This window comes from Squalius cephalus (assembly GCF_949319135.1).
Source record: "Squalius cephalus genome assembly, chromosome: 14".
NCBI classification, from domain to species: Eukaryota; Metazoa; Chordata; class Actinopteri; order Cypriniformes; family Leuciscidae; genus Squalius; species Squalius cephalus.
Genome location: NC_137135.1, coordinates 8,747,948 through 8,892,126, shown reverse-complemented (window position 1 = coordinate 8,892,126; position 144,179 = coordinate 8,747,948). Strand labels below are relative to the sequence as shown.

General features: G+C 39.3%; 2 protein-coding genes across 10 annotated transcripts in view; both read left to right on the top strand.

Annotated features, from left to right (window-relative positions):
- asb12b (ankyrin repeat and SOCS box-containing 12b) overlaps positions 1–5,419 on the top strand; it is an 8,798-nt gene extending 3,379 nt beyond the window's left edge. Inside the window, exons 2-3 of the mRNA XM_079892352.1 lie at positions 1–662; positions 3,902–5,419. The exon at positions 1–662 is cut by the window's left edge and continues 176 nt beyond it. Coding sequence (XP_079748478.1) covers positions 1–662; positions 3,902–4,035 — 796 coding nt within the window. The 3' untranslated portion in view covers positions 4,036–5,419. The remainder of the gene's footprint in view (positions 663–3,901) is intronic.
- A 19,862-nt stretch (positions 5,420–25,281) lies between these two features.
- arhgef9b (Cdc42 guanine nucleotide exchange factor (GEF) 9b) lies at positions 25,282–118,562 on the top strand. 9 transcript variants are annotated; one of them, XM_079892343.1, is made up of 15 exons: positions 25,282–25,443; positions 26,318–27,853; positions 34,929–35,067; positions 36,243–36,349; positions 75,367–75,546; positions 75,808–75,897; positions 82,071–82,271; positions 82,671–82,850; positions 83,074–83,306; positions 86,638–86,767; positions 86,900–87,031; positions 89,449–89,692; positions 89,843–89,911; positions 109,340–109,407; positions 115,841–115,918. In XM_079892343.1, exons 2-15 carry the CDS (start codon positions 26,390–26,392, stop codon positions 115,844–115,846), a joined length of 3,243 nt encoding a protein of 1,080 aa, XP_079748469.1. In that variant the 5' UTR covers positions 25,282–25,443; positions 26,318–26,389; the 3' UTR covers positions 115,847–115,918. The 9 variants fall into 9 exon arrangements, with proteins under 9 accessions (XP_079748469.1, XP_079748467.1, XP_079748468.1 ...); XM_079892341.1 differs by lacking the exon at positions 109,340–109,407 and having other exon boundaries at positions 115,841–118,562; XM_079892344.1 differs by lacking the exon at positions 109,340–109,407 and having other exon boundaries at positions 25,283–25,443; positions 89,843–89,934; positions 115,841–115,919.
- The last annotated feature ends 25,617 nt before the right edge of the window (positions 118,563–144,179 follow it).

Sequence of the window (144,179 nt, the reverse complement as noted above, 5' to 3'; positions counted from 1 at the left end):
CCTGTCTCAGGATAAGTACAGGAAATGCATCAACCATCGCAGTGGCTGGGGCATCCCGGTTACTCCACTGCGCACTGCTGCGGCTCAGGGTCACCTGCACTGTCTCGAGGTCCTCCTGGCTCACGGGGCAGAGGTGGACAGCCTAGATGTCAAAGCTCAGACTCCACTTTTCACGGCCGTCGCTGCCAAACACCTAGACTGTGTTGTTGCTTTATTAGAAGCTGGTGCAAACCCTAATGGTAGCCTGTATAACAACTGCTCCCCGGTGCTCACTGCGGCCCGAGAGGGTGACGTGGACATCCTGAGGGAGCTTCTGCGACACGGAGCTGACGTAGACGTCAAGGCCAAAATGCCCGACTGGGCCTCGAACGCCACGACATGCCGAGGACCACTCTACATTTCAGCTGTTTATGGCCATCTGGATTGCTTCAAACTGTTACTGCAGCATGGAGCGAACCCAGACTACAACTGCACTGAGGAAAAGATGCTGACCAGGATCAAACAGCCTAAAACTGTCCTGGAGATGTGTCTGAGATACGGCTGTGGGCTAGAATACATTCAGCTGCTCATAGACTTTGGAGCAAATGTCTTTCTACCCACTTTAATTGTTGACAAAACAACCAGACAAAATGAAGCAGTAATGCTTCTGCTGAAAGAGAGAGGTAAGTCTGTAAAACATTCATCTGTGATATCTACACTAGTTCACTTAAAAAATAAAAATTTGCTGTTAATTTATCCAAGATGTTGTTGAGTTCTTCAGTAGAACAGTAAATAATATTTTTAGCTGAAACCATGGTCCTTGGTGAATCACAAAATGTAAATCAAAATTAATACCTGTGGTTCCTGATGATACATCGAGATCTTAAGAAGAGAAATGATTGGTCTGTTCAATAAACTGAACATTATTTACAACATTATTACTAGTAATACACAGCCTTGGCAAATGGTCCTGAACATGTTCACGGCAGTCTGGAGCTCGAGCTTCCTGTCACATTATGACATACGTGTATATACGTATAAATAATGTATCTCTTCACATATTTCATTTGTAATGCGGAAGTTAAACACTAATAAGGTAAACTTCCATAGTGGTGAATGTGAGATAACAGCAACACATACGTCCTTCCTCTCTGTTCTAAACAGCTCCCTTTCGAAAGGGAACTCGCACTGCGTCAGAACGCTTATCTAATCATGGCAATCCTATTGGCTGGTGACAGCCTATGACATCATCACTAGTGTGACCCGGAAGTATATAAGGGGAGCCAGGAGAACGTCAACAACTTTTTCATCTTCAGGGACTGTTTTGTTTGTACGCTTCAACCTGAAAACTTCAAAAAGGTGTGTGCATCCGTGTCTAAGATATTGATACGTTATGACACACAACTTGTGTGTTTATTGTTTGGGCTCAGAGCATGCACAATCAGTTCCTGAGGGATCTGCTTGTGCCACTGTGAGCTTTTTCCCTTGAGAAAACTCCACTCTCGTCTGCTCTATTCTTGAGGGAAGAGGGACAGACAACTGTACCAGGCGATTCAGGTCCCACTCACGCTGAGGCAGAGTATATAGGTATAAAGGTAACAAAAAGGTATATAGGTAAGCTATGCATACCCTTCCCATAGGCCTCCTCTTATGTTAGAGTCGTCAGGCTTATATAACGGGTAGTGCCAATCTGTAGTAGTGAACAGGTTGGCTGTATGGAAAATTCTCTAGTGAGGCCACCGTTCATCCGAGCACCAAATATAATTTTTTTTTGTGTGAGATGGCTTCCTCCCTATCGGGAATTATTCTACTGAGGCCACTGCTCTGTCAAGCTTCAGTTATAACTACCAAGCATTGGTCAAGCATTGGCCCTCTTCGGGCCACCTTGATAGCCACATTATACTAGTGCAGCAGTTCTCCTCTCACTTTAGAAAGTCGTTGAGATTATAGCTCTGAACGTCAGTCACTTTATATTCGTGTGTCGGCCCTCACGGGGCCACCTCGATTTATGGCTTAGGCTTAGTAACTAGGAAATTGGAAACAGATTAGCTAGGGTTAGAAAGTGCTATGCTGAGTTCTACTCTCCATGCCCGTCTCTATGATCCCGTCTGTGAGCGATCACTGCCACTATCAGCAGCCCTCTCTATCGGATGCCTCCACAGGTGAGGCAAAATATGTTAGAGACTCTGTTTAAGAAACAGACAGGTTGTTGGCAAGACTAGGTCATTAAATTAGACCAGGTCAGCCTCCCTGGTGCCATGTGGGGTTGACTTCATGTCCCCCTCAGAAAGTGACTGAACGGGACTCCTTTGGACCCCCTGGTCATATTCCCTTAAAGGAACCCCTTCCACAGAAGTTGTTGGTTCCAAAGCCTTTGAGCAGCCTTGGTAGGTCTTCATTGTATCGGAGGCCTCTTTGAGGCTTATAGCTTGGGCAGTGGCCTTAGGCAATACTGTCAAATAAACAAATTACAGCTGGTCCAAAACGCAGCAGCTCGGGTTCTTACCAGAACCAGGAAGTATGACCATATTAGCCCAGTTCTGTATAAATTTTTAAATACTGCTGATTACTTACAAAGCATTAAATGGTTTAGCTCCGCAGTACTTGAGCGAGCTCTTAACGCATTATAGTCCTTCACGTCTATTGCGATCTCAAAATTCCAGCCAGTTGATAATACCTAGAATATCAAAATCGACTGCTGGCGGTAGATCCTTTTCCTATTTAGCACCAAAACTTTGGAACAGTCTTCCTACCATTTCCCGGGAAGCAGACACACTCTGTCAGTTCAAAGCTAGACTAAAAACACATCTCTTTGACCTAGCATACACATAACATATTATAGACTTCTATAATTCAATGTTAGGCTGCATAGATTAGGTCAGCCGGAACCAGGAACACTTCCCATAAATCCTGATGTACTTGTTACATCATAAGAAGAATGGCATCTACGCTAATTTTAGTGTTGTTGCTTATCCCGAGGTTTTCCCGGAGCCTGCCGGATCCAGGCTGTATCCAGATCTGATGAAGGACCTGCGCCTGGACCCGATGTCATAGCGGGGTGCTAAAGTGCCAACTAGTTTCTCCTTATGGAGGATCCCTTTACCACTCTACAGATAAAGCGTTGTCAGGAAAATTCAGTTCGCGTATCTACCCCGAAGTGATAAAATTCTGTATCAAAACTGTTAAGGCCAGACAAGTAGTTTTTTAAGGCTTGGTTTGTAGGGAATTACAAACCTGCGCACATATATTCAAACAGGTTTCGCGTTTAAAGTCTGTGTAGAGTTTCCTGTTAAAACGGTGTTGTGTTAGCGGCCCCTAAGTTAATAACAAATGATCGTTGCGACGGAAGTGAATCAATCAAATTAACTTTAGCTGGAAAATAACTTTATTCTAGAACTGCTATAAGGCCAAAACAATCTCTGTTACTTTAAACTATACTTGTATCTCTGTAAAACCGCTTTGGTTAAATTTGACTGTTGGGAAGAAGTCGGGAAGAAGTGCGGGCTCGGCAAAAGTGCACATCGAGGGCGCATATCGGCAGTGACGGGGGCGCTCGCGAGCACCCTTCTTAGACCTAAAAGGATCAAATGGGACACCCTACGGTCTCATGGCACTCGCACGCGGCGGCCATTGTTAGACCGAAAGTACATATGAAGTGTGCCATTTGGGACAGGGCCAGTGTGTCATATAAGAGAGAATACAGTAAAAATTGAGGTGAGCGGTGGATCCCTTGGACGGAGTTGAAAACCAGTGATGTAGAAATTAGCATGTAGTAGCTAAGAATGAAAACCACTGATTCTATGAGAGGTGCTCACTAATACAGCCTCAAATATTGTGTTTGTGTGTGTGCGTGCGTGTGCTCAGCTTTTATTTTGTCATTCATTCCTATGTGATTGTAACACCAAATCCTCTCTCTATACAGTTTGTCCAAAACCACTGATGTCTCAGGCGCGACTTGCTTTATGGAAGTTTCTTCCCACGGAAAACAAAATGTGCTCCATAGATTGTCTGGACATTCCAAAAATACTGAAGGACTATTTGAATCATGTATCCTGATTTCCCTACATTTCCCTTCTAATGTGGAATACACAACTTAAAATTTGACTAATATTATTTTCCCTTTTTGTATAATGTTGTGATATTTTATATGTGTAATAATTTCTGTATTAAGAAATCTAAATATTATATAACGGTTTATACAGGAGCTCGTGTCTTTATTATTTTTAATAAATAATTTATGAATATCTGGTTAATGCAACAAACGAAAAGAGTTCAAATTAGTTTTTTCATACAGTAGGTTAGGTTCTTGTTTTGTTGATGGAATGTAGCATCAATTCATGTGAAAGATTTTCTGCCCTCTAATGGTTCTTGTGGTGACCCTGGACAAGATGGTTTCTGTTCCATGGATGAATCAGATAGCCAAGGCATGTAAACTTCTTAATTCTGGCTGGTGGGAGGTTTGTTATTTATGGTCCCAAAATTTTTAATTCTGTCATAATTTACTCACCCCAAAGTTGTTCCAAACCTGTATGAATCCCTGTATGAATTTTGGGTGAACTATCCCTTTAATGCAGCTGCTTCTGAACTCTGCTGCAGGACTGTGGCTCTCCAGGAGCGGAGTTTGACAGAATTGACAGTCCTGGTCTACTCTGCACCCAAGTATAAGGACTTAAGTAGATCAGGAAAAAATCCAACAAGTAAGACTAAAAGCTATTTATGAAGTATCAGTTATATTGCAGGGATGAGCGGGGTACAACCTAACGCTGGGTTAGGTAACACACATGGTTTAAAACTTTCCACACGCTAGCTTTAAATGCAAAACTTTTTGAAACAAAAGTGTATTTACTAGTTTCCACATCAACACTATATAGAGAAAAAATTCTAGAAAAAAAAATTCTTTGAAAGATATCACGGAACATAGCAAAAGTACATTTCTTAAGTTGCTTTTTCATATCTCTCTTTTTTTTTGTGTGTGTGTGTTTATTTAAAATTAGAGAAATCTGATATTATTTTAATCATATATCTGTTATTTTACAGTTGAGATAGCTTAATGATCTCACCAGCAGAAGACAGCCGGGTTTAAATCCCAGTTGCGCAGGTGGGGAACGTTGTAACACTGCGTTACAATGTGCCCCTATTAGAGCTACGCTATTCTATTCTATACTTTTATGAATTCTATTGAGAAACCATTTGAAAAGGGTGAATCAAGACTGAGAGTCAATGTTCAGAAATTATTAATTATCATTATGTTTTGAAGTATGCTGTATAGCTGTGTTTGTGGTGTGTTTGTCGTCAACTCAAAAATTACTTTATTTTATATTATTAAAAAATGACATTATTTTATATGAAAAAGTTAATAATTGTATTTTATTTTATTTCTGCCTCTAGAATATCTTCAAGTTGCCTTTTTTGCATAATAAATTATGTCATGCCTCACTTCAGAAACTATTTGTCATTCATTTTGTTCTATAACAACCATTTACCACATTTGATTTGTATTTTGTTTGTTACAACCGGACATATAAACTATTGTCATGCTAGTCAAGTCCATTTTATTTGTATAGTGTTTTCCACATTACGTGTTGTTTTAAAGTAGATTTATAGAAATTCATGATATTAATATTTATATTACCTCCACAGTGAACAGTTTGGCGCTAGGATAGTTTAAACATAGTGATAATATAAACAATGAAGCAGTTGAGATTTGCAAAAAGCCTATATATCGCTTTGAGTGTACTTTGTGGGTAGTTGGATTTACATATTTTAGTGTTATGGAGGATCATTTGACATGACTGTAAGGTTTTGTTATAGCAATATGGCTTAGTGATAACCTATTTGCTATTTGGTGATGTGTATCATAGCTATGTTTCCATTTATGTATTTTTATTCATATTTTGGGATGTACACCAAACATCAAGATGCATAAAATCTTAAAATTAATAAAAATAAATGCGCTCAATAAAGGAGGATCATTTTTTGTTTATCTGATAAGAAGACCATAAATAAATCCATAAATAAACCATGAGACCAAATAAATTTCTCTATGCACAACAAAAAACAAAAAAACAAACTGCCAAGACCACAATACAGGATTTTAGTCAATGGATGGAAGTCAATGTGCTTGCAGACAGGTTGAGCTGTGATCAGGGGCAAATCAGCGGGAGATCAGCATTCGCCAATATTTACTGTATGTGTGAACTACTCAACAACGCATCAAAGAGGCTCGCTAACGCCTCGCCAACACCTCACAAACGCCAGACAAATATCTAGCATAATAAATATCCGGAGTTGTTGGCCGACTCGGCATCATGTGGTGTCAAGTGTCGTGACGAGCTACAGCCAATGAGAGAGTAAGGCATAGGTTGAGGTAAACGGAAGAAAAACAGCAGTAGCAACTTTTTCATTATAAACATGTTTTACTCACCTCCAACTCTCTCTGTATCACAGACAATCCCTGCTGCCCATGTGTGCTGATATATTCTTTAACACATATTCTTTGTTTTATTTTTTTATTTTTTTCTGGGTTTTTCAGGACAGATTATCGTGCAAACAGCTTGTAGGGCTAATTTCTTCCCAACATCCATTTTCCAATTAACGACTCATGTTTTGCGCGTTGTTTCGCATCATTTCACTTCTTGCATGTGTTTTCGAGATAAAACGTGGTTTTGGGCCCGGATGGAGTCGTTGGATAATTTACGTAGTGTCACATACTGTAGTCTGAACAGCACAGCGACCTGCCAATGTTTAAAGTTGTGTAGTCTGAACTAGGCATAATAGATGAGAACTAGAAATGCACTGATTGCAATTTTCTTGGCCGATTCCGATTTCAGATTTTTTTGTAAGTGTGACGGCAAAGGAGAAGTGCTCACTAACATAGATTTTGACAGATTTGTGAGCAATATTTGAGAGAAATAGGCCTTTTGTCTACTTAGAAAAAGTCTTAGATCTTTGGGTTCAGCTCATGAAAAATGGGGGCAAAAACAAAAGTGTTGTGTTTATAATTTTGTTCAGTGTAGTTTAAAAACAGGTGCTACGACGGTGGCTGTTAATGGCTATTTAAATCTAGCGGGTTTGGTGTCTCGTGTCGCAAATACAGTGGTAGTGACGATTCTGTGTGACCAATCAATGATCTGCAGTGTTTTCACGTCACATTTTAGCATCGGTATGGTATGCTTGAAACCTCAACAGAGGTGGTACCATTTAAAGCGAGCCGAAGCGACTGTACCGTACCGTACCATGCAGTGGAAAAGCGCCACAAAGTGAGCCTTACCAAGCCATACCGTACCTTGCAGTGGGAAAAGCGCCAAAGCGTGTCGTGCTGTACCGTACCATGCAGTGGAAAAGTGCCATAAGTCTACTCTGCTCTTGTCGTTGTTTAGTAGACTGTTCTGTATTTAGACCCTTACCTGTTAGATATACTTTCTTAGATGTTCTCCATCGTCTGCTGTATCGCCCGTGTTTAATTAATTTTGTTATGTCTTACCTGAATTGCCTGTCAGTATCCAAACCTTTCAATAAACCTTCTCGTGACAACAATACTGCTGTAACTTCATTATCAAAAACACAATTTAAGTTCAAAATCCACAAAAAAAAAGAATGCATCTCAGTAGCCTACTGCCAGCAGAGGTCTCTGTTATCACAGTTGTGACCATTATTTCCCATATAGGTACAAATCAATTGCTGGTTAGTTGCTTTTGTACATGTAGGCTTATTACTGAAACCTGTTATCAGTTCATCATGTGCTTTATTTTTGAATGTCATTGACAAAATGCAAACAAATCATAAGAATGTTTATGATCTAATCTCTAATGTTTTATGCATTGTATCCATAATTCTTTTCTAAAAGCAGTAACTTTCTAATGTTTTAACTTATTTCCATTTTATTTCAGCTGTTTTTCTTATTTTGCTTTGGCAGAGAGCTAAACAAAGGCCCAGTAAAGGTCGTAGATGGAAGTCAGGGTCAAATTCTCTTTACTGAAGACCAATTTGTGAAACTGTAACACAAATGAACAATGAAATTGAAAAAATACTATCTCTTACAAAGTTACAGTCACTCCACATAGCTCAAAACAATATGTAAGATACACTCAAATGTAAGATGCATATAAATCACCTTTATTTAACTTAGAACATAGCAATGTTGAGATGAGTAAACAATCTAGCATCACAATTATGTGCCCCGAGTTACATTTAGCAAGTCACATGTCAAAAGTCCATTCTTTTCACTTCAGCATCAGTGATTTCTTCCCCTACTCCCCGCAGGAGCCCCTTCTTTTTCTCTTAGCTTCAACAAGAGATTCATCCCACGAGCCGCCCTATATTCCCCCATAGCAACTTCAGCAAAATATTCTAATAACCTCGGGTTCAAGCCTTCTCCAAAGACAGCAAGCCAAGTTAGTTTACTATTAACTTTTAAGGCTGAATGGGCAGGCGAACTAGTGAACCTATATTTTTAGACTTATGAGCTGGATCCTGGTTTCTGTAAAAAGTTGATGAAGACTAGTTTATTCAATGTACATCTTTAAGACATGTAAGACATTCGCAGGTTAATTAGCAAAATGTAAATGTAAGAAACTTATCCAAGATGATGACGATGATTACTATTTAACAGAAGTTATGATTACAAAATACTTTATTTTAAGTTTTTTTTATCCGTCGGGATGATATAATTGACGTCATTACGTGATGACATAAAATAACGGGTGAACCATTTTTTTTAACCGGTTCATTGAAATGAACTGTCTGAAAGAACCGGTTCGCGGAAAAGAACCAGACTTCCCATCACTAAAAAGTTATAGATTTCTTAAAGTGACCACTAGGTGTCACTATTAACAAAGTAAACTATAATATAACTAAGGCCAGGATACTCCCCACCTGACATCAAAAGATGGCACACCAAAAACACCAGCCGTTTTTACACTGGGCACGTTTGCTGTGGTCCGAGTCCGAGCATGATCAACCTTTCTAACTTAACCGTCCTCACTTGGATAGGTTTTAGTTATGATCCCAACTGGCCAGTCATTTCTTTTCTCCCACACATCTTTCAGAAGAACAACATCTCCATTCTGTAGGTTTGGCTTAGCTGTGCGCCACTTGCGACATCCTTAAAGTCCACTCAAATATTCATTCTTCCATCTTCCCCAGAAGACATTGGCTAAATACTGAACACAACGCTACTGAGCTATGCATAGGTTGTGATTTGAAAGTGAAAGTGAAAGTGAAAGTGAAAGTGAAAAAGTGAAAGTGAAAGTGAAAGTGAAAGTGACACGTGACGGCCAAGTATGGTAACCCATACTTGGAATTTGACCTCTGCATTTAACCCATCCAAGTTAATGCACACACATTAGGAGCAGAGTAGTGAGTAGTTAACACACACACACTGCAAACGTGGATACACACCCAGAGCAGCGGGCAGCCTTTGTGTGGCGCCCGGGGAGCGATTTGGGGTTACCTTGCTCAAGGGCACCTCAGTCATTTTCCACCAGTTCTGGAATCGAACCAGCAACCTTTGAGTTACCAGTCCAACTCCCTAACCACTAGGCCATGACTGCCCCAAATTGGCCAGGTGGTACTGGAGATGCTCCAACTTTCTACATGAGCAGCATCCCTGGTGTTAGTATCAGTGGTTGTTCTGGATCATTGGAGACTGCATTTAAGGAGACTTTGAAGAGGAATTGCAAGTTGGCCGATGTATCGCCCTGTGTGGCTGCCGAAGATTTTGCGGTTTTCCAAAACTCCAGTCAAATTGAGGGTAGTGATCAAGTAATGAGTTATCCTGAAGGAAGCTGAGGCTTTTGAGAAGAAACTTGCAGAAGTTGGCCTAAAAGATATAGACATCAAGTTGTGCCAAGTTGGCCTCATCTATGACCTGATCTATGCAGCCTAACATTGAATTATAGAAGTCTATAATGTGTTATGTGTATGCTAAGTCAAAGATATGTGTTTTTAGTCTAGCTTTGAACTGACAGAGTGTGTCTGCTTCCCGGACAATGGTAGGAAGACTGTTCCAAAGTTTTGGTGCTAAATATGAGAAGGACCATAAGGGGAGTGCACAGAATTCCAACATAACACGAGGGTTAAAAGAGCTATATAATTGAAGGTGACTTGACTTGACTACTGAAGACAAATTTCTGAAACTGTAACACAAATGAATACTGACTACTGAAGACAAATTTCTGAAACTGTAACACAAATGAATACTGATATTGAAAAAATACTGTCTCTTACAAAGTTACAGTCACTTCACATAGCTCAAAACAATATGTAAGATGTACTCAAATGCAGTGGTTAAATTGGCTTTTGTAGGGAGGGGGAGCCCTTATTTACGGTGGTCATCATTACAAATGACAAGTTTTTTTTTTGTAATGCTAGATAGGCCTATAACCACCATTTAGCATTTAATGTTTTGAGGTTAATTTTGAATTAGTCAGATGTTAGATAATTATATACTTTTTAAATATTTTATTTTTAAATATCAAATTGGTGTAAAAAAAAAATCTGAACATTTTAGTAACTTAGCAGAATTGTATTAAGTTTAGTAACAACAATTTATATTGTTTACATGGTACAATTTCTGATAAGCTACTTTTTTTATTGCTTGACACAAATGTTATGATTTCAGTTCAGTTCAGTGCTTGTGATTTGATTCAATACTGACTCATTTGGATAAATATTAGGTAGGCTACACAAGATAGGCATTCATTTTTCTCAAGACAAAAAAAAAAAAAAAAAACTCACCTAATCAGCCCAGACATATAATGCGTTTATTTTATTATAACAACAACTGTATTTAACATTAGGCTTGTTTGAGATGTGCCTTGCCTCGCCCGAAGTGTAGTCCAGAGTAGGCGGCTGCAGTGAGAAGAGGAGTGAAAAAAAAAAACGCAGGCAAGCCGGACAGATCTCTCTTCTCGTAGTGGATCTGACACCTGCGAGATCAAAGATGGATATCGCGGGATTCACGCTCGTGCACAGTGTTGCTAAAAACACTGGATGTAATTCAAGTTCTGTTGCTTTTATATGAAAATAAATAAAATGAACAAGACACCAAAAGTACTTGTTATTTAATTCCATTCCAAATATCAATATTTTTTTCTATAATACAGACATATGTGTTTTTATTTATTTAATTTTTTTATAAAAATTGAATTGCATAACCCAAAGAGATCGCACTGTCAGATAGTTTGGGAATATTCACACATAACATATACACATAAAACATGATATTAGAGTTTTAAAATCAAACATTTTAAAAGAGAACAATACATCACGGTTGTTTAAACCAATGAGCATTAAGTTGCTAAGATCAATGCTTTTGATCAGCGCAGAATCCGACACGTCCGCCTTGCGCTCGCGAGAGTTTTTTGACATACGTCAGCATGACATCAGAGCAAGGCGGACCGCACTTGGACACATTTCTAACCGGCATGCATCTCGCGCTGATCACCGGTGATCGGTTCTGCGCAGATTTTGCTCATCTCAAACAAGCCTTTTGTTCATTAGCTAGATATCATCCATTCACGTGACGCTATTGGGCCAGTTGTTCAAAGGTAAGATGATCGGATTTTGGTTATCGGACTGGATCAAAGCTTCAGTTTGTGTTGTTCAAAACTTGTCAGTAGAATTTGGATAACTTTGATCCAAAAAAAAACAAACAAAAAAACGGATTATCCTGATCCCAACAGGGGATTTCAAGGTGGTTTCCAGGAAGAAAATGTAGTAAAACCATAGACAGTAAAAGAAATGGACACAGCGACCCCATTGGAACTCAATTGAGACAAGTGAAGCCCATTTTTAGCGATTTCTTAGCACTTCCTTTCCTGACGCGCAGACTCAAACCGAGCAAAGCGTTACACGGACCACGTGAGCAACCCGTCTGTCTTCTAGTAGCTGTGCCAAGAGAAATCTGAATCATTCCCTTCCGAATCTTGCAGAGACGGAGAGTGTGAGTAGGAATTGTCCATGAGCATGGAGCAGGATCAACTTTTGCTAGGTATTCTGATTAATTATATTGTCATTTTGCCTCTACGTCCCCCCGATTGCCAGCGAGCTTCTCCTCCTGTCCATACGGTAATCTCTCTAATGTGTGACAAAGAGTCGCTTGTTTATGACGCAATCGTTAGCCTACTTTTACAAAAACTGCTTCTACGGGGCCATAACATAAGCTACAAGGTAATGGAGCATTTTATACATTGTCGTGTTTCTTTAGAAATAAAAAATGGACAAATGGAGTCTTCAAACGCCTCAGATGTAAAGTTATTCGCTGTCAAAGTGACGCCAAAATGAATGGAAGTCAATGGGATTGCTAACGCAAGTGAAGTTCCGCTCAAGATGGCGGCACCCGGCCGACTTCAACTTCCGGTCGACTTCCTTCCCGCTTGGAGTAAAACTTTAAAATTGGTCAAAAATACAACATTTGTATCATGTTATATACACAGACACTCATATTTTTATTTTGCTTTTGATTAGCTTAACTGTTAAAGTAATACATTAGAAGTAGACATTAGGCTGCATACTGAATTAAGCCTTTCAGTAGCCTACTGTAAATTAAAAAAGAGATTTTGGCGCCATTAAATAATCCCCAAACAGCTGTAAAAATCAAACAAAAATATTATATTTAATTCAAAGTGTTTTATCACTGTTTCTAAACTACATTGGCACAATCATAAGAGATTAACCAGTCAAAAGTTCTGCCAGAAAGACTCGGGAGAATTAATGCTGTAGCATAGTCATTTATTAATAAGCTCAGCAAGCAATCAAATTCTTTGGCGGAGGCCCCGTTCATGACTCGAATTCCAGGGGTATTGAATCAGCGACTGCTGACTGAAGATGAAGGCAGGGGCGCCGCTCACCCCCCGAGGCGATGAAGGGGGCCCTCTGGTGGTGGTGGGGTGGATGGAAGGGGGGGCGTCTTGAAGACTTCAGGTTGGAGAGAAGAGCCCATCTAGTGATGTTAGGGATGGTGAAAGTGGACACCTGGGTGGTCGTGATGGGGGGGATGGAGGAGAAGATCCGTCTTAGTGGTGGTGGGGAGGAAGGTGGTGGCTGGAACAACAGCATCTGCGGACTCAGATATGAGTAAGTGCTGCCCTTTTATGCTACAGCAAGGAAATTATAGGGTAGTTGATAAGGCAATTAGTGACGTAAATGATTGAGTCTCCCTGGCAGAACTTGCGCTAGCTTTATATCTTTGCAAGCAAACACAAAGTTTTTTTTGGTGAACGCTATACACAAATCCGCCGCGATCTCTATGGGCGCCGCCATCTTGCCTACCGCCATTACTGCGTGCCTGCGAAGTGACGGCGGTGTGACACTTGCCGGTGCCCTCTAGTGACATTTCAATGAAAGCGGATCCTGGGGCTTAAATATTGTGATTGTCAAAACATTTTAGTAACTAAACTGAATTTTATTAGGTTTAGTGACAACATGTTGCAATGTTTATATTATATGGTACAATTTCTGGTAAGCTACGTTTTTTTATTATTGCTTGAAACAAATTTCACGATTTCAATTCAATTCAATTCTTGTGATTTGATTTAATATTGACTCATTTGGATAAATATTAGGTACACAAGATGGGCGTTAATTTTTCTCAAGAAAAAAAAAAACTCACCTAATGCTGTAAGTTAAACATACAGAGAGCCTTATCAGTATTATTTAAGGTTCAAAATAACTCAAATTAAATATAATGCGTTTTTTTTTTTTATAATAACAACTTTATTTAATGATATGAGTAAAAATATAATAAATATGTAATACAGTACACATAGTTAGCAAAATACTCTCTATAGCTCTTTTTTTTCTAGCCAACTAATGTGCTATAGCCTAGCCTATATTATGGTCATTAAATGGCTTTCCTGAGGTAAATGTTATATGTGTAACGGCCACCAGCTGGAGTGCCCTTGAGAGCCACCAGAGGGCACTCCACATAAGACTATTATCACTCACAAACTACATTTCCCATAACTCACTGCCCGGACTCATCATCACTTATCACTGATCACATTCACCTGTACCTCATTCACTGATTGCATTCACCTGTGTCTCATCATCCTGTTAGTCTCAGTCTATTTATACCATGTTCATTCATTCACTCACTGTGAAGTCTTGTTTAAGTGTTACACTGCATTTCTGAGCATTCTCTTGGTTTTCTTGTCTCTTGGTTTTCTTGTCTCTTGGTTTTCTTGTCTCTTGGTTTTCTTGTCTCTTGGTTTTCTTGTCTCTTGGTTTTGGATATCTTGCCCTGTTCCCTGGATTACTCTCTTGCCTCTGGTCCCTGCCTGTTTGTTTGTTTGTTTCTTTGTTTCTTTGTTTTGACTGCCCGACTGTGTATGACTCTTGCCTGTACATTGGATTACGCCTCTGGATTGCCCCATACAATAAAGCTGCGTTTGGATCTAAACCTTTGTGTCTCGGAGCAGTTTGTGACAGAAGACTTCGCCATACCCAGATCCAGTGGCTTTTATGAGCATTTCCAATCTAACCATGGACCCAGTCGACCAACTACTACATTTCCAGCAAAGAGACTTACATATTGAGGACTATGTTCACCAGTTTTGTAAGTTATCTTCTCAAGTTCCATTTGATGAAGTGGCTTTAAAGGACAATTTCTGTTTTGGACTAAATGAGCCCATAAGATCTTGGTTTCCTGAAGGGAAGTTTAATTGTAGTCTAAGAGACTTTCTGGACTATGCCCTAATTTTATGTGGTTCCTCCTTCACTGTTGGGGAGGTTGAGGAGGACATGTCCCCTAAACCTTTTTTGGGAAGGGGCATCACACTCCAAGAGGCAATGGCCACAGAGCTTGGTCCACCACATTCATCAGCATTCCCAGATCAGCCTCTTCACGTCCTGCCTGCCGAGACAGAGCCAGAGCTTCACGTCAGTCCTGCAGAGCCAGAGCTTCACGTCAGTCCTGCCGAGCCAGAGCCAGAGCTTCACGTCAGTACTGCCGAGCCAGAGCCAGAGCTTCACGTCAGTCCTGCCGAGCCAGAGCCAGAGCTTCACGTCAGTCCTGCCGAGCCAGAGCTTCACGTCAGTCCTGCCGAGCCAGAGCCAGAGCCAGAGCTTCACGTCAGTCCTGCCGAGCCAGAGCCAGAGCCAGAGCTTCACGTCAGTCCTGCCGAGCCAGAGCCAGAGCTTCACGTCAGTCCTGCCGAGCCAGAGCCAGAGCTTCACATCAGTCCTGCCGAGCCAGAGCCAGAGCTTCACGTCAGTCCTGCCGAGCCAGAGCCAGAGCTTCACGTCAGTCCTGCCGAGCCAGAGCTTCACGTCAGTCCTGCCGAGCCAGAGCCAGAGCCAGAGCCAGAGCTTCACGTCAGTCCTGCCGAGCCAGAGCCAGAGCTTCACGTCAGTCCTGCCGAGCCAGAGCTTCACGTCAGTCCTGCCGATCCAGAGACTGAGCTTCACGTCGTCACTTCTGCCGATCCAGAGACTGAGCTTCACGTCACGTCTGCCCGTCAAGAGTCTCGTCCCGCCGAGACTGAATCTGTTCCTGCGCCTGAGCCTGAATCTGTTCCTCTTCCTCTTCCTCTTCCCGCGCCTGTGTCTTTGGACAAGATGGCCGGCTCCACTCCTGTGTCTTCGGACAAGATGGCCGGCTCCAAGCCTGTGTCATTGGACAAGATGGCCGACTCCACGCCTGTGTCTCTTGACAAGATGGCCGACTCCACGCCTGTGTCTCTTGACAAGATGGCCGACTTCACGCCTGTGTCTCTTGACAAGATGGCCGACTCCACGCCTGTGTCTCTTGACAAGATGGCCGACTCCACGCATGTGTCTCTTGACAAGATGGCCGCCTCCGAGCCAGTGTCTCCGTACAAGATGGCCGCCGCCGAGCCAGTGTCTCCGTACAAGATGGCCGCCGCCGAGCCAGTGTCTCCGTACAAGATGGCCGCCGCCGAACCAGTGTCCCAGGACAAGATGGTCTCCGCCGAGCCAGTGTCTCCAGACGAGATGACCACCGCCACGTCGCTTGAGCCCTCAGCAGAGATGGCCGCCGACACGGGGTCTGTTCCTGAGCCGGTGTCTGTTCCTGTTCCTGAGCCGGTGTCTGTTCCTGTTCCTGGGTCGTCTCCTCCCTGGCCTCCTGAAGGGTCGTCTCCTCCCTGGCCTCCTGAAGGGTCGTTTCCTCTCTGGCCGCCTGAAGGGTCGTCTCCTCCCTGGTCGGCTGCACTGCCGGCACAGCCTGATCCGCCCTGGTCGCCGGCACAGCCTGATCCGCCCTGGTCGCCGGCACAGCCTGATCCGCCCTGGTCGCCGGCACAGCCTGATCCGCCCTGGTCGCCGGCACAGCCTGATCCGCCCTGGTCGCCGGCACAGCCTGATCCGCCCTGGCCTCCCGTCTTGCCGCAGTCTCCAGGTCGTTATCCGCTCCACGGGCCTGGCCCTCCATCCCGCCCCCGGGTCCGCCTCCGCTCTACCTCCCTCCTGGACAGTTTTAGGAGCGTCTGGAATCCACTCCTTAAAGGGGGGGCTATGTAATGGTCACCAGCTGGAGTGCCCTTGAGAGCCACCAGAGAGCACTCCACGTAAGACTACTCACAAACTACATTTCCCATAACTCACTGCCCGGACTCATCATCACTTATCACTGATCACATTCACCTGTACCTCATTCACTGATTGCATTCACCTGTGTCTCATCATCCTGTTAGTCTCAGTCTATTTATACCATATTCATTCACTCACCGCGAAGTCTTGTTTAAGTGTTACACTGCATTTCTGAGCATTCTCCTGGTTTTCTTGTCTCTTGGTTTTGGATATCTTGCCCTGTTCCCTGGATTACTCTCTTGCCTCTGGTCCCTGCCTGTTTTGTTTGTTTGTTTGTTTTGACTGCCCGACTGTGTATGACTCTTGCCTGTACATTGGATTACGCCTCTGGATTGCCCCATACAATAAAGCTGCGTTTGGATCTAAACCTTTGTGTCTCGGAGCAGTTCGTGACAATATGACATAATTGTTCTCCAGCTGTTTTATTGACCCTTTCCGCGGTTAAATAAACACTGATTAATCGATATTATGTATGATGAATATACATTTCGGTAAGTTGTACTGTATCTTTTAACAGTGTTCATTCATGTTTATTTACTATTAAGTTGAGATGATCGGTATGGCCTTAGCAGACAAATCAAATGAAAAACTAAACAGTGCGAGCGAGGCTACATTAGTCACATTAGAAAATGAAGTTGTAGGTTGTGTTTGAATAATTACGTATCTTATTTATCTGAGGTAAATTAAACCAAATACTCACGTATGCTCGATAAAGAATTAGACAGCACAATGAGCCCATCGCATCGGGCGGCTGAATTTAAAAGACTGATTTTTGCTAGCCGTTCGCGGGTTTCCATGGTAACGTCGCTGGTGGGCGGGGTGCTGAACCAGAGAACGCAGGGATTAATGCATTATGACGTCTGATAATTCCATGTAGCCTGGGTGTATCTGTGTAGTCTTGCTAATTATTCAGTCTCATATGCCATGTATTTACCAGGAGATGAAAAATAATTCAAGTGGAATAACAATATTTGGTGCTGAAGGAGACGGAGCTGAGCTCCGGCATGGTGTGTTGTGGACCCGAGGAGGCGGAGCTGCGCTCCGGTGCGCTCCGGCCCAATTTAACCTATGCTCAAATGTAAGATACATATAATTCACCTACATATGACTTATGGAGCCTTCACGTGCTATGGAAAAGATGATATTTTCCACTTCTGAACTGGTATTTACCAGTGTGTTGTGTTCAAGTGCTTTTGTTGTCATAATGTAGGGAAAAGATGGACTCACAGATGCAGACCTGTTATTTGTAAATAACCTGTTACCTGTAAATTGCCTGACCGCTCATTACTAGGAGGCTTCTATTGACTGCTAGCTAGCATCTGCTCTGGGTAGGTAACACCAAACCATAACGGTATTTTTAAAACTGACACTGAGTGTTAACGCATTATATTACAATTGTTAATGACACAACATTGTATAGGCTACAAAAACTATCCGTTAACAGTAGCAAAAAACGTTTAGTTGTGCACAATGCTTACCATTCATGACTCTTGCATTGCTCTCCACCAATTTGAAAAGGTCAAAGGTTATCTCATCTCGGCAACTCATGCATCAAAATATTCTACGAGCTGCCCAGTGGAAAATACCACATGAGGGGGTGTTCATGTGCATTTTCCACGTCGGCTTTTGGTATTTACCATAATTACCATAGCACGTGAAGGCTCCATAAGAACATAAGGATGTTACAATGAATAAAGAATCTAGCATCACAATCACATGCCTCGAGTTACATTTAGCATCTCACATGTCAATAGGTCTCAAACACATGCATAACTTATCAAAATACACATAACCATATGTTACTACATAGATTAACCTTTTAAACTTACAGATTGTGCCTTTTCAAGAGCAAAGCAAGAAGGATGGATGTGGATCCACCTCTGTACTCTGCACCATGAGCTCTGAAAATCCTAAATGTCTGGTGACCACTAGGTGTCAGTATTGAAAAAGTAAACTATAATATAACTAGGGCCAGGATATTATTGTTGTTTTATTTGACAGAGAATACAGAATTTCAAGCAGAAGATGCTCTATACATGCTTATAGCTTTTTTGTGGCACGTGTCCCTGCTAGAATATTAGCAATATAGAACAATTCAACAATTTAGAACACACTAATACCAGAGCCCCCTTTAGGCAATCCTCAGAGTTACTGGTGAAGAGACAAGAGTCTCTTTTTAATGGATGTCAATGGAGGTGAGGCATTTTTGCCATTTAAACATTTGTTGTTGTTGTTGTTTCCATTTTGTTTTTTTTTACTTTATTTAGTCTTGTAGTTTACACCTAAACATAGCTCTTTTATAAGAAGCAACAGAAAATTTGGCATCAGATAGGACCCAGTTTATGACACTTCCCAATAATTTCTATGGTTTTCTCAAACAGTGATTGAACTGTAGCCAGAATTAGGCCTTAGTTCAACTAGGACATGTATAACAGATTAAGACAGTTATATTATTCTGATCACCCTTCAGCTCTTATGTTTCACTTGACTGTGTTACATACACATTACTGGTAGCTTTTATAAACATGCCTTAGAAAGAAACATTACTGGTGTGTTACTTGAGACAAAACAATGGCACTGACATATTTTAAGGTATGCCAGTTATTTTCAGTTAAAACAGCTCAAACATGCATTTTAGTCTGGGACTAGGCTTAAGCCTTGTCTGTGAAACGGGGTGATAGTGAAGCAGTATGTAGGTATGCAACATGAAGTGAGACTGGAATTGCTGATGACTCGTTCCAGAACTAAAATAAAGGTAATAATAAGGGCACTTTAATACCACACTGTATGTGATAGTAGGCATTCTCGGCCACTGATTTATAACAGTTAAACTGCTAATTCAAATTTAGTAAGATTAAGACAGTTATATTATTCTGATCACCCTTCAGCTCTTATAATGTTTCACTTGACTGTGTTACATACACACACAAAATATCACTTCAAATCGTTTAGATCTTAATTTAACGTTAAATTCCTAAAATCTGAAAGTCAAGTTTCAGAAGAGTGAGAGAGCAGGAAATGGATTTTCATAACAGAACACAACCTCCCATTTCAACAATAAACAAAACACATTGTAACCTGCTGTAAAAAAAAACAAAAAAAAAAACACTAATAATATTCTTTTGTTTACTTACATTAGAACCTCATATTTGTTGCATCATCCCACATGAGATAAATAGACTGATTAGAGCAGAGGTATTCAACAGGGGCGTTCAAGTTTGAAAAGGTCCCGTCTATAAATGTTCTTCCTAGCCAGAGTCCAAGTACAAGTATAGTTTGAGTTCTACAGTTAGGAAAATAAGTAATGTGCTTTTCATATACTGTATATATATATATATATATTTATTAAAGTTTAATAAATTTATTAAAGTTGTCAGTCATAACACCTTGTAAAGTAAAAATCATTAAATACAATACAAATAAGAAAGATATTAGAACAATCCCGGGTCAAAGATGAAGAAGAAGAAGAAGAAGAAGAATTTCCCAATAACAGCTGATTTATTCAATACGGGCAAACAAAATGAAAAGGTGTGTACGCACAAACAATACCAGACAATGAGTGATACAAACAGGGGAACTTAAATAGACAGACATAATAAACTAAATGATAAGCAGCTGTGAAGATTGATCAGTGTGCATGGAAACTAATGACTGGCGGGAAACTAAGACAAAGAAAAAAAGAAAAAACTATATTACCATATAATATGTTATTAAAATATATGAATGAATGAATGAATGAATGAAATCTTTATTTCGAACAATTAATAAAATAATAGTAATAATAAAATTAAAAAAGACAGCAATGCGTATGAAATATCCATACAAATAAATAAACAAGTTTTAGCATGATAATCAACCTCTTCGAAAAGGGATAGGTAGAAGCCCTAGGCTTATCAAGACCTACCCCCAGTAACTACCCATACCAATTCACATTTAAACAAGAAAAATCAAACATAACGTTTTAAATAATAAAACAATTAAACATAAATTTAAATAATGCTTTATCTTAATATTAAGAAAAAAAAGCATAAACAAATACCATTTCAAGCAGCATTTACAACCATAATGAATTATCATTCACCCTCTCCACTTCTGTATTTATCAAAAATAAAACTTTTGTACCTTTTTTTAAATTGCAACATATTAACACTTTGTTTGATCGAACTGCTCAGGGGTGCGTTCTCCGAAACTACCTTAACGCTACGTCGTTCTTAAGTTGTACCTTAAGAAGTACCTTATCGTTAATACGTGGTTTCCGAAACCTTCTTAGTTAAGTATACCTTCTGTAAGTCATACGTTCGTAAGGTTGGTCTGGAGCGCTCTTAGCTATACCTTATCGCTGCTGACGGTTCATACCGCTAGTGGCCACCACTACGCAAAAAGCTTTTTTACATCGCAGTTTAATTACACATAGAAAATTGATTATGAACATTTAATATAAAATCTGATTTAGTATTAAAATTACATTTTTACTTTACTTTAAAATTTTACACATAAAATACTTAAGTTGTTATAGCCTACACCCAGTGTATGGAAGTGTTTTCATTAATAAAGTTTCCATACACTAATGGTTGTTAGTTTTTTTAATTACTATCCTAAGGCACATCAGCTGGCGAACCATTTGACAGAAAAGGCTTAGGAGTCTATATAAAGAAAGATGAGTTGCACAAACTTTATAGCTATGGCAGCGAGACAGCGAGTACTTGTTTTAAATCAAAGACGGCGCCGTCCGCGGAGCCAGTTAGTGTATGTCAACTACATGGCTGGTGGATAATCAGCATACGTTGTGGAGAACATTAACACACTTATGGCCGTGAGGGTTTGGGATTGCACACTTGCTAAATTATAAACACATAGGACTACTCATATTTATTTCTGCATGTACATATTTCAATGAGCCCGATAAATGCAGTTTGTACTATTTCTAAAACACTTCTTTATAAAGAACATTGTTTTCTCAATACTTTACCTATACCGCTGTGAAGGAAAGAGCGCACAATCGATCATCGAGGCATCGATATCAACCTATTCAGCGCCTCCACCATGGACAGCGCCTGCTAAGGTCGAACTTAAGAAGGTTTACCTTAAGCAACATCCTAAGGTATAGTTCGGAGAACACACGTAGGAAAGGTATACCTGTAGTTAAGGTGTACCTTTTGAGTCTTCGTAGCGCGCTAAGAGACAACGTTATCGGAGAACGCACCCCAGACCATTCCACAAAATCACCCCACAAATCGAAATACACATACTTTTGAGTTTTGTCCGAGTCCTATGTTGACTCAAATTTAAATCCCCTCTTAAGTTATAACCCCCAACCCTATCTGTAAATAACTGTTGTATGTTTCCAGGCAACTGTTTATTTATTGCTTTATAAATTAATTGAGCGGTCTTAAATTTAACGAGATCATTAAACTTTAGAGTGTGCAATTTTAAATATAGTAAATTAGTATGCTCATGATATCCTACCTTATTTACTATCCTAATTGCTCTTTTTTGTATTGTGCTTAATGTTTGGAAGGTGGTTTTGTAGGTGTTGCCCCATACTTCAACACAATAATTTAAATAAGGCAACACAAGTGAACAATACAAAATAAAAAGTGCTTTTTTACTCAATACATGCCTTGCTTTCCCCATTACTCCAATACTCTGCGCTACTTTTGTTCTAACATATTTGATATGTGGTTTCCAACAAATTTTATGATCAAGAATCACACCCAAAAATTTATTTTCATACACTCTTTCTATTTCAACATTATTAATCATAACTTTTACTTGTGTGTCGGTTTTACGATTACCAAACAGCATAAATTTGGTTTTATCTAGATTTAATGATAATTTATTTGTCAAACCATATTTTTAACTTATTAATTTCTGATGTGATCACCTCCAAAAGCTGATTTAGATTTTCCCCTGAACAGAATATATTAGTATCATCAGCAAAAATCACAAATTTTAAGAGGTTAGTCACCCTACATATGTCATTTATGTACATAATAAATCATTTTGGACCCAATATTGACCCCTGTGGTACTCCACAGGTGATACCCAAGCACTCCGATCTGTAATCCCCCATTTGAACAAATTGTAGTCTATTAGTTATGTAACTTTTCATCCAATAATGCAACTCCTCTGATACCATACTTTTCCAGTTTATTGATTAACAAACGATGATCAATTGTATCGAAAGCTTTTTTTAAATCAATAAATACTCCCACTGCATATTGTTTGTTATCTATAGCACTGGTAATGTCTTCAATTAACTCCATTAATGCCATTGATGTAGATCTGTTTGACCTAAATCCATACTGACTATCAACCAACAATTCATGCTTCTCAATAAAATTATCCAATCTAATTACATACAATTTTTCTAATATTTTAGAGAACTGAGAGAGTAAATACCTATAGAGAGCCTATAATTTGTGAACTGATTTCTCTCTCCAGATTTATATAGTGGAATGATTTTAGCAATTTTCATTTTGCTTGGGAATACACCTGTTTTGAAAGACAAATTATAAATATGTGTTAACGGTTTAACAATTGCACCAATAACATCCTTAATTAAAACCATATCAATATCATTCACGTCTGTTGACTTTTTATTCTTACAATTGTTAACAATTTCAATAATCTCAATTTCCTCAGCTGGTTTCAAAAACATAGAGTTAGGGTTACTGTCTAAATAATCCACTGCCTCCACCTCACCTTCAGTCTGTGGATTTTTAATTACATCGGCCAGCTTTGCTTCCACACTTACAAAGAAATTATTAAACCCATTGACTACATCTTTCAGGTTGCTTAAAGTCCTCTCATTATCTATAAAATACTGAGGGTATTTTTTATTCATTGGTCCATTCCTTATAATATTATTTAGCACTTTCCATATACCCTTGATATCATTTTTATTATCATTTAATATTTTATTATAATAATCTTTCTTACTTATCCTCATGATACTGGTTAATTTATTTTTATATCTTTTGTATTTATTGTCAGCTTCTTTTGTTCTGTGTTTTATAAATTCTTTATATAAGGTGTTCTTTTTTTTTTTAAAGCATTTTTTAATCCTTTTGTCATCCATGGTCTCTCTTTAAATTTGTGCTTTATGGTAAATTGTTTACAAAAAAAACAAAATATAATTTTACTGTTTCTTTATAATTTTACTAAAGGGAGCTTTGCCTAGATAGTTCCTGGTAAAACAAGTTCAGGTTTAGCTTCAACCGTTCAACCATATGTCCCCACAAGGATAGTAATACCAGTCATTTTTTACCTTGGAGGGACTTTTTAAAAAAACGTCTTATAAATCACATGGAAATCATTGGAATTAAAAAATAAATAAAAATGCAGGATTCTTTTCTGTGATGGGTAGGTTTAGAATTAGGGTTAGTGTAAGGGGATAGAATATATAGTTTGTTCAGTAAAACAAAAACAAAAAATTCAAAAGAAGCCAGTTCATTGCAAGTTCAGGTTTAGCTCAAACCATTGTGTGTGTGTGTGTGTGTGTGTGTGTGTGTGTGTGTGTGTGTGTGTGTGTGTGTGTGTGTGTGTGTGTGTGGTTGAGCCTACACTATCATGATGTTGATCTGGAACTATGTCACAGGAAACTAAGGAAAAGGCCAATTGTTCTACAAGATAAAAAGTGATGACATCACACGAGGTGCTTTCTGAACAACACTTTGAAACGGAGATACTATGGAACAAACATCAAAGGTAGTTGATAAAATGTTCTTTAATTTTGAGTCAAAACTTCTGAATCTATTCCAGGTTTTTTACCCTTTTCCCATTAATCATCTCTCTGTCTGTCTGTATAAATGGGAATTCAACTTGTGTGTGTGTGTGTGTGTGTGTGTGTGTGTGTGTGTGTGTGTGTTCAGCTCATTGACAAAATAATTTAGTCTTGCCTTTGGTTTTAAAAAGCAAATAAATAAATAAATAAATAAAAATAAAGGAGGGTTAACTTATCCAGGATGTGCATTGTGACAGAAATGGATAGCAGGAAAGCTGCCTGCTTATGCACAGGAAGCGTGCTGAATGTGAGGCGTTTGGAGAATGTTTTATGGTCTTTTGTCTTTTTAAGTAGATACAGTTTAAGAAAAGTTGATGCCAATAAAAAGCTTTAGCTTTAAATGTATATGTCTGTTCGATGTGTACAGTGTGGCAGTAATATGTTTTAGCTGAGGAAATGGCTACAGCGGCAGTATCATGTTGACAAACTGGAGCGTACTGACTCACAAGGGGAAAGAAAACCCAATTGTCTTTCCCTCACAATGGTGCTGCACAGACAGAAGGGAAAGAGTGTACGGAGCAGATATTTACATGCTGTCAGCCAGGCTTCCTGTCTTTGTCAAACTTAAAGCATTTTTTCACTCAGATCCACTCTTTCCTGTGTAGAGCAGGAAAATTGAATGTGATTACAGTAGTACCAAAACAGGACAAAAAGGAAGTGTTTAAAATAGGCCCTCAAACTTTGACCCTACGTTTTGTGTATTGTGTTGATTTACTATATACATTACAGCACTCTTCACTGCACTGATGAACATATTCAAAACTACTGTGGCTATGAAAAGTTATTTCAAATTAATATTTCACTGCAAATGTAAAAAGGACTGACCAAGCCAAATAGTGTGTTCCATTTAGAGTCTTTGTAGTTGCAGTGGAAGAGTGGCAAAAATAACTGGATCATGACTTCAAACTTAATGAGAGGAACTGGGCGTGTGTGTATGTGGCGTCTGTTCGGTCTCTGTGGGGCATCAGGCTGAGAAAAACCCTAGACCATTTCTGAAGAATGCTGTGGATTAGCAGTCGTCCAAATGATTATATTGGAAAACCATTTTTAATGTTAAAGGATTCACACAGAATGGTTTTTGTCCTTCTATGAGACACGCACTGATTCAACCGGAGAAGTCTAATTTGGTAAGTTTTTCCAAATCCCTTTCTTATCAAAGAATAGGAATTTCCTGAAGTGTGGGTTCATAACATTGTCTAATTTGGGGGGGGGGGGGGTTTGTTGTTTTTGTTTAGTTTTTTTGAATAAGTACATTCCGATTATATAGCATTATGAAAATTCTTACAGGATTAGAATTTGAAATCACACCTCATGTTGTACGTATATTCTTGTATATGCGTATACAGTTCAAACATTTGCCGTCAGTAAGACTTTTTTATTTTGTTTAAAGTTCTAAAGCTCTATATATATATATTTTTTTTTTCCTGTAGTTTCAGCAGCCATTACTCACAGCAGTTCAGTCTCTCATGATCCTTAAGAAATCATTGTAATATTTCTTATGACAGTTGAAAACAGTTGTGTTACAGTGTGAACATTGCAACTGTGATTACAGTGTTTTTTTTTCTTTGATGAACAGAAACTTTTTAAAATAAAAAAAATGTTTTGTAACATTCTAAATGTCCATTTAAATCATTCTTGCTAAATAAAAATATAAATTTCTTTCAAAAACATGTTTACAGACCACAGACATTTGAATGGTAGTTTTGTGTGTGTATTTATAAAGAGTGTGTGTATAGAGAGAGAGAGAGAGAGAGAGAGAGAGAGAGAGAGAGAGAGAGAGAGAGAGACAGGTGGTTCATGTTACAGGTTACTACAAGTTCATTGTGGACCTGGATTAAGAACAAGCGGAAGAGTATTCTTGTTTGTCTTTAATGGGCATATTGGGTTTTTACAATCCTGGGGACATATCTGAATGCAGAATGTTAACAGATAATTTGCATTGCGTTGTTTTACATAAGAGACATAAATCTCCCATTTTGTGTGATTTTTGCTTTATCACAGGTTTTCTCAAGGATGACAAAAATGATGCTTCATAAACTGGACACCTGACATTTTGTCTTAAAATGAGAGAGGATGGATAGAACAACCAGCCCCATGTCAGAGTCTAATCTTACCAATGGATTTGTCAATAGTGTTTTCAATGTCTCAGCTGAAGAAAACAGCAAAACTGAGATCTCATGGATTCCAGAGTCCAGTTCCTCAGACTCCATTACTCCCTGTCAGACTCTCAGAAGAGAAAAACAGGAACCCAACCGGCGCTCCAGGACTGCAGCCATCTGGAGGATCCTGCATCGCCGTAAGGCCACCTCTGACTTGGACAGGCGACCTCACTCAGTGATCCTCCCAGGTGAAGCGTCCTTTCTAAAACTGTCAATCACAAACAAAGTAAGGTCCTTCAAGAAATTAAAGTCCCCATCTGTTTTTAGAGGGAAAGCTGGTAAGATTTCTGATGCCAAATTCGACATTGACCTGAAAGATGACATAGATGATGTGTATATGTGCAAGGAATCTCCTTCCTCAGAGTTCAAGCATGTGTTTAGGAATAAAGCCAAGAGACATTCATTTGCAGGACACACTGCAGACTTCTACTGTTCATTTGAGGACATAGACCCAGCTGCAACCCCAGAGATTGTCCACCAGGAGACCAAGGACACCGTTAGCAACCAAAATGGGTATAAGTTGTCAGAAAGAGTCATGTATACTAAGAAATCTCACCCCAACTTCTCAAACTGCAACAATTCATCTGTGATGGAACAGGAATCCTGCTATGTGAAGCAAAACCTCAAGATACCTCAAAGAAGACGATGGTCAAAGGGGGGTGATGTTTTGAATTACTTGAGAAGAATTTCCCTCAAAGGAAAAGGAAGTCAGACGCTAGCAGAGAGTAGTTTTGAGTCAATGAATACCCTGGACAAAACCATTGATTCGGACTATGGCTCGGTCAGCTTTGAGCTGGTCAAAGATTTGAACTCTGCACCTGAACAAACGGGCCTTGATGGCAAAAGCAGCCATTTTCGAGGCCTTCTCCGATTTTTCAACAGTGTGGCTGAGACAGCAATGAAATGGAGAAACTCGTCTCGCTCATTCTCCCCCCCTGAAGGACAGCAGTCGCCTTTTAATTTGAGAAAGACAGATCAGCCAGGAGAGCTCATCCACAATATGCCAATCAAGAGTGAGCACAAAGCCGATACCTCAGTTCACTGTAAATCTACGTTATCTACTGACATGGTGGTCTCAACTGTCAGTGACAAGGTGGATTGCTCTCCTCCTGTGGTGCTGAAGGCATGGAGAACTTGCCCTGACTCTCCAAGAGATAGCAATTCCCTGTGTAATAACTCGGATGAATCCCAGTCTCAGCTCAGCTCGACTCATATCTCTCTTGCCACCATTGAGAGCCACCCAAGATATGAAGAACTAGATACACCAAAAGAAAACACTGTGATCTCACATCACTTATCTAACAAAACTGTTGATGAAAACCAAGATATTTGCACAGATAGGAAAAGTATAACAAACTGCCCGGAGGACATATTTAAGGTAATGTAAGCTGCCTTAAACTGTGACTTTTTTTTAATGACATTCACAACCAATATTTATTTCTATAATGTAACATATTTTCAGGTGAACGGGATATTCAATAAGTGTACTGTAGGATTTTGTCCATTGATAGCTGATTGGATGGTGAAAGGGGGTCTCTATGACAGGTAGATAGAAAGGTGGGGTTGACAAAATAAGAAGAAATGGTGTTGTCAGCTAAAATGTTTTAGAAATCATTACTTTTTGATGAGATATCATGAAAACAAACTTCCAGGAATGTTTATTAAGAAAGTAAATATAAGATTTTATGTTGAAAAACATTTCATAAGAAGACTATCCTAATGCTGCTCAATCTTATTGTCATGGCTGGCATTCATTTTATTACCTTGTGTCATGCTGACCTTGCTATCAACGCACTACTAACTTGTTTGCACAACTAACTCATTTTGCAGTCAATGAAAGATGTGTTTTCCAAATGCTATTATAAATATGTCATGGATCTGACTATTTAAACAGTTTCATTTAGAGTAGGAATGAGCAACTTCGGTCCTGGTGGCCCTCTATCCTGCAGAATTTAGTTCCATTTAGTGCCAGTACCTGGGTTACACATTCCTTGTCACACACACCTGCCTGTTTACCAAGCAATCCTTAAGACTTAAAGTTCCTATGAAATCAAAATTTAAGTTTTTGTTTTTGTTTTTTGCTTTTAGTATGAATATGTTAGCCTTAAGGTTATCTATCATTTAGTGTGCTTCAAAATAATGACAAAATTTGCATTTAGAAGATATAAGCGTTCAAAACTTACAATATCATTTCGCCAATATGGATCAATGATTTTGATGACATCACTCTGCACTTCAGCTTCTCATCAGATTTTCAAATGCCTCTAGAATCTGAGTTGTTTGCCGAGCTCAATGGCTCTGGCCGAGCTGTGGTTTGAACAAAACGCTATTGGCCATTTAAAAAAAGGGAGGAGCTACTAGTTTTGAGCTACTATGTCCCGCACTGTCTTCCTGTTTCAGTGGAAATTACATCAACACATTGAATAATCCTGCAGGTTTCAAGGCACCTCATCAAGCCATACAGCCTTTAAGCTGTGTAATATTTCAAAGACTGAGTCCTCTGGAAGTTGTATTTGTCAGCCAAATACCTTCATTTCAGTAAACTGACCACTACAATCCAAAGTCACTTCACTAGGAATAACGGTCAATTTGTTAATGGTTACCTTTCTAAAATAAGACATATTTTATAACGTACAGTACGTGGCCGACAAATGAAACCTCCGGAGGACACAGCCTTTGAAATGAGGGACAACTTTAAATTCGATTAGATGTCTGATTAGTGATGGAGCTAAACTCTACAGGATGTAGTGTGTTAAATTGTAATCCTAATCTAAGTTTAAAAAAAATCTCTTGCAGAATCTGCTTTATCTTTGTAGTCCAAGAGAGAGTGATATAAAAAAAATAAAAAATTATTTAATATGTTGTAACCTGTAACTTTAAATTAGTAACTGACTAATGTAAAAGACCTTTGTCTTTACCAGATGGAAATCCTCTAGTCCTTTGTAAATACAGCAGCGCCAGCCTTGGTCTAGTTTGTTCTAGTGAGTGTTGCATTGTCTTTGGTCACACTGTAGGGGAAATTCGATAATTTTTTTTCCTCAAAATTTACCAACTTTTTAGACTAACTGTTAAAATAATAAGTTGACAGATCAGATATATTTTTTTCTGTTCAGACTGCAGTCACTTTTGCTAGCATATTAACATTGGTTGTCACAGTAACAAACTTGAGTAGGTTCATCATGCATGCGAATTTAACAGTGGCTGTATTTTCTCATGAGGGCAGTATGGTCCATGTATGTTTTGATAGATTGTTTTTCAATTTGAAAAGAGAAAATTATGGTGGTTTTACAGCAGGAATATTAGATGTGGTTGGACCTGAAAAGCTATATTTCTGCTGATTTGTCAACAAAACCTGAACGTGATATTAAGGCAATGATTACAGCTTGTGATTGTAACGATTACAATTTAAGGGTAATATTTGGCACTTTGTCCATCTAAAAATGGCATCATCTGAAGTGCAGCTGGATCTAAACTGGAGTTACCATGGGATGGGCCTCCTGGGATAAAATCAGGAAAGCAAAAGGATTAAAGGGTTAGTTCACCCAAAAATGAAAATTATGTCATTAATGACTCACCCTCATGTTGTTCCAAGCCCGTAAGACCTCCGTTCATCTTCTGAACACAGTTTAAGATATTTTAGATTTAGTCCGAGAGCTTTCTGTCCCTCCATTGAAAATGTATGTACGGTATACTGTCCATGTCCAGAAAAGGTAATACAGACATCATCAAAGTAGTCCAAGTGACTACAGTGGCTCAATCTTAAGTTTATAAAGCGACGAGAATACTTTTTGTGCACAAAAAACAACAAAAATAACGACTTTATTCCACTATTCATTTCCTTCTCTCTGGGCCTCGAGTGAGTTCACGTAGTATAACTGTGTAGCGCTTCTGTGTTGTACGTTGTTTTTTTTGTTGTTCTGTGTATTTTTGTTGTTTTTTTGCGCACAAAAAGTATTCTCGTCGCTTTATAAACTTAAGATTGAGCCACTGTAGTCACATGGACTACTTTGATGATGTCTGTATTACCTTTTCTGGACATGGTCAGTATACCGTACATACATTTTCAATGGAGGGACAGAAATCTCTCGGACTAAATCTAAAATATCTTAAACTGTGTTCCGAAGATGAACGGAGGTCTTACGGGCTTGGAACGACATGAGGATGAGTCATTAATGACATAATTTTCATTTTTGGGTGAACTAACCCTTTAATGTTCATTTGTGTACATTGGTGTGCCTCCAGGAACAGGCTTGGGAAACACTGCCCACAATGAAAAGTAAAACTGTGACTCTGTATTCATTATAATTATTATTTTAAGTTCTAATTATTAAATATTATAATCATAATGAAGGGTATATTTACATTAACTCCACCCTTCACTGTCTGGTTGAAAAAGACAAAATTACAATAAAAATCAAGTCAGTAACTGGGACAGTGGAGAGTGGCGAGTAAGGACAGTTGGTTTAGCTTTTGACGCAACCTACCCGAGTTCGAATATTCCTTTCTCCAAACTCACTCTTCTTATATCAGCCCAGAGCAGAGGCGTTTGTTTTAAAGCCCAGAGAGGCATTTGTTTTAAATGAAGAAAACGTTTGAAAACTGGAAATAAAGTGCCCAATGTGAATTTAATAGGCATATAATTGAAACCAGAAGTGTAAAGTCCAGGTTCAGAAAGTAAAAGTCCTCCTCAGTATTTTGTTCCAATCACCTGGATTTGCTAATTAGCACAGTTTTTCAGCCAGGAGATGGCTGAGTTCATGGGTGGAATAAACATATGGCAGGACTTTTACTTTCTGACCCCTGGACTTTACAAACTAGAAGTGTTGTCCTCATGTTAATCAGATGGGCTGCACCTTCTAAGGCCCTGTCCCAAATGGCACACTCCGGACTTGTGGACTTCCTCAGAGTCCACACTTTGGTGACGTCATGTAGTGCAGACCTATAGGGCCCTTGGCGCGAGTCCACGAGGGCGCATTGAGAGGTATTTTTGGGACAGACTCGATCAGCACGCCGGAAATAATGGGCTGTATAAACAATATAAATCATTACAATGGAAATAATACAAAACAATGAACATGTGGGGATACAGAGAAAATGAAAGTAAATAATAACAGTAAATAAAATATTTTTACAATTTATATAAAACTTGTTCTATAATACAGGATATTTTCTAAGCTCTTTTATTGGAGGGGATTTTTTGAAGTGAAGAATAACTGTAAATCATAAGCAAAAAATGTGCAACTAGGTTTGAATTTAAGGTATCTTGCTTTGTGAATATGATATTTACCCATCGTACAGAAAAAGTTTAATATATCATCTAGCTTTTTATTTTCAGAGACATCAGAGTGAAAAATAACCTTACTGACAGAAATATTACAGGCCTGGTTGTTGTTGGACAGGAGAAATCACATTTTTTGCGCTCCAACGTCTTATCTCCATGTCAACTACACAGCCTAATTTTGCAGTTCTATATTTTGATATTGTGCATATCACCTGGGCATTAGACAATAGATATATCATGCTTATTTAAATGATGTACAGTTGTACATAATAATACATAATGTTCCATTTGAACTAAGATTGCAATTTTAAAACATAATGAAAATGTGCATGAGTTTCAGATGAATTTACAGGTTTCAATATTCATACTTTGTTTACATATGACTCAGTAAAGCCCTGCCATTCGGTTCTATTTATTTAATGAATAATGCGATCGTATTATTAAACGCGCTATTATTATGTTTGAGACATCAACCACTGGTCGATGACCATAATGTTTGTATAAACTGTAGGTAACTGGTAAAATGTACATTTAGGTCATAAAAACCGTAATATTTTCTTCTCAGCCATGTCAACAATTATCCGTGAGTAAAATCTCCTCCCATCCGCTGTCTGATTGGCCTTTCGCAAGGATTCCTGGGTAGTTAAAGTGCGTGGAGCCTGCTTCTATGCGGGCTTCGCGGAAGACCGCTTCAAGGGTACAAAGGGGGCGCTGCTGAGCACACTTCAGAGCGGTAAAATGCTGAATGGGACAGCCTACGGACTCGTAGACTCAGCGAGCACGCGCAATTCAAGTCCACGAGACCGAAAGTCCGCATGAAGTGCGCCATTTGGGACAGGGCCTAAGACACCTTTACTGATCAGCAGGTTCAGTATGGTTAGGAGTAGTACTCTGGTGAAAAAATAATTATGCTAAGTATACTTGCAGCCAGACTAATTTAGTATACTTCAAGTGTGTTAATGATTGGTTAACTTGAAGTGTGCTATTTTAATTGTAATAAAATTGTGTGTACATTTTGTGTGCTAAATTGGAACAACTTCAAGTGTACATATATATATATATATATTAAGTATATGCCTGTGTAGGGACTAATTACATGCTTGATTCGTGATTATTTTTTTTATTTGTGTTAGTACATTACAAATTTATTACTGTCTTCGAAACATACAAGCAATATACTATAAGTGTATATATATACAGGTGCTGGTCATAAAATTAGAATATCATCAAAAAAGTTGATTTATTTCAGTAATTCCGTTAAAAAAGTGAAACTTGTATATTATATAGACTCATTACATGCAAAGTGAGATATCTCAAGCCTTTATTTGTTATAATTTTGATGATTATGGCTTACAGCTTATGAAAACCACAAAATCAAAATCTCAGAAAATTAGAATATTACATGAAATTACACAGTAATTACACAGTAATCCCATGGTCATTGAACCAGGATTTGGTTATTTTGGCAGTGTGGGCAGGTGCAAATCCTGCTGGAAAATGAAGGAAGCATCTCCATAAAGCTTGTCTGCTGAAGGAAGCATGAAGTGCTCTGGAAATGTCCTGGTAGACGGCTGCGTTGAGTGGACCACAGTGGACCAACACCAGCCGATGACATGGCTCCCCAAACCAACACAGACTGTGGAAACTTCACACTGGACTTCAAGCATCTTGGATTGTGTGCCTCTCCATTCTTCCTCCAGACTCTGGGACCTTGGTTTCCAAATGAGATGCAAAATTTGCTCTCATCAGAAAAGAGGACTTTGGTCCACTGTGCTTTATTAAATCCAGAGTCAACGCAGCCATCTACCAGGACATTTTCAGAGCACTTCATGCTTCCTTCATTCTCCAGCAGGATTTGCACCTGCCCACACTGCCAAAAGAACCAAAACCTGGTTCAATGACCATGGTATCACTGTGTAATTACTGTGTGATTTCATGTAATATTCTAATTTTCTGAGATTTTGATTTTGTGAGTTTCATAAGCTGTAAGCCATAATCATCAAAATTATAACAAATAAAGGCTTGAGATATCTCACTTTGCATGTAATGAGTCTATATAATATACAAGTTTCACTTTTTTAACGGAATTACTGAAATAAATCAACTTTTTGATGATATTCTAATTTTATGACCAGCACCTGTATATATATATATATATATATATATATATATATATATATATAAATTCTATATTTTTATTCTAAATGAATTACATTCTATATTCTAAATTTTTGATTTATTTTTGGCAGAGATATAGACCAGCAACAAAACAGTCAGTGGTAGGAACATGTCACCCTCTGAATGTTTGGAGAGGATAGTTGGTTTACTAACATCAAATTGTTGGGTAACATATGACATGCTGTGTGGTCTTTTACACACTAACCTTGCTCATGTAGACATGCATTTAATAACTGTATGTATTGAACATCTGACATCTTAACAACCATTCGCATGATGACCCTGTTGAAAAATAAATTTTCTAAAATGTATTTGAAATACATTTATTTTATGCTAAGTATACTACAAATACATTTACATATTTATGTAAATACCCTGCAATTATACTTTTGGTATCCTAAATTGGCATACTTTAAGTCTGCTAAATTGGAACAACTAATTTTGTACTTAATGTACTTTAGTTATCCAGAAATAGTGCTGAGATCCAACTAAAGATACACTTAAGTATATTTGATTGTGCTAAAATTTAACTATTGGAAGCATACTTTAGATACACTTTAAATATCTTGCATTTAAAGACTGATATTATATCACACTAGCCTTTCTAATTGTGATATTAAACACATTTTAGGCTTAATATTAAGAAATGTGCATTGTGCAATAAAGAAGTACTATTATAATATTTATATCAGTAAGTCTCAAGCGATACAGTATGTCAGTAAATGTGTTAATTGATTTGTAGTATACTTAGTATGAATTTAAGCTATTGTTCTGCCTGGGTGTCCAATAGCTAAAAGTATTTCTATTTTCGATTTACTGTTGACTGTATTCTCAGTTAGATGTTTTCAGATACTGTTCTTCTCCTGATTAACCCCACTCACTACTTGACATGAAATATTTTATTTGCCAGTTGGTAAATGAGACACTTTGGATGCAGTGGAATGTAATATGTTGCTGTTTTAAGGGTTATCTGACTTAATGCAGTGATTTTCAGACCCTCTCACGCCCTCCTGGCCAGTCGCCTGCAGATCCTCCACTTAAAGCTCTGATTCAGCGGTGTCGCTCACTGCCGCTGCCAACCACTCTCTCTGCACTAGAGCCCATTGCCCTGACACATGTGCTCACTCCTCCAGGTACAGTGCATGTCAAAACGCATATACAGACATAAGCAGAAATAGATGAATAGTGAATTAATTTCAAAATGGTTCAAACCAAAATGTTTTTTTTTATATCTTTTGCTGTGGTGTGTCAGTAGGAAATATCAGTTTACATTTCCAAACATTCCTTAAGCCATGAATCGTTATAATCCAGTGAGATTTTTGTATGCAGAAGGAAGTCTGACAACAGCTGGTATGATCTGAACTCACCATCACTGAGTCTGTCTGTGATTACATGAAGAAACAGAAAAAAACTGAGACTAAATCCAGAAGAACTGCGACAACGTCTCCAAGATGCATGAAGAAACTTGTCTGCAAACTACAGTACACTGAAAAGTTTCAGGCATTTGTGTAAAAATGCTGTAAAGTGAGGATGCTTAAAAAAAATATGTCATAAATAGATTTTATTTATTAATTAACCTTTATTTCAATTGAATTAAGTTATTTCTAAATCAGATCAATATTTGGTGTGACCACCCTTTGTGTTTAAAACAGCTTTTGTCCAGGGACACTTGCACATTGTTTTTCAAGTAGATTGCTGGTAGGTTTCTTAAAGCGTCTTGAAGACGTTCCCTCAGTTCTTCTGGATTTAGTCTGTCTCATTTTTTTTTTTTCCATTTCATGTAATCACAGACGGACTTGATGATGGTAAGATCAGATCTCAGTGTGGATCATATACCGGTTGTTGTCAGACTCCTTGTGCATACACAAGTCTCACTGGATTATAACAATTAATGGGAAAAGGAAAGTTTGGAAATGTAGACTGATATTTACTACTGACACACTACAGCAAAAAATATACAAATAACTGTCTTAAAAACATTTTTTGGGTGAAAATACTAGCTTGCCTAAGCCTTTTGTACAGTACTGTATATATAAACAAAAAGCATAACACAAGGAGTGCAAAATAAACATGACCAGTAGCCTGAACATTCTCCAAACAATCTGATCTCTGAGCAATATTAATAATATGAAATCATAAAATTGAATAGGACTACCCTTCTCTTAGATCAGTGTTAGGACATCTTTCATAGCAGTTTCATTCTCTCAAGTTTCTCATGTAGTTCTGGTTAGAGTTTCATGTTGTGGCACGAATTTTAATATAATTTTATATGGAGCACTTGCACTTATTCTAGCAATCTGTTCTGCAGTTAAATCGATGGCTAAGTCAGGCATTCTCCGTATGAGGAACAGCAGCACAGGATCTAACAGACGGAAGCTGTTTAGACCAGGATCTGGACCACTGCATGTAAACATGGTGAGTAATCCACCCTCTATTCTTCATCTGATGTTTGCTTTATGTTTTTGGGAATAATGTTTCTGAGTGAGAAAGTGATACAAGACAAATGAGTGGTACAACATTAACACTTCAGTTACTTCTTTTAAAAGGATAGTTCACCCAAAAATGAAATCGTCATCATCATTTACTCAACCTCAAGTCATTCCAAACCGATAAGACTTTTGTTCATCTTCAGAACACAAATGACAATATTTTTAATCACACCAGAGAGATATCTGTCCCTCCACTGAAATTCCATGCAACCAAAACTTAGGAGCTTCAAAAAGTTCACAAAGCCATTGTAAATGTAATCAATATGAATCAAGCAGTTTCATCTAAGTTTTCTGAAAGAGACACAGTCTCTTTATACATTGAACAAATTAAATATAAGGTTTTATTCACACATAAACAGATACAATCCGTTCTATAATTCTTTGTGAAACTCTTAATAAGCCTCACCTAATTGCTCAAGTGTTACCTTGTCACTCGACAATAAGCGATCTGGACTTGGAACCTTTAAACACATTTTTCACTTTGGTTAAGATCACTAGTAGTCACTATAGTTAACACTTGACTTCAAATATCAGACATGTTAATGTTGTGATTAGTAGTTAATTAGTAATTCTTTCTAATTGGTCATACTGTAGTTAATAGTTCTTTATGAGGCTAATTTCATTCAATAGTTACTGATTAACTATTAGGGAACTATATCAGTCCTAAATTTGATATTCCTTAATGATTAGTTATTCTTGTTTCCATATTAGTTATTAGTAGGAGCTGAAGTGTTACTGTAGCACTACTCAGTTGTCCTGTATTACTTGCTAGTTGCATTTGAAAGGGTAACTTCGTTGATTTTCAACCATCTTTGTATTGTTACAATGTCAGTAGTAAATGTAAATGCACAGTGTGTACCTGCACCAAGATCTTCCTATTTATTTGTTATCAAAAGTCTGCCGCATGACGTGTTTTTTTACTTTTGGCAGCTCTAGGGCTTCTGTTATAACTACAGATTAGACCTCTGCATTTTTGTATTCCCACTCATGGATTGAGCTCAGTGTATTACGGATGTGTTCCTATCTTTTTGGCAAAAGGGAATGCCACAGCCCTTTTTTCTGTTTTCTTTGGTCATGCAGCACTGATAAACCCCCCCCCCCCAAAAATCCTTTCACAAAGACAGCCAAATTATATTAAAAGCCAATCTTGCAAGCGCTTAATTACCTCTTCAGTTATTCTAAAGCGTTACCAGTTTTCATTGGGAAATATTGCTGTTTCCTGCTGATCCAGGCCAGTTGGCATGGTTATGGTTTCTTTTTCCACTGTGTTGCAATGACATCAGGTATGTACATAACCTTCGGAATGCAAGAGTAGACAACGTTGTGATACTGTAGGTCAGGGTTCCTCAAATCCGGTCCTGGAGGGACAATGCACTGCAGAGTCTAGCTTCAATCCCAATCAAAGACACCTGAGAAAGCTAATCGAGGTCTTCAGAGTTACAGGTAGGTCAGTTACAATGTAGCAGCCCGAAAACACTGCTTGTATAATTTCGATTATTATTCATAAAATAACATTTTGAAAAATCTATCATATCTATGTAAATATGTCATATCTGTCAATCATCCGTCAATATGTCATATCTATGATGTAATATTTAATTTAATAGTTGTTGTCAGGGGTTTTATTGTGATGATATCCCATTACACATTTTGTCATGCCTGCAATCTTTAAAAAGCTCCTTAGTCTGGTTAAATGGGCCTGGATGTATCTCTACTCTTCATATATTTTATTATATGTCTGAAGGCATCGGAATGGTAAATGGCATCATACAGAGTAAATGAGTTGAGCTTTCTTCCTACACATTTTTAGGAGTAGATGTGTACATGCGTGAAGCACTCAACTTCTAAATAAAATGTTGATGAAGCTACTTTGAGTTCTAGTTTAGTGATGAGCTCATGTCATCTTAAGCTCATGCTCGCAAAGGATTGCTGTAATTTGGGGAGTGAAATCTCAGCCTCACAGCTAATTTGGGGTCACTATTAAAATTGTTCCCTCGATTGCATTATGTAAAGGTTTTATTTAAAGACATTAGTCATCAATTCAAACAAAGCATGCATGCTGGGAATCAGAGATTAACTATGGTGTTGAGTGGCCTCTTTCCTCATCAGTCTGGTAAAAGCCATTCCACTCCACATTCATATTCTATACTCCTTTTTTGCACTTCTCATATAATAATTGGTTCTTCACTTTCTCTCATACTGCAATTTATGTAAAAAAAAAAAAATTAATAGTGGAAAGAGTACTTTTTGGAGTACTCTTATTTTGATACATGATAGCTTGTTTAGTCTTTTTTTTTTTTTTTTTTTTTTTTTTTTTAATTAGACACTAATTTGATTAATTTGTTTGATTGTTTTTGTTGTTTAATTGTTTCACATTAGTTTGTGTTTATTTGTCTTTACTTAAGTTTAGAAGCTTCAGAAACTGACTCAGTAAGACCAGGTTTACAATTTAGAAATTTGTCAAGGCAATGATGTGATTAAAATGTTTGTTACAGACCAGCAGTTAATGGTGACTTAATTGCAATGGCAGGTGCATAATGTATCACAATTGGCTTTCAAAATGATGAAAATATGCATAGTTCATGTTCAATTGTAATTGCAGTCCAATTATCACAGATTATGTTTACAAGATCGCACACTCGCAGACTTTAAATGGCAAAGGTTTGACGTTCCGTTTGAGGACCTGGAATTACTCCTTGACCTGCTGTTGTTGAAGAATGTATTTATTCATGCAGTAATGATGATGGGTTGTTAAAGAGGAGAATCATGCTCCTTGTTTCAAGGCTGCATGAATTACTCATCAGGCGTTAAACATTGTGGGACATGATCAGTCATTTCTACTGTGTTTAAACAGACAGTTTGTCGTCCACTAATGCTGCAGTTGCTTGCTTATAACAGTGTTTATAGGAACAGAAAGGTTTTCTTGGTTGCTTTATAGGGCTGATGCTTACTGGGCTCAATATGACCTCAAACCTGTCATCAAATTCATCAAGGGCAAATTATCTGAGATATTGTTCACATTCCTTTTATAGCTCCATTCTCTTACTGTGCGTCAAAAAATGATTTATTGTGTCTATTTTTATTTCTCCTAAGAAATTTTATGAGAAACATTTGAGACAAGTATACTTAATGCAACATAACTGAGAACTCCTTTCCTATGATATTTGAGACGATATTCAGCTTCTTTTATCATGGTCTCTATTTCCTTGGTAGTATCTTTTACTATAGAGCAATGGTGTTGTTGCATATTTATTGGTGAGGTCCGCCTCCAAGTTGATTCGAAAAGAACTGAGAAGCATTTGCTATTACGCACAAGCTCTCAGACAGGAAGTATCATTGTTTTCCTGTTCGTCAACATTTTATCCTGTCTATTGTTGTTTCCTCAGCCAGACTACTCAAAATGTATGCCTACATGACTTATGGCCCGTTCACACCAAGTACAGTAACTATAAAGATAACTATAATGATAACTAGCAACCACACCAAGGCATTATAACGATCTATGAATTTTAAGTGCGCACTGTCGTCTGCCACTTTAAATGCTGTGTTTGAACCAGGTATGACCTTGGCTTTTCACAGCTGGCTGCCAACGATCCTCAGCTCTCAGTCTCACCCTTTCTCCTTCACTCAGAGTAGGCAGGTTTCTTGCCCCACGATTATAGTTGGACTTTTGCTTCAACTGCCTGTCCTAGGCTTTTCTGAACATATTTGTGCAGTTGTGGCTGTAGCAGTTTACTCGCTGTTAGTCTGTCTTTCAATCTACAGCCCATAAGAAGCTGTGCAGGAGATAACTTCACTCCTCCTAGTGGCGTATTCCTGTACTCAAGAAGAGCAATGTATGGATCTCCTTGACTTTCTTGCACCTTCTTGAGTAGGTTTATGATGGTTTGAACAGCTCTTTCACTTTGACCGTTAGACTGAGGATATCTTAGACTTGAAGTTGAGTGTTTGAACTCCCAGTTATCTCTGAAGTTGCGGAATTGAGCACTCACAAACTGCAGTCTGTTATCTGAAACAACTTCATCTGGAATCCCATGTCTTGCAAATATTGACTTCAGTACCGTTATTACATGCTGGCTTGTTGTCTGTCAACTTTGCAATTTCAGGAAATTTCGAGAAGTCGTCCACACATAGCAGGTAGTCTGCTTAGTTGAAGTGCAAGAGGTCAACTCTCCCACATACTGTGGTCATCAGGTTACAGGTCTCATCCAGCCTTCCTGGTTATGAGCTCCCACATACTGTGGTCGCCAGGTTACAGGCCCCATCCGGCCTTCCTGGTTATGAGCTTCCACATACTGGGGTATCAGGTTACAGCCCTTACTAGGCCTTCCTGAATATGAGCTCCCACACACGGTGGTCGCCAGGTTACAGGCCTCGCCAGGCCTTCCTGGTTATGAGCTCCCACATACTATGGTCGCCAGGTTACAGGCCTCACCGGCCTTCCTTGTGATGGGCTTCTACATGTCAGGTTACAGGCCTCACCCGGCCTTCCTGAATGTGAGTTCCCACATACTGTGGCCGCCAGGTTACAGGCCTCACCCGGCCTTCCTGAATATGAGCTCCCACACACGGTGGTCGCCAGGTTACAGGCCTCGCCAGGCCTTCCTGGTTATGAGCTCCCACATACTATGGTCGCCAGGTTACAGGCCTCACCGGCCTTCCTTGTGATGGGCTTCTACATGTCAGGTTACAGGCCTCACCCGGCCTTCCTGAATGTGAGCTCCCACATACTGTGGCCGCCAGGTTACAGGCCTCACCCGGCCTTCCTGAGTATGAGCTCCCACATACTGTGGTCACCAGGTTTCAGGCCTCATAGGCCTCCCTGAGTATGAGCTCCCACATGCTGTGGTCGCCAGGTTTCAGGCCTCTCCGCCTTCCTGAGTGTTAAGCTCCCACATTCAGTGGTCACCAGGCTTCAGGCCTCCTAGGCCTTCCTGGTTATGAGTTTTCACATGTCAGGTTACAGGCCTCATCAGGCCTTCCTGAATGTGAACTCCCACTCACTGTGGTCGCTAGGGTATAGGCCTCACTGGTTGTGAGCTTCCACATGTCAGGATGCAGGCCTCATCAGGCCTTCCTGAATGTGAGCTCCCACGCATTGTGACTATCAGGTTATCACTCCCACTCTAGATGCGTCTTGCTGTCGCAATGTATTACGACAGACGCTTCCCTCTTGAGCTATCTCCCACATTCAGGGGTTATCAGGCTACAGGCTTCATTAGGCCTTTCTGAAAGTAGCCCCACATGGTGTGGTTGTCAGGTTACAGGCCTTACCAGGCCTTCCTGAAAGTAAGCTCCCACAGGTTGTGGTCACCAGGTTTCAGGCCTCACTGGCCTTCCTGAGTATGAGCTCCCACCTACTGTGGTCACCAGGTTACAGGCCTCACCGGCCTTCCTGAGTATGAGCTCCCACATGCTGTGGTCGCCAGGTTAGAGGCCTCACCAGGCCTTCCTGGATTTGGACTGGCTAAGTACATGCATTTTCGTTTTGTGTACCTTCTAAAATCCATATTTATGGTAAGGGTTATGCGCTGTCCGCTTCATTCCCTTTTTACGTGGCTCAGACTCCGGTTCTTCACCTTGGGTCTCACTCTAGATGCGTCTTCTGTCGCAATGTTTTACGACAGGCGCTTCCCTTTCAAGCTATCTCCCACATTCTGTGGTTACAGGCCTCATTAGGCCTTTCTGAAGGTAGCCCCACATTGTGTGGCTGTCAGGTTACAGGCCTCTCCGGCCTTCCTGAATACGAGCTCCCACTTACTGTGGTCGCCAGGTTTCAGGCCTCACAGCGCTTCCTGAGTATGAGCTCCCACATACTGTGGTCGCCAGGTTAGAGGCCTTACCAGGCCTTCCTGGATTTGGACTGGCTAAGTACACGCACTTTCGTTTCGTGTACCTTCTAAAATCCATATTTATGGTAAGGGTTATGCGCTGTCCGCTTCATTCCCTTTTTTAAGTGGCTCAGACTCCGGTTCTTCACCTTGGGTCCCACTCTAGGTGGGTCCACCTTGGGTCTTCTGTCGCAATTTTTTACGACAGGCGCTTCCCTTTCAAGCTATCAAGCTATTCGAGCTCCCACTTACTGTGGTTGCCAGGTTTCAGGCCTCACAGGCCTTCCTGAGTATGAGCTCCGACATACTGTGGTCGCCAGGTTACAGGCCTCACCGGCCTTCCTGATATGAGCCCTCATGTACTGGAGCTCCCCACATGAGGGGGTCATCAGGTCTTAGGTCTCAGTAGACCTTCCTGGTTTTGAACCCTCTCTTACTTCCCCAGTGTTCGGATCGAGCACTGGGTAGACCCGTGGATTGAGTGGACGACTTCCGTCGTTTCTTGAGGTTAAGTCACGCTCTCCGGGAGATCCCGTCTCTGTGATCTGGAACTGAATGGTTTCTGCCAGCTTCGCAGGCCTTCGGTTTCTGGATGCCTTATCCAAGGCAACTTCCAGAGGCTCTGTCTCGGACAGACAGGCAATGGCCAGACTGTGTGTCTTAGTATAGATCACCAGGCCAGCCTGGTTGTATTTCAGGAGGCATGCTCCCCTGAATAGTGACTGGCTGGGGGTCCCTCGGGTTCCCTAGCCACATTCCCTAGAAGGGACCCTTCTATTGGAAGTTGTGGTCCTAAGCCTTTGAGCTGACCCAGATATACCCCCAATTAACTATGTTCTGGCGGTTTCTTGGTTCATTAGCTTGGGCTATGACCGGTAGGGAGTGCTATCACTGACAGCCCGATGTGACCTAAGGGTGAGTGGTTCCAGTGTTTTCTGAATTACTGGTTCTGACAGTTGTCACTGCCTTTTGGCATGCACTTCCCTCAGCATGGCGGAGTGGGTATTTCGTTCCCCAAAGCGTCAATGACGTAGTGTCGAGTTCCCTTCGAAAGGGAACGTCTCAGGTTACGACTGTAACCTATGTTCCCTGAGAACAGGGAATGAGACACTACGTCTCCCAGCCATGCCTCGGGGCCTGCCTGCAACAGTCCCTTCAGACGATAGGATGTTGTCATGTGTGCAAGGCTCCCTTTTATACATCCAGGTCGCGTGTTAATCAATCAAGCTGATGATTCACGGGCTGTCGCCGGTCAACATGATTGCTGTGAGTTGATATTTGATTTCAGACACCTGTCACGCCTGAGGCGTTCCCCAAAGCGTCAATGACGTAGTGTCTCGTTCCCTGTTCTAAGGGAACATAGGTTACAGTCGTAACCTGAAACGTTTTTGTATACAAAATTATCTGTTGGGTATTTTGAGCTTCACATACACACTGGGGACATCAGAGACTTATTTTACATCTTGTGAAAAGGGGCATAATAGGTGCCCTTTAAAGACTGCATCAATAGTTTGATTCACCAAGCAAGTAGGCCTACGCCAATTCACTAAACTAGTCAGAAGCTGTGTCCCAAATGAGGCACTATGCACTTATAAACTATGTACTTACGCACTATGTACAAAGCTGTAAAAGTTGGGTGCATGAAGTGTCCAACATTCCACACTTCATTTGTTTCGGTTTTTTTGGTTAAGTGCATCATCTGGGTTTTTAAAGACGACCTATTATGCAAAATTCACTTTTATGTTGTTTTTGAACATATTTATGTGTCCACAGTGCATGTACACAACCACCCTATAGTGGTAAAAATCCATCAACTCTTATTTCCCCGACAAATCTGAAACAGGAATGTGCTCCAATGTCACGTCACATTTGAACAGGCCCCGCCCATGACTGGCGATGGAATCTACCTTATTAGCTTAGCTCCTTCCTTCAGTGAGCTGTACACAGTCCACGACGTTTATCTCCTCGCCATAGCATTGTGTGCACTCAGAAAGCCATATATCAGAAGTTTGGTCTAATATGGCTTTAAAATTCATGCAAATAATAAACTTTAATGATGATGAAGAAATGCAATGTCACATGAGCGTAGGCATAAAGGCATAAATCATAGGCGTAAATCGCGGGGTCAGTGGGGTCAGATACTCCTCCACCTGAGAGTTGCCCCCCCCCCCCAATTTTTTTTTTAATTAAAGCTACAATATGTAAATTTTTTCACTGCTAGGGGTCGCTAACCTCTTACAATAACAAAGGCGTAGGTTGATGACGTATAAGCGAAATTATGGAACTTATCCATCGTCATGCCGATTGATCTAATAATGTTTATGGATGAGTGAATACATTGATGTTTTTAACATGACTGTGGTATGAAGCAGGGCGTGATTGCCAATTAGAGACAGATATCAGCGCCACACGCGAGTCCCGCTGATATAAAGGAATAAGGCCATTTCATTCTACCGAACTACATGCAATTGCTGTATTTCTACTCATACAGGTCAGTTTATTAGACGAATGAGTCGGTATTAGGGAATGAACTTGTGCTCACGGGGGCGGTTCAGCGAAAAGAGGAGGCGTGTTCCGGCACAAACGTTCCCTGGTGCTATTTTGCAGTTTCAGAAAACAATTCTGCCACAGACCAGGAAAAACCTAGTCTAAAGTAAGTGGCGCATTATTCAGATGCTATTTTAAGGGCGCATGCTTGGCCATAATGTAGCGTGTGCACAATACGCATACACTTTGCTTCTCTCATCTACACAGACGCAGGCAGCAGTTCCCATTTTTGCAAACCACACATAGGCCTAATTACAAGGAAAAATATTACCACACAAGGGAAATCATTGTGGTGTCCATGAAGATGTGAAAATATAGGCATAAATATAGCTTACACATTTACCCAAATTATTATACGCCTGTTTAACCAAAGCTAATTTGGGTGGGTTTCTCCCATCCCCATACAATGTCACTTATCTATCTTTTAAGGCCCTGACGAGAACGTTGGTCTCCTCGGCTGTGAACCACTCCTGGCATGTGCCTGGCATATCTGCCGTTATAATAGCAATCCGCCATGGAATAAGATCGCCTGCTTTTAAAGGGAATGTGAGACGCTCTGATTTATTTCACGTTACGCCCAAACCACATGAGTAATGTAGCTACTTCAGACCAACCCATATTAGATTTGCGTCAGGCGCAAGAGTAATTTATTCCGCTGGTATAATAGCAATAGCGCCCGAGATCTGCCCACAAAGTTACTTGCGTTTCGCGTCTGATACTTGCGTTTCAGATCGTTAAAATATGGCCCATAATGTTACTCTATGTGTTAGTTTGTTGGCTGTATGAGACTAGCAGTAAGCTAGATCAACATTAGAATGACATACAGATCATATTCTAACATTTCATCATGTTGAGCTATATAACATTGATTAGTTTTATGTACATTTGCTCACCTGTCTAATAAAGTGCATGCAGGAGTGGCGTCAAGTCGAAGTTAGTCGTGGACGCGAAGCTCTCGGCATCTCAAAAACGCCACGCTGATATTGATCCTTGTTTTAGTTCTCCTTTTGTCCCAAAGTCTGCTTGAACGAAACAACAACAGCGTGAGTGTGGCGCTAGACGTAACGCAGTTGTTGACGTCTATGGCCATGGTTACTATGGCATAGTGATGAAACGTTCTTTTTAACCGGTTCTCATTTAGTGAACCGGTCGAACCAGTACACTAAATAGGACTGAATAGTTCGAAACCATTCGCGTCTTGCGTCAGCGCTGATCCACAACTACTCACTTTCGGACATGCCTGACAGTCCCTCTGACTCTAAATAAACTAATATCCCGGAGTATATTTTACTCCTGTAAATCCAACAGTTCACTGAACTGAGACATGTTGTGCTGAGAGAAGTGATGAGCACAAGCAGCTGATACTGAGCATGCGTGTACTACCGAACGTACAGGTACAGCGGTTCTCAATCACCAGTCCAGAACCGAAGACAGTTTCTTTCGGACACGTTTGACATACTGAGAACCGATGAGCTGCATGCGTGCAATTTCTTCAGTGGGATGAAATGCATGTTTCTTAAGAATTTTGTTGAACTTCAAAAAGTGTAACAAAATAAAACACGTTGGAAACATGTTTATCACATAATTACTGTCTTTTCACTGTATTATTTTAAAGATTGGAAACACAATGAATGGATTGTAAAACTAAACAATTATTATTATACTAAAACATTATTTTCAGGAATAGCTTACATTCGGCGAAATGTAAGTTTATTTAATAACAAATACAAAAAATGTATGACTGTGTAGGACTTCCCATCACTACTATGGCAGAACGAGCGGAAACCAGTGATAACACGGATATTACGTCATTGACAGGCGACAATGACCAGGGACGAGCCATTATTTAAAATTGGAATTTCTCTGAGATTAAAAATCTTTGGGAACTTTTGGGATATTGTAAGTACACAACTGCAGGAAATATATCACACTGTGCAAGTGATTTTTGGATATTTTATTACAAAATTCATACATATTGTACCTTTAAAATCCATGCTGTGTATTGTAAATAATATAATGATACATACTTAAAAGAACTGTGGAAGTAGTAAAACAAGACAAACACACAAAAAAAAAAGAAAGAAAAAAAAAACCTTTTAAGTTAAGAAACATTTTGAATCCCCCTCCCTTGCCTCATAGTGCTTTGGTCCAACCACTGCTTGCTTTTCCCCCTTTACCTCACCTACACAAACAAGTCCGGTGGGAGAAAACAAAGTTCAAGCTGGTTTATTCCACACTAAGGTTGTTTCTCTGTATGTCATCTCTTCAGCCAAAAACCCCATCATTCTGGGACATCCATGGTTAGCAGCCCATGACCCTCAGATTTCCTGGAATCACAAAGAACTTGCACAATGGTCACCTTACTGTCAAACCCACTGTCAAACCCATCTAACATCCAGCTTCCCTGTTTAACCACCAATGTAGAAAGCCCTATAACCCAGGAGCAGACCCAAATACCCCCAGAATACTCTGAGTTCATGGAAGTATTCAGCAAAACCAAGGCCACACAATTACCACCTCAACGTCCCTGGGACTGTGCCATTGACCTTTTACCCAATACTGCAACATCAGTACATTGTCTGACAGTACTGCACTTATCCATCCATCTACATCCCCAGCGGCGTCAGGTTTTTTCTTTGTAGGGAAAAGGGATGGTGGCCTTCGCCCATATATATCGACTATCGAGGCCTTAATACTGTCACAGGTACCATCTTCCCCCGGTCCCCACAGCTCTTGTCAAGTCAAGTCAAGTCATCTTCATTTATATAGCGCTTTTAACAATGTAGATTGTTTCAAAGCAACTTTACAGAGATAAACGTATAATTTAAGGTAACAGAGATTGTTTTGGCTTTATAGCGGTTCTTTAATAAAGTTATTTTCCAGCTAAAGTTAGTTTTGATTGATTCGCTTCCGTCGCAACGATCATTTGTTATTAAATTAGGGGCCGCTAAGACGACACCATTCTCTCTACACAGACTTTAAACGCGAACCTGTGAGAAACGCTGATGGCGGTCACATGCGCATTAAGAATTGGTTCTATAGTTATGTGCGTTTGAATATATGTGCGCAGGTTTGGAATTCCCTACAAACCAAGCCTAAACAAAGTACTGGTGTTTCCTTATAATTTTTGATACAGAATTTTATTTTATTTTATCAATTCGGGGTAGATACGCGAAGTGAGTTTCAATTCAATTGAGTTTCAGTGGTAAAGGGATGCTCCATAGGGAGAGACTAGTTGGCACTTCAGCACTGCGTTGTCATCGGGTCCAGGCGCAGGTCCTTCATCAGATCTGGATACGGCCTGGATCCGGCAGGCTGCGGGAAAACCTTGGGATAAACAAAAGACACTAAAATTAGCGTAGATGCCATTCTTCTTATGATGTAACGAGTACATCAGGATTTATGGGAAGTGTTCCCGGTTCCAGCTGACCTAATCTATGCAGCCTAACACTGAATTATAGAAGTCTATAATGTATTATGTGAATGCTAGGTCAAAGAGATGTGTCTTTAGTCTAGCTTTGAACTGACAGAGTGTGTCTGCTTCCCGGACAATGTTAGGAAGACTGTTCCAAAGTTTTGGTGCTAAATAGGAGAAGGATCTACCGCCAGCAGTCGATTTTGATATTCTAGGTATTATCAACTGGGCAGAATTTTGAGATCGCAATAGACGTGAAGGACTATAATGCGTTAAGAGCTCGCTCAAGTACTGCGGAGCTAAACCATTTAGTGCTTTGTAAGTGATCAGCAATATTTTAAAATTGATGCGATGTTTAATAGGGAGCCAGTGCAGTTTTGACAGAACCGGGCTAATATGGTCATACTTCCTGGTTCTGGTAAGAACTCGAGCTGCTGCGTTTTGAACTAGCTGTAGTTCGTTTATTAAGCGTGCAGGATAACCACCCAGTAGAGCATTACAATAATCTAGCCTTGAGGTCATGAACGTATGAACTAACTGTTCCGCATTTGTCACTGAGAGCATATGGCGTAATTTAGATATATTTTTAAGATGAAAAAATGCAGTTTTACAGATACTAGACACATGACTTTCAAATGAAAGATTGGTATCAAAGAGCACACCCAGGTTCCTAACCGACGACGAAGACTTAACAGAGCAGCCATCAAGTGTTAGACCAGTGGTTCTCAACTCCAGTCCTCGGGACCCGTTGCTCTGCACATTTTGTATGTCTCTCTTATCTGACACACTCAGTTCAGTTCATGGAGTCTCTCTTAACGAGCCGATGATCTGATTCAGGTGTGTTAAATAAGGGAGACATACAAAATGTTCAGAGCAGCGGGTCCCGAGGACTGGAGTTGAGAACCACTGTGTTAGACGGTATTCTAGGTTATTACGTGAGGAAGTTTTTTGTCCAATAATTAGAATCTCTGTTTTTTCAGAACTTAGAAGTAGGAAATTACGAGTCATCCAATTTTTTATATCAGCTATGCATTCCGTTAATTTTGTGAATTGGTAGGTTTCGTTTGGTTTTGAAGAAATATACAGTGAAAACTAATGCCATGTTTCCTAATGATATCTCCTAATGGTACCAAGTACAGAGTGAACAGCAGCGGTCCTAGTACTGAGCCTTGTGGTACGCCATACTGAACTTGTGATCGATGAGACATCTCTTCATTTACTGCTACAAACTGATAACGGTCAGATAAGTATGATTTAAACCATGCTAGTGCAATTCCACTAATGCCAACATAATTTTCGAGTCTATTTAAAAGAATGTTGTGGTCGATAGTGTCAAATGCAGCACTAAGATCGAGTAACACTAATAGAGAGACACAACCACGATCGGATGATAAGAGCAAATCATTTGTGACTCTAATGAGAGCTGTCTCAGTACTATGGTACGGTCTAAATCCGGACTGGAAATCCTCGCAGATATCATTTCTTTCAAGAAAGGAACACAGTTGTAAAGACACTGCTTTTTCTAATATCTTTGACAGATAAGGTAGATTCGAGATCGGCCTGTAATTGACTAATTCTGTAGGATCAAGTTGCGTTTTTTTAACAAGCGGTTTAATCATAGCCAGCTTAAAGGTTTTTGGTACGTATCCTAGAGACAAAGATGAATTAATGATATTAAGAAGAGGATCTGTGACCTCTGGAAGTATTTCTTTCAGTAGCTTAGTCGGTATAGGGTCTAACATACATGTTATAGATTTAGATGATTTAACGAGTTTAGTAAATTCTTCCTCTCCTATAGCAACGAATGAATCAAATTTTTCCTCAGGGAGACTACAATGCACTGCCTGATGCGATACTGTAGTAGATGGTTGCATAGTTATAATTTTCTCCCTGATCTTATCAATCTTATAAGTGAAGAAGTTCATAAAGTCATTACTGCTGTGCTGCTTGGAAACTTCGGTGCTTGAAGCTTTCTTTTTCGTTAGTTTAGCCACCGTTTCAAATAAATACCTAGGATTATGTTTATTTTCTTCTAATAGGGTTGTAAAATAAGCAGATCTAGCAGCTTTTAAGGCCTCTCTTTCCATGAAATGCGAAATACCTCTAGTTTTGTTTTCTTCCAGTTGCGCTCCATTTTTCTGGCTGCTCTCTTAAGGGCCCGAGTGTGCTCGTTGTACCACGGCGTTGGACTATTTTCTTTAATCTTCTTTAAGCGCAACGGAGCAACTGTGTCTAAAGTGCTGGAAAAGAGAGAGTTAAAAAGTTTCTGTTGCAATATCAAGTTCTTCTAAGTTATCTGGGATGCTGAGATGATGAAACTGATCAGGAAGATTATTAATAAAGCAATCTTTAGTGGCAGAAGTGATAGGTCTAAGTCTAACATATTTGAAACACGGAGTCGGCTTTGCAGCCTTGGCTAAATGAAGTTTACACAAGACTAAATAATGATCTGAGATGTCATCGCTCTGCTGCAGAATTTCAACGGCATCAACATCTATTCCATGTGATAATATTAGATCTAGAGTTTGATAACGACAATGAGTAGGTACTGACACGTGTTGTCTAACTCCAATAGAGTTTACAATGTCTTTAAATGCCAAACCCAATGCATCTTTTTCATTATCGATGTGTATATTAAAATCACCAACAATTAGTACTTTATCTGCAGTCAATATTAATTCTGATAGAAAGTCCGCAAATTCTTTGATAAAATCTTTATGGTGCCCTGGTGGCCTGTATACAGTAGCCAGCACAAATCTCAAACGTGATTTATCATTTATACTATATATTTTTACATTAAGTACTAACACTTCAAAAGAATTATTTAAAACTTGATTTCTTAGTGGTTTTGAAAATATTACTATAAATTACAGCAACTCCTCCCCCTTTGCGTTTCAGATGAGGCTCATGTTTATAACAGCAATCTTGCGGGGTGGACTCATTTAAAGTAATGTAATCATTTGGTTTTAGCCAGGTTTCTGTCAAACACAGCACATCTAGGTTATTATCTTAAATAATATAACAATGAGTGCTTTTGAAGTAAGCGATCGAATATTCAGCAACCCAAGCTTTAGCATTTGCTCGTCTGTATTATAGCTGTTTTTTTTATATGTTGAACATCAATTAAATGTTTAACCTTAGATGGATTTAAACGTTTTTTGGATTTCCAAATTCGGGAACAGACACAGTCTCTATATGATGATAGCTAGGTGAAAGAGGCTCTATGTGATGGGATTTATCTGATCTGGGTGGCGCGAGGCCGCTAGCAGACAGTCGGTCCTGAGCCCCAGATTGTCATGTTTGAGCTCTAAGACTATGTGCCATATTACTAGAGAGAAGAGCAGCACCATCCCAGGAGGGATGAATACCATCTCTTTTCAACAGGTCAGGTTTGCCCCAAAAACTTTTCCAATTGTCTATAAATTCTATATTATTAAGTGGACACCACTTAGACAGCCAACCGTTAAGAGAACACAATCTACTAACTATCTCATCACTCCTGCGAACAGAAAGGGGGCCAGAGCAAATTACAGTGCTTGACATCATACTTGCGAGTTCACACACCTCTTTAATATTAATTTTGGTGATCTCCGACTGGCGGAGTTGAACATCATTTGTGCCGACGTGGATAATGATCTTAGAGAATTTACGATTAGCATTAGCCAGCACTTTTAAATTTGCTTTGATGTCAGGCGCTCTGGCTCCAGGCAAACATGTGACTATGGTGGCTGGTGTCTCTATTTTCACGTTCCGTGTAATAGAATCGCCAATAACTAGGGCACAATCAACAGAACTCTCAGTGGGTGTTTCACTGAGTGGGGCAAATCGTTTTGTTATGGTAATTGGAACGGAAGAGTGTTTTTTTGATCCGCGACTAGAGCGATCCCGCACTGTCACCCATTTGCCTGGCTGTGCAGGCACTAATTCAGCTGTAACCGAATTATGTAAAGAGCTCACTATGCTAGGCGCATCCAAAGCATCTGAAGCTCTAGCACTCTTACTATCCTCAATTAAAGTTTGGATGCGTGTCTCTAGTTCTGAAATCTTCTCCGTTAGCATAACTGTCTCCTTGCATTTATCACATATAAATCCTATATTGCCAACAGAGAAGGCTATGCTAAACATGTGACATGAAGTGCAGGTGACAATAACAGGACAAGACATTACTCACCATGTTAGTTGAGTGATTCTTACTCATCTGAGCTTTTTATGAACTCAAAGGCGTGGGCGCGCGAGAGAAAAATATATAAATAAAAATAGCTGAGCGCACGGGTGGCGCGTTAACAGGCTAGCGAATTACTAGCGCGTTGTGCTAGTAGTAACGGAAGCTAGCGATGTCAGGTTAATAGCAGGCAGCGAGGCAGACAGGAGCAATCGATCAGCGATCAGCAGACAGGAGCAATCCCTGAGCAATTACAATCTTGAGCAATTACAAGAAGCTAAGATTTTCACTAAACTAGACATGTGTAGTGCATATAAGCTCATTTGAATATGAGAGGGGGACGAATGGAAAACTGCCTTCCTCACCACTGTATTGTGATGGTTACTGGGAAATCACCTGTACTTCAAGGCAGAGAAGTGTGAATTTCATGTTCTCAACACAAACTTCCACAGTTACAACATCAGCCATCAGGCGGTGGAGATTCAACTAAGGTTCAAGCAGTCACTGAGAGGCCCCGTCCTACCACAGTGAAGGAGCTACAAAGATTTCTAGGATTTGCAAACTTCTACAGAAGATTTATCCACAATTACACTACCATCACCACTCCACTCACATCACTCCTTGTGAGGGACCAAGAGGCAAGAACAAGGAACACAAGCTTTGCAAAAGAAAATGGGTCTTTATTTGAACCCAAGAAAAAAATAACTTTACAAACTCATAAACTTCTTACAACAAAAATAAACAAACAGAAAATGAGATCAAAACAATTAGACAAAAAAACAAACAAACAAACTAAAACTACTGACCTGCTCAAATGAACAAAGCAACAGTTTATAAAGGAAAGGATGGGCCCATTACAAATTAAGAGGGGAAACAATTCAACTTTACATTCAACATATAACCATAAGTAAATCAAAATCAAATCAAACAAAGGTATACAATAAATAAAGATAAGGAAAGCAAAATGTAATCAAATATCATAAATGTACAACTAAATAAATCAATTGATAAAGACATTAACATTTCTTCCTCCCCCGGGCAATTCCAACAAATGGTATGTTCGGGCGGAACCAATACCGCTTAAATTCTCTGTTCCTGCCCGGACTCTAATCTTTGTTACGCCAGGATGCGGCTGCAGCGGACCATGTCTGAAGTTCATCACGGTAAACTTAAACTCAAAATAGAAACAAATATAAATAACATATACAACGTAACTAATTTGTGTGCACTTCAAATCAGTAACAATGTATATAAAATGTGCTATAAATGTAAACATATGAAAACCTAACAATAAAGAAATAACTAATATTGTTTGTTTTGTGTGATTTATTATGATCCATCATTATACTGAAACAAATGAATATGAATGACAAAATAAGTTTAAATAAAGAGTATTCTTAAATGTATGCATGTTGGCGTGTGTGCATGTGTGTGCGTATATGCATCCACATTACCGCTCTTGTGCGGCCACCACTCAGGCCGTCACACTCCTCAAAGGAAAACCTAGAAGATTACAATGGACCGAATCTGCTTGAGCTGCCTTTAGCTCTTTACAGACGAGTTTCACCACAGCCCCAATCCTCAAACACCCTGATCCCAATCTCCCCTTCATTGTAGAAGTAGATGCCTCAGACTGTGGTATCGGAGCAGTCCTCTCCCAATGACATGGCAGTCCAGGTAAAATGTACCCCTGTGCATTTTTCTCCAGGAAGCTATCCCCTGCAGGAAAAAACTATGACTATGGCAATAAGGAGCTGCTTTCCATCAAGGATGCCCTGCAGGAGTGGAGGCACTGGCTGGAGGGATCTACTCACCCATTCCAAGTCATCACTGATCACAAGAATCTTGATTATATTAAGAATGCAAAACGTCTAAACCCACGACAAGCCAGATGGTTGCTATTTTTCGCACAATTTCGGTTTACAGTTACTGACCACCCAGGAAGCAAAAATGACAAGGCGGACGCTCTCTCCAGAGGGTATGACCCTCTGGACAACCCCACTAATCAGGGTCCCATCTTACCCCCTTCAGTTATTATAGCACCTATACGTTGGGATATCATGGAAGAGGTACAATGAGAACAACAAACTAAACCACCTTCCCTGAATGCCCTCCTACCAAGCAGTATATTCTTAGATCTCTCAGGCAACAAATCATTAAATGGGTCCATTCTTCTCTTAGCAGTGGACCCTGGTATTCAATGAACTGTCAGTCTGGTACGTAACTCCTTCTGGTGGCTTCTGTGTGCACCGTCCAAGACCCCCTGAGAACTTCCAGCTGGCCTTCTAGAGCCATTACCCATTCCTCAGTGGCTTTGGTCTCAGCTGGCAGTGGACATTGTTACAGATCTTCCCAACTGCTACACTACAATTCTGGTAATCATTGACAGATTCTCAAAAATCATGTCATCTAATCCCTTTCAAAGGTCTACCGACAGCTATGGAAACCGATCATGCCCTATTTAATCATGTCTTCAGAGTTCATGGTATTCCAGAAGATATTGTCTCAGATCGGGGATCACAGTTTACCTATTGGGTCTGGTGAGCTTTCTACCTGAGGATACCTGAGGTCATATTGTAGCACTGAACAACAGAGATGGAGTGACTTCCTCCCATGGGCTGAGTATGCACAAGATTATTTCACCCACTCCTCCACAGCCCTAACCCCCTTCCAGTGCGTTCTAGGATACCAGCCTCCCATGTTCCCTTCGTCTGGTGAACCATCATAAGTGCCAGTGGTGGATGACTGGATCATAAGGAGCGACTGGGTGTGGGACAGTGCTCATGTCAAGCTTCAACGGGCTATCAGGACCCAGAGGACCGAAGCCAACCCCAGGACATATCCCCACCCCAACTACCAACCCGGCCAGAGGGTATGGCTATCGACTTGGGATCTACGGTTGCGGCTACTCAGCAGGAAGCTCAGGCCAAGGTATGTAGGTCTATTCCATATTATACGACAAATTAATCCAGTGACCTACAGGTTAGAGTTTCCTGCTAACTATCGCATTTCCCCTTCCTTTCATGTATCTATGTTAAAACTGGTCCACTCTGCGTCTGGTACCGCAACCACGGAAACTGAACCTCCACCACCACTGGAGATCAACGGAGCACCAGCCTATTTGGTGAGAGAGATCATGGACTCTAGGAGACTAGGGGGCCAGATGCAACACCCGGTGGACTGGGAAGGATATGGCCTGTCATGGTTGGCCACACAGGACATTTTAAATCCTTAATTGATCCAGGGATTCCACTAAGTACACCCAAACCGCCCTGCACCCAGACCAAGGGGACAGTTACGTAGAACACCAAGAGGTGTTCCTAGGAAGAGGGATTTTGTAACAACTGTTAAGGCCTCTCATTCATCCAGCTACCGGAGGGAGTCATCTTCAGAATTCTAGCTCATACTCTTCTTCATGCCTCACTTCTTGTCTGTCCTTAATATAAGCCAGGTTGTTTGCATTGTTCATTGCGAAGTATTGCTAGTTTACTGCCATTACAGAGCATTTTCATTGTCTGACCATACACAAATCTTGTGTATGACTTCTCTGTCTGTTTTTGGATCACGTTTATTGGATTACTGTTTTGCCGTGTTTCATTGTGTTTGACCTTGTGCCTTGATTTTGGATTCATCAACACCGCCTCGTGAGTCTGTTCATTTATATTACACCTAGTGTTTATTTCCTTCATAATTCAAATAAACAAATCAGGCACCTGAAGGTGGATCAGCTACTGACTGACTGTATGAATGTAGCCATGTGAAAACTACTTAAATTATTAAAATCTTCAAGCTTTTCAAACTAATTCAAACCTTCGCATGGCAACATTAAAGTTTATCTTGACCAACTTTTTTATCTAGTTCACTTTACATTCGTTGAAATTTGTTTTGGAGTCATTATCCATGCCTTTCTGAATATTGATTTGTATTGGCTTCGGGCACATACCCATTGTTTATTTTTGTTGACTCTTTACTAAGATTATTTAACTAAAATAATAATTATTGGATTTATTGCTGGACAGTAAAATGTGCAGAATATTTGTTAACATTACATAACAACTTTAACACGTTCATTAAACTATCAATCAAACCCACCTGAAAACATCTGTGAACATTTTATGTGAAAATATATATATATATATTGAAAATATTTGTCCTTAATTTGTTAAACAATGTTTATCAGATTTTTTTTTTCATTTTCCTCTTGAAGTGTATTCACTTCATTAGAAAAAAAAAAAAAAAAAAAAAAAAAAAAAAAAAAAATATATATATATATATATATATATATATATATATATATATATGTATATATTTTTTACAAATATTTTGTACATTTTAATGTGCTCCAAAATACTGTGATCATAACTTAATAAGCATTGTGGTTGAAACTCTCCTTCTTCGTGAAGGCACAAGTTTCTCCTCCCCTCTGCTGTTACCCAGCCCACTGCCTCTGCTCGAAGCAGAGCCATGAATCTGGTTAAAACTTTGGGAGACCTGGGGGTTACAGTTAGAGCACTTCCACCACGCAAGTCCCCACGGACCACTCCTCTAGCATGCCATGTGCCAATGAGCTGCCGAATGATGGCACGGGTCCTTCTTGTGGGAGACCTTGTATGTCATTCGGTGCTTCAGGTGAGGATCAGATGTCGATAGCTGCATCAGAGAGTGAACTATTGTCCTCTGGAGAGGATGATGAAGCTGAGTTTCCCCCCTCTGGGGTGGTCACTCACACTCAATCGAATTCAGAGTTGACAGCCTTGCTTGCGAGGACTTTGCCCAGCAGTTCTCGGCTGTCCAGAAGCAGACTGAGGCCATCAAACACATCCTGCCCCAGCGTGATACCACTGCCACCAGGCCGCCGTGGGCTGGCCCCCAGTCTGCTCATCGCTGAGGGAGTCCCCCTGCATTTTCTACACCTGCTCCAGCATGATCAGAGATGTCAAGCAGCTCAGTCAACCCGGCTGCCCCGTCAAGCCCCCCATCGGAAGGCAAAACAGACCATCCCTCAGGCTGCCGCTAAACCCTCTAAGCATCCATCTAAGTGGCCCTGATACGGGCAGCCCAGAGATGGAGGGAGCTGCTCAGAACCAGGAGGTGGTGACCTCGTCACTCCTTTGCCCGGTCCTCCTTCTGGGAGAGAATCTTCAGTTTCGTTTATTTCTGTACCGCTGCTGGTGAACACAGGGACCTGGTCCAAAGGGACCTAGTGTTCAGGCACCTCAGCGATCTGGGGCTTCGGGTCAACTGGGAGAAGAGCAAGCTGTGCCCTGTGCAGAGCATCCCTTTTTTCTCGGTATGGAGTTGGACTCAGTCAATGTGAAGGCGCGTGCATTCAGGAGGAAGACAGCGATTCCACTGAAAAAATTTGAGAGGCTCCTGGGGCTTATGACATCCACAGCCGTGGCAACGCTGCTTGGATTGATGCATTTGAGATTGCTTCAGCACACCGCATTCTTCTCTGCCCCGTCTCTGTAGTAGTTCCATCCCTGTCTAGGCAGGACCTACTGCAGAGATTTTTCCATATGTAGCACTGCCCCAAGGGTCAGTCCATATGTGTATTTTCACATGCTCTTCCCTACGGGTAGGATGTGGCCTCCATAGTGTCCCTCTCCATTGGACTAGGTACACTTCCCCCGCATTAACAACACTGGTTATGGCTGAAAAAAAAGAATTGAGAACCGAAGCACTTTTCCTGTGAAATAAACATACTAAGCAACCGCAGCTACAACTGTCTCCATGGTAAGCCTTGTCCCTTACATCCTATTGGTATGGAGGACTATTTTTCTTAGGGCTTACGTGGGGAGCTGGGTAGGTTACGACTGTATGGGAGCAGTTGCCAAAAGGGCACAATAGAGCTTGCCAGCATCTGTGGCACTTTCCTTTGGAACCCAATTTGTCAGTCTTCGGCAATGTTGAATGTGACTGACAGATAGGGCACGTCTTGGTTACTGATGTAACCCATGTTCCCTGACGGAGGGAACGAAGACATTATGTCCCCTCCTGCCACAACCCTGAAAGACCCCACTGAATGGCCAGGATCCCTATCTCGGCTCCCCAGCATAAACCTGAGTGGATGCGTGCCACCATCTTATATGCCCTTATGTATCGGGGAGTGGCTTGGCATGTATTTCACTTGCCAATTCCATTGGCCCATTTTATACAAAATGCTCCCAAGTGAGACCCCATTTCTCAGTCTTCAACATAACATATCTGTTCCCTCCAACAGTAACAAAGACGTTTTCTAATCTTGCTATACACATGGCTGGACTTTAATTAAATAAATTAAAAATGTACTTATGTGGGTAATAGCTTGTAACAGGAAATTTAAAAAGATGATGGTGAAATCTTGTTAAAACAAAAATGAGGAGGAAATTTACTAAGAATATAATTTCATCATCATTCACATGTTTGCTGGTGCTTTGTAAAGAAATGTTCCTCCTTAGCAGCCTCTCTTTATCTTTCTGCTGCTTTTTTGTGAAGCCATGCTACAAAAAATGTAAGGAAAAAACAGACAATTCGAACTGGGCAGATTTTTTTTCTTACTTTTCTTGCTGTTATTTACATACATATTTTTTTTGACAGGTTGGTTTAATTGTACAGCACTACACATTAATTTCAAAGGTGTACACAAACAGTGATTAATTGTGGTAAAACTCTGAGCAATTCAGTAACATCAAAGCCAGTTCACACTCTGCTCACGTGCTGCCCAAGCTTGCAGTACAAAACTATATGTAAATAAAGTACAAGGCACATTACCCCCCTTCCCTAAAATATAACAGAATTAAGGATAAGATTTAAAGTTCAACTTCACATTGGTTTGAAGTTAAATCTAGTTCTTTGAGAAGATATTTTATGTCAGAATAATGTGACATTAATATTTTTATGCGGAATAATGTGTTTAACTGCTGAAATCATACATGATTCTTACCAACTTTGGCTGTATATTCACAAAATCCTTTGTGTCTGTTTGAATTTCTGATGTGACCTTTGTTGTGTAAATGTCAGGATGGGTGGAATCAAGCCATATGGGAATCTCTGTGTCAGCATTATGTAACTGTCTGTTCTGCATCAGAAGAGAAAATCTGTTTAAACACATTATGCTTCAGATATTTCATAAGAATAATCTGAAGACACAAATAATTATTTGTCTTCTGCTATATCTTAGAAAAATGGGACAAAAGCTGTCACTGGGATAGTAACCTTTAAACATTTTATAATATGTACCATTTAGGTACTAATATGTACATTTTGGCAGCAATATCTACCTTTAAGATACTAATATGCACTCTTTAGGTACAGTGGTGTACCTGAGGGTACAGCCCCAGTGACAGCTTTTGTACCATTTTTTTTTTAGAGAGTGTACTGTGTGAAACAACACAATACACACATTCAGTTGGGTGACATTTATACACTGCAAAAAATGCTTTAGTATTTTTGTCTTGTTTCCAGTCCAAATATAAAAAATAAATAAAAATAAATAAAAATATAGCTGCGAGCAGCGATTGCGGGCCCAAGCCGGTGGCACCGCCACCCTGGTGCCTTTAGTTACACTAAAGCCACCGGAGTGGCGGTGTCACCGGCTTGGGCCCTCCATCGCTGCTCGCAGCTATATATATATATATATATATATATATATATATATATATATATGCCAGTTGGTGGCGCTATAACTTTGACTCACAATAGTTACATCCATCTGATCGGCCTCTTACCACGAACACACTGCTGAAGTTTCATCAAGATCAGTTAATGTATGCAGAAGTTATATTACTTCGTGTTTCTCTTTTCTTGCCATAAATTTGTTTCCTCGCCACGGCCAAACCGTTCGAGATATCAAAAATCCGTCCGCAATTTATCATCCTCAATGTCTTGACTTCATGCTGACCGAGGTTGGAGGCGATTGGATGAATTCTCTAGGATGAGTACATCAAATTCCACAACATGCGTTTTTCAAACAACCCATAATAGCCGACTTCCTGTTGGGCAGAGCTAATAACTTAGAGTGCGGAAGTTGTTCGGCCCGATGAGATCTATATGTGTACCGAGTTTCATATTAATTCATGCAAGCGTGTTTGATATATGGACCAAGTTTTGAGGCCGTGTCCAAGGGGGCGCTATTGAGCCCCCCTGCCACGCCCGGGTACCAGCTTCAGCCCGGCTCTGATGACCATGGGTTCTGACCTGTGTGAAAAGTTTCAAGAGTTTTTGAGCACGTTAAGGGCCCCAAAAGCCCCTGAAACCTTGAAAAACAAAGATTAAATGGAATAGACCAACCCCCCCTCCACACACACACAGACACACAGACAGAGAGAGAAAATTCTCCAGAAAATCCACATTCAAACCAAAATATCTGACTTCCTGTGGGTCTGAGGTAATGACTGTAAATTAGAAAGTTGTCCGGCTTGATGAGAACAATACACCTACCAAGTTTTGTGATTCTAGGAAAAACTAAGCCCCCATTTTTGACTAAAGGTGGCGCTACTGAGCCATTCCACCACGCCCGTTTCTGAAACTTTGCACATGTCTACTGTATAATAAATGTGATGTGTCTGTCGAGTTTCATGCATTTTCAAGCATGTGAAGAGTCTCAAAAGCATCCGAAAAGAATATTAAAGTTTGATGCGTTGCCACGGCAACAGTATCTAAGATATCAATAATCCTTTTACAGGTCTACATCTGCCGTGTGTCTACATAATACACATAAAGTTTTAAGCAAATCGGGTAAAAATAAGAGAGTGATTTCAAAGCATTTTGAAAGTGACACACTTCCTGTTGCCAGTTGGTGGCGCTATAACTTTGACTCACAAAGGTCACATCCATGTGATCGGCCTCTTACAACAAATACACTGCTGAAGTTTCAGCAAGATCAGATAATGTATGCAGAAGTTATAACACACTTCCTGTGTCCCATTATTCGCCATAAATTAGTTTCCTCGCCACGGCCAAACCGTTCGAGATATCAAAAATCTGTTTGCAAGAATTCATCCTCAATGTCTTGACTTCATTCACACCGAGTTTGGCGGCGATCGGATGAATTCCCTAGGAGGAGTATTTCACATTCCATTGTATGCGTTTTCCAAACAACGTATAATAACCGACTTCCTGTTGGGCTTTTGTAAAACTTAGAGCACGAAAGTTGTGCGGCCCGATGAGATCTATATGTGTACTGAGTTTCATATTATTACATGCAAGCGTGTTTGATATATGGACCAAGATTTCAGACCCCATTCCAGGGGGCGCTGTCGAGCCCCCCTGCCACGCCCGGGTACCAGCTTCAGTCCGGCCCTGATGGCCGCGGGTTCTGACCTGTGTGCAAAGTTTCAAGAGTTTTTGAGCATGTTAAGGGCCCCAAAAGTGGCAAAAAGGCAAAAAAAAAAAATATGAATAAAAAAATAAATAAATAAATAAATAATAATCCTTACGAAAACAATAGGGCCTCCGCCCTTTCAGGGCTTGGGCCCTAATTCTTAAATCAAAATGCCATAAGATATTATGTCTTGTTTTCTGGGGAAATAGATAAAATTTAAGTGAGTTTTTGCTTAAAACAAGCAAACAAGCAAAAGTATCTGTCCATGGGGTAAGAAAAATAATCTTATTTCTGTTTGAATTAAGATTATTTTTCTTACCCCATGGACAGGTAATTTTGCTTGTTTTAAGCAAAACTTTTTTTTTAATTCATTCCCCCAGAAAACAAGACATAATATCTTATCTAATTTTACTTATCTAGTAAATGCATCTTGATTTAAGAATTTTTAGATATTTGGACTGGAAACCAGACAAAAATACTAAGTAAGAATTTTTTGCAGTGTAGTTTGTGTAAAGAAGTAAGATCATCTATTAGCAGGTTTTAACTCATGATAAAAAGGAACTGATAGGGTTAATTTTTTATTTTTTTTGTATATGTGTGTGGACTATTATTCCTTGTCCATGAATATCAATTATCTGTTAAAACCCCCATTTTTGGGGTCAAGTCGAATCAGCTTTATTTTCATAGCTCTTTATACAATAGAAATTGTTTAAAATCAGCTTCACAGTACAGAATTCTGATTCAAAGTTGATCAAATAAGAGATTCAAATTCTACTGTAAAGCCGTTGTAGCAAGGTAATAATGTCATTATTCAGCTCAATTCTGTCCAAGTTTTGTTCTCATCCGATAGTGTCAGTGCACTTAAATCAGTACCCTAATATTGCTGGATATTGAGAGTCCCCAACTTAGCAAGCCAAAGGTGACAGTGACAAGGAACCCAAACTCCATCAGGTGACAGAAATGGTGGCAAAAAAAAAAAACCTTGGGAGAAGCCAGGCTCAGTCAGGGGACCAGTTCTCCTCTGGCCTAGATGAACGAACAAGGTGTGAAACTGATTGGGATACATCACACAGGCATTAGGTGGCAAGAGAAGGGTTGTGCTCTGTCCAGCAAAACATGAAGGTAGAGCTGCCAATGAGCCAATAGTACGCGACTAGCTTATAAGTGGCCTTAAGCACGAACGTCCTTCTTGTTAAAACTGCATTTAAGTCCCTGCTGGTCCTGGCATGACGCATTCATAGTTGGCTATAGGGATCGGATCCAAGGTCATCGGTGAGGATCTGTCCCAAGAGCTTTTCTACTCACTAAGATCATTCACAGCCTTGTTGTGTTTAAAACGACACTGTTGTATGCTACCTCAAACTTTCAGGGAAAATGTTTTTTTTTTTTTTTAATTAAGACTGAAAGAGTTGTCAGAAGCTTAATGATGGTGATGTTGAGGTCATGTGACCATGGTGTTCATTTAGCGTTTTACTTCTGGCTATTGTTTTTATCTATCAGATAATCATGATGAACAAAAGTGTGACTGTTACACAGGCTGGTGTGGTGGCAAAAAAAATTACTGACTTCCAGATTTATACTCCCCTCATTCACGAGTATGGTTAGGTTTAGGACTAGTTGTGAGGTTAAGGCTCTGACACACCAAGCCTGTGGTTGGTGAGCAGGTTGAATCGGCATCCGTCAGCGTCGGGTTGGTTGTCAGGTTGAGACCATAGACTGTAAAAAAATATGGACGTAGTGTCCGTGACGTCACCCGTAGGTTTCTGAAGACCGTTTTTGAAACCTAAAGTGGGCGTGGCCGACTGTTGCCATCTTGGTAGCGCGTCACTCATGAATTTATTTATTTTTACAGTCAGACAATTAGCTGAGGTAACGTGACGGCAAACAAACAGCAGACAAACGGCTAATGATGACTAATGACCACAGCAGCGGGAATCCACCTGTCACTCAAAAGTGGACACCCTTAATTAGGCAGAAATTTAAGGCTTAATATAATTTAAACGGATGAGTTATAAAAAAAATCACAGTTGTCATGAAGGGCAAAATTAGCTGTATAGACCAAAGCCACTTTTTGCACCAGGCTGTAAACGTGTTTTTTTCTGCTGTAAAGTTGGGTATTTTAACATGGGGGAGATACAGATTTGACTCACTTCTGCACCCAGCCTCAAGCGGCCAGTCGATGAATTGCCGTTGAATTCACTTCCGTGTTGGTTTCAAGAGAGAGACAGGGAGGTTGCCGCTTGGTTGAGACGCAGCCGCAATTTGCATGCAGTCAGCTTCGTCACCACTTTAGGCCTTTAGGATTAGGCAGTCAGGCCTTTAGGATTAGGCAGTCAGGTAGCACCCTTAAAGGCCCTGAAGCGAGTTCAGCAACAGACTTCCGACAGTCAAAGTGGCATTACGTTGCGAAAGTGCAGACTCGTAGGAAGACCATAGACAGTATAAGAAGTGGACAGAGCCATCTCATTGGAACTCAATTGAGACAAGCGAAGCCCATTTTTAGCGATTTTTTAGGACTTCCGTTCCTGACGCGCAGACTCAAACCGACTCAAACAGAGCTTGACGACGTAGATGTGACGTGAGCAACCCGTCTGTCTTCTAGTGGCTGTGGCATGAGAAATCTGAATCATTCCCTTCCGAAACTTGCAGAGACAGAGAGTGTGAGTAGGAGGTGTCCATGAGCTAGGAGCAGGAGAAACTTTTGCTAGGTATTCTGATTAATTATTTTGTCATTTTGCCTCCACGTCCCCCCGATTGCCGGCGAGCTTCTCCTCCTGTCCATACGGTAATCTCTCTACTGTGCGACAGAGAGTCGCGTGGTTATGACGCAATCGTTAGCCTACTTTTACAAAAACTGCTTCTACGGGGCCATAACATAAGCTACAAGGTAATGGAGCATTTTATACATTGTCGTATTTCTTTAGAAATAAATAATGGACAAATGGAGTCTTCAAACGCCTCAGATGTAAAGTTATTCGCTGTCAAAGTGACGCCAAAATGAATGGGAGTCAATGGAATGCTAACAGCAGGTGAAGTTCTGCTACAGTACAAGATGGTGGTACGCGGCCGGCTTCAACTTCCGGTCGACTTCCCTCCCGCTTGAGGAAGACCGGTTTAGGGTGCCATTTGGGACAGAGAAAAGGAGGGAAGACAAATTTTTCTATTTTCTATTGTCATTAGTGTAGCGATTTATGAAGCACTGCTCACACAAAAGTCACTTGTAATTGTCACGTGGATTTTCCAACATACAGATGACAAAAACTTGGCATGTCTGCACGTGGAAATCGAGTGGGCGAGTGTAGATTTACCGGTAATAATAATTACTAGAAAGTTTCTCAATGTTACGAGATATTATGTTAAAGGTGCAGTCTGTAAGAATGACAGCTAGTGGTCGAAATAGGTAGGCTACTGCAGTCCAAATTCAAAATACGGAGAACATTGTTTCCCCCGCCCCATCCTCCTCAGACTCGACGCTCAAGCGGGTTGCCAGTTTGAGGACACGCAACAGGAACGAGCGCAATTGACAATGAAAGCCAAGGAGACTTACATAATATGATGAGTTGATTTATCCACATTTTAATATGCTCTCATTCTCGAATCTGTGACCCAGTTTGTTTGCTGGCTGTAATACTGCAAACTGTTCTTCAGATAAACTGCATGTGAACTCAGCATGTTTCCTAAATATCTGCAAACATATTATGGTATTTTTATGCTTTAGTAGAGTATTTACTTTACATACAGCACCTTTAAGTTATTAAATTGTCAGACGATTCTCTTTTTAACAGGCTAGTGAAAAGAAAAGGCTTAGGATGGTTGTTAGTGAGTTCATTTATTTCACTTTTGATATTCGGTATCCACACTCTGTAAATCATTTGTGGGATCTTAGTTCTATGTCTTGCACATTTGAACTGCTTAGCTTGAACCTGTTCATACTTCATTAATAAGTCAGTAATTTTATTAACTGCATGCACATTGACTAACGGTGTGTTAGGCCTTATATAATTAGGCCGGGAGCCAGGTCCACTCCTCAGGATGTTTTTTGCTACCTTTTTTTCACTATTATTTCCTATTATCTTATACCTTGGGCCATCACAAGTTGATAATGACCACCCCCAACTCGGCCCCGTTTGGTCTCAGGGGCCATAAAACACCCTTTTTGGGGAAAAGCTTGTGGCGGAATGATGTAATTGTGAATATAAAGATACTGCAGCGACATAAATGGCCATATAACCCTAAAATTTTGCATGCTGTATCCTGACACATAGGGGAAACTAGCAGAAAAAGATTCTGGGCATTGCTGCCTTTTTTCTGTCAAATATCACCCTCAACATACCCCAAAAGATTAAAAAATGGCTGTCCGCCTGACAAATTGTCATCAAAAGTGATCATTTTCAAGCATTTTATTATATATATCACTGCCTCAAATGTACATGAAAAACTTCCCAAGTTTATAAGCTTCAATTTAAGTCCAAGATGACCTTTCTATCTAGAGGATTATAGCTGGTATAGCCAAAGTTCTCCACTGTACCTCAAATCGGAGAAAACAGAAATTTCAAGCATTACCATTCTATATTGGATTAAGCATATTTTATACATATGAACAATGTCTTAAACAAGAGTTGAGACTTGACTTATGAGCTATATTATATTAAATGAATTGCATGAAAAGTGAGCAATGTTATGCCCCTAGGTCAGGGCTATTCAATTAGCATCATTTAAGGGCCGGATTATTAAAGGGGGGGTGAAATGCTATTTCATGCATACTGAGTTTTTTACACTGTTAAAGAGTTGGATTCCCATGCTAAACATGGACAATGTTTCAAAAATTAAATTGTATGTTTGAAGGAGTATTTCTGTGCCAAAAATGCTCCTTCCGGTTTGTCACAAGTTTCGGAAAGTTTTTTTTTCCGAGTATGGGCCTATGTGACGTCAGCTGGGGCGTAATTTGACTGCACGGCACGCCTCCAGCCGCTCGTTTTTATCCAGAAAGACTCGGTACAGCCTATCTTTTTTTTTTATAAATATAATAAAACTAAAGACTTTTTGGAGATTTGAAGGATGCAATACTACTCTATAGGTACTCAAGATTAACATGAGATTGACTGAAAATGAGTGTTTCACCCCCCCTTTAAATCGAAATGTTGAGAAGGGCCGGTGGGTTTACCTTATTTATTGAAACATTATTTATTACTTATTGAAGTCCATGAGCCAGGGGGGTCCATCGGTATCAATGGGGGGGCAAATGCTATCATTGTTTTTTGGCAAGGTATACACCCCTAGTATTAAAAAAGTCACGATAGCAGTGCAGCGGTGGTAGCGAAATCACTTTTTTGAGCTCATGAAGTTACTAACCCCCTAAAATAAATTCCGTTTTTGAAATCTGGTGTATATCTGGTTTAGGCTCATGCTAGGGATATTATCAATATTCTATAATATGGTGCTTGGTATCGTTGGAAAGGGGACCTTTTAGGCTTTCATTTAAGCCCAGTACTGAATCTGTCTGACAAACACAGAGGTCACATGACTTCTTTAAACCAGAAATAACACAATTAAAAAATAACATTTTTTCACAATTTCCGCCTAAACTGTATGCTTTCTTTTATCCCTGTTGCATGAAAGAACACCACGGACACAAAACTCAACAACTTCAATACTCAAGGCACTCTGATTACTCAGAAAAATGTATAATATACCCATACTATTTATTTGTGAGAGCCTTAAATTAGACTTGTGCAGCCAGCACAAGTCTTCAAAATAGAATAGAGCCAATAGAATGGACAAATAGAATACCCTATTAGTCCAGGGCCAAATGGCCTATTTATTCATGTTCAGTTGTAATAAAAAGTAATTGTTTCAATAGTGTAGTCAATGGTGTTGTAAACATAACACTTGTAAGTGGTTTAACAAAATGTTTCTATCATTGGATCAAGTGCATCTATCCATCATAAAAGTGCATCTATCCATCATAAAAGTGCATCTATCCATTATAAAAGTCCATCTATCCATTATAAAAGTCCATCTATCCATTATAAAAGTGCATCTATCCATCATAAAAGTGCATCTATCCATCATAAAAGTGCATCTATCCATTATAAAAGTCCATCTATCCATTATAAAAGTGCATCTATCCATCATAAAAGTGCATCTATCCATCATAAAAGTGCATCTATCCATTATAAAAGTCCATCTATCCATCATAAAAGTGCATCTATCCATCATAAAAGTGCATCTATCCATTATAAAAGTCCATCTATCCATTATAAAAGTGCATCTATCCATCATAAAAGTGCATCTATCCATTATAAAAGTGCATCTATCCATTATAAAAGTCCATCTATCCATTATAAAAGTGCATCTATCCATCATAAAAGTGCATCTATCCATCATAAAAGTGCATCTATCCATTATAAAAGTGCATCTCTCCATCATAAAAGTGCATCTCTCCATCATAAAAGTGCATCTCTCCATCATAAGTGCATCTATCCATTATAAAAGTGCATCTATCCATTATAAAAGAGCATCTGTCCATCATAAAAGTGCATCTATCCATCATAAAAGTGCATCTATCCATTATAAAAGTGCATCTATCCATCATAAAAGTGCATCTATCCATCATAAAAGTGCATCTATCCATCATAAAAGTGCATCTATCCATTATAAAAGTGCATCTCTCCATCATAAAAGTGCATCTCTTCATCATAAAAGTGCATGTCTTCATGTTCATTTTATGAAGTATACTTAAGTAATTTTACCCTCTTGATAGAGGCCAGTGCAATCAGCAGCAAAATCTTCAAAGAGAGAAGCTTTAAGTCTGCTGACTTCAAAGGCTCAAAGGGAGCATCCTGAAGAGCTTGAAGCACCAGGGAAAGGTCCCAAGAGATTATGGAGGGGGGACAAGGAGGGTTTAACCTTCTCGCCCCCCTAAGGAACCTGACGACCAGTTTGTGCTTTCCATAGATGGCACATAGATGGCAACTGATTTGCCATCTATGTGGTCGTGATAAGCTAAAATGGCGGCAGTATGTACTTTGAGGGTGGATAGAGACAGCCTTCGCTCCAACCCTTGCTGCAAAAAGGAAAGCACGGACCCTATTGAACATCTTCGGGGGTCCTCTCGGCGAGAAGAAAACTACTTGACGAACAGGTTCCACTTCAAGGCACACGTCTCGTGGACGGCGTCTGTGCAGAAGTGATGGTGTTAAGTACCTATGGGGGTAAGTCACCTAGAACCAGAGATTGAGTTTCCAGAGGTCCGGACGCTGGTGCCATAGGGTGCCCTGTCTCTGAGTCAGAAGATCCTTCCTCAGAGGAATGGGAGGGACTGTCACGAGGAGCATGATTTCTGGGAACCAGGTCTGGGTGGGCCAATAGGGGGCCACCAGAAGGACCTGCTCCTCGTCCTCCCTGACTTTGCACAGGGTCCTACCTTTGAAGGTGTTCAAGCAGTTCAGCACCGACTGAGCGCGTTTGCTCTGTGAGGCGTGCTGTCTGTGTGATCGAATCCAACACCATACCGAGAAAAGAGATCCTCTGGGGGTGAGTTTGCTCTTCTCCCAGTTGGCCGGAAGACGCAACTGGCTGAGGTGCCTGAGCACGTGGTCCCTGTGTTCGCATAACTGATCTCGAGAGTGTGCTAATATGAGTCAGTTGTCGAAATAGTTCAGGATGTGCACACCCTGTTCTCTCATGGAAACAAGGGTCCCCTCCGTGACTTTTGTGAAGACACGGAGAGACAGGGATAGCCCGAAGGGCAGGACCTTCTACTGATATGCTCGCCCCTCGAACGCAAAGCTCAGAAATGGCCTGTGTCGAGGAAGAATCAAGACATGAAAGTACGCGTCGACCCTTCAGGTTGATCGCTGCAAACCAATCTTGGGGATGGATGCATTCGAAAATGCGTTTCTGCATGAGCATTTTGAACCCACCACATTTCTTGGGTACAATAAAGTAGGGACTGTAGTGCCCTGACCTCCTATCGGCTGGAGGGACTGGCTCTATCGCGTCCTAGTAGGACTGGGATCTCTGCTCGCAAGACATGGGCATCGGCTGCTCTCACTGTAGTGGAGTGAATGGCCCAATCCATCTCTGGGTCGCCCGTCCTAGGGCTGCTTGCTCTTGGCTTTACCGCCCTGCTTGGCAGGGGCCTGGACGGGTAGGGGGTTGCCTGCCTGCGACTGGCTCCTTGGCTCCACTTAGGTGGAGGCTGCTGCTGCAGCGCGGGAGCGAGGGCAGACACAGAAGGCCGCCCCGGCGACGAGCAGACTGAGGGGCTGCGGGCAATGGGGTGGAGGCAGCAGCTGACCGCCGCAGCAGGATGTGCTTGATGGTCTCAGTCTGCTTTTCAGACAGTTTCTGCTGGGCAAAGTTCTCGACCACCTTGCCTTTGAGTGCTCTCAAGCGCACCTTACCAGCTGTGAGAACAGCTTTTGTTTGCTCAAGTCAAAACAAAAGCAAAAAAAAAAGAAAGTGAGAGAATAAAGACCGCTCGCGTTGCTGTGCTGTCACCCGCACCAGTGTGGAGAGGTCCGAAGAAGAAGAAGCTCACTCAGTTTCACAATCTCCTTGAAGGTATGTAGAACACATCGAAGTGCTTGGCTCCAAAAACTGATGAAATCCATATAAATATAGATGAAGATGAGGAAAATGATGATTAAGAGTTTATATTCTACACTAATACAACACACTAACATGACCAGTCATCAAAGTACAGCATGGATAAGCAGCAAAAATATCTAATAACCAAATAAATGTTTTCTATTTTATGTTTGAGCTGTATTTTAGTTTCGCCATTTGGCTGTAAAGAATGTTTACCTGTACAGAAGGTTACTAACGTTTACTCTATTGAAGGTTTTTTGATAACAGACTACACACTAGAGTCATCTTTATTCCTTGTGTTGCGAGGACTTTGTGGACTTATGGAACCCATATGGAATGGTAATGCTTGAAAATACTGTTTTCTCCGATTTGAGGTACAGTGGAGAACTTTGGTTACACCAGCTATAATCCTCTAGATAGAATGGTCATCTTGGACTTAAATTGAAGCTTATAAACTTGGGAAGTTTTTCATATACATTTGAGGCAGTGATATATATAATAAAATGCTTGAAAATGATTACTTTTGATGACAATTTGTCAGGCGGACAGCCATTTTTTAGTCTTTTGGGGTATGTTGAGGGTGATATTTGACAGAAAAAAGGCAGCAATGCCCAGAATCTTTTTCTGCTAGTATCCCCTATGTGTCAGGATACACCATGCAAAATTTTAGGGTTATATGGTCATTTATGTAGCTGCAGTACCTTTATATTCACAATTACATCATTCCGCCAAAAGCTTTTTCCAAAAAGGGTGTTTTTTGGCCCCTGAGACCAAACGGGGCCGAGTTGGGGGTGGTCATTATCAACTTGTGATGGCCCAAGGTATAAGATAATAGGAAATAATAGTGAAAAAAAGGTAGCAAAAACATCCTGAGGAGTGGACCTGGCTCCCGGCCTAAATAGAGTCTGAATGTCTGAATGTTTGTTAATGTTAATGGCAGTGTTTCCATGGTGAGGGTGTATCATCACACACGCGGGATCTGGTTGGTTGAACGCAGATGCGCGTCATCTGTGCTATAGAATAAGCACTGTGAATAGTGACTCCTCGCGCTGATTTCCGCTGCTGTTTTGACGACTAAAGATGCCGATAAAGATGATGGTGAGTTTGAGGCATATATGTGCGTGTCTTGGCGTGTAAGGCACAGAGAGAAACAGATCTGTATCTCAAAACCTGGCGAGCTGCGTACTTGCCTAGCAACACAGCATTGCCGGATATTACAGGTGCGCACAGATGCTCAGCCCAAATATGCTGTCTAGGTAGGCAGCTCACTAGGGTTTGAGACATAGCCGGAGTGTCGTGGTTTTTTTTACCTCTTGCATGCATATCTATGAGGCTGGATGCATTTATAATTGTAGGCTACTGATCGCAGGTTTGACATCAGCTTCGCGAATCTCGCAGCACTGCAGCATGACCTTGGACGTGCAAACGGTGGCGGTGTTCGCTGTTATCGCCTTTCTACTGCTGGTCAACGTGATTCTTATAATCTTCATGGGCTCCAACTGAAGGATCTTCAGCATGACTGACACACAATCGTAAAGAGACACAAAGATCTGTGATTGTTTATTTTCCTGGAAACATCTGAGGCTGCTTCACGAGTCCTCGTATCTGCGATTCTACTCTATACAGCGGTGGATATGGTAAAATATATTTTACAGTTACAATTTGAAGTGTGTGCGTGTGTGTTCTTCGCGTACCTACGTGTGTGTAATGTGTGAATGATTCTGAACATAAGGGTTATTAATATTCATGGAAAATGCTCTAAAACCACGCCAAGACACATTATATTTGTGCTAGAATAATTGCTATCAGTTATTTCTGAAGATATTTATGAACCATTTCCATGATGAACCATGACTATGAACCATGAATTTGAGATAAAATACTGTGCAGTCTTGCTTGAGAGGAGGTCAGATAATATGCATTTAGCTTATTTAAGCCAGAGTCCTTCCAAAATATAATGAGGCAAAATTACAGTCAAATGGTAGGCTATAGCCAGATGTCATAGAGATGTACATTCTGGGAATCTGTTATTATCATGTTTGATCAGAGCTGTGATCACATGCCAGTACACGTGGTGCCACATTTTGGCAAGTTGTGAATTGTCAGTTTCCACAGCATTACAGTGAAAAGCTTGACAGGGGCTAGGAGCTGTTTTCTAAACTGTTTTAGTTTTGTTTACTTAGTCTAAATAGATGGTTGACAGTCTTATGCTTCAAAAGGCACATCATACAGTATGTTTAAAATGTTGCGTATGTGTTTGAATGCGTACACCTGTCTTTGCCAATTTTGTGCATCTTTGATTGGCCCTCACTCTCAGGACGCAATTCTGTTACATAATATTTTTCACCGTTTAGTAACTGACTCTTCAGTGAGGATGTTGGAATTTGGGCTAATGGAATTTTCCGTTAAATTTCAAAGCAAATTCTAAGCAAATTTCTAAACATTAAAGACATGGTAAGTTCCTTATTTTCATTCTAATTTGATGTTAATGAAATGCTTTCCTTTGTAGAAGTTCACTTTAGTCAGCTTTAGTAAGGTGAATTTTTCCTTCCTAAAATATAAGAAAGTCTCCATGAATCTGACAGAATAGCACATTGATGTGAAATGATAGATAGAGGACATGTTTCCTCATTCTTTTTTTGAGTTTTGACATCTTTGTGTGTTCATATGCGCTTGGTGCTTCGTCAGATAGCATTCATTACCGCATACCATATGCAGAAGCATGAAGGGAACAGAGGCCGATTATGTAACAATAATTCCATTACATTCACTGGAATCCTGTGACTCCATAATGAGAGGCGACTTTGAAGTTGTCTTAATATTATGATCTGTTGACATAGTTCTTCTGGATTTTTAATAATTTAGGCTACATTAACAGAACAGTCTAAAATCACTTGCTAAATGCCTGAGAGGATATTTATTGGCATTAATCATCCGGATAATTGCAGAGTATGTGTTTGATCTTCTTGTAGTTATGTACTTGTGGTTTTGTACATCGGGTCTTTGGCATATAATGTTTGCATGCCCAGAGAAGACTTTGGGCATTTGTGGCTGGAGTCTAAATGTGCTGTACCTGTGGCTGCTGTATGCAGCAGGGGAGATCAGAGACAACCATCGACAAATGCACTGACTGGTACTCATGCTCGAGGTGACACTGTCAGAGGAGCCATATACTGTACAAACAGCCAATCAAGAATCCTCCTGCTGTGTGTTTTACTGTTTATATCACATGAGTTGCTCGATTTAAGAAAGAAAGCTGAGCAATCAGTGTTTCACTATAGTTCGCCTGCCCGTTCAGCCTTAAAGGTTAACTAACTTGGCTTTCAAATTCTGTCCTTGGAGGAGGCTCGAACCCGAGGCTCAGCTTGAGCTCCGAGTTAACATAAGAGGATAGAGATAATTCACTGGAGGAGAAGGGGAGGAGGAGGGCTGCCGGAAGAATTTGTCAATGAGATGACGTGGTGTCTGCTGCTTATATAGTATGCTCGTAATGATGATTGAATGTTTAGGCTCCTCCCGAACCTACGTTTTGAAGTTCATTTAAGACTACCTGTGCTGAAAATCAAGTGTTTAATGTTGTTTATATGTCTGTGTGGGGTTTTTAATATGCTTTAAGACAAACCATGTGCAAATTCATGTCAACAACATTTCTGAGTATTTTCTCCTTAAAACTGCAGTGAAGCAAAGACAGTCTCAAAAACGTGGTTTGAAATCGCTGGTATTTCTTACGTCACAAACTAACTACCTTGTAACCAATCACGTCAACGTGCTGGCGGGCTTTAGCATATCATTAACTATGACTGCTCTGAAACAGGAGAGTCTTAAGAGAAGCCAGGTTATCCCAGTATATTTTTCTGTTGATATGAAAAGTCGGGTAAATGTAACACCTTGGTAAACCTTGATTTAAGCACTACACTATATATACATTTTAAAAAAGACATGATGAGGTGGTGAGAATAGTAAGTGACTTATCTCCATAGCAAAATCTCAGATGGTCACAAAATTATTAATTACTAATAATTATTAATCTTTTATGAATCGTTAAAATATTGGTGTCCATAATGCCGTGAGCACAGAGACTATCTTTCATTGCTTAGCTGGGTCTTCAGGCTATACAGTCTGTTAGTTCACCTAACCTCTCGATCTGAGTCATTTGTTCTTTTGTCACGTCACATTCCCATAGGCTGAATGCAGTCTGTACCGGAAAACGAAATTAGTTCACCTCCCGAGTCTTCGGGTCTGAGTTGTACGTTCATCGCGAGTTTTGGAAAAGAACCATCATGACTGAAATTCACAAATTTATAAACTGTATGAAATTTGTGACCAGAAACGCATCACGTAAAAAAAAAAAGTAAAAAAGAAAACGTGCTTGATTGTAAGGAAGGTTGGGAATTATTAACTAATTTCTGTATCCAATATAGCTGTCACGTGACAAAAGAACAAATGACTCAAGTCCGAAGAGGTGAACTAATAATTTCTGTTTCCTGTGCAGATCCTATGGGATTTTGTGCAATAGTCAATGCAAAATGAACAAATCAGCCTCTGAGACAACTCGTTGTTCCTGAGTCATATTAAAGATTTGTTCAAAATGACGATTTGTCCATGATCGACCCATCACTATTCTCACTTGAAACTGAGGACCCGGAAACAGCATTCCTTACGTCACGACTTAACAAGCAGATAGATGCCATAAAGGACAAGAAATTGTTGTACTGCATGTGTAGAAATGAGCCTGTGAATCACTGCAAGAATGCGTGGTTTAGGCTCATTCTGCATATTATATACCCTAAGATAATATGGGACTAATATGAACCCCTATGATAAGGCACAAAGGTGTACCTTTGAGGAAACACTTTCACTTATCATAGTTTAATGAGCAGACACAATTGTGATGTGTTCAAAACATTGGGCTGTATTTGCAAGAGCTACTGAACAGCCCAACACAGCAACACTGGCTCCACCGGTGGCATGAGTTTGAGACGGGACTACCTGTTTTTCTGAGGTATGGAAGATGGGGGAGTGTATTTTGAAACAGTCACGTGTGCAAAAGAATGAACGCTTCTCCATCATGGTTTGAATTTTTCTACAGTTGATCAGCGGAGGTTCAGTGGTAAGCGCAGAGGCAGTATGGGATCACGTGACGATGGCCGAGAGGGAGTTGGCGTTTAAGGCGGGAGACGTCATCAAAGTCCTGGATGCCTCCAATAAAGACTGGTGGTGGGGTCAAATCGATGACGAGGAGGGTTGGTTCCCCGCCAGCTTTGTGAGGGTAGGTTTCAGCCACATTTTGGACTAACTCTCTCATCTCATCTTATAAGGTCATTGATCTTATTAGTTAATTGTGATGCGGCTCAAGGTCTCAAGTGAAGAAATGAGGTCTTGGGACACTGATCCTGATTAGATGCGTCTGTCTGGACTTTGAAATGAACGCAGTCAGTGTTGCCAAGCCACTTCCATCTCACTGTTCCATTTCTATTCTTCCACAACAAGAGTAAATTAAAACAGTGTATTTTTGTCATTCTTTCCAAAGGTTGATCCCCACCCTCCTCAACCTTACACAAAACCAGTTTTCTATATCAACCCTATAGCAACTCCAAGGTTCCATAACACAACAGCAAAGGTGCGTTCCCAGCTCCTCAAATCTCAAGTGCTGCTGATTTTGTCAACACAGCCGTCTCTCACAAAGCATTTTAAAGCATCCAATTGAAATCACGCTGTTAGTGTGTTTCATAGCTTTTCAAGTAGATTTAGAACATAAGCATCCAACATGTTTCTTCATTACATGTGCTGCTTTGGATCAGTGTTGTAGTAGCCTCCAAATCATAGGCCTCATGTTGAAATAAATGTTAGCAGCTGCTTTTCATTCAGAACCATCTTATCTTTTTTGCCAGGCAGCATCCTATTTTATGTTTGCATCTTTGTAGATGGCAAGATTTGTAATGCAACAAGTGTGTACGATTTAAAATACTCTAATAATTCCAAATTGAAATTCACAGGCATTGGTACGTATTAAGCTGTTTTTTGACTGGGAACATGGTTTTAGACGCTCAAGCAAATCTTTCTGATGGGAACGGATTTCTTTGTGATTAGTAGGCCATGCAAGGGAGACTTGTGAAATGGAGATGGTCAATGGTCTTTCTTAAGAGCCTCTGAAACCCAGACTATGACAAGACTAGAGGTCGACCGATAGTGGATTTTACCGATACCGATATTTAGGTTTGACCGTACGTGCCGACAACTGATTCATCAACCGAATTCTACAGAAAATAATTTAAACATTAAAATATTACAGGTTTCTTTAGCTATAACCTAGAAATTATGTACATTTCATAGGTAACACTTTGCAAGTCCATTTGTTAACAAGGATGTATTAGCTAGCTTTCATGAACTAGTATATACATTATGCAATATACATTTTTTTTACAGTATGTATTAATATTTGAGCAAGACAATTGTACCTTGATCATTCATGTTAGTTCATAGTACATTAACTAAGGTTAACAGATCAAATTAAAATTAAAACTCAATTTAAAATGTATTAGTAAATGTTGAAATTTACAAACTAACAATGAACAATACTACAACATTTATTAAGCTTAGTTAATGCTAAAAATTTGATCTTGTTGTAAAGTATTACCATTTCATATAAATCCTGCTATGTACTGTATGAGTCTGCTATGCTTAAAGATGGCCATCTTTAAATATCTGCAAAGGCCAGAGCATTAAAATTGCATAAATTTATATGACATGTATAGTTTCTCACTTTATTTGCTTCTATATTAGAACACTTGATGATTATCTAATCAAAATAACAATATGTATTGCAGTGATAAAAAAGAATAGAATCAAATGCGTTTCTGATTGGTTTATGTTTCTGTCGGCTACATGAACATATCAATGTTGAGAAAGCAATCACGTCACTAGCTTTAAATATGCAACTTCGCCGGCTAATGAATGCATTAAAGTCCCCAGCTGGATTTAAACTAATGCAAATAGATTGTAACAATTGCGATATTAAACATTTGGGTCAGGTTTGCGTGTTTTTGTCACATTGTTTTAACCACTTGAGGTACTAATGTCAGTCCTCTCAGCCTCGACGGCAAACATACTTTCTCTGCAAATGCAGCATCTAGTCAACAAATTAATTACTCTATAATGATATGGCAACATGGACTGTAGTGTTCTGTATTCATACTGTTTCGCTGTCAGTGTTTTAAATGCGCATCTGAAGTGTCAGCGCTTTCCGTGAAGCGTGTTACAATAAACAACATGCGGTGCCAGTGATAGTTTTTATTTGGCCTCTAGAGGCCGCTCTCACTCTGTATAATTCCAGCAGTCTCTTCTCAGTGCTCTCGCACTGTGTAATGACAGCATACTCTTCTCAGCCGCTCCAGCAACGGACACAACCCGGAAAAACTATCGGTATGGATTTTTGCCGATAACGATAGTTCCACCAATCAACTATCGGTACCGATATATTGGCAAAACTGATGAATCGGTCGACCTCTAGACAAGACTCAGACACACATAAAAACCATTTCTTTAGTATTCATTTAAAACAAGTAAATTTCTTCAAATAACTGAAATTTTAAAAATATCTTTTTGCATTGCTAAATTTTTATATTAAAGGCACAATATGTAAGTTTTGGGGATTAAAATATCCAAAAACCACTAGAACAATGCTATATATTTTGTTGACTTGTGTGCTTAAATTATCCCAAATGTTTCCAAGAATGTTTAAATCCAGAGAAATAAGCAGTTTTAACCAGGACACAAACTGTGTCTGTGCGTCGCCTATCAATGACATCATACCCGCCTTACCCTCGATTTCCGGTTTTATTTTGTAGAGACCATGGAAACACCAAACACGCTTTAAAGGGGACCTATTATGCCCCTTTTCACAAGATGTAAAATAAGTCTCTGATGTCCCCGGAGTGTGTATGTGAAGTTTTAGCTTAAAATACCCAACAGATCATTTTTTACAGCATGTTTAAATTGTCACTTTTTGGTGCTCAGAAAAACGCGCCGTTTTAGTGTGTGCCCTTTAAATGCAAATAAGCTGCTGCTGCACGGCACAGGGGGCGGAGCCTCAAGAGTTTAGTTTAATTACGGTTATAACGTATTTGTCATCTGCTTGTATTCACTATTAATACAAGCCTGCTGTAGCGGACCCCGTCCGAATGATGACCAAAAATATACTGATGAGTTTAATATACATCACACAAAAGATGAAGCTTCAGTTTTACCCCAGAAAATCACCGTAAGAGCTGAGTAAACACAGTATAAGAAGTGCATAAGTACATAAACGAATTTCGGTAGAGTTGAGGGAGCATTTTCTTCGAAAACAAAATTAATCCACCTCGTCTACAGCGGCTGGCTTGGGAGACATTCTCGTCAGTGCAGCAATGGTGGATGTGTACAACTCGCTGTGAACTCGATCAGGGCGGTTCTATGTTAAAACAGCAGTGTCTGTCAACATTTGTGGGCAGAGCCTGTGTCTGTTGTGACGTCACACCAGCCCCATGGCTGAAAACAGGTCGTTGGGAGACACTGCTTATGATTTATGGGGATAAAAAACAAAGGAGTGAGTGGATTTTTATCACTATAGGGTGGTTGTGTACACACACGACCAACACACATTTATTTCCAAACACCATGCAAAAGTGAATTTTGCATAATAGGTCCCTTTAATATATTATGTGTTTTATTAGACAGGTGAGCAACTGTTTGGATACATTCATCGACAGAAAACTAATCATTGTTATATAGCTCAACACAGTTAGTCTTATTGTTTAACGCTAGTTTTCTTGATTTACCACAAGTACCATGTTTTATCATACCTAATATCGATCTAGTTTACTGCAGTGTGTAGCAAGTGTCTCATAGTAGCTGCGTAGTAGCAAACGCACAACGTAGTGTTATAACCATAGACTGTAAAAAATATGGACAAAGCGTCTGTGACGTCACCCATAGACTTTCTGAAGAACGGTTTTGAAGCCGTTTATGGGGGGTATGGGCGGCGCCATCTTGGAAAATCTTGGGAAATCCTAACCCCGCCCAACTTCTGACGCAGCGCGCGTCACTCAACTTGCTCTGCTACTCCGGTTATCTCTGTGTATATTTTAGGCAACGAAATATGTTATAAAACACCATACTAACTCTTTTCGTTTTCATTTAAAGAAATCTTAAACATGATAGCCACACAAATGTGGTTCAGGCAACGCGTATTGATTATATTCACTGCACATAACGTTTGCCTATTTATAAAAAAAAACAAAATATACAACACAAACCTGCCTCTTTTCGTTTTAAATATAATATAAAAATATTAAACATTTGGTCCCACTTTATATTAAGTGGCTTTAAGTGTACGTACATGTACTTACATTGAAATTAATCATTTGATACAATGTACTTATTGTGTAACTACATGTTTTTACATTGTACTTACATTTTAAAAATTCCTGCATGTAATTACAGCTGTAATTAATTTATGTAATTACATTTGTAATTACACAGTTGACCCTTCCCTTACACCTTAAACCTACCCAATCCACCACACCTGTCCCTAACCTTACCCGTATCACACCTCAATAGCAGCAAAAGTGTTTTACAATACAACATGAACACAATAAGTACATTGTACTTATTTTTTTATGTAAGTACATAGTACTTAACGCCACTTAATATAAAGTGGGACCAAACATTTTAATATGGTCCAGGCAATATGTGCATTTGTACTAAACAACAGATTTTGCAGTAAACAACATTACAGTTTTTACAATTTTTAAATACAATTATTAAAATTTTAAATGACAAAACTCAACCCAGTCTCTTTTTGTTAAATTTCAGTTTTATCAATATTAGCCATTATAAAAGTATAAGTAAAAGGTATAAGAAGCTATACAAATAAAGCAAACAATTCAGTCAAACATACAAAGTCAGCGCTCTAGTCTAACCATACAACGTTAAATAGCTTATAAAGTTATGAAACTTCCCCTCAGCCAAAACGATTGGCCAGGGAACAAATGATAGATTCAGGAGACCAAAAATCGCCCGTTAGATATACACAAGACGAATTATATCTCATGTTTAACTACTACAGAGACGCCAGAGAAAGCGGGGCGAACGTCAGAACGACAAGCCGAGGAAAGGCTGTTCCAGGCGGGGTAAATGAGCGCCGAGCGCCATCGCTGGATCTCACAACTGGATAAAATTTTCATAAATATTTAAATAAACCACAGATTTGAGCTTTAAACAACTACATTCTCGCCTGAAAAACTCTTAAAACTACATTTCATGATACAGAAACAGTAGTATTATATTTCAACTGTGGTAAAAAATGGCGCTTCTTATGTTGTCATTCTCCTTGGCGCAGCCTAAGCTGTCAATCAAGCTGTCAATCAAAGTTAACCACGCCCTTATTTGTCATACATTTTATATCTAAATACGATCTAAACTAACGAGTTAGAAAAAAATTCACCCCCCTCACAGTTGTCAGGCACTCGGAACCTATCGAAAAATACAATAAAAGTCCATGGGACCAACCTGTAAAAACATGAATTTATGCTGTGAAAACGGACATTTTAACATGGGGGCTATGGACATTTGCTCCCTTTTGGGACCTGCCCCTAGCGGATTTTCAATGTATTGCAGTTTTTCGCACTTCCGAGTAGGCTTCATTTTTCAGATTAGAATGTTGCCCCCCCCTTGGTTATAACATAACTTTCAACACACTCAAATGTATCTAAACTGTTACCCCACATATGACTGGAAGAGGTTGTCTGCAGCATAATAAAAGCTCCACTGCTCTCGAGCCGAAATCACGGCGTCATCAAGCTACGCCTTTGTTTTGTATAAGCGACCTCTAGGGACGAAAAATTACATAGTGTGCCTTTAAATTTGTACTTTTTTGTTATTTTACACCAAGAACATGTTTTCATAATGAACATAAAATAACTATCAAGCAAGTTTCATAGATGTTTTTCACACCGTTTCTTACATCCAGTGTGTGTTACAAGGGATGCACGATCTTCAGATTACTTCTTTGAACTAATAAAGTACCACACTACATTTGGAATTTATCCATTATACCCAGTTACTTTTTTTTTAAGTACGGTATTTTTTCTATTTATTCAGTGTATTGAAACGTCACCCTTTTCCATAACATTCTAGGCCTTCTCAGTGCAATAAAAAACACAAAGTATACTGGCACTGACCCACCACGGAAACAATCCAAGACATATTATCGTAATATAACATTCAAGAGTGTAATTCATTGTTTCCAGGATTGTGATTCCTATTTAAATCAATTTATGCCACCATTATATTTCTGAGCCCCATTACAACATAAAAAGTCTATGTGAACTGCATATATGCTACTTTAGAAGCAGCTTCTGTGCCACCTTGCCACAATGTGTGGTTTCTTAAGAAACCATAAGCTGAGACCCAGACCAAAGACACATATTTGGTCTTATTACCAAGGCCATGAGAGCAAGACTCAGTCGTCATTCGTTTGGAATAAGAAGTGTCCAGTCGAAATGGTTAAAGAACAACTATCTTCAGTGGAACTCTGCAGAGAAATTCATTTGCATTTTTGTAACCATTGTACTATGGGACCTTTAATTGCCCAAACTTCTCAGTCCAAACAACTGTCTGTCAGTCAGCAAGCCCTATCTCAATCCCAGTGAGAATTTGGGGTCAGACCTGTTCCCCGTTACAAAACTCACAGCTTGGAGATACTGTATAATGTATGACTCTATGCCTCTGTTTTTTTTGTTTTTTTCCTGCCAGCTATGGGTTAACCAGGAAAATGTGGCCACAGAATCAACTGAGGGTGCCAGTGAGGTGCAAAATGGACACACTGACCCGAGCAACGGCTGCCTGTGCATTGGCCAACCACTTCAGAACCGAGATCAGATGAGGGCCAATGTTATCAATGAGATCATGAGCACTGAGCGTCACTATATCAAACACCTGAAGGACATATGTGAGGTACTGCTGCCATTATCAGATGACTATGATTGTTGACCTCTTGGTATCATTGAGAGATTAAAGTGATAGTTCACCCAAAAATGAAAGTTGCCATAATTTATTCACCCTCGTTTTATTCCAAACCAGTAAGACTTTTATTTGTCTTCGAAACATAAATGAAGATAATTTTAATGAAACCTGAGATATTTCTGTCCCTTCATTGAGGTCCATTCCACCAAAACTTTGATGCTTCAAAACATTCTTTGTAGCATTGTAAAAAATAATCCATATGAATCCAAGGTTACTGAAGAGACATAATCATTTAGGAAGAATGAGTTTCCGCACACTTTCACTGTTGATCACTTGATTTACTCGTCTGGGGCTTGCAGAATGCTAAACTGAAGGTGTTTCTCTCTGTAGGGCTACTTGAGGCAGTGCCGAAAGAGGATTGACATGTTCAATGATGACCAATTGAAAGTGATTTTTGGTAACATTGAGGAAATCTACAGATTTCAAATGGGATTTGTGCGGGACTTGGAGAAACAGTACAACATTGAGGATCCCCATCTTAGTGAAATTGGACCGTGTTTTCTGGAACATGTGAGTAAATTGCCGTATGACTTGATGTTAACAACATCTTATTTGAAATTATAGCCATTTTTAGCTGAAGTACCTACAAGCTCTTTCATAATGAATCTAGAAAATTTCAAGCATATGTATAATGGTTGGGTATTGACTATTCAAACTTTTTAACTGATTCATGAAAACTTTAAAAAAGTTTAATTTGATTCAGTCCTGACCTTAATGACTGTCTTCCATACAGCAAGACGGTTTCTGGATCTATTCAGAGTATTGCAACAACCACCTTGATGCCTGTATGGAGCTCTCCAAGCTGATGAAGGATGGGCGCTATCAGCACTTTTTTGAAGCCTGTCGCCTCCTCCAGCAGATGATCGACATCGCCATTGATGGCTTCCTCCTCACCCCTGTGCAGAAGATCTGCAAGTACCCACTACAACTTGCAGAGTTACTCAAGTACACAGCACAGGAACATAGGTAACACACATGCATGTAAAAAAATAAAGTTTGTGAATCTTTTGAAAATATCAGGATTTCTGCATTGATTACTTAAAATGTGCTATGATCTAAATTTAACTCACAATTACAGACAAACGCATCTGACTAAACTCAGTTTTCACATTGAAGCCTTGAATTTAGTAACTTGTTAATTTTTCTTTAGCAGCAAAACCTTCATCAAATGTGTTCTGTTGCTGCTTATAAGACTTTTATATAATTTTGAACCATCCCTTCAAATCTATTTCAGTTTATAAATATTTCAGGTTTGTCCTGATAGCACAGCCCACTTTAGATTATGCCGTCATCCAAACTGGTTAAAAGAGGACCTTTTATGTGTTTAAGTGTGTAATGTAACTTTCTTTAGTGTGCAATGCTGCTGTTTGAATAAGGTCTAAGGTTAAGGTATACTTTATTGTCCCAAAGGGAAATTTGTCTTGGACTCAAAAACACAATCACTGGCTCACATAAAACATATAGTAAAATAACACAACACAACACAACACAACACAATTACAATTAGAGAGGAAAAAGGGAGCGAAATATGTCCCATCACAAATGCATATGCCATAATTCACAACTATACATCTAAGTACATAAACTAAACTAAACTAAACAAAAAAATAAAAAAATAAAAATATATATTTTTTTAATTTAATACTTTAATTGCAGAAGGAATGAACAAATTCTTAAACCGGTTTAATCTACAACTTGCCATTCTTAAGCTCCTACCCGATGGCAACATTTCAAACTCAAAGTTCAAGATGTGTGTTGTATCATGCAGAATCTTAAATGCCTCCCTCAGCATAGACTTTATGTACAGGGTCTGGAGATAAAAAAGTTCTATTCTGCCCATGGTTTTCATGGCCGTTTGAATAAGTCCAGGACTGGATTTCAATTGTACTGTCAAATTACCATGCCATAGGTGTATTCCGTATCTAATCACATTCTGCAGTACAACTTGATAAAACAACATCATAATCTTACTACTGACACCATAAAGTCTGAGCCTTCTCAAAAAATACAATCTTTGCTGTAACCGAGTGCACAAGTTGTCAACATGAACATGCCATGTAAGAGAACAGTCAGTATAAACATCAAGATATTTATTTGAGAACACCTGTGTGATTGGAACGTTATGAATATATACTGGGCTATGATCTCCAATTGACTTTGGATCGAATATCATCTCCTCAGTTTTCCTCACATTCACAATTAGGTGGTGTGCATCACACCACTCTACAAACTGGTTAATTTCAGAGTGGTAAGACGAGATGTCTTGATCTTTATATAATAAGCTAAGAATAGCAGTATCATCACTAAATTTCACTATGTTTTTGCTAACACATGGGGTGGCTAGGGGGTAGTCAAGACTACTTCAGGGGGTCCAGAGACCATGAAAGAAAATTACGGCTAGATTTATTTACTGCTTGTACCAGCACAAACCCTCTTTCGTTATTAAATTTACGATATTAAAACGATATTAAAAAACTACTGTCAGGATTTACTAAAGACACGCAGTGAGAAATTACCACTGAAAAGGTGTGAACAGGTTTATTTTTACAGCTGACCTTATTGCAAATGCATTCGTAGGAGTTTCACTTTCAGATGCAAAATGTATGGGGGGAGATTATTTAAATGAATCATGCAACATGATTCTCTAAGGTTTATGGTAGTCAATTCACCATAATTGGGCTTATGCCATAATTTAACACTGAAAAAAGCATTTCTTATCCCATTTAGCTCTTGACATGGCTGGGATAGTTACTGCTAGGAGGAAGAACCGTGGAGAGTGTGTGGTAGAGGGGAGAGAATTTTCTCCACTCATGTTAATTTATTTGAAATGCCAAAAAAGACGCTACCCGAACATATCAATTACCAAGCCATGTTATTTTTAATTTGCTCCGACCCTATGCTAATTTGTGCTGCTCTTGGTAGTTTGCATTGGTCATTATGGAAATGAGCTGTGCTATTTATTTTGCTCATTGCTAAACGCCATTTTAAACCTTAAACATACTTCAAATATAGGCTATGATGCACACCAGACAGGCGGCAGTCCAAAACAGTGAATCTAATCACCATACAGGCAAAAAGTTCACTTCAAGATTGAAAAAGTGACGTAGATGAGTAATTGCTGTAAAAAACAGAGCAAACAGGGAGAGAAAGGGTGATCTATATATTTTTTGTATCTCTCTATATGAAACATAGAGTTTTGTTAATCCAGAGAAATGCCTGTACACACTCTTCCAGCCTAGGGTGAAGTCATTATGTACATTAACAATGATTTTGGACAACTATAATATAATTTAAAGTTGTAACTTACTATCTCGTTAATTACATTTTGAAAAGTGCAGTATAAAATCTGATTAGTTAACTTTACTTAAAAAGCTTGCTAACTGATTGACTTGGAAAAAAGAATATGGTAAAAAACACTTTTTAGTTTCAACAACAACTAGTTTCAAAAATTCATTTAAAGTTACATACGTATACTGGGTGTGTATTCCGAACAACTCATTTAATTAAGTTGAGCTAACTAATGTAACATTTCCTGCAACTTGGAATTCCTTAGTTGTATTTACTTGGACAGTGATCTGATTTGCTTGTTAAAACAATGCAAACTTGATTGCCTTAAAAAGACCAAGTAAGTGTTACTCCAGTAAATGAAGTGCTTCAATCATCCAGCTGGCCATAGCTAACTGTCTCTAACTAACAGAGAGATTACCACTTTATCAGTGCTGCTGTTTAAATAAAGCAGTCTATAGTTTTAGAGTTTGCAGACCCATCCTCGACCGGAATACAGGCTCTACTCTTCAGCACAATGTTAATCTCCCCAATATACCGACATAATAGAAACCCTTTGAAAACCAAACATAACAGAACATTAAACACGTACAAATCTCCCCCCGTATTAATCTTGTGCAAAAACACACAACATAATTTAATTTCAACATTTGCTCCTAGAGTCTGAAGCAAAGCATGCTGGGAACTAGAAATCTGATGCAACTCATTCAGTTTAAGTTCTGCCTCATATGATCATTTTATATTAACTAGGGTTTTCTGAGTAGCAAAGGCATAGTATGCAAATAGTACAATTCCTAGTTCCTACAATTCCTAGATTTTTACAGTTTAAGTCAACTCAAATAGAAAGTTGTAGGTAGGACATTTGTTAAGTTTTACAGTGTACAATTGTTTGTGTGTTATTAGTTTGGTCAGATTGTGTTTTTACTGTGACTCATGGCCAAACCATGTTTTATGAGTTCTATATGTATATAATATATCAATAGTCTGTGGGTCTTTATGTTTTCCCCCACAGTGATTACCGCTATGTGGCAGCAGCGCTTGCAGTCATGAGGAACGTCACCCAGCAAATCAATGAGCGCAAAAGAAGACTGGAGAACATTGACAAGATCGCTCAATGGCAAGCTTCAGTGTTGGACTGGGAGGTGTGTTAAGTTGTGTGGAATCAAACTTTTTTGGGAATAACACATTTTATTAATAAAAGGTTATTTAGGGTGTCCACTGCCAATCCTAGTTTGTCTGCCTTGACTGCCAAGTTTTGTTTTGTTTTTACTTAGGGTGATGACATTCTGGACAGAAGTTCAGAGCTGATCTACACGGGTGAGATGTCCTGGATATATCAGCCTTATGGCAGGAGTCAGCAGCGAGTCTTCTTCCTTTTTGATCATCAGCTGGTCTTGTGCAAAAAGGTACATGGCATTTACAAAATATATTGTGTTCCCTTTGAAAAAGGATTTGAGGTCTTCAGCATGAACAATGAGAGAAAGAAATAAGTGTAAACACTGATCATAAAAATACTCATAGACTAATTTAAATTCATAAGCATTTCTTAATTTACATTGCCAGATTTGAATCTCAAAATGTGATTATAAATTAGAACTGCATTCTAAACGCATCCTAAATCTGTATTTTTTCATACATGATGTATCTAAAATAGCACGAAATAGCACAAAGTAGCAGTTGCAGATCTTTTACAAGTGAAATCAATTGGACATACAGTAGTTAGAGGTGCCAACTCTCAAGCATTTAAGACACATGCTTTACAGGATCTGTATCACGCTCTGACATCACCATGCTAAATCTGCCAAATAAGACAAAATACGTTTCTACAAATCTGTTCGTTGCATCTTTTCCAGGGTTTTTTTTTTTTTTTTTTTTAATTAGCATTCACACTTTTGCCCTAAGTGAGACATATCATTTATGACCATCAATTTTCTTTGTTTTTCCCATGTTAATACTTTCCAGCATGCTTTTACTCCATCAGCATTCTTTCACAACATCTATAAATTTGTATGTTTTTCCTTTTGCATAAAATATTTTTCATGACTGTCAAAAGATTAAAGTTAATCGCAATGAATATAAAGAATATCATGACTTATATTGAAGTCATATATGTATCAGATTACATTGAAAATTCTGTCATCTCACAATCATGTTGTTCAAAAACCCTGACTTCTGCAAAACAAACAAAAAAGGGTGTTTTGAAGAAGGTTCCAATTGTTTTTATCTATGCAATGAAAGTCAGTGGGGTCCAACACAACATTGGACCTCACAAACTTTCATTGCATAGACAAAATCAGTAAGATATTAAGGATAGGTCTGTGTAAAAAAAAAACATTCTAATAATTTAAATATAATAATTATAATATAACTTTTTTCTATTAATCATTGCTTCCAGCCAGCTGCCACAAGCACATTCATGAGGATTGAGTTTTATGCGCATACATTTTATGCAATATAAATGCATGTCATGAAGCTCAGGCTACAAGTGACGCAGAAGCTTACAAATGCTCTATAGACATCTTGAAACTCTCCTTCAGCAAATCAAGTTCACAGGCTTTAAAGGTCTAGTTAACCCTAAAATGAAAATTAAGGCATCATTTACTAAACCTGTTGTTGTTCTAGTGCTGTATCCCTTCTTTCTTTTATGGATCACAAAATAAGAATTCTTTAATTCTAATTCCCGCTCACACTCATCCATATAATGGCAGTGAATAGTGACCAGCATCAAGCTTTTTAAAAAAGTATCACAGAATGATCCCATGCAACACGTGCCTTATGTTCCAAGTGTTCTGGGGGAATACTATAGGGTTTAGTGAAAAACAAACTTGAAATGTAATGTATTATTTAACGAAATTCTTGACCTTGGCTGTTGGTTTTCTCTGCACGGCTACACGACATGCACATCTGTGAGACTATTATCGCCCCAAAAAAAGCACTCAAGTTGTATGAAATCAAGATTAACAAAAACACAACATGAAATACAACGTCTAGAAATCCCCCAAAAATATCTGTGTACTTTCTTCACTGAGTCAAATTTCATCTGACCGGAGCTCTGTTTGTCTGATGACAGTCAGAATGACATTTGACAGATGTGAACACGATAACTTCTTGTTACAATGAACACAACGTATATATTCACCTCAGTGAAGAAGGTACATGAGTTGTGTGTCATGTCGTGTTTTTGTTAATCATGATTCCTCACAACTTGTGTGCATTTTCCGGGAAAGACGAAGTGAACTGTGGCGCCAACAGTCACACGGTTAATGATTTTGTAAGCATATTGCGTAGTTGTGCTTGGAGTCGATTGTTTTCTTTGATAACGCAATGAAACATGCCAAATTGTGCAGACATAATTTTTGTCCAGGCTGTCATACAAAGAAATTATGAACGCAAGGAAAACCAAAAGAGAACTAACAAAATATTAATAACTGATTATAGTCAATGGATGTTTTCCCTGTGAGCTTTTTGTAGTTCTATGCATAATTTTTTTGTATAGTAAAATAAAACCTGTTGCTGTAGTTTGCCTTTTTTGCCAAATCATTTTGTTAGATAAATACCCTAACCAAGTTTAGTGTTTTGCTCTTCCCTCATATTTAACATATTTTAAAAATATAAAATATTTTCCTCATATTTTGATGGTTTAATCAAACTTTTAAGGTCATTATAAACAAATATCCCCTATGAACATCACTTTTCCCACTACTGTAGATGTAAATCATATACAGCCTGTATTTTCTTTAAACATAGTCATGTTGCAAAGATGAGTTTGATTCTTTTGTGGTCATTGAAAGCTACCTTCAGTGAGCACTGCATCTCTTCTCAGGACCTGATACGACGGGACATACTTTACTACAAAGGACGTATTGACATGGATAGGTATGCAGTGAGAGATGCTATTGATGGACGGGACGATGACTTTAACGTTAGTGTGAAAAATGCGTTCAAGCTGCACAACAGAGACAGCGAAGAGATTCACGTCTTTCTGGCCAAGAAGCCAGAAGAGAAGATTCGCTGGCTGAGGGCTTTTCATGAGGAGCGCAAGATGGTCCAAGAGGATGAAAAAATTGGTAAATTGGCATAAATTCTCATGTATTTATTTTATGCATCATTACTGCTTCAAAAGCATTTCCATGTGTCATTAATGCCACAAAAGATAGTTGCTTTTCTTGTTATCTTCCCTCATATCTTCTGCTGCTGTTGTTGTTGGTTTTGTTTAGGTTTTGAAATTTCTGAATATCAGAAACGACAAGCTGCCATGACAGTCCGTAAAGTGACCAAACAGAAAGGTGAGACAACAAAACGATACCAGGTGAATTCAATATTTTTCTATTTTTAACACCTGTCTTATCATTGTTGCTTTACTCTAGTAAGCTAGTGTAGACAAGAACACATATGTAGATTCTTTTGCTTCTTTTTCTCCTTGAAAAAAATAATAAAAGTATTGATGCAACTATCAGAACTACAGTATTCCGTACTGTGACAGTAGCTCTACTCAGCAATTTCAGTAATAGTAATGAGCCTTTTTTCTAAAATACATAGCGCTTTCATGTTGCATTGTTTGCAGCTGAATGAGCTAAGGTTAAAACTAAATGCACTCTCAGAGAATGTATTCTCTCTCTAATGTAGCACTGGAAGTAGCACTGGAAGTCCCACAAATTTCGGTGGGCCATTCCAATAAAAATTTAATTATTTATGGGCTTCTTTACCTTTACTAGATAAGACAGAATTGAAGAAATAAGAAGCAATGGGAGAGGAGAGAAACAAGACTGGGAAAGGATCTCCAGTCGGGACTCAAACTAACAGTAAACTGACGTACTATGCTGAGCAGTTACAGAATCAGAAATATTCAAATTCACAATCTATAGCTTTGTTTATTTACCATTATGTAACGTAGTTTAAAAGATACTGGACGGACCCATTATTATTAACCCCTAACTAATCTACTCCCATTGCATCAAAGCAGTGGTGAGGCTACATAAGGGCCACGGTGGCACTGGCCCACTCATATTGACAGCTGGTCCACCCAATCAAATGAGACATAAAATGTTTTTTTTGTTTGTTTGTTTTTGTTGGAAAGAAGAAAATTCCAACCTGCATGACTCAAATACATGAATTTAGATCCTTGTGAATGAGCGCTGATCTTACAGTTATGTGCTTCTTTTCTTCAATCCAATGTGCTTCTGCTGTAAATCAGTCCCTGATTGGTCTTTACTCATCGTCACTACTAGGGGTGTAATGGTACACGTATTCGTACCCAGAATTTTCAGTACATGTCTTTCGGTTCAGTACACATGAGTTGTAGTTCATTAATCACTTTTAACCACCAATAACCACCAATAATCGCAATAAGCTCTGTGTTTTGTTTCCTTTCGATAAGAAACAAAGCTTCTCAAAATCTCTTAAATTCTGTCCATTTTATCACGAAATTCAAACAATAAATACCGTTTTAACGCTCTTTGATGTGGCGTGAGATCGATGTATAGCGTATAGACGCCTCAGTTCAAGCGGGAGCGTGGAGCAATCCCTTCCTCTTTAATGCTAGTTACAGAATAAACTTGAATGAACATTGAAAGTAAGTTGAAAGATACAGTACATTGCGAAGTTCTGATACTGCATGATGTTCGAAGCTTCAGACGTCATCAATCACGTGGTATTGTCATTACAATACAAGCATCGGTAGCATCGGAGCATGGAGCATCGGAGCCCCCGTATCAACCGTCCCATCACTACCGTCAAGGAAAATGTCCTATTGAGGAGGATGTGACAGACTTTATTGAACTGACCCATTTGACTAAATGGAGGAATTAACCTGGCATTACAAATGAGTGGCTCTGCATTTACTGTGGGAGTCGTGGAGGAGGAATGCGGCACTTCCGCAGTAGCCTCACACCGAGCCTTTTCACAACATGGCCGCCACGCCAGAGTCTCCAACCAACATGGCCGCCACACTAGAGTCTCCAGCCAACATGGCCGCCACGCCAGAGTCTCCAGCCAACATGGCCGCCACGCCAGAGTCTCCAGCCAACATGGCCGCCACGCCAGAGTCTCCAGCCAACATGGCCACCAAGCCAGAGTCTCCAGCCAACATGGCCGCCATGCCAGAGTCTCCAGCCTGTTTCTCGAGGCGTAGGCATTTTTCCCTGAATTTTCTGTGTCTCCTGACTGCTCTGTAATGGCCACGGAGGCCATTTCTGAACTTTCTGTGTCCCCTGATGTCTCTGCTATAACCCTGGAGGCCGACTCTGAACTTCCTGCCAGTCCCGACACAACCACAGAGGTCATCCCTGAACTTCCTGCCAGCCCCGACACAACCACAGAGGTCATCCCTGAACTTCCTGCCAGCCCGACACAACCACAGAGGTCATCCCTGAACTTCCTGTTGGCCCTGACACGGCCATGAGGTCGTCCTCGAACTGCCTGTCTGCCCTGACACGACCATGGAGGTCACCTATAAACCTCTTGTCCGCCCTTAAACGACCAAAGAGGTCACTCTAGCACTCTTTGCCAGATACAACCATGGATGTCACTACTGAACTCCCTGCCTGTTTTGTCTCAACCAGAGAGGCTCTAAGTTCCCTAGTCTCGCCGGCTCCCCTGAAGTGGTCTTCAGTTCCCGCCTGCTCCACCGTGGTGGTCCTCAGCTACACCTTGGTTGTCACCTACTCTGCCGTGGTGGTCACCAGCTCTGCCTGCTCCACCGTGGTGGTCCTCAGCCTGGTCTGTCCTGGCTGCCTGCACTATTTCCATCTCAAGTACTTCCTCCCCCCCATGGACCTGGCCCTCCATTCTACCCCCAAGTCCACATCTTCTTCACCTCCCTCGTGGACTGTTTTGGAGCATCTGGAAACCGCTCCTTGGTAGGCGCTTCTCCTGGTCTATGTTCTCCTGTCTTGGTTTTGTTTTATGGACTCTTGTTTTGTTTGTTCTGTACCCCATTGTTTCTGAGTTTACTTCCTTGTTCAGTGCCCTATGCCACCCTGTTTGTTGTTATAGTTACCCTCATTAGTTGTCATAGTGATTAAAACATTTCAGGTGTCCCTTGTTAATCTCCTTGTTATCCTGTGTTTATTTTCCCCTGTGTTTCAGTCTTGGTTTGTCGGTTAGTGTCTTTGCATGTTGTGTGAAGCTGTTCCTGCTCTTTTAATTATGTTTCATGTTCTTCCTCCTCCTCCTCCTCCTCCTCCTCCTCCTCCTCCTCCCAGACCTGCCAACCTGTACTCATTTTGCGTAGCGGATATGCATTTTGACTTCAAAGTACGCTGGTACGATTTGTCACTCTAAACTACGCAAAAACCTGGTGACGCCTCTGCTGTCCTCAAATCAAGCTACAGCAAAAGAGGAAGAGTTCGACCAATCATAGCCCTGGGTTCATTCCACAAATAGCAAGCGGGGATGATTGACAGATGTGTAAGGCCTATCATTAAAAAGAGACTGAAAATCGACACCAATAAAGAATCCCGCTCGATCCCCCTTCCACTCCCGTGGCCGCCGTCTGACTGATTTCATAAGCGAGGACAGTACAGTACGGAACTTCTGACTCCTGAAGGTAAACGGCCTGGGGTCGATGTGGAAAGTTGATTGTTGAGTTAACTTAATCTTATGGATTCGATGATCACACAGATCGCATGGATTATTTTTAAATACTCCGTTAAGTTATTCATGGTCACTCAGAAAAGAGGAAGACATCATTAAGTCATGCAAATAATAAAATGCTCAAGTAATGCTGAACTATAAATCTTGAAATCGCTATGGCTTAGTGATTATGAAAGTGCTGTGATTTGTGGATTACTGATAAGCGCGAGTCTGGAGAAACAGGCGTTTATTTATTCATTCATTCTCAGTGTTGAGAAACGTATGTGTTAAGTTATTGTGTTAATTATAACTAAAGTACCTAATTATGTTACATATTTATTTTATATGAAAACTAGCGCGTTAGTTAGGCTACTTATGGATTAAAAAGTACCGTTGTATCAGTGCTGCGCGAGCTCTCTCACAAACACGGACGCGCACACACAGAGAGAGAAGATAATTGTAAAATGAAAATTGACGGGCTAAGTTTAAATTTTGTTCTTGCTTGTTTTTTTTTTTTTCTGTCAAAAAGCATTTTGTATTATCCATCCCTGCTTTTAAAATTCGTTAAATGACGGACGTTTACTGTTAACACAGCCCTCATTATATGTCGGATTCGGAACTTATACTTTATATTATTTTTAGAATAAGTGATTCGTTATGCTATTATTGGACTCCTGTCTATTCATTGTCAACTGTTTTCTATGTATATGTTTGTATTGGCTAACATTTATTCAGCTAATGCGTGTCCTGTTTAAAATGTGCAATGTTCAAATGCAAAGACAGCACGTCACAAATAGAAGCCCTTTTCCCTGTGGTATATTTAGTATCATATTTTGATATTGGAAAATAAATTAATTAGCCTATCTTAATTGTACACAATGTTCTTTTTATTTTTTTTACTGTGTTCTAGGGGTTTCTTAATTTTAGACTAGTTGACCAGCACACATTATATGCAATGCAATTATATAATGCATGTGTTTCGTCGTCCGAACCGCCCATACAAAGTCATTTTATTTAATTCTATTCAATTCTGTATTTGCTTGCATTCACTTGTGTGTGCTTACATCCTAATATTTTTGAATTATTCGCATATAAGTCATTCACTTTTTTAAATTTCACATTTAAAAAATATAGTGTTTGATCATGTCTAAATATTTATTCAAATGCAAAACCTAAGAATAGGTAAGTAGTTATAACCTGCAATACTCTTTTGAGCAACTAAACTAGTAGATGTATATTTATTAAAGAGCCATACAGGCAACTAGTGGGTAAACCATGGCACTACAAATGAAAATTATATTTTTTTCTGTCCACAAAATGACTCTAATTTGCCTCTTTGCATTGGAAATTAAAACCCTTTTCTCTATTTTAACCTTAAATACTACAATAATTGTAATACAAAGGATTAAAAATATTAGAATAAAATACTATTGTAAGTGGTAATTTAATGGACCATATCCTATGGAGCTCATAATATGACAAAACGATTTGAATTTGAATTGTGTAAATTTGAATTATTTGCAAGTGTAATCTAACAAAATTGAATTTTAGGTGGTAGTTTAAATAGTTCTGAATTAGATTTTTTAAACGAATATTGAACATTTGAAATATAACAAATTGAAATGTTTTTATGGCTGAATTTTATAGACATGTATTTTCAAACAGCTAGTTTTTTTGTTCTGAATTCGTATACTGCAAATATTCAGTTTAAAAAAATACAGATTCAAGTTTTCAAGATGAAGAAATTCGGAACTTCAAATTCAGTTTTCTAAAATTCAAGTTCAAAAATTCAGATCTTACAGAAAGTAGGTCACAGGTCATCCACAGTGCATTTTGGCTGCACTGCAGTAGTTTTCTGCCGCAAACGCGGTGGTGGTTCAAGAGAATCCGTGTATCTTTCGTTCAGTCGTTTTTTATTTAATATTAAGAGTAGAAAAATGAGAAAACAGCTTGAGTATTAGATTTCTAATATTCTAGTAATAATAGTCCGCTGCAGCAGTTGCACGGAGCTTACAAAACGCGTGTATTGCAACTATAGGCTACATTTCATTTTCTCATCAAACAACTAGACTAACGAATGGCTCGGTACAACAGAAGAGCTTAGAAAGGGCTTTTTCTCTGTGTAGACCAGCAGTTGGTCTGAATTTGCTATAACCTATAGCCTATTTTCTGGACTGTATAGGCTAAGTCACGTTTTATCATGAAACACGCTGTGGTTTATTCCAAAGTGACTCAGGCATATATAATGCAACGTTATAACGTTAAATAATCTAAATGTTGACTTTCAAAAGTAGGCGCGCCAAGAAGGCTATTCTCTGTATTTTGGTTCATTTTTGGTGAGCGCCAGAAAGATCTAAAGAGACCGAGACGCGCTAAAGCAGCGCATCATGTTTTATTTATTTTTCAATGACATGATATTTTGTAGTCATTTTGAATGTACACAAATAAAAATATACATTTTACTGTTTCGAATGATGTCATATTATCTGTATGACTATAATAACAGCAGTGGAACAAATCCAAGAGATGGCGCTCGCGCATCGCGCTCTCACACAACATAGTATTCTGGTGTTGCTTCATATCGCAGACTGTTCATTATCAAAATGAAACACAATCAACCAAACATATAAAAAGTTATTCTGCCTAATTTAATTGGTCTGTTGTACAATATAAAGGGCAAGCTGTGCTGCACACAGTCCTACTTGTTATTCCAAACATTTTTGCTGTGAAGACGCTGATTTAGCCTGGACTCGACTGAAGTATGACGCCTTCTTTATATTAATAGTTAGCATCCACATGTTACTGCAAATATGAAAACTTTTGACTGAATGAGAGATGCGCGACCGTTTCGATTTAAATAAATTTATTTAGGCTTGGCGTTTAAAATAGGCTAAATGTTGTTTGTAATAAAGGGCACAGTATAGGCTATTTTTATAGTCTATGTAGCCTATATTATTTTATTATACATGGCTACTTATTTTTCATTCTTGTTGTTTTCTGCATTCATTTGTCATACAGTAAGGGAAAGTAAAATAGGCAACACATAGCCTACATGTTAACAGTGTTTATCATGCAAATGTTGTATTTTATTTACAGGTCTTTTACACTATTGCTGAATAGGCTAATATTAAAATGTGTTTTTTTTATTTTTTTTTATGACGCGTTTCTCTCTCAACATGATCCAGTGTGACTTGCACTCATGTGCATGCGACTTATTTTCTGGCAAATACGGTCAGTTAAAAAATGTTGTGTAGACAAAATCAGTTATGTTTATTTATAAATATGAACGTACCTCGCATTTCCCGGACACTAGTCGTTAGTCTACTTCTTTGGCCTATTTTTTTTAGCTGGCCGTTCTCAAAACTGTGTGTAAAAGCTGCGGAGCGCGGAGAGAACGCACAATGGCTTTGCTTTGGAAGTTTTTTTTTTTTTGTTTTTTTTTTTTGGAAGTTTAGTTGCCAGAGAAAATAACACACCGTTTTGTTTAACATCAATTGATACTCAATATTAATTAAATAAATAAATATAATGTCAGAGAATGCACAAAGCGCATCCTTTTGAGATGTAAATTATAATACATTTTAACACACAAGGCCTACATCATAAAACTCAGAAGATTTTGTATTTTAATATATTATATTATAATACAAATAAAAAGGCGTCATACTTCAGTCGAGTCCCAAAATACACGTAGGCATATAGGCTAAATCAGCGTCTTCACAGCAAGGTAAATGTTTGGAATAACAAGTAGGACTGTGTGCGGCACAGCTTGCCCTTTATATTGTACAACAGACCAATTAAATTAGGCAGAATAACTTTTTATATGTTTGTTTGACTGTTTCATTTTGATAACGAGCAGTCTGCGATATGAAGCAACGCCAGAACTGATACTATGTTGTGTGAGAGCGCGATGCGCCAGCGCCATCTCTTGGATTTGTTCCACTGCTGGGAAATAACTTAATACTCCGTTATTTATAGTCATACAGATAATATGACATCATTCGAAACAGTAAAATGTATATTTTTATTTGTGTACATTCAAAATGACTACAAAATATCATGTCATTGAAAAATAAATAAAACATGATGCGCTGCTTTAGCGCGTCTCGGTCTCTTTAGATCTTTCTGGCGCTCACCAAAAATGAACCAAAATACAGAGAATAGCCTTCTTGGCGCGCCTACTTTTGAAAGTCAACATTTAGATTATTTAACGTTATAACGTTGCATTATATATGCCTGAGTCACTTTGGAATAAACCACAGCGTGTTTCATGATAAAACGTGACTTAGCCTATACAGTCCGGAAAATAGGCTATAGGTTATAGCAAATTCAGACCAACTGCTGGTCTACAGAGAAAAAGCCCTTTCTAAGCTCTTCTGTTGTACCGAGCCATTCGTTAGTCTAGTTGTTTGATGAGAAAATGAAATGTAGCCTATAGTTGCAATACACGCGTTTTGTAAGCTCCGTGCAACTGCTGCAGCGGACTATTATTACTAGAATATTAGAAATCTAATACTCAAGCTGTTTTCTCATTTTTCTACTCTTAATATTAAATAAAAAACGACTGAACGAAAGATACACGGATTCTCTTGAACCACCACCGCGTTTACGGCAGAAAACTACTGCAGTGCAGCCAAAATGCACTGTGGATGACCTGTGACCTACTTTCTGTAAGATCTGAATTTTTGAACTTGAATTTTTGAACTTGAATTTTAGAAAACTGAATTTGAAGTTCCGAATTTCTTCATCTTGAAAACTTGAATCTGTATTTTTTTAAACTGAATATTTGCAGTATACGAATTCAGAACAAAAAAAAACTAGCTGTTTGAAAATACATGTCTATAAAATTCAGCCATAAAAACATTTCAATTTGTTAAATTTCAAATGTTCAATATTCGTTTTAAAAAAATCAAATTCAGAACTATTTAAACTACCACCTAAAATTCAATTTTGTTAGATTGCACTTGCAAATAATTCAAATTTACACAATTCAAATTCAAATCGTTTTGTCATATTATGAGCTCCATACATAACCTCTCTATATCACTCCCCAAAATAAAATGATACTGTAAATGTCGTCGACATAAAAATCAATGCACACTATGCTGAAATGGTTACCAAAAATTGCAGCAAATACCTGTATAGTGAAGCTGTTGTCTATCCTGCTTAAACATTCAAATGTATTGACGGCGCTGGTTTGTTTGGAACTATTGAGAGATCCATGAATCACGTGACCACGTGGCGGCGACGCCAGCGTAGGGCTGGGTATCGTTAAAAAAATTTCGATACCAATACCGATACCTTTACCTTGATTTCGATACCGGTTCCTGAACGATACTTTTTTCGATACCAATTTTTGAAATCCATTTTAACAAGATTACATAACACATTACCTCAGAAAAACTTTGGTTTTATTTTTTCAGTTTGACTCATGCTCCTTAGCCAGTGCACAAAGGAACACATTTTTTTTTTAATAAAGAGCTCATCCTCACCAAAGCTGAATTTGTTTGATCAAAAATACAGCAAAACTTGTAACATTGTGAAATAGTATTACAATCTTATTTGAATATATTTCAAAATGTAATTTATTCCTGTGATGGTCAAAGCTGAATTTTCAAAATCATTACTTCAGTGTCACATGATCCTACAGAATTATGAAAACAGTTTGCTGCTTAATATTTTGGAAACTGATACATTTTTTCATGATTCTTTGATGAATAAAAAATTAAAATGAACAGCATTTATTTGAAACATAAATCTTTTGTAACATTACACATGTTTTAAGGTCATTTTTGATTACTTTAATGCATCCTTACTGGGAAAAAATTCAGACTAACCGACACATTTTTGAACGGCAGTGTACATTTAGTAGGTCATTATTGCAATTTAAACCCTGTCATCTACCAGTCGAAGACGGAGCAACATTCTGCTCCGTGCACTGTCAAGGTCTTCATCATATCTGTCGTGGGGTCTTTGCAGCAATTATTTTACCGCAAATACTGCATCGTGCGCTGTTGGCATCGAGCCTGGAGAAATGTAGCAACACTTTTGATCGACTTTTCCACATCTTTAGGGTAGTGTGTGCTCGCGTCTCATATGAGTATGTGCGCGAAGAGTTTGTGTTTGTGTGCTCGCGTCTCATTGAGTATGTGCGCGAGTTTGTGCGTGTGCTCGCGTCTCATATGAGTATGTGCGCGAAGAGTTTGTGTGTGTGTGCTCGCGTCTCATTGAGTATGTGCGCGAGTTTGTGCGTGTGCTCGCGTCTCATATGAGTATGTGCGTGGAGAGTTTGTGTGTCTCTGTGTGTGTGTGCGCGCGCGCGTCTCATGTGAGTATGTGCACGGAGAGTTCCGCGCGTCTCGTGTGTGTAGAGTTTGCGTGTATGTGCGTGAGCGACTTTAGATGTGCCGTTGTGCATTTAACCCTTTCATGCATGAATTATGATAACCTCAGTCAGGATTTTTTTCCTATGTGTTTTTATTGCTCTTAGGGTTTGATTTTATTTTATTTTTTTACAAATTTTTCAAAGAGATCTTCAGAGGTCCACTTGAGTGGACAGCATGCGGTTATGGTTTAAACTGAAGATATACTGTATTAAATATAAGACAATAATCAAACAGATGAAGTATGTGAATTTAACAAACTAATCAATACAATTATATCAAATCATGTGAAAACTATAAAATATATACAAAAAATATAAATGCGAAATATTGCAAAGGCTTCATACAACTTCATACAAGTTGCACTTCGCGTATCTTTGATATCAGAACATGAGGACGTGATACATGCATACAAGTAACATGCATTATGTAATCAGATTACTTTTTGATGTTATGAGTAAAGAAATGCATTACAATAACCACATTACGTAATCAGATTACTTTTTGATGTTATGAGTAAAGAAACGCATTTCAAGTAACATGCATTACGTAATCAGATTACTTTTTGATGTTGAGTAAAAAAACGCATTACAATAACGTGCATTACGAAAACAGATTACTTTTTGATCTAACAAGTAAAGTAATGCATTACAAGTGTCATACATTATGTAATCACATGACTTTTTTCGATGTCAATGAAAATTACATTCTAATAATACAAATACATTTATTTACAGTAAAAAAAGTTGTAAAAATGTAATCTCTGCAGATTAAGTTTTTAAGGTTTAAGTTTCAAAAACAATATTCACATTATAATTATGAATTGTAGCTGAAATATAGCAATTGATGCATGACGTCCACTACAGTGGACATGTGATTAATCAGAGTTTTCTCTCAATCTAAAATCAAAACTTGGAAAATTTTACTGTGATATGACTCATTAGATATTGCTTGATGCTGCAATATTTTTTTTTTACCTACAAGAGTCTCCTAGGATAGAAGGAATGGGTGGATATTCCGGAGCAACTTGGCATGTCTGACTGACCCTTGGCCATCTTGGTTTGGAGGGGGAAAAAATCGAAACACAACGGCTTGCCACTTGATTGCAATTTATAGGATGATGCACCAATGAAGAGGCTGATGTGCAACTTTGCCATAAAAACCCATGCAAATTCAAGAAAATGCTTTTTTAATAGCTGTCCACTGTAGTGACCACTATGCGTGAAAGGGTTAATATGTATTTGTTTGAGCACTGACGTTGACGAGTTAACCCCTTAGGTATCGAAATCTGGTACCGAACAAGAAGTCATTTTTCAATACTCGATAGTATCGAGGCAATTCGGTCGGTACCTAAAAAGTATCGAACTCGGTACCCAGCCCTACGCCAGCGAGATCAAAGCATGTCACAACTCTGTTTTTCAACAGCCCCGTCTTTAACTGAGGCGCTACAGCGATCTGTTATGCCTCATTATGGTAGCCTGGGAAAACCCAGACAAACTTCCGGCAAATTTAGATTTGCTCTGCAAGTAGTCTGGCAAAGAGCCCATTCAAGCCGATTTGTAATCCGTCCAAATCGCGGCACCAATCAGAAACGTTGAGGCGGGCTTTACACGATGACGATTGCTCTGATTGGTTTTAGGTCTATCCAATTGCACCCAGAGGCATTTGAGCGACGTCCGTTGGTGAAGCCCACCAACTTTTAAATGCATTATTATATTCAAATTGCAAACACATGAGGACAGTCTCCATGAAAGACCCACTGGCAGATGAACGTGCTACTACATTTCTCTCCGAAACGGTAGGAAATTAAATTAGATTTAATAGAGGATTTTAACTGTGACAAGATGATTGACAGGGCAGTTTACGTGACAGGATGCACGCGACAGATCCGTCCGATAAAGATGATGAAGTAGTACGTCCCAAAGCTTGCCTACTTTTTTGCTACACATTCAAAAGTAAATACCTTTTCTTCACAAAATGAGTACATACTTTTATGGCGTAGTGTAACTTACGGCGAATTGGGACGCAGCATATGGCTTTACACAATGACGATCGCTCTGATTGGTTTTAGGTCTATCCAATTGCGCCCAGAGGCATTTGAGTGACGTCCGTTGGTGACGCTCCTTTGGAAATGAGTTATTAATGAAGCTTTGCCAGACCATAACTCAGTTACTACTGAGAATGGTCTGGTTTTAACCAGGCTACCAAAATGGTATTTATTATTTGAATTTTGTATTAAAACTTACAAAATTTGAAAGCTGAGACTTTGTTTCATATCAAAAGCAGGGACAAATGTGTGATATTTGGCAACCCTGCTTTAATATTATTGTAATGTGTAAGTAAGGGCTCAATATGGTTTAGAATTAATAGTTAAATCTTTAAAAAAAGCTTTAAAAAGCTTAAAAAGGCTTTAAAAAGGCTTTAAAAGATGATGTACTTTAGTTTGAGAGTAGGCACTGAGGTTTTCCTATTTCACCAAGGTCCACTCACTTAGAAATTTCTGGCCTTGCCACTGCATCAAATGTTTCTGTGTTAACTGTTCACAGACATGTGAGCACATGAATGCAATGACCAGAGTTTTGTTTAGAGCTCTATGCACTTTTGTTCTGCAATCGTGTGAATGCCCTCATCATAACCAGCAAAGTGCAGACACAATGTAAATCACAGATTCATTGAGCAGTGTAGATAACATCATTGATTATAACGGAGCTTTGCTGCGATTGCAGAACTCAATCACTGATAAACTTGTGCTGAACTGAATTGATTGACAACTCTGGCGATAATAAAGGGAGTGTAATTTGTCTTAATCACAATTTAATTAAATATTCTTTGTCTTAATCACAACAATTGAATATGTCGTGTTAATGGCTGTTCAATTTAATCAATTCAAATAACAGTTGTTTTTCATACTACTAAAAGGAACAAATGTAAGTTTTTATAATACTGTACAAATACCTCATATGTCAAAATATTAAGGAAATTTGATTCCACATTTCATGACCCCTTTAAATACTGCTGTTCATCATGTATCATTCAATTGTGTAGATTAGGATTATACATTTAAAAAGATGTTACCTCATAACTTGTCTGCTAGCTATGGTTTCAACAACAAACACAGGGCTTTTTTAGCATCTTCTTCAAGTGAGAAATCACAGAGTAGTTCTGCCATTAAGTTAAACACTATAGAAAATATAGAAATAATTAGAATTAGAAATAGTTCTTTTTATTTTTTTAGAAATAGTTGCCAGATGTCCATATTCAAGCAACAATGATAAGACATAAAATTGGATTCATATTGATTTAAGTGTAAAAATATGTAAACAGTGTTTTATATGTAAACAGGTTTTATACTCACATGATTGCTGTATTTTACAGGGGCCAAGCACTGTAGGTGCATTTGCACTTACTGTAGTTTTTTTTTTTTTTTTTCTATTCTTCTTGGGTAGTGGAAGTCTATGGCAGCCAATAGAACCATGGGGTTCTTGTCATGACTAATGAACGTAGTGAAATCTGGCACATTGATTATTGGGGGTCTTAAAGGTCCCTAGACCAAGTTTGAGCTTAGTCACTCAAATTCTATAACACCACCAGCTCTACAGTATAACACCAACAGCTCAAAATGTGACAATTCTTTTGCTTATAACTTTTGACACATGTGGTCTAGAAACATAATGTGGTTTTGGCTAATAACAAGTCACAAGTGTACCATGGTTGCACTATTATACTAAAAACTTTTTTACAATTAAAAAAATACCCCCCTAAGAGCATTCATCGTCAAGTCAAGTCATCTTCATTTATATAGCGCTTTCAACAACGTAGATTGTTTCAAAGCAGTTTTACAGAGATAAATGTATAATTTAAGGTAACAGAGATTGTTTTGGCTTTATAGCGGTTCTTTAATAAAGTTATTTTCCAGCTAAAGTTAGTTTTGATTGATTCGCTTCCGTCGCAACGATCATTTGATATTAAATTAGGGACCGCTAAGAAGACACCATTCTCTCTACACAGACTTTAAATGCGAACCTGTGATAAACGCTGACTTTGTCAGTCCATGCAGACGGAAAGTTGTTAAAAGCTTTTCCTAAGCCAAACCTTTATGCACATATGCATATTTTTAAGGAAGTCAATCATCAGTCCACACGCATTCTGCTTGTGCAATGATAAAGTCCCTTCCAGTAGATATTCAAATCTTTAACAAAAGCTATCTGCAATGTGAGAGCAGATTCATTTTTAGTTCAAAGAAAACAACTTGTCAGGATCTGTCCATTAGTTATGGTAGTTATGACCATTGGTAGTTATGACCATTAGCAAGGCAAAGTAATGGCAGTCAATACAAAAACAGATGAATAGAGATACCAAGAAAACACATTGATCCCTTTGATCCATACTAGATCCCAGAACACATTTGTACAGATCTCGATCATGATCCAGTGAATCTACCTATTGTTTGTTATCAAATGATTCTTTAAACATATACAATGGTTGAATCAAATGTACAGACACTGAGGACACAGTTAAACAAAATGCAGACTACTAACACGTGTATAGTAACTAAAATCTGGTATAATTATTTATCATAGAAAGGTGTATGCGTTATGCTGTTCACAGAATGAATATTATGTACCAGCAGCTCTCATAAACTGCCAGGACTCGAGAGAGATCTACACTGAAATCTCACAGACATGCTGGATCATGCTCCCCACCAAATTTTTGATAGTTTGAAGTGAAGTGCGCCTGTCAGTAACAAAGCTGAGATTAGACTTATTTAAGAGGGATGATGGACCAAATACAAGTACCTTAGTCTTTGTTCAATTTCATATATGTACTAGAATATGACATTCCGTTTCTTAGAGTGCTTTTTCCCACTTTTACAACAAATTACTTAATAGTCGCGTGGTAGAACGCCAGGCTCTCCCGTCACACCAACACAGTGCTCACTCTTTCCCAAGTTCAAATCACTGTCACCTGTTCCTCATCACTGCAGGACCAGTACAAAAGTGCACACCTCTGTCACTCATTGTCTGGTCTCGAAAATGGAAACAGACTCCTTACCTGTTCTACTTAACTTGTTGGTTCAGCTCATAAGCCCTGTTTATCTCCTGCCTTGATTACTCTGAGTCTCCTTCGTCTCTCCAAGAATCCCCTTCGCCTTCATGCCTGAAGCCTGTGGATAAAGATTACCTGTAAACTCACTGTTTTTCAAGAGGAGTGCACTTCATCCAGTTCCTCCGTCATTATCACCATTCACAACCTACAACAAAAAGCAATTGTTAGGATTACCAATATCTGTCTTTGAGTCTGGTACATCCTGAAAGAAGGCCAGACCAATAACTTAACGGCAATGAACCCAACAAGAGCTGGTGGATAACTTTTGCACCCGCATCTGCACTGAGCACACCTGTCATTTCCCCGAGCTCTGCCTCACCACCTGTGTATGTTGCGAGTCCCATGGTCAAACCAGCACCCTACTATGGCTTGGTGGAAGACAATGGCTTCACCCTAGAGATGCAGCCGCATCGCTTCACCACTGAAAAGGCCAAAATCTCCTTCATCTTGTCCCTGTTGTCTGGACGTGCACTTCAATGGGCAGAAACACTCTGGAGCCAAGCTGGACCGGTCACGCAATCCCTCGACAGCTTCACTACTCACTTCTGGGAAGTTTTAGGACGCCCTTCAGGAGATTATTCAGAAAGTGAACAACTATATAATTTACGGCAGGGAAAAAGTTGCTCTCAAGTTTTGTACCCTAGTGGCCTTTAGTGGATGGAACAAGTGAGCACTACTTACCACTTATCGACAAGGTCTTGACCCACTACCGCTGCTGCATCTCTCTGCCTACGATGACACAATGGGGCTCGAACATTTTATTCAGTTGTCTCTGCGATTTGCTCAACACATTATAAATTATATGGAAGAACAATCGGCCATGCAGTCCTTCCATAACATACGCCAGCCAATAAAATCCAGCACTCCAGAACCAGGAGAGGAACCCATGCAAGTATACAATACTTACCCCGACTGAGCGGCATTGTCGGCTGACCCAGAGATTGTTTACATTGTGGTGCCAGTGGGCACGTTATTGCCTCATGTCTGGTCTGACCTCCTCGTCCCTTAGTGAGTTTTACCTGTCCCAAAGCTATTTTGTCACCACTTACCACCATCGTAACTCATACTGTTTCTGATGTATCTGTTTAAATAACAGCTTTCATAGACTCTGGGTTAGTCTGCAACTTTATATCTGGGGAACTCTGCCGCCAACTCAAACTTGTGAAGAGGATAAGTCAAGCCACCGACCAAGTCCAGTCAATAACTGGTGAACTGCTCAGGCGAAAAGCCTTCCGTCATTGTGTGGGTCCCGTCAAGCTGCTAGTTGGTTGCCTCCACATCGATCTCTCGGTTCTGGAGAAATCCACCACCGGTATGATGATCCCATCCTCTCCTGGAAGAATGGAGACATCTTGAAGTGGGGTGACCATTGCATCCCTGACTGTTTTCCCAGCCATCCCAGTCCACACCACCAGTGGCCAAGACCATCTCCATAAATGTAATCTCTGTCGAAAGCCCCGTGGACAAACAGTCAGTCAAGATTCCACCCTGCTACTCCCACATCAAAGATGTCTTCTGCCCACAAAGAGCCTCTCGACTACCACCCCACAGACCATGGGATTGTATATAAATATATACCCATTTTCACTCCCTTAACAAAGGGTCATGGAGGAATACATGGAAGAGGCTCTACAATAAGGCTACATCCGCGCTTCAACCTCCCCTGCTGCTTCCAGGTTGTTGTTTTGTTTGTTTTTTCTGGCTAAAAAAGGACAGACACTTTGCATTGGCCTTGTATCAACTACTACATCACAGTAAATACCGTTATCCATAACCGCATTTGTGCCACCTACTGGCTACTACAAGTACTGTCATGCTGTATGGGCTGGTCAACACCCCCTCCATATTCCAGGATTCATGAATGAGGTGTTCCAGTATTACCTCCATCACTCCGTGCTGATTTATATCGATGACATCTTGATGTACTCCTGGAATCATCACTTTTCAAAGGTCTTCAAAAAGCTCAATGTGTACCAACTCTTCTTGAAAGCAGAAAAATTTACCTTTTATCAGTCATCAATCCAGTTCTTGGGCTACCATATTAGTGCTGAAGGGATTAAGATGGACAAGGGGAAAGTACAAGCTGTACGCACCTGGTCAGCACCTACCTCAGTAATAGAACTCCAGCACTTTCTTGATTTCTACAGATATTTCATAAAGAATTACAGGACCATCACCACTCCACTCACATCACTCCCGAGAATATGTCTTGGAGTCCCGAAGTCACCCATTCCAACTCCTCTAGCAAGCCTTTACCAAGGTTCCCCTCCTAACTCTTCCAGATCCCGAGAAACCATTATTAGTGGAAGTTGACACCTTGACCAAAGGAATGGGAGCCATATTATCCCAGCAGCAGGGGAAGCTTTCCCGTCTCCATCCATGTGCTTTTTTCTTCAAAGAAACTCTCCCTGTTGGAGTAGAATTATGATATCTGGAAACGCGAGTTGTTAGCTATACAATTAAAGAGTGGAGACACTGAACCCGTCACCCTTTCACTGTCCTCGCTGACCATCGCAATCTCAAATACCTCCGAGATATGAAACTGCTGAAGCTGAATCCATGACAAGCAAGATGGGTGCTTTTCTTCACCAGATTCAATTTTGTTTACTCCCATCATTCAGGGACAAAAATGCCAAGGCCGACACTCAATCACATCCATCTGTTCAGTAAACAACTGTTTGGATTACTTACTGTCTTTGAGTCTGGTTTATCCTGACACTTAGGGTGTATTCACACCTGCCTCGTTTGGTTCGATTGAATCGAACTCTAGTTCGTTTCCCCCCTTGGTGCGGACCTTTTGGGCAGGTGTGAATACAGCAATCGAACTCGGGTGCGGACCAAACAACCGAACCGAGACCCAGCTGAAGAGGTGGTCTCGGTACGGTTCCAAACGAACTCTGGTACGGTTCGTTTATGGTGTGAACATGAACCGACCCAACTGCAGAAAACTGCGTCTTTTTATTTGACTGCTCTTATGAGGATACTTAACAAAACGGACATTTTGGCATAATGGTGTCTAAAGCGAGCGAGCAAGAGCGCGCGCACGACAGAGAGAGGGAGCGAGAGACCTTGCGTGTGTGTGCCGTGCCTCACGAAGCGCATGTAAAGACCCAAGTCAGTGCGGGCGGGCTTTTATCTATACCATATAGTTTCTTCATATTGCGTTTTTAGAGAATAACACCAAATCAGTAAAATAACAAATATTACATTACGAAATATCTCCATGCTGAGCCTGTTTGTGCACTTCCTGCTTTTCCCTGCTTGAGAATTCCTGTCCAATGAATGGACGACCTTAGCACACGTGTGGTTTTGTTTACACATTTTGGTTCACTTGCAAAAAGAGCAGTGTGAAAGCGAACCGTACCAAACAAAAAAAATCAACATTCTATTTGGTCCGGACCAAAGCAAGTGAACTATCGGACTTTCCTGGTGTGAATACACCCTCAGACCACAATGTAAATGACCCAGGTTCAACACTTTTTTTGTTTGGCAGTTTGGCAGTACACAGATTAATGGTCCCTGTGTAATTTAATTATTGGGCTGACAATATGGTTCATGCCGTGCCAAAGTCTGAAAACATGACTGGGTAGTTTGTACCATTTCTTTTCACTTAAAAACATGTTGTAGTCAGTTGTGGCTAACGGGATCAGCAGCCAGGCAGACAGAGAAGCAAAGTCAGGCAGGGGTCGAGCACCAGTTTTTGCAGTTTATGAGGGTTAGATAAGAATTTTTCACAGTACTGTGAACAGCATAATATGTACAATATCACACGTCATAAATCAAGACACATCACAGAGGCACATTTTTATGTATGTGCATTCTCATTAACAGACACAAAATTATTTATTTTTTTGTTCTCTGTTGTTTTGCTTTATTTCCAGATGTTTGATTCAATTGCGGAATGTCATACTCCAGGGCTCCCCTGTGGTAGATAGAGCACATGTACAGTACACAAGGCATGTTAAATTATTGTAAAGTGTTTCCAAACAATAATAAAAAATCATTTTCAATTAATATCTAGGGCATGTTGTTGTCCAGATTAAAATGTAAAAAAAAAATATATTTTTTAAAATATACAGCCTATTAAGTCAAATTATTTAAGTGTTTAGTGCTGTGAATAACAAGAAAATATGCCTCTAAACACTGATCGAGAGCTGTAATTCCAACCACAGCATTGCTGTAATGCTGTTTGCAAATGTTCGTTGGAGCTGTGTTTTGAGAAATACCAAATCATTAAATATAACAAAAGCCTACATGAAGATTTATAAGTTGGTCTTCTAAAAAAAGCTGATTTCAGCTGATTGACATTTTGTAACAGCACCACCTATTGGGCAAAAGTTTTAAGCAATTTTATGTCATTCTTCTTTAAGTTCTTCTACTGTGGCTGTTAAACCAGTTTGCCCTAATGCTATCTCAGGGAATGCTACATGCTAATTCATTTTGTTATAATGGACCTTCTGCATTTTTGCTTGGCCCCTTAATTTCTGCTTTCAGCTGTTTGTATTTGTCTGTTTTTAGTGAATGCAAATGTGGTTTACAGTGAATACTCTCCATTTGATATTTTATAGCATAATATTTTCTTGTCATATTTACACTGTTGTGAATCATCAATGCTTCACTGACAAACGGTGAAGTATGTTCTTGAATTTGCAGATTCATTGATAGCTATCATCTTGAGAAAGAGGGCCATTTTATTTGGACATGGTATGAAAATGATAAAGGTATTTTTATGAGCGTTTAAAGTAGAATTAGTTTTTATACAAAATGCCATGGCAATGACTTTGAAATGCAACTATAACAAAGCAATTATTACGCAAAAATCCAAACCTAAGAATATTGTTAAACAATACATAAAATAGGACCATAGATATTATAAGTAAAATAGATATTAAAAGAGATAGTTCACCCAAAAATTTGAATTCATTATTTACTTACCCTGGTTTAGCCGTTCTTTTTTTTCTGAAGATAAAAGGAGAAATTAAAAATATGTCCTGCTTGTAATTGTCCATATAATGGCAGTGAATGGTGACCTTCTTCAAGAATGCAAAAGTATCAGAAAGTAATCTCATGTGATTTGAGCCGTATACTCCAATGGCCATGCACCAGCGCAATCCCTCTTTTGGCATTAAAAAACTACTGTCAGAATTTACTAAAGACACGCAGTGAAGAATTAGAGATGAAAAGGCGTGGATACATTTATTTTTGTGGCTAGCCTTATGCATTTGTAAGACAAATTCAGACAATATTTATGGGAGGAAAGTTTTTAAATAAATATTGCAACGTGATTTACTTAGGTTTGTGAAATTTGCCATTATTGATAGGTGCACTAAACAAATTTTGAGAAACACTGCTGATATTTTGAAATCAAACCAAACATAAAAAAAGAGTATAATAAGGAGTTGATGTCTCTTTATTATAGCTGAAGCTAAGCAAAATAATGATTTGTGAAAAGTAAGGCAAATAAAGATGACAAGATTTGTGCTGAGATGGCTTCTCGAGTTTCTCAAGCACAGTTCGGAGTTGTGGCAAGAGGGACACGTCTTCGTTCCCTCCATCATAGAATGGGGGTTACAATAGTAACCAAGACTTTCCCTATCTGCCCGTCTCTTCAATGTTGTGTGGAAATACTGACATTAGGGGTCCCAATACTAAACCCCACACCTCACTGAACTGCGTTACAAGCCTTAGTGGTGCAGATGTTGGCAAGCTTTGCGTACCAAGTAACAAGTGCACTCCAACCCACTCGCAACCTTGTTATCATGTCGTAGAGGGGAAAGGCTCTGAACGCCAAGTGCTACACCCTGCTAGTCGTCTGAGTTCTCCTGTTGGTACCCAAAAGTCAAGATGAAACCAGTTACATAAGGAGATTGTAGAATCTCACGAAGGAACTGGTTGTTGCTCAGTCCGCAGCTCTGCAGATGTCTGATAACAAGGCATCATTCACCAAAGCCGAAGAGGCTTCGACGCCCCTAGTGGAGTGAGCCCTCACTCCCAAGCCATTTGTGGCACCTACCAGCCACTACAAGTACTGTGTCATGCCGTATGAGCTGGTCAACATCCACCCCCTCCATATTCCAGGGATTCATGAATGAGGTGTTCTGGTATTACCTTGATCACTTCGTGCTGACACTCCGAGCCCTCACTCCCAAGGGACACAGTAAGCCATGACCCTGTTAAGCCAGGAGAATGGCATCCACAATTCAGTGTCCACAGCCTTCTGTTCTGCTGACCTCCAAAGCAGACTAAGAACTGTTCAAATCGTCTGAAACTCTGTGTGCGATCCAGAAATATGCAAAGTGCTCACTGGGCACAACAGAGACAGGGCTGGGTCTCCCTTATCAGGAAGGGATTGCTTGCAGGTTCACCACCTGAAAGGGGAAGTGGGAACCTTAGGCACATAGATGAGGGTTGGGGTCTCAGGACGATTTGAGAGTCTGCCGGCCCAAACTCTAGGCACTTTTCATTAACTGAAAGGGCTTGTAAGTCCCCCAACCTCTTGACGGTAAAAGCTCAAATGGATCTCTATGTTGGGCCTGTAAGACCACAGAGATATCCCAAGAGGGAACGAGGCATTATCCGTGCTTATCTCAGGAACCTGAAAATCAGGTCCGGACCAACACATGTTTGCCCTGGATCTTAGGTCAAAACCTCCTCAAGGTTAAAGGAGAACTCTGGTCAATTTTAACATTGAGCTCATTTTTTTGTACATTTGGAGTGCTGTCAATACAGAGAACAACGACAAAAATCGGTGTTGCCTACACCGAGTTATTCTATTTTTAAAATTTGCACCCTGTTGACTTCAATGGGGCAAGTACTAAACCTGCTTTTAGCCTCTTAACATCCTTGATGTGTCATTACAAGTGCACAGAAAATGTGAGTGATTCCTTCTGAGTGAACACGAGTGAGTCTGACTGCAGTAGATGTGAAAGAAATGTATAAAAATGATGTTATTTAAGCCAGCGCAAATACCTTTGTTTACATCCTGTTTTTCGGTTGAAGTCCAAAGTAGTCGATTGCAGAGTTCACACGCATAGGTTTAATACCTATGATCACGCGCGTGAACTCGGCAATCGACTACTTTGGACTTCAATCGAAAAACAGGATGTAAACAAAGGTATTTGCGCTGGCTTAAATAACATCATTTTTATACACATCTTTCACATCTACTGCAGTCAGACTCACTCGTGTTCACTCAGAAGGAATCACTCACATTTTCTGTGCACTTGTAATGACACATCAAGGATGTTAAGAGGCTAAAAGCAGGTTTAGTACTTGCCCCATTGAAGTCAACAGGGTGCAAATTTTAAAAATAGAATAACTCGGTGTAGGCAACACCGATTTTTGTCGTTGTTCTCTGTATTGACAGCACTCCAAATGTACAAAAAAATGAGCTCAATGTTAAAATTGACCGGAGTTCTCCTTTAACAACGTCTCCCGTCCCTCCACCGGGAGTAAGGCTCAACCCCAATTGAGCAGGTCAGCAGCCTCTCCTCCTTCCCTGGGTTGCCTGTCTGGGTTGAAGTCTTCTGATGGTTCTTAGTAGCCTGTTGACTGGTGGGCAGTGCCACCGTCCTGCGTGAGAAACGGTGTGCTGGTCTGGCTGCCAGTCCAGGCGATGGCTGGGCAGCCGGAGAAGGCGGCAATATGGGTTGTATCGGCTCCATCTGTTTCTTGACTGCCAATAACGGTTGTGCAAAGACTTCGACTGTGTCCCTGAATAGGCCACCTTGGGAGAGGTGCACAGAGCCTGCAGTCTGTGACCTTCCGTGACCTTCGTAGCCTGTAGAGCATAGTCAGTCACAGAACGCAGTTCCGGCATCATCTCTGGATTGAGACCACCCTTTTGAGGATCTCTCAATACTTTTGCTTGGTAGACTTGCAAGATTGCCATAGCGCACAGGGCAGAGGCAGTGAGAGACGAGGTAAACTTATATAAAATACATAATGCGGTATAAATGCACCGCAACCGCCTGTTCCACGTGAGGAACCTCCGAGTACCCCTGCACCGCCCCACCATCGAGGGTGGTGAGGATGGAGGAGCCAGTGTTCTATGTTTTCTTGAAAAGCCAAACTCATCCAGAAACTCAACCTGGAAGACATGTGGGAGTAGAGGAATGGGAGGTTCACAGGGATTCACTCGGCGGAAACGCTCCCATTTCATCCCCTTGCCCAGAGATAGAAGGACCAGGACGGGAAGCAGCTGAGGTGACTCTGTCTTTTGAAAAAGAGCACAACGTGCACATGGTCATGTTTTCACAGTGAGGACATAAACCATCCATAAAAGATGTCTCAGCATGAGCATGGCCCAAACACTGAAAGCAACGATCGTGGCCGTCCGAGGGGGACATAAATCGACTGCACCCAGAAGGACATGGATGGAAAGCCATGATAGAAAATACACAATCCGCCGTGCATTTGCTCTTTTAAAGAAAATTGCCTGTTTAAGATTGCTGCTGATGCACCCAAGATAACTCTCTGCACTTATGTAGCGTGCTGTATATCCAGCAGCGTGATAAGGAGGTGAATGGAATTTGCCTCTCAGTAAAAGAGACTCTGAAGAACAAAGCTGAATGAGTGAAGCACGGCAGCCCTATTTTATACCCGGATGTCAGGGGAGTGGCTGATCATGCAAATTTTACTCACCAATTTCCATTGGCCTTTTATGGAAAAGTGTTTGGGGCTCCCAAGAGCAACCTCTAGTGTCGATATTTCGACACAACGTTTATCACACTATCAGAGAATGACATTAATTCTGTTCAATTTAAAATGAAAAAATCTAATAATCTATAAGTCTAGGCATATTTAAAGATCGATCTAAGACTCTTCATTGCCAGAAGTGGCCAAGAGCAGTCTGATCTGGCCTGTAGCTCCTGTGTGTTGAGCTACAGTATGTTGTTCCATGCGCCAATTGGTGGATATTGTGTGAAGCACAGCAAATGTATTTAAATTCTGAAAGAGTGAATTTTAAAAAAATCCCACATTTTTGAAGGCCACATATCTCTCTTCAGTGTTTCCCCTACCATTAGACATGCTTTTTGATTACTACAAATTTTACACAGAGAATCCGTAACACACCCGCTCCGCGACACTTGTTTGACACTTTCAAAAAATCCTAGGGGAAACACTGCTCTTCAACAAGCAGATGCACAAATCCCATTAAAAGTGGTGAGCATTATACAGTATATTCTCATACCAATGCTGGCTCTCTCTCCCATTGTGATTTGTGATCTTTAATTTTGAAAATGTTATGCTGATGATAAGTAAAATACAGAACATAACCTCTGTTTGCTTTTAGCCTTTGTGAAGTGACTTTTATACATTTTTGTGTATAGCATGGCAATTGAAGATCCATTTTGCATAGACTGATTTAAGAGTAAATGAAATCAGACAGCAATCAGATCTCTCTAAACACATGAAACCACCACATGTGAATACTCGTGTAAACAATTGCACCACATAGAAATGATGTGTACATCTGTGCATGAGACAGAGGGAAGTCAGGGGGACAGGGAGGCCTTTCACTGCTGTTATATGGACAAGCGTGAACAGAAGATTTGTGCTGCAAAAAAGAAAGGTGGGGGGTGAACTATCCCTTTAAGTGGCCTGAGTACTCAACACAAATGAACCAGAGCCCGTCTACGGAGAGCCTGGCCACTCCCTATTAAGTCCTATTGTACCGAATTTTGGTTGTAGTTCCACCAGAGTTCCACTGGGGGCGATCGCCCATGAGTGCAAAATGAATGGGAGTCTGTGGGGCTAGACGGCTAAATTTGTCTCTTTCACCCGATTGCGGTTGAGAAATCTCAGATTTGATTGTAGGTTTTGCAAGTTCAACATGGGTTATAGGTCGAAAGTTGAATGAACGAGTACTTATGTCCTTTCGATTTCTTACAGGTTGAGTTGTTGTTGCCCATAACACACTAGCATTCTGCTAATGAACGCTGATTGGTCAGTGAAGGACTGATTACGACCAGAGATACCGCTTGATGGCATCGTGGCATCGGAAGCGGGACCAGAATGTTAAGGCGGACTTTTTCGCCCAACGACAAAACAAAAACTCTTCTAGCACGTGTATTTACCTGTGTTAGCTGTGTTGTCGATGCCCCGAGAGAAAAGAAAGTGCAGAGCGCGAAAGCACCAAAGTGACTGAAGGATTGCCGTAAAGCAGCATCTCTGGTCGTACGATGTGTATGACGTCATTGACATTTTAAAAGACTTTTTAAAGCAAATAAGTGACTCTAAAAAATCTAACACCCAGCAATGTATAATTTCTTTGCATCTCCTTTCGAGTACAACATTCAAATTACTAGACAAAAAATTATATCCTGAGAAAAGTGGATTTGGAGGGGTATAGCACCATAGTCCTCCATTCATTCTGCATTCTGCACATGTCCTGTGAGCGCCCTCATATGGAACCAGAGTGGAACTGCAACCAGTTTCAGAAGCCGGAAGTTTACGGAGAGTGGAAGTTCTCCCCTTATTAGACATTCTCTGAATGAACTAAAGCAAAAAGATTGTGTTTCAAAATGCCATGGAAACTTTTTTTTTTTTTTTTTGCTAGAAAACCAACTGCCTATTTATGTTTATATATATTTATATTTGTTGGTTCTGCTTGTATCATATAGTTGGAAAAATTTGATATATTTTGAATTGCTTAGAATCATGTATGACTGTAGTTCGTACTTATTGATTTTGTCATGACTATGGTAAATTCTGCTAAAATACCATAGTTACTGCATAGTACTAATATTTGGACACATGATGACCTACTGTAGAGGCCAGTTGGTTACAGAAAGGTGGCTCAGAAAATTTAAACAGAATAACAAGTCAGTTCTGAGAAAAGCTTCATCATCATTGGTTTGCAGATTCCACTTGGTTTGATATTTTGTATCCAGTGCAGTTGTATATATCAATGAGAAGTGACAGTTTCTTAAAATAGTAACTGTATTAACTATGGTATTTAGTTGGTAACTGTGGCTAGTCACCATGGTACATTTTAAGGGCTGTACTGTATGTTGTGAAGCATGATTCATCATCGCTGTGCATTGATTATTTTGATTATGCTTTGAGCATTGACATTCTCTTCCCATTGGCTACATTTTTGTAATTTCTCAAACATCTCCTGTCTCTGTCTTTTGACTTTGTGCTGAGCAGGTTTGAGCCGGAGCAGGTGTGTCTCCCCATCGGACCCCTCATCTCAAGGACCCTTTCTGCTCTCTGATGACACACAACAATCAGACGTAGTCGAATTCCATGTTTCCAGATCAGGACAATCTCCATTCTGGCAAAACTTTAATAAGTTCACATCGTTAAAAAATGGGAAAAAATAGTGTCTGTATATTCCCAGCAATGAAGTTCAAGTGTATTTTTTGACAGTAAAAAGACCATGAACCTCCATCTGGAGATTACTGACTGACTGACTGACAATCATGACCCTGATATGATCAAACCTGTCAAGCGCCCAAACAAAGATGTACCGTATGCTGTTTCATTCACCATTATTGTATCTTCACCAATTCAACTTCGCCTTGTTGTATTTTGGAGAAGAAATTCAGTAGAATTGACCAGCATACGGTGCTCTGTGTCCTGCTGTCAATGACGGCCATCAAATTGATATTTTTCTCAAAGCTTGTGGATCAAAGACATTTGCTCCACAGTCTCTCTGTCTGCAATTTAACAGTCATGAGGATACTTATGTGTACTATACAGTACCCTTCATTTGCAGGATGTAAGACTGTAAGCATTACACACAATTAACAACCAAATCGCCTAAACAGGGTATTGCTTTCTAATTTACAAATGTGATTTTGTCAATCAGAGTTTGACAATAAGATTATTCTTAGTATTAGTTAACAAGCATTATTCCAGATTTGTGAAAGTGTCACAATCTTGTATCATGCTCTCCTTGAATCTCACATGTTGTATAATATTGACTGAACTCATTTCATATGATAAATAGATGTTTTTGTATGTCTATAAAAGGTAAAGTAGATTTTTGAATTTGCCTCCAAAGGGGGTTATTTTTGATTGTATTATATAAGTACTCTCTGTAGTAAGCACACTGAAACAATTCATATGCATTGTATTTGAGTTTTTTTATTTGTTGTTGTTGTTGTTGTTAATTTGTAATAGCTACTCTGAATACTATTTATTATTATAGTTAATGGCAAATATTGATATGTTGTTTTATGCATACAGTAATGTGCAGAAGTCTTGGGCCATGCATATATATATATATATATATATATACTAATTACCATTCAAAAATAAAGGTAATTTATTAACTTTATGGATATGTTATGTTTTCTTTGTCTAATGCCATGTCATAACCATAGCCATATGGCCTAAGGGTTGTGTACAGTGCTGTGCATAGAGTACACTACACATGTATTATTGTATGCCTATGAGAAGAAACTTCATGACTGTTGATAGACTCCAATTGAAATTTTCAGTCCCTCTGGTAATTTAGTGAATGAATGTGAATGATAGGCCTGAAAAAATCAGCAAAACAATAACTGAACAGTTGTCTTGTAGTGCCACAGCACAGGGGCGTATAGTGGAAGAAAGGTGGGACTCAGAGCTGGTGCTGCACTATCCTGCTCTCTTGTGGACAACCAGTGCACTCAAACCTTCAATACTGATGAGACACAGTAGACTGGCTTACTCAATATGTTTGAATGTTGGTATATGATTTAGCAGTAAAGAAAATGGTGAACATCGGCTTCTCCCTTTCTGATGATATGCAGTGCAATGAAATCCACAACCTTTAGAGGGCGGTTTTCTTGCTTTGAATTAAAGTTTTTCAAACGCGATCTGATCAGGCAACAGTCCATTTAATGTTGTTTGTTGAGAATGTGTCTAACAGCCTTTTATGTGATTGATTGCAATGCATTTACTTCACATTTATGTATGTTACTGTAAATTAAGACAACTGACGTGATGAAGTGAAATATTTGTTCAGCATCTTTTCTGGATTTTTCTTCAGGTTTAAAATCTAACGTTCAAGAAGAAACCCTACTGAAATTTAAAAATAGCCTGCATCCACATTCATTAATTGGTGATTGGTGAATGAATAGGCTACATTTGGCACAATGCAAATTTGCAATGCATTTACTTCACATTTATGTCTGTTACTGTAAATGAAGACAACTGACGTGATGAAATGAAATATTTGTTCAGCTTCTTTTCTGGATTTTTCATCAGGTTTAAAGTTTAACGTTTCAAGAAGAAACCCTACTGAAATTTAAAAATAGACTGCATCCACATTCATTTATTGGTGACAGGCTACATTTGGCAAAATGCGAATTAGACAATGTAAGCAGAAAACGTGGGATTTGAAAATTGGTTTGTATATGTGCTCATATCTATACTTAGAGACACCTAAGCAGTTATGTGATTAAATCATAACTATATAACATATGGGTGTTCAGTAATAATGCACTTTCTTATTTACTTATGAATGTTTAGTATGAATTTGCATATTGTCAGCTGTAATGATGTGCTATGTTTTAAAGTAAAGAATGGAAAAAAAAGTACTTTCTGTTCTGTTTTAATTTTAATGACTTAACCCATGTAAATGACTACTGTCACTTTCAGTTTTAGTTTCATTATCAAGGAATTTTAGTTTCTTCTTTGTTTTCTTGCTTCCTTTGTTCTATGTTCCCATTTGTCATTGGTTACCATGGTTATTTATTATTAATTAGATCACACCTGTTTGCATTTGAGTTCATTATCTTATGTACAGTATATAAGCCCTTCAGTTCATTTAGTTCTTTGTCTGATGATGGTTGTGTTTTAGCACACACTGTTGCATTGTATAATCTCGTTGGATTACTTCTTTTCTTTTGTTTTATTAAAGAAAACGGTATTGTTTGAACTACATCTTCTTCTTCGTCATCCTTTGCTGACCTACCCATGACAGAACACCAGACCCATAAGAAAGAATTTGGAGATTGCGGCAATTAGTATAGATCCAGAAGGAACATTTCATGGGCCAAGATCTGGAGGACTATGTGGAGGAGTTTGTTAACATCTGCCACCGCGCCACATGTGATCGACCTCCCATTATGGAAGGTTTCAGGTGCAGGCAGGACGATGAGATTCGCTTCCTGATGCCAAAGGGTGATACCTACTGGACCTTAGAACATTGAGTACATCAACTTCATTCTGTGGGTGGATTGGTCCTCAGTTACAGTAGGCGAAACTATAAAGGGTACCATCTCCATCGTCCAGCCCCACCTCGCTCCCGTTACCAAACCAGATCCCGAGCCCGGCCAGCCACCTCTGACGCTGTGCAGGAAAAGATGCCAGAGCCCACCGCAGATGGAGAGCCCGAGCCTGCTGCGATGAAGGAGCCAGAGCAAGGAACTGAACCCACCATCGCTCCGGAGAATGAGTCCCCCATGTAGCAAATTAGCTCAAAAGATGTATATAATTAATTTTAACGGATTATAATTAATTATAAATATTTGAATTATTTTTTGAATTGACTGTAGCAGAATTAATAGTACAATTATTTAATCAGTTCATCCAATGAACAGAAAGCATAATCAGTTATTGATTCTAGGAAATATATTATCTTCCTGGCCAAGAAAGAATAAATAAATAAAGTACTAGCAGGGTAATAGCATAGGTATCGCTAGATCAAGATGTTTAAGTGACTTCAATATTTTTGTGAGTGGCAAAAACAAAGACAATAAAGCGTGGATATAATGGTTTAATAAACTAAACTACAGACTACACACACAACTAAACTAAGCAAAGATTGTATACAGAATCAAGAAAGTAAAGAAAAGTGAAGAAAGAGAAGAAAAGAGAATGGCAAGATTACAATAAGTGAACCACAACCTACGAGAAACATCAAAGAATCAAGGTCACCTTAAAGGGGCACAATAACTTAGAAAAGCATCTAAAGGCTGTGAACGCTTGCATTGACTTCGGTTGCTGAACAAGTCCAGATGCAGGAGATTCTTGATGATTTCGCCTGGAGTGCGCAAATTTTTGTTTGGGTTTTTGGGGTGGTCCACGCTGAATACAAAGAAATTAACTTGGTCCACGCTGACTCCAAAGAAGTTAATTTGAAGATGAAGTTGCCGGAAGGAGACAGGAAAATGTTGTCTCAAAGAGATTGACCAAAGATCTGAACTAATCAGACACTATTAAAGGTCATATCAGTTTACACCCATTTGGTGAGGTAACCAATCAAAGATGACCGGGAGAAAGTCTTTGTTCTATCTTATCCCAATTTGCATGTTCATGGCTTTGACCCCAGAAGTGATATATTTTCCCTTCAAGTTTTAGTCATAGAACATCACTGGAACAGAACAATACATCCACACAGAGCAAACTGGAACTAATATAAACTTCTTCTTACGATTAATTTTCACACTTTTATCATATAGTGACCAGTGGTGTTGTAAATACCTAAAGAGTTATACTGTACCAAGTAAGCATACATGTAAGTGGCTACATGTGGTGTGATAGAACTTCAAGACCCTAGGCATAGTTGTCTACAAAAAACTCATACAGCAACATGAAAGCAAATCAGAAGAACCCGTCAAAGTCTAGAACTCTTGATTAGTTTGATTCCATAATAACCCAATGGATGAATTGCAAAGCAAGTGCATATTTATTATATGGAGGGCAGGCTACACAAATAAACAAGGTATACAAAGAGGCGAAATGGATCGCTGGGTCCTACCACCTTGGTGAAAACTTGCTGGGACCCGAGGGGTATATATGCCTCTTGCAAAAGCTTCAGCAGATACCATTGGGGAACAGGCTTTGACCCCATAGATGATATCTTTTCCCTTCAGATTTAGTCACAGAATCACTGGAACAGAACAATACATCCACACAGTGCAAACTTGAACTAATATAAACTTCTTCTTACGATTAATTTTCACACTTTTAGCATATAGTGACCAGTGGTGTTGTAAATACCTAAAGAGTTACTTATGCCAAGTAAACATACATGTAAGTGGCTACATGTGGTGTGATAGAATTCAAGACCCTAGGCATAGTTGTCTACAAAAAACTCATACAGCAACATGAAAGCAAATCAGAAGAACCCGTCAAAGTCTAGAACTCTTGGTTAGTTTGATTCCATAATAACCCAATGGATGAATTGCAAAGCAAGTGCATATTTATTATATGGAGGGCAGGCTACACGAATAAACAAGGTATACAAAGAGGCGAAATGGATCGCTGGGTCCTACCACCTTGGTGAAAACTTGCTGGGACCCGAGGGGTATATATGCCTCTTGCAAATGGTTCAGCAGATACCATTGGGGAACAGGCTTTGACCCCATAGATGATATCTTTTCCCTTCAAGATTTAGTCACAGAACATCACTGGAACAGAACAATACATCCACACAGAGCAAACTTGAACTAATATAAGCTTCTTCTTACGATTAAATTTCACACTTTTAGCATATAGTGACCAGTGGTGTTGTAAATACCTAAAGAGTTACATATGCCAAGTAAGCATACATGCAAGTGGCTAGATGTGGTGTGATAGAACTTCAAGACCCTAGGCATAGTTGTCTATAGTAACATGAAAGCAAATAAGAAGAACCTGTCAAAGTCTAGAACTCTTGATTAGTTTGATTCCATAATAACCAAATGGATAATTGCAAGGCAAGTGCATATTTATTATCTGGAGGGCAGGCTACACGAATAAACAAGGTATGCAAAGTGGCGCAAAGGATCGCTGGGTCCTACCATCTTGGTGAAAACTTGCTGGGACCCGAGGGGTATATATGTCTCTTGCAAAAGTTTCAGCAGATACCATTGGGCAACAGGCTTTGACCCCATAGGTGATATATTTTCCCTTCAAGTTTTAGTCATAGAACATAACTGGAACAGAACAATACATCCACACAGAGCAAACTTGAACTAATATAAACTTCTTCTTACGATTAATTGTCACACTTTTATCATATAGTGACCAGTGGTGTTGTAAATACCTAAAGAGTTACATATACTGTACCAAGTAAGCATACATGTAAGTGGCTACATGTGGTGTGATAGAACTTCAAGACCTTAGGCATAGTTGTCTATAAAAATCTCATACAGCAACATGAAAGCAAATAAGAAGAACCCGTCAAAGTCTAGAACTATTGATTAGTTTGATTCCATAATAACCCAATGGAAGAAATGCTAAGCAAGTGCATATTTATTATCTGGAGGGCAGACTACACAAATAAACAAGGTATGCAAAGGGGCCAAATGGATCGCTGGGTCCTACCACCTTGGTGAAAACTTTCTGGGACCCGAGGGGTATACATGCCTCTTGCAAAAGCTTCAGCAGATACCATTGGTGAACAGGCTTTGACCCCATAGATGATATCTTTTCCCTTCAGATTTAGTCACAGAATCACTGGAACAGAACAATACATCCACACAGTGCAAACTTGAACTAATATAAACTTCTTCTTACGATTAATTTTCACACTTTTAGCATATAGTGACCAGTGGTGTTGTAAATACCTAAAGAGTTACTTATGCCAAGTAAGCATACATGTAAGTGGCTACATGTGGTGTGATAGAATTCAAGACCCTAGGCATAGTTGTCTACAAAAAACTCATACAGCAACATGAAAGCAAATCAGAAGAACCCGTCAAAGTCTAGAACTCTTGGTTAGTTTGATTCCATAATAACCCAATGGATGAATTGCAAAGCAAGTGCATATTTATTATATGGAGGGCAGGCTACACGAATAAACAAGGTATACAAAGAGGCGAAATGGATCGCTGGGTCCTACCATCCTGGTGAAAACTTGCTGGGACCCAAGGGGTATATATGCCTCTTGCAAAAGCTTCAGCACATACCATTGGGGAACAGGCTTTGACTAAATCTGAAGGGAAAAGATATCCCCTATGGGGTCAAAGAACATCACTGGAATATAACAATTCATCTACACAGAGCAAACTTGAACTAATATAAACTTCTTACAATTAATTTTCACACTTTTAGCATATAATGACCAGTGGTGTTGCAAATACCTAAAGAGTTACATATGCCAAGTAAGCATACATGCAAGTGGCTAGATGTGGTGTGATAGAACTTCAAGACCCTATGCATAGTTGTCTATAGTAACATGAAAGCAAATAAGAAGAACCTGTCAAAGTCTAGAACTCTTGATTAGTTTGATTCCATAATAACCCAATGGATGAATTGCAAAGCAAGTGCATATTTATTATATGGAGGGCAGTATTCTGTTCTGACCAATTGCGTAGCTTAAGCAAAGGCTTAACAGATAGCGTACAACTTGAAAAAAGAACTCCAGAAAGCAGTCTTCATAACTTTAGTGACTTTACTGGTGATTCACTTCTCAATATTTTTTCTGTAAAACTACAAACAAGAAGAAAAATATGTATGAACATTATGTTCACATTTACATACACATATCCAGCTTAACATTACGGTTTGTACATAGTTCCTTTCACATAATTTTAAGTAATAAACACAGAGAAATTATATTCAAATGAGATAATGTACAAACAGAAGAGAAACTAGCATGTACCGACGCTACAACATTGCACGTTATCAATAACACAAATCAAGTGTGCTTATAACAAAAATATAGCAATAATCTCTGTTCTAAATTCTTAAACACTTTAAATCACTAATTAGGGACTGTTCGGTATTTATGGACAGGACCACCGGAGGAAAATAGGGGAGGGTCATGTCTTTTTATTCTTTGTTGAGGGGAGGGTCATCCAACTTTTTTTAGTCTAGGGGGAGGGTCACCCAACTTTTATATTCATGAAAACAGCAACATTTCAAAGTGGCTTGTTTGCTGCATATCTTTTACATGTAGCTCCATGTTGCTCTCGCGGTATCAGCCCCCCATCTATATCAGATGGGTCTGACCCAACAAAAATCCAGTTTGGCGCTGTTTGACAGTAGCCTGGTAATACCAGACTCTGTTACTTCACTTTGCTTCGTAGACAGAGTCTGGAATGGCATAACAGAGAAGTGTTTTCTCTCTTGCTAGGGGGCGCTTGTCTGAAGTTTTAAATCATTGGTTACCCTTAAGCCAATCACATAACGTTTGGTTATGGCGTGTGTTATGCGCATGCTCAGCCGCATTTAACTTTCACTGTAAACACATGTATGATGCAAAAACAAAACCATCGAGCGAAATACCGGAGTGAACATGGCTGTGAACGACTTTTGCAGGTTAAGTGAAGTAAATCTATGCATCCACGGTACAATCAGCGTCTACGTCACGGCTCTCAGCCCGCCCTCTGTTCGTTGATTGGCCCGGCTGTTTCCAGACCGGTGGCAAACAGAAAGCTCTGAAGCTGTCTCAGACTGAGTACAGAAGCGAAATGAAATTGAGCGGAAGTACAAAGTCTGACGTAGTCAGGCTAGTTTGACAGTGCGTGCTCAAAAAAAGTGCATCATGTCAGAACAGAACGCCAATGAAATGCTTACCCGGCAAAGCTTTAAAGCAGTAGCAAATAATGAACTTTTGTGATTGCGAATAAGTGCACAGTGTCCTGTGAGTGTAACTCTACCGCTGCATTAACATGTGTGATGTGAATGTACGTCGAGTTTTACAGTATTGGGACTGAGGCGCCAGAACTGCAGCTGATAGAATGTGCGCTGTAGCGCGATACTACCATATTTTGTTTCCACAATAATGTTAGAGAGTAAATATACTGAAATTGCACCATAAAAGTGGAGTGTGATGTGTAAGATGTAGGGCTACCACATCTTTAAATTACTATTAGTATTATTTAAGTTAACATAATAAAATACGTAGACCTACACCAAAAAACTAGTTGCAGTCAAAACTTGAAATATAAATTCTCAGAAAATGCATTTAATACCAATATATTGAAACGTCTGTTAATATATCCATACTCCCTTAAGGTAAGACATTAGAAAAATAACAGTCTACACATGCGTTTTATATTTAATATGAGGGAAATACACATGTGACGTGACACAAAAAATCTTTAACTTTTAGGTGGCAAAATATTTTTTAGTAATTCTATGAATTACACTGCGCAAACCAAAAGATGTATACCCACCGGATGAAGAAGGGTCGGCCTCCACAGAACATAAAATATTCATTAGGGCCCAAGCCCTGAAAGGGCGAAGGCCCTATTGTTTTCGTAAGGAATTTTTTTTTTTTTTTTTTTTTTTTTTTTTGCCTTTTTGCCACTTTTGGGGCCCTTAACATGCTCAAAAACTCTTGAAACTTTGCACACAGGTCAGAACCCGCGGCCATCAGGGCCGGACTGAAGCTGGTACCCGGGCGTGGCAGGGGGGCTCGACAGCGCCCCCTGGAATTGGGTCCGAAATCTTGGTCCATATATCAAACACGCTTGCATGTAATAATATGAAACTCAGTACACATATAGATCTCATTGGGCCGCACAACTTTCTAAGTTTTACAAAAGCCCAACAGGAAGTCGGTTATTATACATTGTTTGGAAAACGCATACAATGGAATGTGAAATACTCCTCCTAGGGAATTCATCCGATCGCCGCCAAACTCGGTGTGAATGAAGTCAAGACATTGAGGATGAATTCTTGCGAACAGATTTTTGATATCTCGAACGGTTTGGCCGTGGCGAGGAAACGAATTTATGGCGAATAATGGGACACAGGAAGTGTGTTATAACTTCTGCATACATTATCTGATCTTGCTGAAACTTCAGCAGTGTATTCGTTGTAAGAGGCCGATCACATGGATGTGACCTTTGTGAGTCAAAATTATAGCGCCACCAACTGGCAGCAGGAAGTGTGTCACTTTCAAAATGCTTTGAAGTCACTTTCTTATTTTTACCCGATTTGCTTCAAATTTTATGTGTATAATGTAAACACACGGCAGATGTAGACCTGTGGAAGGATTATTGATATCTTTAATACTGTTGCCATGGCAACGCATCAAACATTAATATTCTTTTTTTGATGCGTTTGAGACTCTTAGCATGCTTGAAATTGGATGAAACTCAACAGACACATAACACTTATTAGCCAGTAGACATGTGAAAAGTTTCAGAAACGGGCGTGGCGGGGGGGCTCAACAGCGCCCCCTTGAACGGGGTCTGAAAACTTGGTCCATATATCAAACACGCTTGCATGAATTAATATGACACTCGGTACACATATAGATCTCATCGGGCCGAACAACTTTCCCTCTGTCAAGTTTCACGCCAGCCCAACAGGAAGTCGGCTATTATGGGTTGTTTGGAAAACACTTGCTGTGGAATGTGAACTACTCCTCCTAGAGAATTAATTAAATCCCCATCATACTCGGTGTGCATAAAGTCAAGACATTGAGGATGCTAAATTGCGGATGGATTTTTGATATCTCGAACGGTTTGGACGTGGCGAGGAAACGAATTTATGGCGAGAAAAGAGAGACACAAAGTGTTAAAACTTCTGCATACATTAACTGATCTTGATGAAACTTCAGCAGTGTGTTCGTGGTAAGAGGAAGATCAGATGGATGTAACTATTGTGAGTCAAAGTTATAGCGCCACCAACTGGCAGCAGGAAGTGGGTCACTTTCAAAATGCTTTTGACAAAATGGGGGGGTTACTTTTACCCACAGTTACAAAAATCAGTACATATATTGGTCTCATCGAGCCGGACAAGTTTCTAATTTACAGTCATTAGCTCTGACCAACAGGAAGTCAGATATTTTGGTTTGAATGTGGATTTATTTGCAAAATCGGCCTCTGAATTTTATATATATTTTAAAGTGACAAGACAGAGAATATTACTTGTCCGATATATAAATATATATATATATATATATATATATATATATATATATATTACATTTATTTATATATATATATATATATATATATATATATATATATATATATATATATATATATATAGCTGCGAGCAGCGATGGAGGGCCCAAGCCGGTGACACCGCCACCCCGGTGCCTTTAGTGTAACTAAAGGCACCAGGGTGGCGGTGCCACCGGCTTGGGCCCGCAATCGCTGCTCGCAGCTATATTTATATATATATATATTTTTGTTTATTGTTTTTCTTGAATGTGAATGTGAGTGTTTAGAGTATTTATACTTTGGTTATTTTGGGTCAAGGTAAATTGTTTTCTTATTTTGTGTCGGTCAAGTTGGACTGTTAAGTCAATTGACCGACCTGGAATGTGTTTTGTTTATTCTTTTTGTTAAATTCAATTGTCCCGTTTATCGTGCATTTATTATTCGATTCTGATTGGCCGGTCTGCCTGCAATAACTTCCGGGTGTACTGCAGTTAATTCTGTGTGGTGTTCCTGCAGCGGTCAGTGTACTTGTTTATTGTCTGTCTTTAATCTGTTTATAGTATTTATATTTTGTTTATTTTGGGGTGCATTGTAAATTGTTTTTTTGTGGGTTTTCGTCATGTTAGAGTAAATAAATTGACTTTGAATGTTTTTTTTTTCTTAAACTATATAAACATAATGCGGTACCTTAAATGTCCAGTGGGAGGCGGAAAAGAAACACAGCTAAACATATGCAACAGCACACTCCCTGCCAGGTATAATAAAATATTATACCACTATTTATCCTTCTGTGACTTCCCCGGCAGGAGTAGTACTACCTCTGAGACAGGCCTTAAGTAAACCTTTGCAGATCCTTCTTTAATTATCTTTACCTCCACCTTCCTCACTTTATCATCACTGTATGGTTTCCATGATAAGTCCAATCGGCCACTCGTTACGTTTCACATTTCCTGAATGTTTCACAGTCCTTAAGCAAGACAACATCACCTTCCTCAAGATCTCGCCTTTTCTCAGTCCATTTCCTCCGTACTTGCAATGTTGCAAGATAGTCTCCCCACTAAGCAAAATGATGTCCGAAAGACGTCTTTTCAATGTCTTTGTTACAAAAATCGGACGTTGAAATGCGTCCACTGAGGAGTCAGAATGAACGTTTTTGACGTGTTCTGCACGTCCGATATAGACGTTCATCGAACCTTCGTACAAGGTTAAAAACTAGTTCAGATGTGGCCATTGTGGACATATTTCAACATCATTTATGGTCTCAATTAGACATAATTACTTTGACTATTGCTGTCAGATGATCTTAGTGAGAATTAACAGAGGTTTAGATGTTGATATTTGTTTCATTTGAAGTGTCACCATTGTGGTGATCAGTGTTTGCTTTAGTTGGGCTCTTGGTCCCCTTTCTTTTTACTTTATCTTTTCTTTGGCTGCTGTAACAGTGTGTTTGTGTAACACAATTGTTGTGGCAGAGAAAGCCTAGAAAAAGTTTGAGGTGTTATCAGCTCAATGTTGATGACGACATAATCATCACAAAATGGGCCTTTAATATTGTGTTTAAAGTTTTGTGTTTATATTTGGCATTAATAACCACCAACCTTGTGGAACTGCATTATTGGTGCCTAAAGCATTAAAATGATCACTTATTTGAAGGTGTATAAAAAGCATGTGCACATGAAGTTTTGAGCAAGTGTATCATATAGTCACACACAGACATCAAGATTTTGGATATGAATCACAACAACGGTGACAATCAAAACAAAAAAGCTTGGGAATTAAGGATGAGTTTTGTACTATGAAAGCTACCCATCATGCATTGCAGCATGAAGCTTTTTTTTTTTTTAATTGTCACCATTGTTGTGAATCATATGCACAATCTTGATGTCTTAATGTCAATCTTGATAAACACAAAACTTTAAACACAATATTAAAGGCCCATTTTGTGATGATTATGTCATCATCAACATTGAGCTGATAACACCTCAACCTTTTTCTAGGCTTTCTCTGCCACAACAATTGTGTTACACAAACACACTGTTACAACAGCCAAAGAAAAGTTAAAGTAAAAAGAAAGGGGACCAAGAGCCCAACTAAAGCAAACACTGATCACCACAATGGTGACACTTCAAATGGAACAAATAACAACATCTAAACCTCTGTTAATTCTCACTAAGATCATCTGACAGCAATAGTCAAAGTAATTATGTCTAAATGAGACCATAAATGATGTTGAATATGTCCACAATGGCCACATCTGAACTAGTTTTTAACCTTGTACGAAGGTTCGATGAACGTCTATATCGGACGTGCAGAACACGTCAAAAAAAGACGTCATAACTTTCATTCTGGCTCCTCAGTGGACGTCATTTCAACGTTCGATTTTTGTAACAAAGACATTGAAAAGACGTCTTTCGGACATTTTGCTTAGTGGGTCTCCTCCATGCCTTCTAGAAAGCATCCGCCAGACACTGAACCTGTCTCCATTCTTTCTTGTAGAGGTCATTCATGTCAAAGTCCCCAAGAGGTGCTAACTCGTCAACGTCAGTGCTCAAACAAATACATATGAAATGCACAACGACACACATAAAGTCGCTCACGCTCATACATGTGTAGAGTTTGCGTAACTACACACACGAGAAGCGCGGATACTCATATGAGACGCGCGCGCGCACGCACAAACTCTCCACGCGCATACGAGACGCGAGCACACACACAAAACTCGCGCACATATTGAATGAGACGCGAGCACACACACATAATACCTTAAAGATGTGGAAAAGTCGATCAAAAGTGTGGGTACATTTCTCCAGGCTCGATGCCAACAGCGCGCGATGCAGTATTTGCGGTAAAATAATTGCTGCAAAGACCGGTACCACGACAAATATGATGAAGACCTTGACAGTGCACGGCCACGGAGTAAACATAATAGCAGAAAGTTGCTTCGCCTTCGACTGGTAAATGAAGAGGTACCTTGTTGATCACTCTGACAGTGTTTATATTGCAATAATAACCTACTGAGTGTACACAGCCGTTCAAAAATGTGTTGGTTTGTCAGAATTTTTTTTTTTCAGTAAGGATGCATTAAAGTTATCAAAAGTGACATTAAAACATGTGTAATGTTACAAAATATTTAGTTTTTAAATAAATGCTGTTCTTTTGACATTTTTATTCATCAAAGAATCATGAAAAAAATTTATCATTTCCAAAATATTAAGCAGCAAACTGTTTTCATATTTCTGAAGGATCATGTGACACTGAAGTAATGATTTTGAAAATTCAGCTTTGACATCACAGGAATAAATTACATTTTGAAATATATTCAAATAAGATTTTAAATTGTAATACTATTTCACAATATTACAAGTTTTACTGTATTTTTTATATTAAAAAAAAATCAGCTTTGGTGAGCATGAGCTCTTTATAAAACATTTGTTGTTCCTTTGTGCTTTTTTTGTTCCTTTGTGCACTGGCTAAGGAGCATGAGTCAAACTGAAAATATAAAACCAAAATTTTCTGAGGTAATGTGTTATGTAATCTTGTTAAAATGGATTTCATAAAATTGGTATCGAAAAAAGTATCGTTAGGAACCGGTATCGAAACAGGTATCGAAAATGGCACCGGATCGAAAGATTTTGAACGATACCCAGCCCTAGTCAGGATCAGAAGAAATAGGAAGTAAAGGTCTAGCATTCATTATTGCCATGACCTCTGACATTAGAGTAGTCAAAACCTCATGGGTAAGACGGGAAAGACCGGTTTTTAGCAGCAATGCATCCAGAATGGTGCCATGTTGATCATTCTTTCCCAAGCTCCTCCCATGTGGGAAGAGTGGGGAGCATTAAACGTCCATACGCAACCATGCTCCTGTAAGTAACCTTTCAGTTCTGGATCATCGGTATTTATGTTCAGTTCTCGACAGGCTCCGATGAAATTAGTCCCTCTGTCAGATCTGAAGTGTTTGACTGGTCCGCGAACTGCCAAGAACCGCCTGAGGGCGTTAATGAAACTTGAGGTTGACATGGACTCAATGACTTCCAGGTGGACAGCTCTAGTATTTAAGCAAGAGAAAATGACGACCCATCTTTTACTTTCAGCACTGCCCCCTCTAGTGCGGCGTGATGTTACACTCAATGGCCCAAAAACATCCAGGCCCACATGAGTGAATGGAGGATCCACTTTCACTCTGTCTGAAGGTAAATCTGACATTTTCTGTTCTTCAAATTTTCCTCTTAACTTCCTACAGATAACGCACTGATGAATCACATGGTTGATCAGTTTTGTTCCTTTTACAATCCAGAGCCCTGCTGATCGTAGTGCACCGGCAGTTAGATGACGTCCTTGATGTGCCACTTGATCATGGTAGTGTCTGACCAACAACGTGGCTACGTGTTGACTCGCTGGAATAATTAGTGGGTGCTTTTCCTGTTCAGAAATTTCTGCTGATTGTGAGCGACCTCCCACTCGAATCAGTCCTTCGCTGCCTACAAAGGGAGATAGATTCTTCAGAGCACTTCGCTGTGAGATTTCCTCACCTTTCTCCAAACTTTTAAGTTCATCTTTATAGTGCTCTTGCTGCACACATTTAACCCTCTGAGGTCTGAGCTGTTTTCTGGGCACTGGAGGTGTTCTGACATGCTCTGACATTTCTGGTTATTTCTGTTACTTGTGACATTTGCATGGCTAAAGTCTAATTACACTGTATTCAGCACAAACTCTGCTACAATAATATATCAGCAGCATGTATGTAAAAGTTTGTAGTTTTGAGATAATGACATTTATGCATGGTTTGTGAAAATACAAAAAAAAATTCTCACTGAAATAAGGCCATGAAACCCATACTGATTATTTCTTCACAAGACTTTTGAAAATTGTATGACGTAGCCTAGAATATTTGCTCCAAAGCTATGTGAAAATCACCCTGACTGCTCATTCAGATAAGACAATATATTGATTTAAAAATTTTACGACGTGTTTTGTGTTAGAAAGCTTTATGCGGGAGCTCATTAATATGTAAGCTTTTCTCACCTGAGAAAGACAAAGAACCTCCCCTAACGGCCCTATTAGGAGCTATCAGGCCCTGCCATTCTGAGCAACCTTGCACAATACTGTAAATGAGGAGATTTAAAAAAGAATGGCTTTTAAATTGTTTGGATTTATTTACAACACAACATAATCCAAAGATACACAACAAATGCCAAAAAAGCACTTCAAAGACAGACCTTTGTGCCATTCCTAAAAACATTGTACATACCTTTCCAAGATTTTCACTTTACCGTGTTCACGTACAGAGACTCATGTGAATGTTGAAGTCATCAGTGGCATCTGGGCCCTGAAAAAAAAAAGTGAACATACTGATATCAAGAGAAAGGCCTGCACGATTTTGGAAATAAATATTAGATTTTTCTGGTTAAAATTGCTTTTTAAAATTCCTTTTTAAAATTCACAGAATACACACACACACAAATGTTTCCAACATAATATAATGAACACCTGGTTTGTTGTGCCTTGTAGGCATAAAGTAGGATAAAATAATAATAACAATAAATAACCTATAGCAGTATAAATCTTTCAAAAGATTTCAGTAACAACTAAGCTAGAGAAAAATATATTGATTATCATGTTACTTCAAATGTTTCCATCCGTTATGATATGAAATGAGATAATAATAAAAACATGAAGCCGTTTGGTGCGTTTTGCTTTCATCCAAAATATGATACAGTACATTCAAACGCGATCGCTATCAAAAATATGATACATTCAAACGCGATCGCTATCAAAAATATGATACATTCAAACACGATCGCTATTAAAAATATGATACATTCAAACGCGATCGCGCTCAAATATAAAACATTATGGTTACCATATACATATCTACGTTTGAGCAGATATCCACAAACACAGTAACAGTAAACACGGTCTAAATATTATAATATTCCCCATATATCTAGCAACAGTTCAACTGCAACGTGACATTTATGCAACAATAACAAACTAAGAATTTCTTACCTTATCTTTCTTGTCTTCATATCGCGTTCTTCTTCTTCTTCTGAGGTAGCCTAAATCCAATGTAAGCTCGCACGTCTTTCAAACTCGACGAAAAGTGAAGTGTTTTGTTGTTGAGGTAATGAGCGAGTCCGCGTTCCATGTGGAGATTTGCATGTGAATATCTTTTGCGCGAGTGGGCGTGGCCGAATTAAAAATAATTAGGAAGCGTTTGAGAAGCTGGACATCTTGTTGGTTTTATACAAATTACTTAAACAGAGAATATTTGTTTTCGTTTTGAATCCGATCATTTAAAAGTACACACTTAAATGTTTATAAAGGTATATGGCTCATAAATGTGTAACAAGTATTCGCTGAGTTTTGTTTCAGTTTATAGACGTGCTCAAGAAAAAAAAGTTCACCGCGACGGAGAGGCAGAACGCACACCCTGTTTATTTTCTTTATTTTACAAAAGCACAATGTTTTGGTTTGATTGTAAGTGGACACATACAAAAGGAGAAATATCACAGATTATTTTTTTATATTTCTTTTTTCTGTATGACTATAAATGACTGAGTAATTTAAGTTTATAGTGCTACAATGTGGAGAAAATCCAGCAAAACGCGCCCGCGCGTTTGTCGACCTCAGAGGGTTAATGATGAAAGTTTTTGCTTGTACGCGCTCAGTCTGGAGACTTTTTTTGCACAAATGCCAGCCTTTGCAATCCCCTGTATTTCCCTCTTGAGAAGATGATTTTGAAACATGGACAAGCATGGCGATGCTTCTTACAAGGGATCTCCACTCTGAGAAGCGCTCAAATCTGTGTGATCCTAGAGACAATTCTGTCATAGTGACCAACGTTAGCACCTGAGGGCGAATCTCCTGATCCTTCTCTGGCTCTACAAGCTCAAACGATTCATTTTCAAGTGTGCCCCCTAGAATAGACTAATGGAGAAATTCTGGACCAGAGAACCAGTTGGTGTGAGGTAGGACAGCTGCTGGAATGAATCTGGTACCAAGGTCTGCTGGGTTCAGGCCTGAATCAACATGATGCCACTGTTCTGGCCTTGTAAAACATCTGATTTGCGCCACTCTGTTAGCAACATACACATAGAATCGTCTGGATGTGTTATAAATGTATCCTAAAACAATTCTGCTGTCAGTGTAAGCAGTGCTGGCAGTTAAATCCAGATCCAGCTCTTCTTTAATCAGTCCTGCCAACTCAACAGCAAGAACTGCCGCACAGAGCTCTAGACGTGGCACTGTGTGAGCGGGGTATGGTGCCAACTTTGATTTGGCCATTACAAACCCAATGTGACATTGACCGTCTACAGTTACAACCCTGAGGTAAGCAACGGCTGCTATGGCCAATGTGGAAGCATCAGCAAAAATGATGACCTCTCTCTTGGAATTGTAGGACATAGAGACTGGTACATAGGGTCTGTGAATCTGAACTTCTTTGAGATCGATTAAAGAATCTGTCCATGCTTTTCACTTAACCTCTTTATCAGCTGGGAGCGGCATGTCCCAGTCAAGCTGCTCTGATGATAGCTCTCTTACCAAGGCCTCACCTTGCATGGTAACAGGGGCAACAAGTCCCAAAGGATCATAGAGACTGTTAACTGTTGAAAGTAACCCCCGTCGTGTGAATGGTTTTACCTCTTTAGATACCTGAAAAGTGAAACAGTCAGTCTCTAAGTTCCAACTCAACCCTAAGCTTATTTGGAGAGGTAGAGGATTGACACTCAAATCCAGATCCTTCAGGTCATTTGCTCTTTCAGATGGAGGGAATGCTTCCATGACTTGATGACTGTTTGATGAAATCTTGTGGAGCTTGATGTTTGACTCAGCCAACATATTTTTGGTGTTTCTCGTAAGAGCAATTTTCAGAGTTTAACAAAAACAGCATCAAAAGGTGTAAGAAACTTTCAAGAGGCAAAATTGTAATAAAGAGAAAAGGGTTTATTCTTTGAGGATTCTTTTCACAACTGCAGCTACCCAGCTTTGAAACAGAATGCCTACAGACTCAATAAAACATAGACATTTTATACAGGTTTCTGACATTCTTGACTCCTCCTTTCCCCGTTTCTGTAAATTTCTTTAAAGACATCTTATATCTCAAGCTGGTATGGACTGGTTTCTACCCCCCCCCCGGGCAGGTCACACTGTTCTTTGTCCCTGAGAAGCCAAAAGGCCTTCATTTATGACCTAAATTATCTCCTGCTTCCCTCAGGAGAGGGCATGGTACTTCACTTTTATTACTAACGACCCCCTGTATTCCCCTGTCCGAGTCCCTTCCCATGTCCAGGTGCTTACTATCTTACTGGCCCATCTAGTTTTATTAGCCTGTTCTTTTCCTGTCCCCCTCAGCTGCTAGAAACCCTCACAGAAACACATAATCAAATTAGATTAACAGTTTGGAAAACAAAATGCATATAAGAAATAATGAATTTCCACAACAATTTCCTCCTCTTTATCATTCTCTGATAAACAATAATAAAAATTCATTCTTGTTTCAGGGTTTCCGCGGGGTCATAAAAAGTCATAAAAAGTCATAAATTTAACAATAAGAATTTAAGGCCATAAAAAGTCATAAAAACGTCCGGATTTTCCATACAAGGTCATAAAAAACATTTAGCAACGTCTTAAATTGAAATGCTCGTCCATTAATTTGTTCTTCCATCAAAATGCGCTCGCGGCGGCAAAAGCATTCATTGGTTTCGCATGTTGTAGTTCTGTATGAGGAATCTGGGTGGTATCACACTGGTATCACAGCGTTCCAGAACTACAAGGTCCATGCGGCAGCACTTGTCGGAAGAGTGTCGGACTTTCACAGAAACCCGCGCGAACTCCGAACATACTGTTTCATACTGAGTCACTGCTTAGTTTAATTGAAATCATCCTGGCTATCACAATGGGAAAATGTACCTTTAACGATCTATGGCTCGAAGACGGTGAGTTTAGAAGCTGGCTCAAGCCCGTCGCTAACAATCGGCATCAAGCCTATTGCACTCTGTGTAAGAAGACGTTGGAGCTGTCTAGTTTAGGCATAAAAGCCTTGAAGTCGCATGCAAAGTCGGAAAAGCATATCGTTGCTGTAAAAGGCCTGCAGCGGGTGCAGGCGATCCGTCAGTTTTGTTCGGCTCCGTCACTAACGTTACCCGGTCCAAGTACAGCGCGGGATTCCGTTTCTGTCGCATCCAGTGCCACACACAGTGGTTTCGGATCAACCTCCACACTGAAAGCGGAGGTCCTGTGGGTGTTGAATACTGTGACCAAACACCAGTCGTACAACGGGAACGAGGATATTGCCGAACTTTTCCGAACAATGTTCCCAGACTCTGACATAGCCAAAACATTTACGTGCGGGAAAGATAAGACCTCATACATCACCCGGTTTGGCTTGGCAGATTATATTAAAAAAGACCTAATTTCCAAGGTCTCGGGGCCTTATGTGCTCATGTTTGATGAAAGCTTAAATCACACAAGCAAGAAGAAACAGCTGGACATACACGTTCGGTTCTGGAATGACGACAAGGTGCATTCCCGGTACCTGGGATCACACTTCATTGGCCATTCCACGGCCCAGGATTTGCTAAAGCACTTTAAAGTAAGTAATTCAAGTTTCCCTCAAGGAGTGTGTGCAGCAGCTGAATCTCAGCAGGCTGGTCTCTGTATCGATGGATGGGCCCAATGTAAATTTAAAGTTCTTTGAGCTTCTCCAATCCGACTTAAATGAAATGTATGGGGGTGCTCAGCTGGTGTCCGTGGGGAGCTGTGGGCTTCATACTCTGCACAATGCTTTCAAGGCAGGTTTCTCCATGTGGCAGGTGGAAAAGCTGTTAAGAGCAATGCACACACTCTTTAACAATGTTCCAGCGAGGAGGGAAGACTACATGACAGTCACAAAGTCATCAGTGTTCCCACTATCATTCTGTGGCCATCGATGGTTGGAGAACCTGCCTGTGGTAGAGAGAGCTCTGGAGGTCTGGCCTTCACTTCAGCTGTATGTGGATGCGGTGAAAAGAAAGGAGCTGCCAAACCCTGGTACAGGCTCGTATGATACAATAGAGGCCGCTCTAAAGGATCCCCTGATCTTGGCAAAGTTGCATTTTTTTGCGACCATCGCCCGTTACCTTGAAGAAGGTACCAGACGGATGAGCCAGTAATGCCATTCCTTGCCAAAGACTTGGCAGAGTTGATCAAGGTAATTTAAAAATAACTTTTGTGCTTGTCTGGCTCCTCAGCTACTATAATTATGTATGAGTATGATGTATTATGTACACTGTCTTTAATGGATGAAATTCTTCAACCTTTGTTAATTTTAACCTTGTTAAAACTGTGACATTACTGCATGAAAAATATGGATGTAGGGCACTTACATTTTTCATCTGGATTTTTCTTCTGACAGAGTATACTGAGGCGGTTTGTGAAGCGAGAAGTCCTGCAGGACATTACAAAACTACAGCTCACCAAGCTGGACTTGAGTCAGAAGAAGAACTTGCTCCTCCCACAGAAAATTGACATTGGCCTAGGTGCAGATAAAGCCCTGAAGGTATTATGGTCAATTTTGAAGTTGTAGTTGAAGTAATTTTAGAAATTTTGGTCAGGATACAAGAAGCAGGAATCCTTGTGTTGTACATTCTACTTACTTGTGTTTTTATTGTACATCCCTCTTCAGGACACTAAAATATCAGATCTCAGAGTCCTTGAATTTAGAAGGGACTGCATGCAGGGGCTGACTAATATAGTCAGAAAAGTGCAGGAGAAGAGCCCACTCAAATACGCCACTGTTAGGCAGATGGCCTGTCTGGACCCCTCTAACATGTTCAGAGACCCAGACAGGTGCAAGGAACAAATGAAATGTCTGGTGCAGACCTTTCTACAGGCCAAGCAGCTGGCAGGAGGTGTATCTGTTGGTAGAAGTAGTTCTGGAAGGGGCTTTGACCAAAGTTAGAGTACCACGCTGAATTATACTAATTATATAAGTGTTTATTAGACTGTGTTTACAGCATTATACTTAACTGTGCCATCTTGCAGACATTTGCTACATTTTTAAACCTTTTCTCTTTTACCATCAGGGGTATTTTTTAGGTGGATCTCTAGCTTTTGTCATTTCCTCTTGTAATGGTCCTGCACCTGTTCTGTGTGCAGTGGCTCATGATTTAGGATGATTTTACATAGGGTTTTCCTTGCTTACAATATAAAGTTTAGGTGCTTCACCTAAGTGTTTTTAGGAAGCACATAAATCTAATTAGTGTTAACACATTTGAGAAAATAAATGTAAAAATTAGAAGGTAGCTTATAGTCTCAAAATGAAAGGTATCCTGACAACAGGATACAAACTGACTGGATGAGTGAACATGCAGGTGTTGCAGATTAACTTGGAGAGTTGCAGAGTTTAGTGGAGTTTCTATGTCCTCTGAAATCTTAGGAAAAAACCTGAATTTAAACCATCATAACCAAATGTTATTGTAGTCTTTATAGAGGCTAAAGTGGATCAATATAATTCTAACTAATTCCCTTTGTAACATGTTTTTTTAAATTTTTTTAGGGGATGTCATTCTACAACAGTTTGAGGCTCTCCTGACTCTTGAGTGTAGGAATGAAGAGTTTCTCTCCTTCCAGCCAATGCTAAAACGGCTGGACACCTTCTTGTGCGGCTGTTTAAGCCATGCCTATCCAGTGGCTTGGGCATTTTGCCAGAAGCTGCTCCTCCTTTCTCATGGACAAGCTTCAGTTGAAAGGGGGTTCTCTGTGAACAAGGAGGTTGAGACTGACAATATGCAGGAAGAGACAATGATTGCACATAGACTTGTGTGTGATTATGTAGATTTGCACGGTGGGGTGACCAAAGTTCCCCTCACAAAAGAACTGCTGGTATCGGTGGGTGCAGCCAGGTCGAGGTACCGCATTTTCCTTGATCAGCAGCGTGCAAGGAAGGAGAGTGAAGCAGGGACACAGAAAAGAAAGCTGGCAGAGGAGTATTTGACCGACCTTAAGAGAAAGAAAACCACTGTTCAAGAGGTTTCCACCTGTCTTGCCAGAGAGGCTGACATGCTGGCAGAGGAAGCAGAGGGCAAATCGGGTTCAAAGATGGCCCAGCTCCTTTCAAAATCAAACGCCCTCAGGCGGGCAAGCAAGGAGAAATTGGCTGAGCTGAAAAAGGTTGAGGAGGAGATCACCATTAAAGGAGACGAACTGAGAAAAATGTAGACAGACACTGACTGACTGATTTGTTATTTTGGAAAGTAATGCCATAAAATAATTGTTAATTTACAATGTTACTTTACAATGTTACAATTGTTAAGTGTTCCTGTGTTCTTGATACTCAAGAAAAAGAAGGCGAAGGCTTCAGTTTCTTAATCTTAAGTAAGAAATACTAGAATTACTCTTTAAAAAATAAAACTTGTTACTTTCAATGAAAGTCAATAATAAAAACTTTATTGACGAACTGAGAAATGAGAATCATGACGAACTGAGAAAAATGTAGACAGACACTGACTGACTGATTTGTTATTTTGGAAAGTAATGCCATAAAATAATTGTTAATTTACAATGTTACTTTACAATGTTACAATTGTTAAGTGTTCCTGTGTTCTTGATACTCAAGAAAAAGAAGGCGAAGGCTTCAGTTTCTTAATCTTAAGTAAGAAATACTAGAATTACTCTTTAAAAAATAAAACTTGTTACTTTCAATGAAAGTCAATAATAAAAAAAGACTTTTGAAAGGAATTTTAATGACTGAAATTATTTATCGTAATTCGTGTAGGTCATAAATTCAAATCATAATGGTCATAAAAAGGTCTTAAAAAGTCTTAAATTTGACTGATTAAACCCTGCAGAAACCCTGTTGTTTTCTAATTTTAATCAAACCCATTATACTATTAAACCTTAAGACTAGAATTAATTCAAGTTTCTTACATCACAGTTATCTTTCATATCTGATTTTCGTATACCTGATCACTCTACTTGAACCTTGAAAGAAATAATAAAAATAAAAAATAAAAAAAACTTAGGAGCAAGCAAGTAAACATTTTATCTGAAGCCGGGCTAAATGGATAAGCACTGTTACCGCATTCCCGATAAATCGGACCCTCAGTCACTCCAGTATAAAGAAGAAATAGTATAGATTGTCATAGTAGGAAAACCATATCAATTTAACACCCCTGGTTGATTTGAATAAAAATGTTTACCAATAAAATTCAAAGATTAAAAAGTACAATAAAAATCCCTCATTTCAAACCCTGCATCCTTCTAACCAATGTAGTTGTTCAAAATTAACTCTAATAGTTCCATTACGGACTGTCTTTCATAGCTTATTACACATCAGTTAATAGATTTTCTACATTTGCACCAAACAAATCAATACCTAGTTTGATTCACATATTCTTCTGCTAAACTTAAACCATCAGTTGGTCCACATCTTTCTCCAGATGTGTTGATCATCTCGTTGCCCCATGGACATTCCATCTTCACCATTTTGACACTTTGCGCGCCGTTGAAATGGTCTTTCCACCGTTGGCAAGGAGAGGTATGTTTCTAGCACATCCTTGATTCCTCACTTTATTCTTTGCGTTGGCGTGTGGGGTTGCTGACGTTGGTTTTGTAGTTTAAGGTGAGATGCTTGGACCCAGGTCTCACACTCTTCAATCATTTTCAAATCCTTACAAGATTTTCCTTAGATCATGATCGCACCCCCACTGGAATGAGTCATTTACTGTCTGCTGTCACCTGCGAATGGAGACCTTAAGTGATTTTGTTAGTGACCGCTTGTCTTGTTGTCCCTTTTGGTGTGACCTGTGGAATTTTCAACCTGAAACATATCATTGGATAATTTCTTGCTCATTGAATAGCACTCAGGGTCCTTTTCCCCTGAAAAACACTCAACTCACGTTGCTCATGTTAACAAAACAATATTTATACATTTGGAACAGAATCAGTTCTGTTTGATGCAATCCATTCTGACATCCTGCAAAGTAAAAATTTTAAGTTATGCGCTGCGCAAGTGTTGCACCTTTCTTTCTGACACAATAATAACCCAGGCCAGGATAACTAGTCAAATTCATCCATAGCTATTATTTCATTGGGCACAGTCTGCCCTGCCCGTTCACTTCTGTATGACAAGATCAAGCTGGTTTTAGAAACAAATTCAGACATTACAAATTTCCACTCAGAATGAGTCTTGTTGGGGAAATTCTTTTCTCAACTTTAAATAATAATTGGAAGACAGCTGGAGATTTCAAAAGTTATAAAGATCTTTATTTCTTGCAAGAAATTGGCAGTTCACACATCAGTCAGAGTCTGATATGAGAAGGGACTGACTTCTCCTTTTTGCCCAGCTTATATACCCTTAACACATCCTGGTCTGTCTCAAAAGATCGCCTTGGTTTACCTTAAAAGGCAACACGTCTTTTGTTCAAAATCTCTGGTCTAACATAAATTCTATCTAGACAGAACAATATCACGTCTGCAAAAGTTTCCTGTTTTTAGCTGCTGCTCGATTTCACACATTTTGCCTATCTCTATTTTCATCAAAGCTGCGCACATACTTTTCACACTTGAAGTACACAATAGGTCACTTTGAGTACTCATAGTCTCTTTGCTACCCAGAACATTTTGCCCCTGCAAGCCTATATGATTATATTTCTTTAAATGCTTATGAGTAAAAATAAATGTTCAACGTTAACAAGTTGCACACACCTAAATGTAAAAGAACACATCTAAATGTAAAATTTCCATTACAATCCACCCCATGTTCATTCAAAGAACATACACACAAATTTTGACATTTACTTCTCCTATAATCATAGTAATTTACAACAGGTAAATTTTCCCATGGTCATTTAATTTCTTAGTCAAACTCATGTTCGCTCTCGTTCTCGTATACCTCATCTTCAGGCACTGTAACCTCAACTTCATCTTCTTCCCAACATTCTAATTCTAGCAATCTAATTCTATTTTCAAAAAACTAATCATACCATAGTACATTGCCTTTTAACTTTGAATCAAGCTAAATTTTGAATCACATTGATCTATTAGGCCTTTTACAGGCTGATACTGCTGATTAACCATTGTTCTTAACCTTATTTTGCTAGCTTTTAATTCAAGTAGGCGATTGTTTTACTTAGTCAGATCTATTTAAGGATATGTGTAATAAAATCTAACCAAAAAAGTTCTATAATTTTCATTTTTATCCTTAACACAAATATCAGTAATTGTATTATCTTGTTTCAAACAATGTCATTAATTTTAAAATTAACTCAGCTCAAACCAGGTCTTGCCATTACCTATTTAATCTTTAATTACCTATCTTCCTACAGTCCTATTTTCCCAGAATTAACTGATGGACATAACATGTCCTGCTTCTATTTGTTGGAAATGCGGGTAACACCCCAAAATAATGGTTCATTAGCCAACATTAGTCAACTACCTTAGTCAACATGAACCAAGAATGAACAACACCTACTCAGCACTTATTAATCTCAGTCAATATTAATTTCAACATTTACTAATACGTTATTAAAATCAAAGGTTGTATGTGTTAGCATTAGTTAATGCACTGTGAAATAACATGAACAAACAATGAACAGCTGTATTTCTATTAACCAACATTAACAAAGATTAACAAATACTGCTACAAATGTATTGCTCATTGTTAGTTCATGTTAGTCAATATGTTATCCAATGTTAACCAATGCACCACCACTTCAAAGTGTCACCGAAATGCGGAATAATTCATAATGGATCCATTGATCCAGATCATTAAATCTGTAACTTCATTCTGAATTAAAAAAGCTTTTTAGAATTTTGCTTTGAGCAAATATTCTATTTCACTGAAATGTCTTAACTGTTTAGATTCATTTTAGTTTAAATTTGACATGTTTGAGTTACATTTCTCTTGGTCTAGGTTTTAACCTTGTGCCCCCTACATATATATATATATATATATTTTAACACGTTGAAGACCTTTCTCAACAAAGCAAGTCCATATTTCATTTCTGGAAGCCTGGCTAAATTAGCAAGCACTGTTACTGTATTCCTAGATAGACTAGACCTGCAGTCACCTCTCAGATATCAAATACAGAAATTAGACAATACATGAAAGGAACATTTCAATAATCACACTGGTAACTTCTTTAACTAATAATAATCCAGAAATAAAATATGTTTCCCAAAATCAATCTCCTTTTGAAAGTTTTTCTTTTGCTATTTTAACAAATGGAAACACCTAAAAAATATTTAATTTAGTCATTAATTAATCGCTATAGAAGTTTACCCAATTATCTATTCGGACCTAGTCCAGCAAAGTAACTTCTCTTATTAGAGAACAACTATTACAACTATTCATTTTTTTAGCATCTATGATATCTGAATTAGGGTTCTAAACCCCTCAAGTTTCTCCTCAAAAATAGTCCCTAGATTATTTTTTATCTTTACAGTAATGTACCTATTTAGAGTCCCTATACTCTACAGAATTAAGAAATTTTCCTCTTCTTAATTTACGAGTACCTGAATGTACCTATTAATTAGTAATTGTTCAAATCATGAGATCTATGTCAATTCTCAGTCGCACAATTTGATTGAACTGAATAAAACATCAATTATCATCACACACAATTAATTATTACACTAAGCTTAAACCATTAGTTGGTCCACATCTTCCTCCAGATGTGTTGATCATCTCGTTGCCCCATGGACGTTCCATCTTCACCAGGGTGATTCTTTGCGAATCGTCGCAATGGGCTTTCCCACGTTGGCAAGGGAGGAAAGTTACTAGCACTTCCTGTATCCCCCACTTGATGCTTTGCGTTGTCAGGCGTTGGCGTTTGGGGTTGTTGAGGCTGGTTGGTGTAGTTTAAGTCGATATGCTTGGACGGAGGTGTCACACACTGCAACCTTGCTGATAGTTGCAAGATTTTTCCTCAGAACACAACCACAGTCCACTGGACCTTGTTTGTGGAGTGAACCATTTCCTGGCTGCTTTCACCTGTGAATGGAGACCTTAAGTATTTTTGTTAGTGACAACATGTATCATGTCGCCAGACTCATCTACTTGTCTGGCCGGTCGTCCTTTCTTGATGAGACCTGTAAAATTTCATGTTAAACAGTAACAGGACAATACTTTATACATTTGGAACAGAATCAGTTCTGTTCGATGAGATCCATCATGACATCCTGTAAAAGGAAAAAGTTAAGTATGGGGTGGACAGGGCAAGCTTGCTTGCTCTCTGCCTTCCCAAAGTTATACGCTGCGCAGGTGGCATTGTTTATTTCTGCCACAACAATAACCCAGCTCAGGATAGTTAGCCAAATTCATCCATGGTTGTTATTTTATTGGGAATTATTTTCTTCCCTGTTGGGTCATATTTTAACCTGTTTAGATACAGCTGTTTTGATTGACATCATTTATGTCTCTGAACACCATAATTCACACACTCACTTTCACACACTCCACACACCCCTCTCTGGCCAGAGATTCATTCATTCATCCATTCATTCATTCATGACTGCCTTAGCAGTTTATGAACTGAATGGGGAACATATATTAGGAGTGGAATACCACCAAATATGAACGGTAACAAAGTTCGACGACGACAGAAACTACTGAACGTAGACACACTGTGGCATTCCCCTTGCGACAGTGTCTGAACGTTAGGATATCAATTTTCTATTGTCCGATGCAGTCATCATATGTTTAAGTTTACACAGTGAACGTAAACCTAACTTTTCAAAAT

What these genes read in the sequence shown, in the direction of transcription:
- arhgef9b (XM_079892341.1), top strand. Translation starts at nt 26,390, where the DNA reads ATGGATAGAACAACCAGCCCCATGTCAGAGTCTAATCTTACCAATGGA. An exon ending in ACATGTGCTCACTCCTCCAG is followed by an intron (nt 35,068 to 36,242) that starts GTACAGTGCATG and finishes TCTGTTCTGCAG; the next exon opens with TTAAATCGATGGCTAAGTCA. An exon ending in TAAAGTGACCAAACAGAAAG is followed by an intron (nt 89,912 to 115,840) that starts GTGAGACAACAA and finishes TGTGCTGAGCAG; the next exon opens with GTTTGAGCCGGAGCAGGTGT.